This window comes from Cololabis saira, chromosome 10 (assembly GCF_033807715.1).
Source record: "Cololabis saira isolate AMF1-May2022 chromosome 10, fColSai1.1, whole genome shotgun sequence".
NCBI classification, from domain to species: domain Eukaryota; kingdom Metazoa; phylum Chordata; class Actinopteri; order Beloniformes; family Belonidae; genus Cololabis; species Cololabis saira.
The window spans coordinates 11786060-11916888 of NC_084596.1; the positions used below are offsets into that span (position 1 = coordinate 11786060).

The 130829-nt window shown below is 37.8% G+C and overlaps 2 protein-coding genes across 4 annotated transcripts; both read right to left on the reverse strand.

Moving 5' to 3' along the window:
* Window positions 1-5109: 5109 nt before the first annotated feature.
* LOC133452417 (rho guanine nucleotide exchange factor 18-like) lies at window positions 5110-30398 on the reverse strand. 3 transcript variants are annotated; one of them, XM_061731703.1, is made up of 20 exons: window positions 30291-30398; window positions 21469-21584; window positions 21050-21156; window positions 19585-19725; window positions 18806-19050; window positions 17489-17614; window positions 15720-15837; window positions 15357-15608; window positions 15122-15198; window positions 14271-14452; window positions 12802-12857; window positions 12238-12417; window positions 11228-11344; window positions 10751-10866; window positions 10597-10668; window positions 10455-10502; window positions 9327-9803; window positions 8788-9103; window positions 7361-7465; window positions 5110-6023 (listed from the first exon to the last, which is right to left on the reverse strand). In XM_061731703.1, exons 2-20 carry the CDS (start codon window positions 21528-21530, stop codon window positions 5869-5871), a joined length of 2952 nt encoding a protein of 983 aa, XP_061587687.1. In that variant the 5' UTR covers window positions 21531-21584; window positions 30291-30398; the 3' UTR covers window positions 5110-5868. The 3 variants fall into 3 exon arrangements, with proteins under 3 accessions (XP_061587687.1, XP_061587688.1, XP_061587689.1); XM_061731704.1 differs by lacking the exon at window positions 21469-21584 and having other exon boundaries at window positions 30291-30380; XM_061731705.1 differs by lacking the exon at window positions 30291-30398 and having other exon boundaries at window positions 21050-21195; window positions 21469-21560.
* A 5247-nt stretch (window positions 30399-35645) lies between these two features.
* On the reverse strand, window positions 35646-116595 carry LOC133452418 (insulin receptor-like). Its single transcript, XM_061731707.1, has 21 exons — window positions 115502-116595; window positions 99648-100196; window positions 73724-74060; window positions 67613-67752; window positions 67076-67220; window positions 66500-66714; window positions 64364-64490; window positions 61358-61611; window positions 55015-55182; window positions 53292-53490; window positions 51206-51492; window positions 48449-48588; window positions 47704-47863; window positions 46676-46775; window positions 46522-46589; window positions 45266-45495; window positions 44901-45011; window positions 42020-42179; window positions 40499-40628; window positions 40048-40182; window positions 35646-37199 (listed from the first exon to the last, which is right to left on the reverse strand). Exons 1-21 carry the CDS (start codon window positions 115575-115577, stop codon window positions 36842-36844), a joined length of 4089 nt encoding a protein of 1362 aa, XP_061587691.1. The 5' UTR covers window positions 115578-116595; the 3' UTR covers window positions 35646-36841.
* Window positions 116596-130829: the final 14234 nt, after the last annotated feature.

Below are 130829 nucleotides of genomic sequence, written 5' to 3' on the forward strand. Positions count from 1 at the left end.
ATCAGAGAGCTACTGACTAAAAAATAATCTAACCTAGAATATGAGTGATGAACGGCTGAGAAAAAAGTGTAGTTCCTAAGGGTTGGGTGTAGAGAGCGCCATGTATCGCAAAGACCCAGATCATTCATGTATTGCTTAACAATACTTGCTGACTGCCAACTCCTGTGTCCGCCTGCATTACTGAGCCTGTCCACTCCAGGGTCCAGAACCATGTTGAAGTCTCCTCCGATGATGACTGTGTTGTCTAGGTGAGCAGAAAGTGAGGTGAAAAAAGAGTGAAAAAACGAGGAGTCATCAACATTTGGACCATATACATTAGAAATACATAAATTCAGGCTTTGAATTTGCAAGACTAAAATTAAATATCTACCCTCTGAGTCAATGTGAGTGTCCTTTACGGTGAAATTTACTCTTTTATTAATGAGAATTGCTACCCCTCTTTGTCTGGAGTTGTAACAGGCGCAGAAAACATGCGGAAATTGTGCCGTGGCCAATGCATCTACCGAAGCTTTAACTAAATGAGTTTCCTGCAGTAGGACAATGTCTGCCTGCAGAGTTTGTATATGGTTAAGAAGTTTTAATCTCTTTGCCGTGTTCCCGGCTCCGTTTACGTTCCAGGTGACAAACTTTAATTTATCCATAATCCAATCATTGAAAGTAACATTATATGTAAGTGGTAATGTTGCATGAAAAGCTGTTGTATGTGTGTGTGCCATGTTATTCTAGATGTGTGAAATGTGTGTTTGTACCAAATTACCAAACCGAGAAAGAAAGTGCAGCAGAGTGGGACATAGAGGGAAAAAAGAAAAAAAAAGGGGAAAGGGAGTGAGGTGGGGGGGAGGGAGATAATTCTAAACATGATAGAAAAAGAAATAGAGAAAGTAAAAAAAAGAGAGAGAAAGGCAATCACCAGTGTGAGCCTATAACTTACCGAGACTAGCAGAGCAAGAATTATTAATACATTAATATATGCCGAGAATATTTTATGAAACTATATCTAATCTAATCACCAAGTGTTTATGTAACTATATCTAACCTAATCACCAGTTAGTAAAAAAGAAAGAGAGGAAAAGAAAGTAAATTTTGTACTCATCCTTTTTTAGAAGAGCCAGGGCGTGATGTTGGAGTCGCGGTACAGTTGTCCGTTCACGTACAGCTTGTCCACGGTGATGACAGCACGAGATCCCTCCGTCATGAACCTCCTCCGGACCGGGAAGAGGACTCGGCGACGGTCCAGGATCTCCCGGGGGAACTGGTCGTTCACGGAGAACGGCAATCCGCGTAGCTGTGGCCCCCTTCTTCTCACAAGCTCTTTGTCTTTATAGTGTTCGAATTTAGCAACAATGGGCCTGGGTCTCTGGGCTTCGGGTCTTCTTCCTCCTAGGCGATGGACGCGGTGAAACGTGATGGAGTTCGCCAGGTCATCTGGAAGCTTCAGGTGGTTCCGGATGAAATCCTGGACGGATTGTTCAGGATCTTCATCAGGTTTTTCCGGGATCCCCGAGAACACCAAGTTGTCCCTCATGGAACGAGCTTGAAGGTCTAAAACGGCCTCCTTTAAAGATTTATTTTCATTTTGGAGTCGGCTAAAACCCTCTGACATGGATTTCATCGACTTCTTCAGATTGGTGTTTTCAGCCATCAATTTTTCCACCTGCTGGTTACCGTATTCCACAGCTTCTCTTAATGACTGGAATTCCTTGTGCAGGACTTCCACCAGGGATAAACGGGAGTCATGGGAGGCCAAGCGGGTGTCAATGGACCTCAGAATGTCCTCGGTGTTATTTCCTGGAGGAGAAATTGCTCCAGGGGAATCCTCAGGACGGCAACGCTTCGGCGTGGAGGAAGCGCCGGAGGACGCGCCCCCAGACTTCTTCACCATGACAAATCTCTCAAAATACTCGTCTATAGATGCGTCTAAAGATTCGCTTTGCTCCAGGTTGGGTTCGGAATTATATAATCTAACTATAAACTACCCTTTCGTTATTTTAAACTGAGAATATAATCGTTTTTAAAGCATTTATTGAAAACGAAAGTATTACCTCGCCATGTTGGATTCTGCTACCTGTTCTCGCGATACTACCACATCTCGTGGTGCGTTCGCTGCTGCTGGGAATCCCCTTTTTATGTATGTAATTTCTAATTAAAATGAGATCTAAAACATTACAATTGTATTCTAATTTAATCCAGATTTAACATTCACATAATGAAAAGCACAAGGAAACAGTTATAAGAAAAAAACAGATATCTTTTCAGGTGGTTCAGTAAAACTGTACAGGAAGCAAATTGTCACATCTTGGGAGAGAAAGCTCAAGGTTACAATAAAGTCAGTGGGTCATACAGTTGAAAATTGGTGTTGTAAACAAATCTTAAATTCTTGATATTATATATAATCTAAATTTGTTACAAGCATCGTCTTCACAGAATGAAGACGACGGTTTAGGCTCCATGTGGAAGTCTGCGTAAGGAATGTCAAAACACTGCAGCAGAGAGGAGGACACAAAACCTTGGAGCAGACTGACGATTCACCTGTAAACAGTCAACCGTTAACTACACTTGCAACAATGAATAATTCATTGACATAATATATGCATGTATATATGAACTCCTCACAAAATGACTGAGTCCTGTTTTCGGCCCTCCTTTTTCTTCATTTCCTCCTTTCATGATGCGAGTGTGGCCCATAGCCATAGTTTTTGTCTAACCACACGTGCTGCAGTGTAATATCTGCCTTCGGCTCTTTGGTGGTTTTGCTCCTGCAGCAGCTGCTTCAGATGCGTTGCTTTTCCTGCAGGCTGTGGTCCTGGACACGCTTAGGAGAAGGTGCTGCACAAGGAGCAGGGTGGGGTGAGACAGACTGAGGTTGTGCGCAGAAACAGGATGCTATCAAGGAGAGGATGTGAGCAGAAGGTAATCAGATGACAAATGATTATTCAGGACGTGCAGCTGGCACTTGAAGCATTCAGGTAGTTGACTACAACCACCATTTAATTCTTACCTACATTTTTGTTTTCCTCATCCAGCGCAGTTGTTTATCGTGTTGTCAACTCTTGACTGTGATTCAGATGACGTGTAGATTTTGGCCACAAGGGGACATAATAGACTCATTCAGTAAGATGGGATAACTACTGTACTTACAGAAGGGCTGACAAATGAGTTATTTTTGTTTTAGGGAGATAGAGCCACCCGTGTATTTTGTTATTTCTTTCTCGTTTTACATAAAATGTTGTTTTTAATCTTTTTAAAAGCAGAATTTAACCCATTACTTTTCTTATTTATTAATGTACTACATATGATTATACTATACATCCTGTATCAATAATTGTCTCGTGCAAGTTATAGCTCGACTTCGATGTTTAAGTTACAAATTAGTTGTGTAGAGTGTGCAATTTATTTTGTGAAACGTATTTAGAGGCCTAAGTGGTCAATTCTGAGTCCCCATGTGTCTTTTTCTTAGTGATAAACGTACGCACACAGGCACATGTTCACACAAAACATGTGAAAGAAGTGTTAACAAAGTTTCACTCTTCAAAAACTGATTTCTGTATCCTAACAGAGTGAAATGATATCTGCCGGTCTGTGAGACGGTCACAGCACTCTAGAGCGGTGTTTCCCAACCCTGGTCCTCGAGTCCCACTGTCCTGCATGTTTTAGATGTTACCCTGCTTCAGCACACCGTGATACAAGTGGCTGTGTCATCAACACAAGTGTCAAGACCTTGATGACAAGCTAATTAGGACCATTAATTAGAATCAGGTGTGATGAAGGGAAACATCTAAAACATGCAGGACAGTGGGCCTTGAGGACCAGGGTTGGGAAACACTGCTCTAGAGTTACTAGAGTGAAAGCACAATTTTAGCACTTTTCACACACTGCAATTTTCATAAAATCTCCATAAATTATACGTCAGTGGGGCACCACTTCTGGTAGCAATCTGCAATACCATATTCACTAAAGTCACGAAAAAGTACCGGTACATCTACATAGACGAATGAGATTTGGCCAAAATCAATGACAAATCCAGCCCTCTTTGGAGTCCTATTAATGGGCCATGTGTTCTTGTAGAGATTTCATTTAAACTTCAAACTTGAAGCTTTATTTAGATGGGATTTACAGTCTTTGAAGATGTGCATTTCAAGTTTTATGATACGTTTTGAAATATTAACTGCCTTTCCACTGATTCACACACAACTAACTAAATCTCCAAGATATAAACCATACAAATCTTGTGCAGCAGTGATCTGCCTGCTTTCATTTTGTGATGTGGATAGATACAAGAATGGGCAGTAGCATTGGCATCTCTTTAGAATTATGAATAATTGAATAAAATACTTTTTACAATGTCTTTGATTGTATATGATAAAGTGTTTGAAATTACGTGTAGTATCATGAAGAAAAAGAGACATTTGCCAATATTGAATACAACAACAAAACCAGGCAGTTCTTGGAGTACTTGTATTGGAATCAGCTAATTAAAAAAAAAAAAGAAAATGTATATAACCCAAAAAATTATGCACGGAAAAGAAAAATCGTTCAGGACTTGAAGGCTCCACTAAAAGTCCTGTATGTGTACACAAGGACATGTCTTCCCTTACGTCTGGTTGATCTTATGCAATCAGTCAGACTGTGTTTAGAAAGTGCATTCTTGTCTGTATTCACATGTTTAACTTACAGTTGCACAATTTTAGGCCAAAACAAATCCACAGGAAAGCTTCCTGTTAAGTGGATTTCTCATGAAGAGATGTTTTTAAAGTACAAAATCTCTGCCTTTTGTTTCCTCAGGCTTCCGAGTTGCAGTAGACGGGTAGTAAACTGAAAATGTAAATTTCCATTGTCTCTTTGTAAGATGTGTCTTATTATTCACCCCAATTTTAAAAGAGTTGGGCTGAGCATTCAACTTCCATTTTATTTTCCAACTGGAAGTTTTGCTTCCAGGGTTCCTGACAGCAAAATAATTAGGATGAGAAGTTACGATGCCACATGACGTCTTTGTCCCTCTCTAAAACACTAGACTCTCCAGGCTGTGGCACGCTTAATTCAGTCAACGTACAATTAATCTAAAAAAATATACTGTATCTAAACTTTCAAAAGTAAATGTTGAACAGATAACCAGTAGTCATTGTGTTTTTGTTCTCGAGTGCCCTCATGTTTAATGTTTCATTTAAACAGAAGATGACCTAAAAGGGAATATCAGAAGCTATTTTATTACAGCACAGAGTACATACTGTAACAATCCAGCCCATTCTGCATCACTGCACGTAGGCAGGAAGTACGACTTGGTGTGGATGGTTTGTTTCCTGTACAAAACCAATTTCTTCAAGAAACCTTTTAAGTTTAAACATACATGGAGGAGCAGACCCAAGCAAGAAAGGAGAAAGTAGACATTTTCACCATCATCTGATTCATTCTGATAAAATATTGGCGCCTCATATTTACAGAAGTATACCTATTAAATCTACACTGTACACCCTACAGTAGTTCTTAAATAAAGAAAACGCTTTTTATAATGAGTGCTTGATAGATACAGAAAAACCTGCTTTCATTCAGAATAAAAATATATTTAAAAAATATGGGCGGAGTCTATGGTCATAAAATTCACCATTTAAAATATAAACTTTTTCAAAATTACAAACACAAATTTCTACATTTATCCAACGTCCTCTACCACAAATATACATCTCTTTAGACATCTTCTCTTCAGTGGATCTGGTCTCAGCTGTTGTAAAATGGTCAAAGTATTGGTCATAGGTGGTCTCTGAAAACACGACAACCATCCTGAATGTCTTTTCACAGCTCCCTCCGATTCTCCATGTGTGCAAGTCTGCATGCTGGACAGGCTGCATCCCAACGTCAGTCTGCAGCTCATGGTTAAAGGAATAGTACCTTATCTTTGACTTTTTCAAGAATATCTTTGGGGAAGGGAGGTGGTGTGGGGGGAGGACCGTCAGCGCCGCCTCGCTTGTGAACGATGAAGGACTGTGATGGTTTTACACTTGGGGCAACTCCTGGTGGCCTGAAGGTATCTGAGGGGAGAAAGATGGACAAGAGTAATCCAGGGTGTGGAGGACCTCACACAGGATAAAAATTCTGCAGTTAAGGTTGAGGTTGAACTGATGATTACCAAACAGAAACTTTTAAAATTTCAATAGTCATATTTGCAATGTTCAGCTTTTGTTAACATTGTTGGAAAATAAGTGATGTCTATTTATAATCTTGTGCCATGTAGTGTTGTACTGCAAGACATTGTTATTATTATTATTACCATCATTATTTTTATTGTTAACACCTCAAAATAATGACACCTTTTTCTGTCACCTCAGTTCCATCAAATTACTCGTCTTTACATTCATTAATTTGCAAACATAATCTATGACAGGGAGTTGTTCAGTAACTGATCCAAAAAAAAATCAGCGGCTCTTCTCAGCTATAATGTAAACAGTTTTATGCTGCCCCCTACAGGTACAAGAAATCCTTGAAACTTCTGTAATTTTACTTTTAAACACTTTAAGCAATCATTAACTAAGGTGATCCTGATCTGCACCAATATTTAATACACTCTGTTCCCTTTACTCACAAAGTTGTTTGATTTTGCTAACTGAACACAATGACACTGATTGTTTTTAAACACGGAACTTTATCATAAATTAAAGCCATATAAGTGATAAACTTTTAAATTCTTTTGTAATTTAATCTTGTAACATTTTTGTCAGTGCATGTTACCTTTATCCAATAAAAAAGGCTGATGTGCTTAAAAAGAGATTACTCAGGATTACTATTGCAACAACACATCATCAGTAGGGTAAAACTAACCTGTCTCACGACGGTCTAATATTTGAAATATTTATAATAATATTGAATATATAATATTGAAATATTTATTTACATATAGATTTGTCTCTTTAATTTGCTTTGTTTTGCTTATGGTTTTCTTTGTTTTTTTTCGGTATATACATTTTATGTATTCTGATTATTTTGTTTTGTTTAAACCTGTTTGAATAAATAATTAAATGGAAACATCAGGTAATTTCTAATGTAGTTTTTTTACGTAATAATTGTTGACACATGAATGATCAGTTGTGTGAGAATAAACATAGCACATACACACTGACCTCAATGAAAAATCACAAGCTACTGAATTCCCAAAGATTTCTGTGTTCTGCTTTCATAGATGACCAAAACTAGGACTTGTTTGTTTACACCTGACCAATTAATAGATATATGAAGTAACATTAAGCAATATGTCATAGTTTAGCTTTAAATTTACTTGATGGAAATAGCCATGTCTGAGCAAGTTTAAGATGAGGAAAAGAAACAAAAACACAGTGACATCATGTAGCAATGTCAGTCTTGTCTATTGTACCTGATGTCAAGATCCTCTGAGGACTGCTGCTCCTTCTGGATTTCAGGCTGCCTCCTTCTTTGCCCATCACTCGAATGGGCAGCACCTGGTTCACATCTATAGAAGCTGGAAGTAGAAGGACTTATTGGGATTTATAGCCTTTTTAAAATCAGTCATAAATGGCACTTAACCAGTCAAGCTGGAAGCAGTCACATGAGGGATCATTTGTCCCTGCTAACAAACATCGTTTCCTCAGAGTTTAACTGTAAACATTTCAGTATTAGCTTGTTTGTGTCCTTTTTCTTTCTGTCTTTTAAAGTATTTTTGACCTGTAAAGATCAGCTTCCATCCCTGAAGATTTAAAGCCAAAGTAAACCCTGTCCTGACAGCACAACAACTAGGGGTGTAACAATATATCGTGCCACGAAATTTCGCGATACAAAAAAGTCACAAAACGTGTCGTGGAGGTGACAAACTGTATCGCGATATTGGGTTATTAATATTAATAGCCTATATTGTGTTGACTAGTAACGCGCAGTGTATTTGTGCCGACCGCGCCTCGACCCGCGGACGAAAAACTGACTCCGCTCAGAAGAAACTACTACCGTTTTGGTCCCGATCACGGGACTCTTGGGGGGTTTTGAGCTCCGAACTTTTACTTATGTAAGGCCGGTGTAGAGTTAAGCCTTACCTTATTAAATTAAACCTTTTTCGGGTCGTGAGTAGGATAAACACGGGGACAACTTCTGCTGAGTTCCAGTGTACTTTAATGTCCCTCAACAGTGTAGGATTTTAGAACATCAACACTGCACCTAGTGCCGTACTGTGGCGTATCACTCGCCCAATCTAAAACAGACTAATCACTACAGATAAACTGACTAGTGTCATTATAGTCCCTGATTTACATCAGAATATAAAAGAATATATTTATAAAATAATGAACCCTGAATTACCAAAATAACCTTAACAAAAATACATCTCCTCTTACACTTATAAGATGAAAATGAATTAATCTTTTTTATGATGTAAAATTGAATGTATTTATTTACTTTTATTTATTTAATTTTAGTTGTTAAATTTCTGGAAAAGAAAAAAGTCAAATCATACATGAGAGAAACTATTCAGTTTGAGGCAAAATATTTTTACTTGCATGAAACTGAAGATGCATAATGCAAACCTGACATTTACTTTTAGTTCAGTTTGTGGAAAATGCTTGGCCTGGCTTTCTCTTTAAAACTTAAACAGTTATAAAGCATTACAAACTGTAACAATAGGGCAAACGCACAGCATTGTTTTGTATTTTGTGTCTTTTAAATAAAAGACCATTTTCATATGTTCCTCATTCAAGGTTGTTAAAAAAATACTGCTATAATATCGTACCGTATCGTGAGATTAGTGTATCGTTACACCCCTAACAACAACAACCCACTGCTAACTGGAGTCCTGACCTGCACTCTGTGTTCTCTGGTGGGACCTCTTCCCCTTGCTGCTTTTCTCCTTCCCTTTGGCTGCAGCCAGCTTGGTGGGGATCTTCTGCTGCACCGCTGCAGGTTTCTGCACCTGGTTGGTGGTGCTGATCAGATGGACGGGGAGCTCCCGTTTGGCTGCGTGGGGGCTGATGCTCTCCCTGCGCGGCGGGACCTTTGGGGGCATTTCCCTGAGATTGGACAGACTAGTAGGAAGCACTGGGGTCCTTCGAGTTGCCGTCAGAGTCCCACCTCCGTTCACTACGCTTTCCCTGAATGACGAATAAGCGGAAAGACTCTTGGACAGGGGAGGAAAAGGAAATAATTAAAACCAGAGTGATTTTCTCTTAAATGTATATAAATTGCATTAAAATGTTATCAGTCTTACATTGGCTCAATAATATTATTTTAATCACTATTTGAACTTGACAGTTCTTAGTTATAGTCTTAAATCTATTCCTTTAAACTGATGATTGTACAAATGTGTCAGTGATCTGGATTAATTTGTTCCCATTGCTTACTTGTGCAGGATTATCATAATTCCCGTGTCCTGGATTTTGAATTAACTTTGTCTTCAACTTGTCCAAGCGATCTTTCTCCTGAATCAGGCGCTCCCTCTCCTTGTCCACTGATTTTGTGGTCTCCCTCAGTCTCTCCAGGTCCTGCTGGTAGCTTTTCCTCTGCCGCTCCAGCTCAGACTTCTCCTCATTCAGCTCGTCCTCCCACCGTTTGCACTCCTCTTCCCTCTGTTGCAGCCGAGCCTCCAGAGCCTCGACTGTGTTCCTATGTCGCTCCCTGTCCTTTTCCCAGCGCTGCTGCTCCTCTCGAAGCTGTATCTGCACCTTGTTTAAGTTGGCGAGCTCCTCTTTTTGCTTCTCCAAGTTGCGCTGCTTCTCCTGCTCAAGGAGCACGTTGCTGTAGTGACGAGCGGGATTTTTGCTCTTTGTTGTGAAAGCTTGTTGGAGCTCAATCCTGCTGTCCTGCTTGGCAATGACGGCCTGCACAAAATGAGGAAAATGATGTACCGTATTGTCCCGAATATAAGACGACCCCGATTATAAGACGACCCCCTCTTTTTCAAGACTCAAGTTGGAAGAAAGACTTTCTGAACACCAAATTCAATTTTTATACAGAAAATAATTACAGTACATCTGAAACAAATGATTATAACAATATATTCGAGAGAAAAAGCATGTTATTTTGACTATTTGAAATCATTATCTTTAAGTTTGCATCATAACTTCTCCTCAGCTGCCGGTTTACCTGCCGAACTTCCACCCTCTTTTCTCAAGATTGGAGAAACTACGTTTCTACACTTTCTGTTATCTCTTCTCTTATTTTCTTCTCTTTTCTTTCTTATACTATCTTTTATTTTTCTTCTTCGTGACAGGGGTTTGCTTTGGTCTGGGGAGTTAAATTCAGCATTCGCTTTAAAGATATCTGGCGCCATCTAGCGTTGTGAATGGGTATAACGTCTAGACCCCGAATGTAAGACGACCCCCACTTTTTCAGTCTTATTTCAATGCAAAAAACACCGTCTTATATTCAGGCCAATACGGTACTGCAACACTTTTGACATGACTCACAAATGACACTTTGAAAAAGCTTAAGAACTTGAGACAGATCTGAGAAACAATTTATTGCCTTACTTGTAAGCTGTAGAGCCTCTGTGCAAGCATTATCACACTGTCACACAACTAGAGAATGGAAGACAAAGTTATTTTGTGCACGAATACATACAGACCCTAAAAAGGGGAAAGTGGTGAAGAGAATAAGTATTAGAAGAGTTACCGCCGTCCCAGAGGACTGGCTCCAGGTTGAAGTCCAGCTCGGTTCTGGGAGGGTTTGCCCTTCGTCATCAGCCTGGAATCAAAATAGTACAACGTAAATATTTCATATTTCATCTGCACACATCACGGCGGCGTTTCCCAGGGATGTTACTTACAGACTGCTCGAGGCCTTCAGAAAAGGGAATCTCCTGGGACGGGTGGTCACTGCTGGTTTGAGCGACGTGCAGGGGAAAGCTCTCACTATCAATCGGGTTCTCAACTGCATCTGCATCTGAGAAAATTAAATCATTCAAATGCAAAAGTCGGTGAACAAATTCAGGTAACAAGTCTTAATTCTTATTCATCTTATTCAGTTTTGCTCTGTTTTTGTTTTAGTTTCAGTAGCCTTGTTTTAGCTTCACAACTTCCAGGGAACCAATGTGGGATGCTTTTAACCAAGTTAAACATAAATAAGTAAATAGATATAATCACACCAGCCTGTTATAACATGAACAGTCTTTATCTTAAGTTGTGTGCTGTGAATCCGTGTGAGGAGGATGGTGCATCAGAAGCTGAAAACCAGTGTACAGCACTTCTCAAATATGCACACATCTTTAATTATTCATCAAAGTTCGTCTTAGCCACATGATTACCATCCGTCACTTCAGGGGTGTTGGTGCTCCTCTGTGACTCTCCTTGCAGGTCGTTCTCCTCCGTAAGAAAGTTTGGATCCCTTATTGTCATGAAGAGCAGGTTCTGCAGGTTTTCCACTACAGACAAAATGCAAAAATAATCCATAACCTCCTCCTTTGAAGATATTAGCAATACACTTCTGGTTAAGTATATGAGGAGGGAATTTCACTTTCCATGCAGGCCAGCTGACAGTCTTGTCGGGGCCCCGGACAAAATAATCTAAGATGGTCCCCCCTGCACCCGGATCTCTCCTTCTCCCCTTCCTCTCCTCTCCCTCTGCTCTTCAGGTTTTTATTCAAGCTAATGGACGTTAACATTAGAGCTAGCCAGTTAGGTTAAGTTACAAGGTTGGTAAACGTTGGCTGCGCTGTTTCTTACCTTGCTCTACGCTGACTTTATTAATTCCAGCTTCACCGTCACCCCCTTTTTAAAATATTTGTGTAGAGAATCTCTGAGGCCTCTATTTTCTTATTCTCTTCTTCTCTTTTCTCTTCTTTTCTGAGCACCGGACTTGTGCTGACCGGACATTTTGACCATTTTAATGGTTGACTTAAATGATAACATCAAATTTTGATCAGCGACCACAAGGACAATTAGGAAGAAAACAAATGACAAGCTTTTATGTAACTCAAATACTACATAATCTTTCCACAAATAGGCATATTTTGAAAAATGATTCCATAATTAAGTGAGAATTAAAAAAAAAAAAAAAAAAAAAACATTTTATTTTTTTTTCCAGTTCTGGGCGCCCCCCCCCCCCCCCCCCCCCCCCTACCCTGGGCCCGGGACAACAGACCCGTTTGTCACCCCCTATCGGCGGCGGGCATGCTTCCATGGCCGATATCAGATTAAAAACAAGGGCTAATAAGCGTCCCGAGTTAAAGTCCCCAAAAAAACAACAACAACTCAGTAAAACCAACTAACAAGTTAGTTTTGTTGCGACTGCAACTGGAGCTCCTTCTGCTCTTACCCTCCATGATGGCTCCATTAAGCAGCACCTCCCCCTGCTGGAGGTCAGTCGTGTCTCCACGCAGCAGTAGTCCTTTGTGGGGAGTTTCTTGTGCCGTCACGTACTCGTACAGAGCAGCAAAGAGTTGCTGTTTCTCTGACAGGCTTTGTATGATCTGGTCATCTGTGACCTTCAGAATGTCTTAAAAGTAACAAACAAAAGAAAGCAAACACTGTAAACCCTTTACACTCATTGAAAGTAAACAGAGCACATATATAATCCCTCCTGAGATATTCTTCAGGATTTCCCCAGAAAAGCCCAAGGACGGACTTTTTAAAAAGCAAAAACTTATCAGTATATAGGAATCAAAACAAGGTTTTGAAACGGCATTAGCATCAAAAAAGCATAAAAATGTAATAAATAACCTGCACAGTGAAATTAGCAAAACCTTTTATGTCATATTTAAGAAGAAACTTAAACTTGATGATCAGATATCATGTAATATTATTCAATCAGGCAATTATGTTTATACACTGACATTATCTATGTACTTTATTAAAAAACCCAATAACAGACTCAACTTACCCTGAAAATGTTGTAGCATAGCAATTTGTTCATGGTACAGCTCCTCTTCCCGATGACTGAAACAGAACCATTTTATTTAGCATCCCCTAATGTTTAATACTCTAAAGTGACAATTAAAAGAAATAGGATTTGAAAATTGTTTATTAAATTCCATAACATAAGGGTCAGCATATTAGCTGTCTGATATGATACAGTAAGAGCTCGAGTCCCTAGCAACACACTTCTGACAACGCTGCCGTTAAATTGAAGTCTGCAATAAAGCGATTGTTAGTTGACCCTTCGTGTTGTCAGATCAAACTTGATTCACTGAAATAGAGAATATGAAGAACTGATGGCTAGAAATATACAAAACCTGTAGCAGATGCTAAAGTTGTCATCAAATCACCACAAACTTTTAGCGCATTAAAAGTGTGCAGCAGAACTGGCTGAACTGGCTAGAATGTTGTGAAATAACTAGTCATTTTTTAAATTTTATGTAATTTAATTTAATGTATCACCTCTCAATAACTTCAACAAAGCTGATATGTAACATACCATCTGTTAAGAAAAACAACAACAAAAGTCTTTAGTAAGACTCCATTTAAAATGTGGGTGTCATTAGGAACTCAGAAAGAGAATTGTGGTCAACAACACATAATTTAGACATCCTGACATTTCTCTGAACAAAATTGTACATTTTTTTATTAAGGGACTAAATATAGTAATCTAGTTTAAATTTTCTCATAAAGATCTCGTGAGAATCATGCGTGAGTGGCTTCGCATGGAACTTTAACCATCTGTACATCTTATAAATGATGCCACTATTGAGACGCGATCCAATGTTTGTTTTATAATTTTGGACAAAGACACCTTCTTATATTACAGATAAGTTCGGAATTTGCTACATTTTTATGTCAGCTTTGCACAAAGATATAGCTACTACTGATTAGACCAGTGGTCCTCAACCTTTTTTCAGTGATACCCCCTGTGAAATATTTTTTCAGCCAAGTACCCCCTAACCAGCGCAAAGCACTTTTGGTTGTAAAAAAAAAAGACCTAAAACAGAGCACTGTGCAATCAGTAACTGATTTATTAAACATAAAAATATTGCTGCTATGCTTCAACCACGACTCCATCGTTGGTCCAAGTGATTGACAGGTGAAGCCAGGTGGCATTTGACAGGTTAGGTGGAACCATCCTGGTGTGGGGGATACTCACACCATCTTTTTAGGATAATAAGTTGAATAGCCTACTCCTGAAGATAAAGTTCATTTTATGAATTTAGACTTATATTTTCCTCATTTTTTTTATGAAATATTAATTTTTAAAGGATTTTTGCATGGATGCTACTTTTTAAATATATGTATATTTTAAAATCTCATGTACCCCCTGGGGTACGCGTACCCCCATTTGAGAACCACTGGATTAGACTATAAGTAACAACAGTTCTAACAAACTTCAATATCCCGTGATAGAAGTACTAATCTCACCTGTTCACAGCTTCTCGTATGAGGGTCATCCAGGTGAAACATTCTTCTTTGGAGCTCGTGTGGATCTCATACATCTCAGGCATGATGGAGGTGCATGCACAGATGAGATACATGGCTTTGTCCTCATGGGCCACTTCTCTGACGATCAGTCTTTGAAGGGATATCACCGGCGGCTTGTTTTCCTGCATAAACCACATCAACACACCAAGATTTTGCGATTCCACTGAATATCATGATAGATTCTGGATCGTTACACTGCATAATTTTTTTTATTTATTTTTTTATTTTTTTATTTATTTATTTCGATAATGTGCTCAATATGGTACACTCATTCATAACATGTCGTGTAATCATTTGGATCGAAAAGGAATAGGCTGAACCTCTGAGCTTATAAATGCCTACCCTTTAACCTTCACATTATTATTATTTACACTTTCTATAACAAATGCTTTCTAGCATTTCCACCCAAAAAAGAAGCAAACACAAAACACAAAAAATATATGTAACAACAAAGAACCAGTAAGAAAAGAAAAAAGGAAAAATAAATAATAAATAGTCCCGATTAAAACAAGGACAAAAAGATCAGTAATTATTACCTGCATAATTCCATAATTCTCTCTCTTGAATCTTATCCTTCAATCTTGTTGGTATTTACCAATCATGGTCTGTTTTAAACTATTTTTAAACTGTATGATGTTTTTACTTTGTTTAAGATTATCTGGCAAGCTATTCCACAACTTAACCCCTGTAACATCAGACTGTAGGATAATTAAATATGAACAAACTCACCAGAATACAGTGTATAAACATGACATATTTCAGTTTGTTAGTTATATTTGAGGAGGACTCACCACGTTAACAAATAGAAGTTTCTGATCCTTCTCTTGTAAGAGAAGGAGTACATCTGACAGCAGCACAGCGAGAACATCTGAAGGGGGGGATTACAAGCAGATATATTACCCAACAAACACAATTTTTATCCTTTTACTTGAGGAAAAAGTTAAAAGAATGGTCAAAATGGCTTGCATATTTAGTAAAAGCACCATCCTCAGCCAAATGGTCACCATCAAGAAGCGTATCACAAACCTTTCTGTCTGCCAGAGTACTTCAGCGTGACGGTGCCTTCATGCAGAAGCATCCTGTTGCCCTGCATCAGATCCTCTCTGCGAAACACCTGGCCATCCTTCAGCCGACCAGGAGTTTTTGGCTCAAGGCGAAGGCTGATCTCTCTCAGACGAACGACCTTCTCATACTCGCTAACCTGAGTGTTCACTTGGGAGATTGTCTCTTTGATCAGCCCCAGACTTTTCTGCAGAGACCTACACTCCTCTGTGTCAGCTGTAACGAGTGTGTGATAAATTAACAATTAGTCCCGATCTTCAGTTAGTACAATATAAAATGAAGAGTGCAGCAGCTTGTAAAACAGAAAGTCAATTGTGGAGATTTAACCTGCAGTGTTCTGGATGATTCGTTCCACCAGGAGAGGATATTTTGTGATACGTTGGGCCACCAGTAGGAAACATTCAGGGATTCCCAATCGTCGCACTAGAGGCAGCTGACCTATGTTCTGTTAAAAAGACAGGTTTTTATAATAAGAATCTGCTTGCTGTCTTATTTATTGCCATTTAACAACCGGGCATGTTATAAAGCCTTTAACAGAGTATGATATAACCAATCACTAATTGGATGTTATTCTTTAAATTTTCTCTTTAACAGTGATTATTAGTATTAAAAGCACTCAAGAATTGTGTTATATGTCTGAGCAGTTTTGTTTTATATTATGAGTGAAAACTGTTGTTTTCTGGTTGTTCAGACATTCCATTTTTTTTTTAAAGAGAATGACTTCTCTTTTTCTTTTTTTTTAAACATTTGTTTATTGGATTTCCACAGAAGTATACAAAGCAGAGGTAGTTTTGTAGTCACATGCAAACTTCCAGTACAACCCAGTAAATAAAAACCTTATAAAAGAAAAGACTGCGTTTTCTTTTTCACCCCAAAAATAAAAAACAAAACAAAAAAAAACAACATCAGAGACCAAAACAAAAAGGATATACTTTATGCCAAATTAAAAAATAATAGTAATAACGAATACAAAAGCAAACATCAAACAAACATCAGTCCAGAAGTATAGCATATAAGATTTACTGTGACCCGTGCCGCAGGGCCCCACCCCTAGCACAAGTTTATAAAGCCACTATTCCACCGGACCTCACCTGTCCGCCACTAGAGTTGGATCCAGACCAGAGTTATTATCGTTCACGAAAACGAACGAAATAACGAAAACTAAAATTGAAAAAACCATTTCGTTAACTGAACTAAATAAAAACGAAAATTAAAAGACAAAAACGATAACTAACTGAAACTATATTGCGTGTTTAGAAAACTAACTAAAACGAACTGAAATTATAGACATAATTTCCTCCGTTTTTGTCCCTGTCAATATAAGCCTCTTGGTATGATCAATTTATTCTGCTCTGGCCGTTTACATCCAACTGGCAGCTACGGCACTTTAACGCATCACGGTCCGTGACGTCAAAACTAAAACTAAAACTAATAAAAACTAAACTAAAACTAAGCATTTTTGAAAATATAAAAACTTATAAAAACTAGCAAACCCACACTAAAAACAAATTAAAACTAACTGAATTGAAGGAGAAAAAGTCAAAACTAAATAAAACTGAACTAAAATGAAAAATTCAAAACTATTATAACCCTGATCCAGACTTTGTACAAAAGGTGAAGAATGGACCCCAGGCCCTCAAAAATTTGTCTACAGAGCCATTAAGGGAGAATCTGATCTTCTCCAGTTTAAAACTATATAAAATATCCCTTATCCAGTGGGTGGATGAGGGGGGGGGGGGGGGGACTTCCAATTTATCACTATCAACCTCCTTGCCAATAATGTAACAAAAGCCAAAACATCCCTCTCCGAGTTGGGAAGAGAGGGCAATGAGGGGAAAACCCCAAACAAGGCTCCTAAAGGAGTAGGTTCCACTCTCTGCCCCACTATCTTTGATAGGGAGTGGAAAATCTCTGTCCAAAAGTTGTTTAATGAGGGGCAAAGCCAAAAGGTATGCATGAGGTCAGCTGGAGTTTGTTGGCATCTATCACAGTATCGTATATTTTAGACAACCTTTCTTTGGTGTAACTTCTCTTTTTCTTAAAGAGAATTACTTGTGTATGCAAAAGCAGATGAGAGTGTATATTACGGTACTTACTCTGATAAGAAGTTGTAGCTTCTTGTTGCTCTGAATCTGCTCTTTGTAGAAGCTGATGGCTTCACTCTGACGACTGCAAAAAAAGCTGTAACTCTCCATCATCTGTTCTCCCAGTGTACCTGAAAACTGACACAAAAAAGGAAGAACTTGATCATTTTTAAATTGCACAAGATTAACTCATACCAGTACTGTATTATACCAACATGAGCATTGCTTTCATTTGACAGGCAGATACAAATCTCCAGTCCCACAATGTGACCTCGTAGTTCACATGAAATACCAAACACAGTTGCCTCACATCAAAACATTACTTGCCAAATATTAAGTTGATGCTGAAAGCGTGACTCACACACTGTTTATGTCACACAGGTGGAGCAGACTCTTTTCACAGCAGTTTGATTACTATGAAAAGCACCGTGAATGTGAAACTGTAAATTTAGGCAAAAGTCTCTAATTTTCAACAGTCATCTACGCTCACTGATTTCTTCGGTACACCTGGTATATCTAATGAAGAGGCCGTTGAGAGTATGCTTATGTGTGAACAACAAGCAGTTCTGACTGAAAATACTGGCTCTGCCACCCTTCAGCGCCACAGCCCCAGGCAATGGTAACATAAAATGCACTGGAGGAGGAAAAAAGAAAAAAAAAGGTCTTAAAATCACTTCTTATCAAATAATATCATTGACTATTTTTCAACTGCACATGTCCACAAATATTATGTATATATTTATATATATATATATATATATATATATATATATACATAATATATATTTGATTTCTTGCAGTAGAAACAGTTCCTCATTCTGGACCTTTTTGCTTCAAGGACAGACAGGGAAGAGCTTGTGTTGCTTATTCACTGTAATGACAATAATAAGGGCATGCTCCAAGTTCAGTGACTGACTACTCCACTGTGGTCTGTTCAGTCAGCAGCAGACTGGATGTGCTGAGTGACAGTTGAGGGTGTGGATAATCAGAGACAATTAAGACATTTTAGTCAAAATATTCCATTGCATCATCAATGACGTAACTGAGAATTTTAATATACCAATATCGGATGTAACTTCAAACTACAATAGCATAAACAATGTTTTATGTTATTAAATAAAAATATAAAATTTTTTACAATATAAATGCATTTAGCTACATTTTTGTGATTTTTCTATCAGCAGATAAAAGACTAAAATATATCTCTGGAAATACAAGTGACAGCGTCATTCCTGGGGTCCCTGCTGTTTTGTGTTGATGGGGAAAGGAAAAACAAAAACTGTAAAATGAATATTTTGGACCGTTGCTTACGTCCTTAGCAGTGCTTACCTGACTGCTAAGAATATCCCCCAGCTGGGTGATGTGGTAGTAGTCTGTGGCTCCCTCCTCTTGACCCTGGAGCTCTTTGAGGCGGTCGAGGAAGTGCTGGTGGAGGCTGAGCAAAGTTTCAACTCTCGGGAAGAGCCGCTCCAGCCGGCCCTCGTCGAGTGGAAGAGAGCGCTTCAGCTCATGCATATACACGTAGAAAAGGATTTTTAAAGTGCGGACATGGTGCATCTCTGTCTGGATCAACTCTGGTAAAATTGGAGGAAAGACAGTTTGTTTAATTTTTTCCATTCTTGAATTCTATATTTTTAATATACTATATCTCTTGAGAAAGAGCTTCAGTCCTTTGTAAGCAAAAGCAAAGAAAGCTATGTTATTATAATAGTGATGAAAGCTAAAGGTTTTCCTTTTCTTGAAGTGAAACGTAGCCAGTTAGAAAAAACTAATTACTCCCATCATTTTATGTAATAAGAGGGTTATCTCGGTGACAAAGAAAGAACTCATAATTATAGGCTTTGTACCCTTTACGTCAAAAGTGAAGTCAGCGCACTCTGCAAGAGATGATCTCATAGTCTTTTTTGTTAAGTGACTGACATGAGAAAATTCTGCATGCAAATGAACCAATTGATGAAAATGATACTTGATAATTATGCATGCAAGCGGATTTTCAGGTTTAAAGTCGGTTACTTTCTGACATATATTCCATTTACACAAACTGGCTCAGAAACAGAAGGACACACCCCGATTTTCAAATTCAGGAACTGGCTTCTGTTTCAACCTACCGTAGATGACATCCTGTCTTTTCACATCCTCTTTGTTCAGGGTCTTCAGGTAGTTCTGCTCCACAGTGACGCTCCAGTTCTCTGCCTCCAGATTCTCGGCATCAGACTCGAGCTCACATCGCATCTGAGCATAATGGGAGTCTGGATGATATACAGACAGTCACGCAAAAGTTTAGTTTAGTTTAGTTTATTTATTTAGAAATATAAGACAAATTGAACGAAAAAATGAAAAACAATGAAATAATATGCAAGGAAAGGAAGAAGCCTGGTGGCTTATATAGAATCCTTTCCATATATGAGTAAAAAACAAAACAAAAGCTACACAAGGGGGAGTAAAAAAAAACAAAAAAAGACACAAAAGAAAATGTAACTCAGATCAAATAATGAACAATACAAAGATGAAACAATAAGAAAGTTCTTTAAATGTTTTTTGAATATTGGCAAGGATGGTGATGATTTAAGAGATTTATTGAGTGAATTCCACAAGTGGGGGCCTCTGAAAGTGATGAAAGATTGATGTTTACCAGTTCTACAAAACGGTAAATTAAAATCATCTTTGTGCCTTGTGGCATAAGAATGAATATCGGAATTATCACAAAACAAATTATGAAAAAAGAAGGAAGATCTTGTATATAATTTTTAAATTTGAACATAAATAAACATGTTTGAAAAATGTTAATTTTATTGACGGATAATAATGAATATTTAATGAAAAGGGGAGCAGATGGCTCATATCTGTTTGCATGTGATATCATTCTGAGAAACCTTTTTTGAATTATCAATAATTTATTAATATATGTTGAATGTGTCGAAGCCCAAACAATGTTGCAGTAATTAAGATGAGGGAAGATTAAGCTATAATAGAGAGTTAAATGAGAGGAAGGAAGAACAAACGGACAAACTTTTCTCAAAATACCACTCAAACAACCGTTGTGTTTCATAGTCACATGAGTGTGTGTTTCAGTGATTCATTACTAGACATGAACTGGTTATTTTTAAATCATATGTGTGTCTAACTTTTGTGGCTTTAAGTTTTTATGCTGTACCAGTTTGAGTTATACTGTTCCAACACTTTCAGTGCTCTGATTTTCTTTTAAATCTTTAAATTATTCCACAAAATTACACATCACACCAATCTGTTTGTAATAATTACTCACAAAAATCTGCAAATTAAGTTAAGTTATCAAATTAAGTTTGAGATGAGGGTCTGAGTTCCAAAGGTCATTAATAAAGAGAGTAAAGGTAATAAACAGTGTCTGGACTTTGTTAAAGCTGCACTTATCTTACACGTTAACATCAAAAGTTTCATTATTGATTTAATGGAAACTACAGAAAAACTATCTTCCTGGCACCAGGAATTTAATCAAAGGCTTAACTAACTATCAATAAATACATTTTCAATGAAAAAAAAAAAAGTATGCAAAGCTTTCGGTGGCCTCTTATCACCTTCCGGAGAGTGACTGACCTTCTAGGTTGATGGGCTCAGACAAGGTGGAAACCAACGACACCGAGTCCTCGTGGGGGAGCCTTAACCGAAGGCCATCAGTCTCCTCCATCTGTGCCGTATTGGATCTGGTTGGTTTGTGCAGAGAGAAGACTCAGCAGGGTAAACTGAAATGTGATGTCAGCACAAAAGCATGCACACATAAGGGAGAGGGTGTTGTCTACCCACCAAATATAACCCAACTGCGATGACAAAAGGAACAAAAATGAGTGACAAATTTGCCAGTACCCTGGATAAAACTGGAAAAACATGAGACTAGATTTAAATCTGATCTGCTGACTCTTGAATGGAACTTGATCTGTTACTGTAGGCACTCTCAGATATGATGGAAATGAGATGAAGATGACGCATATTCGTTTGTAGCTTTCCTTATCACCAACCTGGGACTTGTGTCTCTAAATAAAGATTGTTGAGGGTTGAATTTCTGGGGGGTGACAGTCATGCCTGGTCAATGAAAACTGGCCATAAGACTGAGGGACAAACAGTCTCCCCAGCGCTGAGAGAGAGAGAAAAAACAAGGAAGAGAAAGGAAAACCATTTGTGAGTAACAAAAGGCACAGCTTCTCCTAAGAAATCCTGTTATACTTGTGCTAAATGTGTATGAATAGATTAGCGGGTACATCTGGATGACCTTTGATATATCTAGATGGCTTACAGTTCATAATGCTAAACCTCATCACACCAACAGGAACTTCAGTGGCCTCCTAAGGCTTCCCTCTTACCAGCAGCAGCGTATGGATCATCATCATTTAATTTTGAATCCATTGTTTAAAAAGTCAAAGCATTTAAGGATCTAATTTCTTAAATTGCAACAATAAATAATTTGCTCTGAGATTAGCATGACAATTATTCTTAATCTCTGTAGGCTGGAGCACACAGGACCAATTATTTCACTCGAGCCGAGGGAAATGATTTGTCTCCCTATCTACCAATCATCTGAGATTTCTACTCATTTCTGTGCTTATTACGTGCACACTTAGGGCCTGATTTACTAAGATCCTAAATAAAAGAGTACTAAATTGTGTGTGCACTGAAAAAGTTTGCACGTGTTGTTGTGTGTTTTGCGGGTGATCAACTAAGAATGCGTGCGCAATTGATAACAGGTGCAAACCGCAGTATTTAGATAAGGTGTTGTGTGTCTTACGGTTTGCGCCATGGAGAGTCTGGATGGAAAGCAGGATAGTCGCAAGCGCAAAATGAAATTTGACGAGTTGGAGTTAGAGATATTAGTGGAAGAGGCAAATAAACACATTCATGAACTACAGCAAAGAAATTTAAACATTACCAAAAGAAACGCAATATGGGAGAAAATCTGCGATAGAATAAATGCAGTTGGTAACACAAAAAGAATGGCAGATGAGGTTAAAAGAAGGTGGCAAGATATAAGGCGAAGAACTAAAGAAAAAGTGGCCTTTAATAAAAACTTGTGCAACCATTTTTAAAATAGCATGCAGCAGAATAAAGACTCTCTCTCTGCGTATTCTTTGATTTTGGCGATGTCGCCTCCTTGCCACAATAACAGCAGCCATCGGTGCGTAATGCTGGGCAGATTAGCACCTTCCTTTCGAATGTATTAAATACAGACGCAATCACAATCCCCGCAATAACTTTCAGGCTTGGTAAATCTCATTGCGTGTGGTAAATGAACCTATTTGCATTTTCCCCTCCCAGTATTTAAGATTTCTGGTGGGTACGCCCCATATTGATTATTCATCAGGGCAAAAGTACTAAATGAACAGCGTGTGCTATTTTGCTCATTTGAGAGGCGCAGTCCTCTTTGCACGCTGTTAGTAGATCAGCTCGCACATTGGTTTGCGGGTGATGTCAAGTTTGCACACGTTTTTACGCACGCAAACCAAATCAGGCCCTTAGTGTACATGAGCGGATGCAGCAAGAACTAATTGAGTTGATATTCTGTAGTTTCTTCAAAGGCAAACATTGAGCAAGAGATGTTGAAGACTGATGCCATGATAGGCAATTATCCCTTTACCTTTTTAAAATGGGATTCAGGTGGTTTGATGCCTTGTCACTCAGATGAAACATGAGGACAACCCTGCTCATCCCTGTGTTGTACTGATATTGCATACCAGCTGGATGATATCACACATGTAACCTATGGTAGTTAGTTGTTGACACATTTGAATTTTTTTCTGAGAGGAACACAGAATAAACCAGTGGCAACAAAAGACAATGATCAGAAAGAGGGAAAAATGTTTTGATAAACTGTCGCGAAAGATGTAATCCACGTAACATGACAATGTTCCCGAGCGTAATGCATATTTATCTCTTTACGTGTTTTGGGGGCATGGTTTTTGATGGACATTAGAACGGAAGAAGCCGTGCATTTTGGTTGTATGCACAAAATTCCTCTCGTTTTTGTAAATCTTCAAGGCACCGTGACTCTACTTTTAGCAGAGCAGGTTACGCACTGCTGCGTCCATGACATGCACAGCTTAACTATAACACAACCTCACGCCATCAAGAGTTTTTGCACAATGGTTAATTTTCCCACTTGTGATAAGCTTAAGGAAAGCACCTCTGAGCAAAAATACACATCCAAAACACTTTTACCAATTGGCTATGAACTTAGTACAGTTTATAAATCCAGCTTCCTATTTGTTATTATCGTATGCCTATTCTCCAGTTATGTTCTTTGATGCAGCTTTTGTCTTTTACTGATATACATGCTGTCTATTTTTAATGTAAAGCACAATAATCAAACAGATTTTACATTTTTTAGATTAATATTCATCATAAAACATACTGTATGGAAAAAAATGATGTATTGTTCAAATCAAAGTTTGATAATGAGCTTTGACAAATTGTTATGGTTTTTCCACACACAACCACTTAAATCTGTAAATCAGACTAAAATAAGAATGATCTGACTGATAAAATCGAAAGAGGTTATATATATACATACATACATACATACATACACATATATATATATATATATATATATATATATATATATATAAATATATAAAGGAAAAGAGGATTAAGTGGAAAAGGAATCCTAACAAGCTGTTGCCAAACTAATCTAGCCCGGTTTAAAGGGAACTGGTTTGACAAACTGAAATCATAGCTCTTATCAGACTAGCTGTGTGGGAAAAATACAACAGAAGAAGATGAACTGTGGTACTTAGACAGAGAAATTGCTGCAGCTGGTGCTGCACAAACATGGATGAGCTTTCCCTCCTCTACTTTGAGGAGACTTCAGAAGGAATCAATGAAGCATTTTCTTTTAGTCTTGAAAAATCTCTCCACAGTAGTGTCTGAAAATATGAATACTGCGTCATTTTAAATCATGCTCTGAAAAAGAGAATTAAAAAAAAAAAAAAAAAAACTCTAAAAATCAATCAACTCTTAGTCTGTCAAATAAAATGACTTGATCTTTTATACATTTGCCTTTTTGTTTTCAGAGTTATATCTTCCAGTTTCCTGGTGACAAAAAAAAAACAAAAGAGGAAAATCTTGTTTAACCAGTGAATAAATACAAAAGGAGGTAAATACAGAAAACTATTGACACTGATGTTCCCGTGTCACACACTAATTTGACTTTGTCTGCACATGCTAATGGGCCCTCAAGGGTGAATGAGAACGATCCACTATTGTGTGTAAACGTCGCCACCTGATTCCAAAGCAGCAGCGCCAGCAAAGCCTCTGGCAACACAACGCAGGAAGGAGAATCAGTCTAAAAGGCTTAGATATTTTATTTCTAATTTTATATAGACAAAGAGTCTTCTAGTTTCACAGATGTCTTAAGCTTAAAGGCAGTAATTGTTCAAAGTCAGACACACCTAAAGCACACATGACTGTTTAACTTAAGGAGTTGTGACACAAACTCAATACACGGGAGCGTTTCTGTTTAATGGCAAGACTAGTGACTTCAAAATGACATTAGAAAGGCTTAAATCCCGATATTTGTCTTTAACCTGGTAAAGCAGCGAGAATTTTTAAAAAGCTCACTGATGATACAAATTAAAGTCATGATAACAGTCATACTTTCCATTTTTCAGTCATTTAAAGACTTGCTTCTAAAGTGTGCGATATGTTATTATATCTATAGTGGTTGTACTGTATGGTTCAGTCTCGTATTTCAAGAAGCAGCCACACCTCAAATGATTCACGGACACTAGGTGGAGAGGGAACTGAGCAGCATGAAATACAGGCCATACCCTGGAAGGGAAAACAAGAACAGCAAGTCTGCCAAGTATCCTGCAGAGGATGGACAGACAGAGGGAACCTGGTAAAAATGCTCTTAGTATGAAGAAGTTTCACTTAGGTTGACAAATAACTACTCCAACAACTGAACTATAATGTGTCTAAAAGTGAATAAGTGAGAGTTGCAAACTTTGTATTGAAAATACAAAAACCAACCAGCTACATTTAACAGTTGTGAAATTACAGCCATTTGCCCAAGCAGGATTTCAAACTCACAGTTCCAAATAATCAAAGAATAGCGTGTGAAAGTTAGCAAAAGATCATTTGTGCTGTGAGGGATTGGAGATGGGGTCCTTATTATTTTGTCCTGTTTTTGACAAATGCAATTAGAGCCCATTGGATTAGTATCTGGACAGTTTGAAGGTTAGGTGAACACCTTAGACTGTGTTAATGTTAGGAATGGGCGATATTTTACCGTTCACGATAAACCGTCAAAACAATTCCCCACGGTAAGAATTTGTCATCTTGCGGTAAAAACGATAAATTCCCGTTGGTGACGTTTTTGTGTAAAGCTGGTTTATGGTTCTGTGTTAAATCGACGAAAGAAAGAAAGAAAGAAAGAAAGAAAGAAAGAAAGAAAGAAAGAAAGAAAGAAAGAAAGAAAGAAAGATTATTTTAGAGCAGTGATTTGGGGGCTCCAAAGACTGAATGTGGTGATAGATTTATAGTTACAAAGGTGGAGTTGAATTGGTATTTTTTTTTTTTAATCGTTATCGGGATAAATGCCAGAAATTATCGTGATACATTTTTTAGTCCATACCGCCCATCCCTAGTCAATGTGTTATGTTATGTCCTCCCAAAACCATGTTTTTGGGGCCTACTGTAGCGCCCGACATTGTCGGGCTGTTACCATATGAGGATGTGATACACACAAAAATGTTCAGGTAGGTAACGTGCCATCCAGGTGAATGCCAGGATGCAGATTTTCTCAGTAAAACACTGCATTGCAACAACATGAGCAGTGTTACTATCCAAGGGATTTTCTGATCATGGCTAGTATGTCCAACATCACCACATAAGGGAGAATGTCCAAAATAGACACACATACCATTTTCCATGTAGCCTTCACAATCTAATAACCTTGACGGCCGGTTTACTTATTAACCTCTAGACACTGTTGTCTTTTTCGGTGTAATGTGCTGTGAATGCATGCCAGAGCGTTTCTGTCAGTGTCAACACGTAAATCCTTGCTAACCAGGTCATTATCCTGAGGTAAAAGTGACACAAAAGTGCATGCCTACATTCCTACGCAACTAACAGCGCGACCTAACTATAAACATTTGAAAGAAACTGGATAGTGCCACCTTGGTATGTTAGACATTAGTTGCTTAAAAGGGTGAGAAGTATATAGTTATAAATTGCTGAGTTAGACTATGAAATAATTTTTCATAATGGTCTGTTCAGGATCTAAAGAACTGGTTTGAGATCAGGAAGAAGCATCAAATAACATGTATAATGTAAGCAAAAAGTGACCAAAGCTGTATACTAAATAAGTTTATCATTATGCATTAGCCAACCATGTCATCTTACTGGATATATGACAACTGTCTAGTTGTTCTCCTTTCATCACAGAACTATATCTCGTCTAGATGCCAGAATTAGCAACTGTCCACGTAAGAGGAAAAAGCTGAAAAAAAAGTGTCCATTTATGTTTTGAGTGGTTAACACTCTTTACAGAATAATCCAGGTTGGAAGGACACACACCCACTCAAACAGCAGGAAGAGTCAGTAAATCAGTAAATGCTTGGTGAATCAATTTGCACAGAACCATGGTGATAAAAGTTTAGGATCACTGAAAATGCTGAGGTCATCTTATTTTTCATTCGGCAGTTCAACAAACTTTCAGAAACAAATGTAATGTTGCCACCATTCATCAGCATTTTGTTTTTGTTGTTTCAATGCTATTGAAGGCCATCTCTGACAGTAAAGTGATGCTAAATGGTTGAATAGCATCCTTTTACAATTTAACACTGATAGCACAAGTTCACCTTCAGATATTTTTTGAAACCTTAAATCAGCTTAGAAGATGAGGTCGCTCAATTTAACAGCCAGTGTATTCCATGTCTTAAAAGTTTGTAAAAGTAGAAGTCTCCTTCAAGTGGACTATGTATCAACATCAGTTTGTGTATGAAGAGTGTCTGTACTTAATTGTGGTTTAAATCAGGACACTTTGTTGGTTTCATTACATAGTGAATATGTTTAAGATTATTATTATTTTACTTAATCCAATTCCATGAAACATATGAGCACTTGTGTAAGAGATAACCGACATACTCTCGTCTCTAACAGCAATATTTGATGTGGTTCATCCTCACACAGATTTTTGATAATCCAGTAAATATCTGAGGATTCTGACATTGTGCAAATGGAAATGCCAGTACCCTTTCAAGTTATCATCAATCAAGACTATCCAAAAGAGATGTCCTACAGTTGTTACAGTAGGTTCCATATACAAGAAAGGGTTCAGGTGAACAGTTAAAACTTATAAACAGCAATTTCCGCTTGGAAGATCGAATAGGTTAACACAGCCACAAAAGTTATATCATGAAAGCGTATACCAGAGTTTCAAAGTTAGAGGCCTAATAAAGACATTACAACATCATAACCTGGGGGGGGACTCTCAAGCTGTCCATTTTAAAAACTAGAACAAGGTTGCTTGTGTATTCGAAAGGGAATGGGAAGAATGCCAAGGTGAAAGTTTGACCTGTTTCCTAACATATGCCATCGATAAAGTGTCAGGCTCAATCAATGGGGACAGATGCTTAAGGAGCATGGGTTGAGACAGGACTGGCTGCAGATGTTACGTCAAGTCATGTCCACATGCCTGAATTTGCATAGGAGAGCAGAGGCCACAAGATCTGGAACCTGAAAGTGATTTGTTTCTGCACCAGAGTCCAGTTTTTAATGTTATTATTTTTTAACGATATTACTGTTCTTGGTACATAATAAAACGCAAAAGTCTTGGTATGGATGAAGGCATAAATCTGATGAATATTTTTCTAAGTCTACATCAGTGTAATGTGATATTTTCAAAGGCTCTGAAGAGGAAAAAAAAAAAGGAAAAAGAGTATCGGTAGACAAAGTCTGACTGACAGTTTCTGAAAAGAAACTCAAGAGATTATTCACTGATCAGCCACTACATTAAAAGGCGCAGACAGATAAAGTGAGCAACATGGCTGATACAGTTCAACAGTCAAAGCAATCGTCTGCTCTGCTGAGACAGAAAAACCCTGGCATTCACTTGGATGTTACTTTGACACTTGTCGTCTAACATTTTTACAGATTCGTCATACCTCCCACATGACGAAGACATAGGGAAGCACCATGAACCGACTGTAAAGCAGTGGGTCCCCTAAAACCTGACTGAAAGTGTTTCTAATTGCACAGCAAAGATGTGGAGAGGGTGACCGGACCTCCAGACTCCCCAAACACCCATCTGATGGCACATGTCTGCAGCAAGAGAACCCACAACACAACCCACAAGGGCCAAAGGACTTGTTCCTGTTGCCAAGCACCCCAAAACAATCAGATACACATCCTGAATAGAGCTGTTTAGGTAGGGAATAAGTTGATCTACTCAATCAGTATTAGGCAGGTAGACTTAAACTGAAGGCTTATCAGAATATATAAGCATGAAACTGGGAAAAAGTGTAATGCTATCAGCATTTTATATTAGATTAGATTGTCCTTTGTGCAGTAGCAGTACACTTAACACACACATGCAGCGAAAAAGTAAAAAATATAAACAGTATATACATTGGAATGAAACTAAAAGATAATAATAAATATGCTGATGTTTAAGACTGTTATGATAAACCTTAAATGGAACTTTATACTTTAACATCTTAATTCAAACATTTGACATAAAAAAAAAAATGCCAGCCAATGGACAAAAAAAGACATATGGACACAATTCAGTGAATTTTTGAGATATAATCCATGCCACATTAAAATGAGTTGAGAATTGGAACACATACATGTCTGTGTTTATCAATCCATTATACTCAAAATGAAACTATCATATAAAAACAATGTTTAAAAAAAAAAATACTCAGCCAGCTTTATTAAAATGAGACTGAATATAAGGAGTGTTTTCTACAGACTTTCTGTTCGCACTTTTGTTATTGCACTAAAAATGTGTACTATTACAGAATGGATGTTCTGCTCTCTTTCTATTGTTTTATATTAATTTATACAATTTTAAGTTAATGAAGGACAGGTTTCTGTTTAAGAAAGATACTTATTTTATTCAGTTAATTTTGTTATTGTGTATTAAAGTGAATTGCTGGATAATAATTTGTTTTCCATGTGTTCATGGCATTCAAAAATATGCATCTAATTCAATTCAGGTTTGAGTCAAATAGTTAAAAAAATCATTTTTGAGATATAATCCATGCCACATTAAAATGAGTTGAGAATTGGAACACATACATGTCTGTGTTTATCAATCCATTATACTCAAAATGAAACTATCATATAAAAACAATGTTTAAAAAAAAAAAAACTCAGCCAGCTTTATTAAAATGAGACTGAATATAAGGAGTGCAGAGTAACCTAAATGTAAACATTTTGCAACGATGACAAACAATGGAGCTCCACTGTTGACTCTCTCGCTTCCTAACTCCAAACACTCGGTGACGTCGAAATAAGGCTGATTTATGGTCCCGCGTTAACACCAACGCAGAGCGCACAGCGTACGGTGCGCGTCGCCGCGTCCCTTACGCCGTCCCTACGGCGTATGCTCTGCGTCGATTTAACGCGGAACCATAAATCAGGCTTTACCAAACATTAACGTAGTCCATAACTTTATTGTAAAGCAAAAACGTAAAAAAAAAACAAACAAACAAAAAAAGGACTTATAATAATGTAAATAAATATAATAATAATAATAATGATGTTTTTAACACGAACGTGAGGTACCTGCAGCCGTTTCCCAACTTGGTTAATTAGTCCCTCAGCTTTAGTTCATTCTTACCCCTTGTTCAGTGACCGGGCAGCAGGATTCCCCTGAGCAGAGAGGAAGCGGCCGCAGGTGAAGTGCTCAGTCCTCGCCTCGGCTGATGCCTCCGCAGGAACAAGTGCATGAATAAGGAAGAAGAAATGGAGCTCGAAGAGGAAGAGGGCGTTTTAAAAGAAATCCCAGCCTCTCTTTCGGATGGTCCTTCCTTCTCTCAGCTTTGTGGGAGTCGCTTGAATCACTGCAACAAATTCCTCCAGCTCATTCAACAGGTACTTCTGCCCTCAGTCTCTGGATTAAAGCAGAATGACATGAGGCATCCGTTTCCCCACACATGTGGCTCTGCCTGCAGGCTGCTGTCATGCTTTTGATTTGATTTGATTTGATTTATTTTTGTACACGTAAAAAACAACCCTTCAAGAGAAGTTTAAGAAAACAAAACAAAGAATTTCATCCTTTAACACTTGATATCAATTTACATGTGCAAAAAAGGAGTAGGAAGAAGTGTAAATGTATTTAATCCTACCCCACTAATCATTTAACCTGTATTTATAAATACTCACACACTGTACTCACACTCATTATTATATACTGTAATTATACTCACACATACCTATACATACATACATACATACATACATACACATAGTTGAATACTTCTATATATTTGTACACACATGCACATATAAATATATAAATATACTTATTTACACTATACTGTCTCTATTAACTGCATCTGCTCTATTTCTATACAGTATCTACTTACACACACACATATATATATATATATATATATATATATATATATATATATATATATATATATATATATATATATATATATATATACCCATACATATTTATGTACAGAATGGGCAGCTAATTATATGTGTATGTATGCATATATATATATATATATATATATATATATATATATATATATATATATATATATATATATACACACATATAATTAGCTGCCCATTTCTGTACATAAATATAAGCAAATCTACCCATTCAGCCAATAGTGTTATCTGCAGGGCCCTAAAAGCCTCTAAACCCCTTCCTCTTTGTACCTCGTGAAAATCTGAAATTATTATTATTAAGCTGAAATTATTTAAATCTGACAGACAAGGACAGAAAACTCTGAAACTCACTGGTTGGTTCAACTTTTATATGAATTTATGAACTATATGATTTATTTATGTTGATGTATCAACATGCAGCCCTGACTACCTGTGAACAGTGTTGCCAACTGTCCCTTGAAAAACGGAATCGTCCCGTATTGAGCTAAAAAGGGACGCACTTTGTCCCGTATTACTGTGAGAGTCAAAAAATAGTCATGAAATGCCAATGGAAAATGGCATTGAGCTGTTGAGTTCATAAGTTATTTTGTTCTGTTTTACTACAACTGTAGCTACAGTCATGGCCTTTGAGGCACAAATATGTTTACAAGTTTTCTATAGACTTTCTGTTCGCACTTTTGTTATTGCACTAAAAATGTGTACTATTACAGAATGGATGTTCTGCTCTCTTTCTATTGTTTTATATTCATTTATACAATTTTAAATTAAGCAGGACAGGTTTCTGTTTAAGAAAGATACTTAATTTTGTTATTTTGTATTAAAGTGAATTGCTGGATAATAATTTGTTTTCCACGTGTTCATGGCATTCAAAAATATGCATCTAATTCAATTCAGGTTTGAGTCAAATAGTTAAAAAAAAAAATTTCACTCACAAAAAAAGGGGCTAAAAAAATTTACCACGCCAGGAAAGGTGAAGGCAATCGGGTTGGCCGGCCCTGCCGATGAGGTGTCCCTTATTTATTTTTTCAGGGAGTTGGCAACCCTAGCTGTGATATTACTTCCTAACTTTGCAGATTCAGATGGCTGACGACTTTATTAATCCCTTTGGGAGGTTCCCTCGGGGAAATTGATATCTCCATCTCACTCACTCAGCACTGTCGTAGACAAGAACCAAGAAAGGAGAAATAAAACATCCCAAAAATCAACACCCATCCATCCATCCATTTTCTATACCCGCTTTATCCTTTGCAGGGTCACTGGGGTCTGCTGGAGCCTGTCCCAGCCAATTTTTAGGCGAAAGGCAGGGGTCCACCCTGGACAGGTCACCAGTCCATCGCAGGGCATCAACACCCATATAAATGATAAAAAGATGTGCAATAAATATAATAAAATATTGCACAAAGTTATTGCACAAAGATGTAGGCTCATTGAAGAAAAGAACTTATGATAGTATATTGTGTGGAAACACCACTAGGTAAAGGAGGCAAACATCAGAAAACAGGATTTCTTCAAGCACACATCCAAGTGCTGTGAGAACGTATACTTGGTATAGTTGTACTAATTATGTTTAAATATTACAGCAAAGGAAGGATTGACTTGCTTTCTTAAAATGCAACAGGTGACGCCAAGCTTCTCATCTCTAGATATTAACATCTCATGTTGCATTGTGCAGGAGGTCACGAAGAGTAAAAGAAATGGGAGATGCAGTTGCTCTGTAAAATTATGTCTTCTTCATAACTTCTTGAGATTTCTTTTTTCTGTTGAAAACTGCTTTTTAAAACATTTTTCCTTCCCGGTGGTTTGGATGATTTGGATCATTCTGAGCGTGCAGACAATAGGAGTATCATGTTCTCAACTCCAACATCTGTACACGGATTTCGGATGACACGAGTGGACTAAGGACTTCAGTCTGACCTGCAGAGGTGGGGTAGGAGTGCCTGTAGAATATGTAAATAATGGATGGTGTAATCCTGGACACGTGACCCTGAAGTTGAACCTCTGCACCCCAAATGTTATTCTTTTAGATGAAAGTTTCCATCCTTGATGTCTACTGAGAGGACTAACCTGTTACCTGCTCATGCTGCACTCAATATCATCACTACAGTTGTTGCTATGCAAAATTTCCCCCATCCACAGCAGTCATATTGATCTCTGTGAATTTAAACTATGCCTAAAATCCAATAGGTTCCAAATCTAATTTAAAGTATTTATTTCCTACATATATTCCTAAATAATGTAATCTCCAGCCACGTTATTTCCCTTTTGGGGATTAATAATTATTCAACTCAATAAGACTACTTGCTGTTTAGCCCCGAATTTTTAAGAATGGATTGTAAGCACTTCAAGTGTTAATTAAATGGACATTTCGTCAATAATTCCACAATTAGCAGCTTTGTCCTGCTGGGAGATTATGCAATTCAGAACAGCTGCTAATAGGCATTTAACCATTGGCCATGTTTTAATGGTCAGAATGACAACATGCAAAGGTTTATTCAGCATATTCTTATGTTTTCTAAGGGTATCAGAGAGCAATAGAAAATACGAACAACCTCAAAACAGGTACGACAGCATTATTTAAAGATATTCCTAAAATTGATAATCTTTAATTTCTTCACTGTAGCTATATAACAAAATTATACTTGGATTTCCTTGGACTGTAGATGATTTTTGAAACACAAATACCCGAAGACAGTTTCCTTACTCTAAATAAATGAATACATTTTGATTAATAAACAAAAGTTAATATATAAAAAAGCATAAAAGCTTCAGTTGTTATGTCAGTCCTAAAGGCCATTATTTTTTCAGATTTTTGAGAAGAACAAGAACTTATTGTTTTCCATCAGCACTGAAGTCAAATTTGAAAGATTTTTTTCCTTGTCAACAAAAGTAGAGAAATTATCCCAATGACCACTTCTTCCTTCAGTCAAAACATGATAGTCATTCATAAGGCTTTCAGGACTTCACTGCAATGTTACATATGTGCCCGTTTTTAGGGATAAAACTTCATTCCATATCATTAAAATGTTCATATCCTATTGTGTAGAAATAGGGCTTTGATCAATCACATACAGAGCAGTTTGCATTTTTTATACTGAACAGTAGGTGGCGTCATTGCTCTTCTTTGTAAGTCCTTCAAACCTCATGCACTTCATACATTTAAATCTAAAAAATACATCCAGTCATTAATAACCACAAGTGATTCCCTCATCTGGCATTATGTAGCCGTTATCTGATTAAAATGTACGATTAGGATCTGTCCAACACTATAAATTATTACTGAATATTGAGCAACAATGACTTTTCACAGTTATGTCATCAATCGGATGTATTAGACTGTTATTTACATTCAATTTAGTGCATTCAGATTCTTACATTTATATTAATTGCATTTTTATCTACATTTTTGAATTATGTTCACTATTTTCATGACTATAGTCCTGGGAAAAAAATACTTATTACCAGGGAGGAAAAAGGTAAAATAGCTTTGGGTAACCGCTAAAACCTTTGTGTAAAAAAGGAATGCCTACTGTGAAAATGAACAGATATCCGTTTTGTCTGCAAACGTTAGTATCAGAGTTTGATATAAATATATATATATATAAATATATATATATATATATATATAAAAATACATAATCACTTCACTTAGGCCACACTTTGCAGTGTTTAAGGTAACCTGGGCATAGGAGGGGCCTTACTCACCTGTGCTGGTCTGGGATACGCACCTGCTTCTTCTCCTAAAATTAGGCGCCAGCTGGTTTGACACACATGCAATACTGTGCACACGTCTCCATCGCCGTGCAGTTGCTACTGAAGCTGCTGTTGTAAACATAACCTCATCTATAATAAATAGCACGTACACTCATCTGGATTCAGTGTGCATCTATCAAAAGCACAGCGCGTCATACAAATAGACGAGACCCATGCTGCATCTCCCTCTGTTGACCTTAGCTGGACCTTGGAACAAATATTCTGAAGGTGTTATCAAGTCACAGTATTTACATGGACCATTACACATCTGCTGCATCTTCAGGTTCATTCCAAAACAATCATGTTGACCTGTCATAATGTAGTAATGTTATTCTCTAATAATTTAATTGTAATGGGTAACAATATTGTGCTGGTAGGCAGAGTCGCCCCATGTTGGCCCCTCATCCACTTATCCAGGTTTGGGTCACGGGGACAGCCGTCTGAGCAGAGAGGCTCAGGCGTTCCTTTCTCAATCCTGTTCTGGGAGGACATCAAGGCCTTCTCAGGCTTGCCAACAAAAACCTCTCAAACGTGTCCCTGAGGCTGCATCGGGACATTATCCCGACTGGACATGTCCAAAAACATCCCCCAGCATATGGGCCAATATGTGCAACATGCATGGGAAGGTAGAACGAGCCTGTGTGACTACAGACTACTAAATACAAGTGCTTATAATAGCAAACAAGCTTGCTGCTTGCAGAGTTATTTTCATATGCTCCATTCACTGAGACATGAATCACAATCAGAGTATTTACTAAATTAGCATCTGGAAAAAACACATACAGCACACAAGGAAATAAGTCAGTCTTGTCACAAATGCACCTTGCTGCATTATTTACAGCACTATTTTAATTGATCTTGATATGATGGGCAGATATTTAAGCTGAAGACACCAAAAAACACCTCCTCCCAGGCATCACATTGTAAAAAGATCAAGTGCCATTGGTTGATCATGAGTCCAAAAAAGCTAATTAGTATGATTTTCTGCATTAGAAAAAAAATAAACATAAGAGACTAACATGTAAAAGCTTTATCTAACCAGAAAGAAGACATCAACTATGTACAAAAACATCAATATAATATTTTTATATAGATATATATATTTATATTTTGTATCTATACCAACTAAAATATACCAGCGAAGCAGCTATTGGTCAATCTGACAAAGCTGTTTCTCAACAGGTTTCTGAGAACAGTTTAAATATCCTTCAACTATAATTGTGAAAACTCAGGAAAAAAAAAAGAAAATAAAGAGGAAGAAAAAAAAAAAAAAAGAAATACAGGTAAATAAATTAGAAAAAAAAATATATAACCCAACAAAAGTCCTGTGTTTATCCTGTGTGCCATTTTGGAATACTGCAGAGTGTGAGGAGGAGAGCCACTTCAGTGGCGTCTCCACCGGATCAAAGTTTGTTCGAGGATGGACCAGCTCCGACCATCCAACAGAGTTCCCCAAGTTTCTCTTTCTCAGTTCATCATCTGCTTGCTTACAAAGATTCAGACACAGTTCCATGACAACTGGTGTAGGCCACAATTAAAAGAGAAGGGCACTTTTTCTTTTTTTTTTTTTCTCCAAAATATAGCAGCCCGAGGATGAACTCTTGATGAAGTAGGGGAGGAGGATATGGCCTGGACTCATGTAGGGGCAGTGGGTTTAGCAGCCTTCTTGTTTGTCAAGAGTTTGTTTCACAGTTGAATCCAACATCCACCTAGACAACCACAAACTTGGCAATTTGTATATATATATATATGTGTACAGTATATAAACTACAATCATTAACAACAGAGACGCAGGAGATTCCTCCTCAAATACAAAACTTGTCTTGTGGTGTCCGTGAGTGGACTTACTGTAGTGTGTTTGTGGCATTTGGAGAGAAAAATAAGGTCCTGAGATATGCACTGAGGAGCTTCTGAGGACAGAGTGATAAAAGTGTGATCTATATAAAAATGACAACAAAAAAAACAAAAATAGATGTGTATCTATTGAATCACTGTGTGTGTATGTCTTGTGTGTTAGGAGGGGCTGGACCGCGGCAATGCCAGTATTCGTCCGTTGGTCTTTCCTCCGTTCATGTGTGTGAATGGGATGTGGTGCTCCTCGTAACTGCCCCTCAGGCCCACGGAGGAGGCCTCGTCCCTGTCCGAACACTGCTCCCTCTGGGAGTATGAAGAAGGATCCAGTGGGATGCTCTCCATGTTTTCCATGTCCAGGTCAAAATCCTCCGTCTCCGGGGGCTTGTTCTCCTCACTGTAGAAGAAGGACAGCTCCTGGAACGATGGGTGCAGGTCCTCCCGCAGCATCTCGATGATCTCCTGGAAGGTGGGACGCATCTTGGGGTTGTACTGCCAGCACATCTGCATCAGGTTGTGTCTGAGTGAGGAGAGATATATGGTTTTTTAATGGTTTTTTTTAGCCACAATCTTGTCCAAAAAACTATTAAAAACACATTATTCACAGCTTAGTCACACTGAGTGACTCATTTCTTCCAAAGAATAAAAATGAAGACTGGTATTCTTAATAATCCACAACATAAATCAACACTAGTTTAAGTTATATTGAATAAGTCAAACAAATAACAATTTCCAGTATTATTCTTTGATACAATAACATAATTAAATTCTTTTTGAACTCATTGACTGCGTTTCCATGCATCAATAACCCTTTTAAAACCCGAATATTGGTAATAACCCGAATTTGCACGGCCATGTAAACACAAATAACCCCTTTGAATAATCCGAATTTGCTCATATTCCGGTTTTTAAAAACCTGAATCTGACCCCTGGGTTACTCCATTTAAAACCCGAATATTCGGTCATGTAAACACCTAACGGAATATGAATTTGTTTTCTGCGTATGCTCTGTTCGCAAGGAATCCTGGTCTTTTGAGTCCAGGAAGTTCTTATAAACACGGCGAAACGCAAGACCACGCCACACTTTTGGAGTGAGGAGGAGACTAATCACTTCATAAATGTGATGAAGGATATGAACATTTTGGCATTTGACGGTAGAAAGTACGGGGATAGCGAGATTTACAAGAGCGAAAAGTTGCGCGAAGCAGCATTTGTTTTGAATTTGGATACAGGAAGAAAAAGCAGAAATGACGGGAATTCGTCATCACGTTCTACACGCATCGCTGGTTTGATCCAGATATCCCGAATGATTAATTACCATGTATACAGGGATAACCCTGTTTGCTCACGCATGGAAACGGAATATTCCGAATGTTTCAGTAACCGGAATATTAGCAATAACCCGAATTTTGACTGCATGTAAACGTAGTCAATGTTGTCACATTAATGTTTCAACATATAATAATCTCATTTTTTCACAGCACCAGTCCAAAACCGGGGGAAATGGGGAGGGGTTGTATCAAGAGGGTATCCCATGTAAAACCTGTACCAAAATCAGTTAATAAAAAACATTATTGTTAGGCACTAGAAGTGAATACGCCTCACGCACCATTATCCAATATTCAAACTAGTTATATAGATGATATTGGGTCTGATATTGATATAAAAACCAGTATTTCCCAACTACATTCCACTTTTTATCCCCAAAATGCACGGCTTTACATCATGCTGCATAGGGAGTTGACCTGTGCTTCCTATGCAGCAAAATTATCTGCTTTTTTGAAGATAACTTTTCTTTAACTCTTTCTGATTGTTGAGCAGACAGAAGCTGAACTCTTTTCATTATTGTGCAGCCTGTTCTCACAATTAATCATGAAATTGTTTGGTCAACGCAGTCTCAACTTGACTGGGACACTGTAAAACTATTTTATCATAACAACCCAGATATGGTATTAGGGCTGAACGATTAATTGCATTTGCGATAATATCGCGATGTGATAAAACGAGATTTTCTAACCGCAAAGGCTGCGATTTGACCAGTGACGTGATCTTGTCACGTTGCCGGCAGGGAAAAGAAGTCAACAGTGAGAAAAGTCCGCGTGTAACCTAAATCTACCATGGCCTCAGTGTTAGGGCTCGGCCAGGCGGGGCTTTATAAATATATGGGCTTTATACATTTATTAAATATATGAGCGCGGAGTCAGCGTGGTGAGGAGCTGTGCGCGGCAACGAGCACGAGCCGGGCGCGCGCCGGCGGACAGTGAGTCGCAAAGTGAAGCCTGATTTATGGTTCCACGTTAAATTGACGCGGAACCATAAATCAGCCTTAAACCACCTGCAGCCCGTCAGCTCATCAGGAGAAGTTAAAGAGCCAGTTGTTCATTGCTGGTTCGTTTTGTTAACTCTGTGTGCTTTGTTGGTTTGTTTGTTAGTTTGCTGGTGGGTTTTTTTCTCTCTGTGATTTTTGAGTTATTTGTGAAGAAGTTCTGAGTTCCCTGTGAGGAAGGTTTTTTTGTTCCCTGTGGGAGTTTTTCTGTGTTTTTCTATTAAACTACGCCTCGTTTTGTCTAAAGTTTAACCCGGTTTGGTGTCGTGTGATTGGGTTCAGAGAGAACGACCCATAACACTCGTGTACAGACGTGTGTAGACGTGTTAAAGAGGTAAAGCCACAGATTTGTTTTCTTTATTGTTGTAATCTGTGCTTTAAATAAATCTGACATTCTTTATTATAAAACAGACTGATTTATTGCTTGTGTAGTTGAAAAATACACGAGAACAGGACCTTGAAGAAATAATTGCATGTTAAATTGCAATCGCAATATTGACGAAAAAATCAACTGAAATATTGCAAGCCTTTTATTATTTTAATATTGCTGATTATGGCTTATAGTTTAAGATTAAGATTCCCAGAATATTCAAATTTTTTTAGATGGGATATTTGAGTTTTCTTAAGCTGTAAGCCATGATCACCAATATTAAAATAATAAAAGGCTTGCAATATTTCAGTTGATTTGTAATGAATCCAGAATGTATGACATTTTTGTTTTTGTAATTGCATTACAGAAAATCACAATATTCTAATTTTCTGAGACAGTCCTGTATTCTCCAAGGTGCTCCAGAATCACTGGTGCATTTACTTGTGAAGGGTTTTGTGTTGTGACTTTTGGCTGTGATTGTAATTTCTTAATCGTCTACCATTTCTGAGACACAGAAAAGGCTACATGAAGTAAAAAAAAAACAAAAAAAAAAAACAACTTTCATTGTAACTTATAGACTCTGACCTCATTTTGTCAAAAAATCGCAATTAGATTATTTTCAAAAATCGTCCAGCCCTATATGTTATGTCAGTCCATGCCGTGCGTACTCACAGTCTGTCGGGACAGTTGTCTGGCCGGTCCAGGTAGCCTCCGTCCATGACAAACTTGAGGACCTGCTCATTGGACTGGCCCTGGTACGGCTGCTCGGCCAACGTGCTGATCTCCCACAACACAACCCCAAATGACCTGGTAAACAGACAGGGAGGATGGAACAACAGCGCAGCGAGAATGAGAACATGCCAATTAGACACCCGACAGAGTAAATCTGTCTGTAAACACTTGAGTCAGTGAGCAGGGGACTGAGGGCAGAGGCGGTAATGAGACTGATAAATGACGTCAGAGGCTCGCTACGCCTGTTATTGACTCATATCTTATTATTTGTAACACATTCTCTATTTGTTATTCTGCTCTTTATTTTTTTTTAAATTGTTGTTGTACACATGACCGGGTGGTTATAAAGGAGGATATGTTGGTTGTTCTGTAACTCAAACGTGTCACTGACCAGCAGTCTGAATGTGCAGTGAAGACGCCGTCCTTCAGAGACTCTGGAGCCATCCACCTGACGGGGAGCAGGCCCTTCCCGCCCTTCCTGTAGTAGTCCGTCTCGTAGATGTCCCTGGTCATGCCGAAGTCTGGGAAGACACGTCAAATTCACAACTTAAGTTCGTTATTTAGGAACATCCCACTTACAGGACTGTCTCAGAAAATTAGAATATTGAGATAAAGTACCCAAGGGTACTATAATAAATCTATCTATCTATCTATCTATCTATCTATCTATCTATCTATCTATCTATCTATCTATCTATCTATCTATCTATCTATCTATCTATCTATCTATCTATCTATCTATCTATCTATCTATCTATCTATCTATCTATCTATCTATCTATCTATCTAAAGTTCTTTATTTTCTGTAATGCAATTAAAAAAACAAAAATGTCATACATTCTGGATTCATTACAAATCAACTGAAATATTGCAAGCCTTTTATTATTTTAATATTGCTGATCATGGTTTACAGTTTAAGATTAAGATCCCCAGAATATTCTAATTTTTTGAGATAGGATATTTGAGTTTTCTTAAGCTGTAAGCCATGATCAGCAATATTAAAATAATAAAAGGCTTGCAATATTTCATCGTCTACCATTTAAGTTTTTAAGTAAAAAAACAAACAAAAAAAACAACTTTCATTGTAACTTATAGACTCTGACCTCATTTTGTCAGTACTAAAAAAAAATACTCATGTGTTTTGAAAATTATTTGATTTCTAATGTCCCATCAGGCCTAGTTGAAAGATAAAAACACTTTATATCAGCACCGAGTATGTCAATATAAAAGGTTTTGCCCCCCCCATAAAATGGTGATCAGTGTGATTATCATTTTTCTCTCCTTTGCAGTGTTACAAGAAAGGATCGGTGTCTTCATGCTCCACAAAGGGTCAACTAAAATCTGAATATGTCTAAACATACTGCTGACTTCATTTCATTTCATTTCATTTTTTATTTATTCCGATCATGGAAATATGCAAACAAAAAAAACAAACAAGTAAAATGACAACACAATCAAACGCATATTCTATAACCATAAAGGAGCAGGAAGAAGAAAATCTTATTATATCTGCCCCTCCCTCAAAACAAAATTGACACAATTACTTAGTTAATATCACAAAGAAAGAAAAACAAAAAAATCAAAGATAGATTGTCTGTTTCCATACGCTTATATTATAAATTTTGACTATTTCATCCATACATTGCTATTTTTTTCTCTTTAAATTTCTTTTTAAACTGAAATATGTTTATACAGCCCTTTAAATCATAATGTAATGAATTCCATAACTTAATTCCAACAATAGAAACTCTCATCTGCTTTAAAGTTGTTCGGGCAAATAGAATGTTTAAAATTACATTTTCTACGACTATCTTCATTATTTGAACTGAAAGAAAACATGTATTGTAAGTTTTCTGACTTCATGTCAGGCCATAAAAACAAAACAAAAGAGAAAAAAACCCAAACAACTTGCCTCCAATTTTGACCGTCAGATCATGTGCTACCATGCAGTTTCTGGCTGCCAGGTCCCTGTGGACGAACTTCTTGGCGTTAAGGTAAGCCATGCCGTCTGCAATCTCAGCAGCCATTTGAATCATCTCCTTCAGAGTGGGCGGTGGACGGCCAGGGTTGTTCTGAGGGAAAACAGATAGATTTTAAAACATCTGCTCTGCTGGCAAGGACTCGCACACGTAAATACACGTACGTTCAGACTGCCGGCACCAATCCCATTTTTAAACCCATCTGACCACGATTCAATCTCCCTGATTGACTACTAACATTATTTATTGCAAGTACATTTCAGTCACCCAGACCGCGCTGATGTCCCCTAATCACACGGTTGCTATGGTAACTTACATGCTAGTGAAATGACTTTGCTACTCTAAGGCCCAATCCCAAATCTCCTTCACTCGCCCTTCTTTTCTTCCCTACCCCCTAAAAAAGAAGGGGGAGATTTTAGGGCACTTGAAATCTAGGGCACTTGGCCCAGGTGCCTGTCCCATTTGTCCTACTCCCCCTCGTTTTCATCCTTAGCCTGATCAGGAAGCTGAGAGCCAAAAGCTGTTGTAATTTCAGCTGTAGCGCTGTTAATATGCCACTTTATTAAGTTTTAATATTTTTTCAGGCTTAAAAGTAACCGTTAAGATCCCCAACTTGGGCTCAGTTTATCCAAATAACGCCTGTTAAGAAATTTGACTCAACGTTTTCGGAGATGAGAAGAGCCGCCGGCCCCAGGGAGCAGCCTCAGCTCACAGCCCGAAAACAGACGTGATCGCTGGGTCAACCCTGCGCCGTCGTCCCGGGAGAGAAACCTGCAGCTCTGTTGAGAATTACGCTGGCTGAAATAAATCATTTAGGAAGATAAATGTTGGTTTAATAGATGAAATCTAACAGTTGTAGCTACGCCTGTTAAGAAATTTGCTCCGAAATTTAGAGATTTCTGTCTGCCGGCTCCGGAGCTTGGGTCCGCGTTAAATCGACGTTGGTGTAACGCAGAACCATAAATCCCTTTATTCTGGCGTGATCTTCGGCAACTTTATCTGAAAGTGTGTAAATTACCCAGATATAATAGTTTCTGAAAACTATTATATCAGAAACATCCAAAACAAATCTGACGAGTCACAGGATTATTTCTCTCTATTTCTCACAAAAAAATGCTTGCTCCCTTGGTCACAATCTGAGACGACTCTGCCTGTTTGCCTTCGGTCGGCGAGTCAAATCGACACAGAGCCTACGGCGTAGTTTACGTAGCATTCTGGGAAATTTCATAGCCCCTCGCTCGCGAAGTCAGCATGTGAAAACCCTCGATTTGAAGGGGATATTCTCAGCCCCTCGCCCTCGTTATGCCCACTCCCCCTAGGTGAAAAGAGGAATTGGGACACCACTACCTTCACGGGAACGCACAAAAGTTAGGGTTAGTGAAGAAAACGAGGGCGAGGGGGACAATTGGGACGCAGCCTAACAAATGGTTTTGAGGAGCTGCGGCACAAGTTTTTCTACAAGTTGCAAAAAAAAGCACTAGAGATGAAGGACACCAACGTGAACTGCATTTATTTCTGCTGTTGATGTCTGGTCAACTGTTAGGTCAAAACCACCGACCATGCAAACAAAGACATTTTCGTGCCTGAAGCCATTACCTCCATCACTTTGCTACACATTAAGACTAAGACTAGAATCACATTTTAAAACTCTGTATATGGTTTGAACCAAATCTGGAATAAACTGCATTTCAATAAGGTTTTTTAGGACTATCAAATCTATCGGAACATGATCCGGATGAGCTAAAAATCATGATTTTCATTGGTAATGTGAACACAGCCTTGTCTGCTCAAGCTATAAGATCCTGCAGCAGAAAATAAAAGATACATTCAAATACTGATTTTCACACTTTACATGACATGATTTGCAATAGTTTGATTATTTAATCTAGTCAACTGAGGTTCAGGTCCAAACAAGCCCATTTGAGAACACTGCAAGACTTTTCATCGGACTTTGATAAACCACAGATATAAACAGTAAGAAGGTGCAGGGGCTTAAAGGAAAGTATAACCACTTGGGAAGGTCTTGTCTTTGTATCCTTCACTGTAAATGTATAATTCCATATTAATAATGTTTAAAAAAAATAAAAAATAAAATAAGAAACATATAAATAGGGATTAGGGTTTAATTCTCTGCATAAATGTAGAGGTGAGAAAAGGAAAGACAACTTCAAGATCAAACCAACTTAAAACTTTGTATGAACCTTTGTAGGAATGGGCGATATTTTACCGTTCACGATAAACCGCCAAAAGAATTCCCCACGGTAAGAATTTGTCATCTCGCAGTAAAAATCATGACGTTTTTGTGTAAAGCTGATTTATGGTTTTGCGTTGAAAGAAAGAAAGAAAGAAAGAAAGAAAGAAAGAAAGAAAGAAAGAAAGAAAGAAAGAAAGAAAGAAAGAAAGAAAGAAAGAAAGAAAGAAAGAAAGAAAGAAAGAAAGAAAGAAAGAAAGAAAGAAAGAAAGAAAGAAAAAAACCCGTTGATGACGTTTTTGTGTAACAAACATGGCGGATCTGAGAGCAAGGAGCTTGAGTCATTACAGTTTTGCAGTACAGGTGGACTCATTTAATTGTTTTTTATCGATTCAATTTAATTGGTGTAGTTTAGTAGCATTTAGTATCTTTTAGAGCAGTGATTTGGGGGCTCCAAAGACTGAATGCGGTGATAGATTTATAGTTACAAAAGTGGAGTTGAATTGGTATTTTTTTTTATCGTCATTTTTATCGTTATCGGGATAGATGCCAGAAATTATCGTGATACATTTTTTAAATCCATAACGCCCATCCCCTAAACCTTTGTATGCAAACGTACTCACCTCGGAGTCCGGCCGCAGACAGCGCAGGTAGCTCTTCAGATCCCCGTGGGTCATGAGCTCCATCACCACCAGGGTGGGCTGGCCCTTTGAAACAACTCCCATCAGACGCACCTGGAAACGCCAACAAACCACTTGTCTTTAATACAGTAATAAGGATTTGTCCATTAATAACAAGTATGTAGCTGTCATTCACAGAGATACTGCACACGTGAACAGGTTTAATTAATAACAATTGTAGTACTTATCTCTCGTTTGTAGAGCATGTAATGGTGAAATCAACCTATTTGAATCCCAGCAAAATCAAAACAAAAAACACAAAAAAAAGTCCCGTCTGTAAAAGATGGAAAAAGATGGCGGATCTTTACCACGTGGTGGCAGCTGAAGGCCTTCATGACCGAGGCTTCGTTCAGGAACTCGATTCTCTCTCTCAGGCTGGCCGACTCGTTCACCGTCTTCACGGCGACATGCGTTTCTCCTTCGCCCTTAACAATGTCTTTGGCGATGCCTTCGTAGACCATGCCAAAGGAGCCCTGTCCCAGTTCCCTCAAAATGTTAATCTTCTCCCGGGGAACCTCCCACTCATCCTCCTCGTACACTGAAAACACATTTTCATCTTACAGTTAAGTACTTTAAGAAAGCAGGTCTGTGGGAGTAACAGGTTGAAGGATCATTAATCTCAATATCAAGATGAAGAATCAACAGCCAGATTTCTCTAATACTGCAGAGAATCGTTCAATCGTTCTTATTTCCTTGCTCTTGAACATTTAACTAACAAAGAAACCTAATCAAAGTCAGTTTACGTGCCAAAAACAAAAAGACTAAGGGACAGCTTCTTCCCCAAAGCTGTGAACTTTCTTAACCAATAAACTACCTCATACTGTGCAATATTTTCTATTTCCTATCAATAATGTTCCAATATTCCTTACCTATCTATGTGCAATACACTTCCATCCTTTCAAGTGCAATATTCCTCCACCCATTCATGTACATTTTTATCCTCCCATTCACTCTTTTTTTATAGTGTATATATATATATATATTTATGTTTCCTTTTTTTTTCATTTTGTTGTTTACAGTACTTGTTTACATAGTCTTTGCATGTGTGCACTTTGACGAAGCTGCTGCCTAATTTCATTGTACAAGTATAATGATAATAAAGGCTTTCTATTTCTAAAAAAAGGCATTTTTGAAAGGGTTTCACTGAATGAATGGATCTTTTAAAGAAAGAAGTACGTTTAAGCTACAAAGTTCCAGATAACGCTGAAATCTGGGGATTAATCATGTTCTTTGGGAAACGTTTGGAAATATACAAGTATTTGCATTAGAATTCATTTGAACACAGTAGCTGTGAACAGAGAAACAGCACCACAAATTACATTTTACAGTTAACAACAATGATTTATGGATCATCTGTATTGTTGCTTTAACACAAAAAAAGACACTCAACTGTTATTGAACTATTTCACTCATATAAAATGAATCATCTATATACATGTGAAAAAGCAAGCATCCAGGTGTGGTCAATATTTAGAAACTGTTTTAGTAGTTACAATCTTTAATAAATCAGAAATAAAGCTTCAATAAAATGATTTTAATGAAAGATTTGAAACTCTTTGCTCACCATCATTAGCACTGAGGTACTCAGGATTGGAGGATGCGTAGATGGGACCGCTGGGCCCTTGAGTTTGACTGAAAGGAGAACGAAAAACATTTATTACTCACAAAATAATGAAATAAAGAGAGTAATATCTGAAGAAGATGTGATATTTTTGTACTTCTTCTTGAACACGACGAATCCGGCCACGGCCACAAACAGCAGCAGCACAAAGCAGATAATTGGTCCAATAATGATCTTCACAACGTAGAGAGGATCGCCTGTTCAAAAACAACCCCGAAAACAACGTGTCACTTTCCAGGTCAAGTACAAAAACAAGCTGCAGATCTACACAGCTACGATCTAAACGCTGCACTGGGAACATAACCTCTCTCATTTGTGAATGTCAGAAAAGAAAACTGAGATGGGAGTTAGGGCTGGGCGATATGGACCAAAAGTCATATCTCGATAATTTCTAGCTGAATGGCGATACTCGATATATATCGATATTTTTTCTGTGCCATAATTGGGGTTTCCCCCAAAGCATTATAGCATAGCATCTCTGTTAGCTTAATTTTTTTCTGAGGCAAACCCTTAAAAAAACAGTCAGTTTTAATACAAAGCCTCGTGCCAAATGTCACACAGGTACCTTTATTAACAGAGGTCTGCACAATATCAAAATAAACAAATTAAATAAAAATAAACTGCCTGCATATATAAAATAAAAATGCTTCTTGAATAAAATAAAACAAATATCCCTTTCCTGCATAACAATTAAATTAAAATACACTGTGCAATTAATACAATGTAGACAGTAACAGGCAGACTTTTCCACTGAGGTTGACAGTTGTGCAAATAACAAAACATTTGTGCAAATCTCAAATAAAACATTCAAGTCAATTTGTCACAAAATAAGCTATATCAAAATCCTTTAAAAAAAAAAAATGTTTTTTTTTTTTTTAATCGATATAAACGATATTGTCTCGTACCATATCGCGTTTGAAAATATATCGATATATATTAAAATCTCGATATATCGCCCAGCCCTAATGGGAGTCCAAATTACGATGGGTGGCTTTTCCTGACAATCCCTCAGGATATTGACGGAGTAAAATGCTGCTTCTTAGAAGTGTGAAGCAGCTTTTTGGTGATTTCTACATCAAAAGTTAAAACTACACGTGGGCTCAGCTCATCTTTACAGAAACTTACTTGCATCCTTCACGTAGAAGTACGTGTACTCGGTCCACGATCCGTTCCCAGCCAGCGAGGTGGCCCGGATCTTCACGGAGTAGTTCCCAGGATGCATTACTTTCAGCTTGCAGCCACGGGTCATTTTGTACATGTTCCGTGACACACAGTAATGCAGCTCCTGCAGAAGGCAGGCACGCAGGGTCAGGCAGTGTTAAGTGGCTTCATTTATCCCTGACATGTAAATTAATATCGTGACTGATTATTCATCTGCAAATGCCTCGCTGTCCTCAAATTGGTTCATTATTTATGTCTCCACAGAAAAAAGCCCTGAGTAATTTCACAAAAAATACATTTTCCACAGAAAATAACAGTCTTCCATCAAGTGGATGTTTTGCCGACTCATCTCCAAGGCAACTAAAACATTGTCCATTGCTAAAATTACAACGCTATTAGGGTTATCAAACAAATTACTGAGCCAAATTTCAAAGTACGAGCCACAAAATAAGCATTAATTCTCTTTGTAGCTGTGCTTTGAGGACAGTTTAAGGAAGGAACAAATTGAATTTCTTGCACATATTAGTCACTCGATTTGCTGTTTTCAATTATAAATAGAGTAAAGGTTCCTTTCTGTGTTGGAGTGACCCAACAGTGAACTCCTACTCAACCCCCCCCCCCCCAAGATTTAAATCACTACATGTACTAAAGCACCAAAGCATGACAGATGAGTGTGCAGATGTGTGGGTGGGTGTGTGCATGTCTTTACCTCACTGTCTCCTACTTTCTTGTAGTTGACCTCGTACAGAATTATTATGCCGTTGGGGCTTGTGGGTTCTTGCCAGGTTATGTGCACCGTGCTCTCCGTCACATCACAAGTGATGGGACCTAAGATGTCATCAGCTCTTTCTGCAGAAAGCAAAAGCAGCATTGGCTTCAGGTTTCTGATAAAGCTTTGGCTGGTTTGTGGTAAAATAAATTTAAAGACATTTAAGTTCTTCTTTCATCGATTTTCTAAGCCTCTTTTGATTTCTTTGTCTTTATACACCAGGATAATCTGGGTTCATACTTAACCAACAGTCTCTACTTATTTTATATTATTCTTTTGTTTTGCCATATTTGAGTTACTGTGTGGAAGTCTGGGGTAATGCGTATAAAACCAACCTGTTGCCTCTATACATATTACAAAAAAGAGCCATACGAACAGTTTTCAATGTCAGGTTCAATGATCACATTAATCTACTTTTTCTTAAGGCCTCTGCATTAAAATTTTTTGACTTGGTAAAATTGAAAACTGCACTAATCATGTATAAAGCGAAAAACTATCTTCTTCCAAGTATAATTCAAAAATTATTTCATGACAGGGAAGGTTGTAAAAGGTATGACTTAAGAGGAAAACTTAAATTGCAACAACAAAGTGTAAGATCAACTCTTAAAAGTATGTGTGTTTCTGTTGGAGGGGTTATTCTGTGGAACAGCTTAGAAGATGAAATTAAACTTAGTCAAAGTGTCAGTCAATTTAAAAGTAAGTACAGAAAAGCAGTCTTTGAAATGTATAAAAGGGAAGAGGAGATAAACTGATGTAAAGAAATGAAATGATTGAGGGGAAGAGGGGTATAAGGGAGTAACTTTGTGTTATGGTTGTCTTTGTTATATGCGTGTTGGCGGGGGATGGAAATTAATAATCTTTGCTTCTGCCATCCCCTTTTCAAACAGTGTTTGTTTTTGTTTTGTTATAGTGTCTGTTGTTGGTATTGTTGTTTGTTCTGTTCAATGGTGTCCTGTAACTTTCTGTTCTTCTTTTGTAGTACGAGAGTTGTGGTTTTGTTGGTTTGAAATAAATGAAATGATTGATTGATTGATTGATAATGGATTTAAAATAAAACAATCAAGGTGTGTAATCGAAGTGTACATGTTCAGCTTTAACAAAAATATGGACACTTCCATTAATGAATTACAGCCATATTAAAGCAATGTACCTTGACTTTCAGGGACTAAAAAGCACTGACTGAAAAGGAGGCCAGGCCTTGGCCTTTCCCTCGCTACTTCAAGACGAGCTATCATCCAAACGGGCTATCATCCAAACCATGTACTCTTGTACTTACACTTATTAAAAGAGCATTACTGTGTTTCACCATAACACTCCTGTCTTTGTGAAGTTCTCCACAAGCACCCAGATCGTGCACTCAAAACTGTCAGAAAATCTACGGCGTACACTTTATAATAATTAATGGTCCCCCTCTTGTTGACGTGCCAGAAGTCGTGACACACTTGTTTACTACATCTTCAGATATATGACCATATCGTCAGTTTGGTACATTTTCAAATAGAAAAACCCTGTAACATCAGCAGAAGTCAAGAATACTCCAAAGATAGCTTCTTGGCAGAGGTATCTTTGTCAAAATCTACAATGCAGAAAAAAAAAACCACTGGGTTTGTATGTGTATATATATGTATGTGTGTGTGTATTAAATATAGTAACAATGCACATATATATGCCTTAGGTTTTTACCAGCATGGTATTACTGGTAACCATTAATATGTGTGCAGACAAAGTAAAAAAAAAAAAAAAAAAAAAAAATCTACAATGCAGAGATGTAAATACAAATGGTTTACGACAAGGTGCAAACCACTAGTAATATTCATGAAAAAAGCGAGATTCCTGTTGGCATGAGTAGCACAATGTGTATCACGCGTAACCAGGCTATAGTGCTCACATTCAGCCAAATGCATGAAACAGATAAGATACTGGAGATGAATAAAGACCCTTAACAGACTACAAAAGCATTGAAAGTCCTGATCTCAACCTAAATCCAAAAATCAAGCAGCAACTGAAGCTGGCTGATTTAAAAGGTCTGGAAAACCCTCTTCAGTAAGGAAACGCCGATAGAACGGCGTGCTGGGCAAACTAGACGCAGATAAAAACCCAACCACAACATTACGGTTTTAATAGCCAGCTTTTTCTCATCAGAACTTTTCTTGTGACACAAATATCAACAGTTTTTTTCCTCCATCTCTTCTTCCATCATTTACCCAACACGGGTAAACACCAGGGCCGAAAAACACTTTGTTTCCATGACAATCCACACAGTCTGCAAGTGCTTACATTTTTACTGATACTTGCAGCAGACATTGTTGTTTTAGGTTTTTTTTTTCTTCTTCTTTTTAGTGTGGCACAGTTATTATGTAAAATTACATCCACATTAATGCATTTTAATTTTAACTTGGCTGGTAGCCAAATGACCTTAAAGCCATTAGTAAAAGCTTAGATGTGGTGTAACTGCTACCAGCTTGCTAACAAGGCGTGACAGCAGTTCACAAAGTACAGATTATAGTAATCCCTTATCCTACATTTAAGACACAAGGAAAATGTGTACCTAAAAAGTCTAAACAAAGCCAAAGCTATCATCATTAAAATAATTTTAAAAAAAAAATAATATTTTGGTAATAAAAACAATTCCACAAGGAGGATAAAAACATAAAAATCAGCTTACACAGCTTCAGGTATCAGTGCTCTCTGTCTCACCTTCAGGCAGGGTGCGGGCGCTGACGTACGTTGCCATGCTGCAGCGCGCGTCGATAACCGGGTGGTTGCAGGCGTGGATCTCAATCTGGTAGCTGGTGAAATGGCGCAGGTGCGAGATGACGGCGTACTCCTTGGCGTGGACGGTGACCATGGTCTTGGTGCTCTCGAAGGTCTCCACGTCCTCGTTGTCGGGGGTCCCGGTGCCGCCCGCTGGGCTGGGGGCGGTCGTGAGGAAGTGCTGCGTCCTGTTGGCGATGCCCATCACCGAGCGCCGCTGTCTGGAGCGTCTGGACGACACACAGCACAATTGATGGGTTTTTGTCAGGACATGTTTCTTTTTTGTGTGAGAGAAAGTCAACAGAGCACTGGGATGATTTTGACGACGTGAGGACATTAAGGATTATCTGAAAGGTCATTTAGTTTAGTTTATTTTCGGTCATGACACAAAAAAAAAATAAAAAAAAACAAGAATAAAAACGACAACAAGAAAACGAATACAATATTCAAAGAAAACCTAACAAAAAAGTTTCCAGTATACAAATAAACAAATAACATCTAGCCCGAAAAAGGGGTAGGCTGAAGCAAAGCTTATTATTTGCCTACCCTCAAAAAGATTAATTAAATTAATGAAATAAAAGCAAAAAGTAAGAGAAAAACTGCCAGTAAAACAAATTGCCTCTGTGGGGATAACAAACATTCCTCAAAAAATACAAAAGATTTTTAAAATAAAGGTGCAGTCTACATGTTTCCTTCATCCTTAAAAAATCTAAGCAAATCACCAATTACATAAATACCCAAATCAACATCAAGCCATTAATTTAATGACTTCATTATTAATTTAATATAAGGAAATCATCCTTCTTTTCAATGTTTTTTTTAAATAAAGTTAAGGTTCTACATAATTTCAAATCTCTATCTAATTTATTCCAAACATTCACCGCTGCCACTGTAGTGCATTTCAGTTTGGTGTTGGTTCTGATTGTTGATTTCCTGTATCTCTCTCCCCTCTGAGGTTGTAATGGCTTTGTCTTAAATTGAACATATTTTGGATATTTTGGCAGCATGTTATTGTTGATTTAGAACATGAGCTGTGCAGTTTTGAAGTCCACCAGATCATTGAATTTAAGCTCATTTAAATCTATAAATAATATAATAATTTAGTACATTTCTAATTGTGAAAAGTAGCTTAATAGTAGGAATGGGCGATATTTTACCGTTCACGATATACCGTCAAAAAAATTCCCCACGGTAAGAATTTGTCATTTTGCGGTAAAAGCGATAAATTCCCGTTGATGACGTTTTTGTGTAACAAAGATGGCGGAAGGCGGATCTGAGAGCGAGGAGCTCGTTGTTAAACGAGGCTCCAGCTCCAGCTCTGGAACTGGTTTGGATTTAAAAAGAGAGGCGAGGAGCAAACATCATCTATTATATGCAGAGTCTGCAAAAACAGAAGGAAATGGTTGTTACATTTTGAACGTTTGACTATTACGAAAAAAATTGCAATAGTATCTAATTTGTGGCATGTTCCAACCACAGGTTAATTTGCACATTTTATTTATATTAGAAGAGGTCATCACTGATGGGATTTTATTTTCAGTGAACTTTTATTTATTTGTCCTGTTTCTTTATTTATCAAGTATTTTTTTCTACTTTGTGATTTTATAAGCTAAGAAAACTTGAACGATAATGGTACTTTTGCTATTTGCACTGTTATCCCACTGTTTAAGCCATGCAGTTTGAATAAATGTTGAATCTGTTCTTACATTTCAAACTTCTTTCATTTGAGTCATTACAGTTTTGCAGTACAGGTGGACTAATTTAATTGGTTTTTATTCATTCAATTTAATTGGTGTAGTTTAGTAGCATTTAGTATTCTTTTAGAGCAGTGATTTGGGGCTCCAACGACTGAATGTGGTGATAGATTTATAGTTACAAAGGTGGAGTTGAATCGGAATTTTTTTTATTGTTATCGGGATAAATGCCAGAAATGATCGTGATAATTTTTTCTAGTAATTTACCGCCCATCCCTACTTAATAGCACTCATAAACAATAAAGAACAAACAAACAAAAATGTATCAGTCTTACTTGATCTCAAACACTTCATTGTGGAGGTAATTCTCAAAGGTTTTGCGGTACTCCGAGTCCTCCTTCTCCTTCTTGAGCTCCTTTTCGGTTTTTGGACAGGCGCAGCATCGGGCTCCCTGGCCCTGCTCCTCCGTCTGGTTCCATTTCTGCTCCTCATCACTGTCCACCTGAGTGGGCACCCGCGATGGCAATTTCATCCCTGTTGACATGGGGCCAGACATGGCAACCGGAGGGGGTGGGGAAAAAAAAAAAAAAGACCCAGAAAGAATTGGATGACTGGTGTAACAAACACAGATATTCAACAAGATCATATGCACTGTATCCTAACACATACACACACACATCCACCCACACACACCCTCAGGGCTTGTCTGTCATTGTCAACCCCAAGTCTTCAACCACTCTAGTGGAGATAAATTATCACTGACACAATCTTCCTGCATGCTCCTATCCGTCTACATGGGAAGGCATTATGGCAGTTCTAAAGAGGAAACTCTGGTATTGTGCTAACACAGATGGGCATTGACGGCAAGACACCGGCACACATCAGGCTGTGTCCAAAATGATTCAATCAAGAGAAATGTGAATGAACTCTGCCTGAACCTGAGCCACACAGAGGGCATTGTTAACCATTTTTTTTTCACAAATGTATTGTCATGAAAGCCTTTCATGTGCCATGTCTTCTGAACTAGTTGAACTCCCGTCCTAGAGGTGGGCGCCTGCCATTCTTTTTTACATAAAGTTCAAAGTCTTACAGAGTAGGACTGAGTGTCACTTTTGATACGGCACAAGTCTCAAATGAGTGCAGTCCAATTAACAAACAGGAAACGCTGCAACACACTGATGGAGAATGTGAGTGAAATAACTTTGACAGGGACACGATAAAAGCTCCCAGCAGAACGCCAACGATAAATGATTCTTATTAGGGCTGGGCGATATATCGAGATTTTAATATATATCGATATATTTTCAAACGCGATATGGTACGAGACAATATCGTTTATATCGATTATTAAAAACTTTTTTTTTTTTTTTAACGATTTTGATATAGCTTTTTGTGACAAATTGACTTGAATGTTTTATTTGAGATTTGCACATATGTTTTGTTATTTGCACAACTGTCAACCTCAGTGGAAAAGTCTGCCTGTTACTGTCTACATTGTATTAATTGCACAGTGTATTTTAATTTAATTGTTATGCAGGAAAGGGATATTTGTTTTATTTTATTCAACAAGCATTTTTATTCTATATATGCAGGCAGTTTATTTTTATTTAATTTGTTTATTTTGATATTGTGCAGACCTCTGTTAATAAAGGAACCTGTGTGACATTTGACACGAGGCTTTGTATTAAAACTGACTGTTTTTTTAAGGGTTTGCCTCAGAAAAAAATGAAGCTAACAGAGATGCTATGCTATAATGCTTTGGGGGAAACCCCAATTATGGCAAATAAAAAATATCGATATATATAGAGTATCGCCATTCAGCTAGAAAATATCCAGATATGACTTTTGGTCCATATCGCCCAGCCCTAATTCTTATCCCACATTTTTAATGATTATGATATGAAAACGTGCTTCGTGGAAGATGAGATGCAAGTAGAATTCAGTCACAAGAGAGAGCTTGTATAAATATAGAAGAAAATGCTTGTATTCAGACAGACACACAAAACGCAAACCCACAAGTAGACACAAGAAGAGCAAATCACAAAATATGTGGCTCACCCTTTTGGCAGTAGTCAAACTTGTAGAGCTCAGCGGCCTCGGGCTGGCGCTGATAAATGACCAGGTAGTGGGTGATGTTGCCGTTGGGGTCGTTAGGAGGTTTCCACTTGAGGATGATCTGAGAGGAAGAGTTGGCAGACGAGATGGGGTCCATTGGGACTGAGGGTTCTGGAAGACATTACAAAAATAATTGATAAGAAAATAAGAAACAGCTTCTGCTCATTAGGGATGAAGCAATATTACTTTGATAATACTGGGAAATAAATGTCATGCCTTTCAGGCAGTATAGGGTTTAACTGACAAGAACCTGCAACTGTCAAATACCTTGCCAAGCTGATTTCCCTTTCAAAATAAGAGTTCAACTATTACTGTTCAAAATAGAATTTCCACTGATTAATTATTCAGTTTATAGTTTCCAATTTCCTGCAAATTTTTGAAGGAAAAAAAAGTTTACAGCAAAAAACCCCCCAAAAAACTACAAAGTAAATTCATGAATATCAATAACAACACAAGTGTGTGGTGTAGTGGGTACCAATTGGCACAAATCTACTAATGACTATTTGCTTTGTTAAAAATAGCATTGCAATGTTTCGATCTACTTTGCATATCAGATATCTGTGAAATAATGTGACACTTACTGGCACACACTGGTATGCGACTACAGCTGCCTTCTCTGGGTATTTCCCCCCGGTTTGGTTGTCAGCTTTCACACTGATGTGGGTCAGGTGTACAGTTTGAGGATGTAGAGTTTTGGTTTACAGTTGACGTCTTTGTTTCACAAGTCAATGAAGACCAGAGGGAAATATTTATTTATTTCATTTATTTATTATTTCTGCTCAACAGGAAATGTGTTTTATGCTGTGTTAATGTTTTTGTGGGAGGTGTCAAAAGTATTCACATTCATTACTCAGGTAGAAGTATAGATACTAGAGTTTAAAAATACTCCTGTAGAAGTTGAAGTATCAACTCAAGTTTTTTACTCAAGTAAAAGTATAAAAGTACTGGTTTCAAAACTACTTAAAGTATAAAAGTAAAAGTAATGTAAGGGGGAAAAAGCCATTAAGGACAAAAGCCATTGAAAATGAATGCATCTTAGTATAATGCAAATATATTAAAGAACCATATATGTGTACTATTGAGCATTAACATGTGTTTCAGAGAGCAGCAGATATGATGACTAGTTGCCTATAAGTATTGTAAAGGTGCAAAAAGTCAAACTTCAGAGGCATGTTATCATTTATCCTAACCTTTATTGGAATGTACATCCAAGTTTAGTTGCAGGAATCTGAGGGCAACGGATGTAAGAACAAAACTGGACAAGAACATCTGAAACAACCACAACCAAATTCACTCTATCTGGATGGAGCAATTTAACTGGATAGTTTTTATTAAAGGCCGAAATGAAATAGAGTAACGAGGCTGTTTTTAAAATGTAAGGAGTAAAAAGTACAGATATTTGCATGAAAATTTAAGGAATAAAGGAAAAAATCGTCTTAAAAATAATTACTCCAGTGAAGTATAGATAAAAAAAAATTCTACTTAAGTAAGGTAACGAAGTATTTGTACTTCTTTACTTGACACCTCTGGTTTTTGTTTTGTAGATTCAGTTGTAGTCTCTTAATTGAATCTAAATCAATCAATTTTTAAAAGAATATTTATTTTCTATGCAGTTAATTCGGTTTTCAGATTTGGTTCTTGAATTGTTTCAAGCTGGTCGTACTAATCCTGGTAATCAGACTAAAAACCTCTGGTGACAAACTGATATGAATCCCTTGAGGTATGATCTGCATGAGTTGAGTGAGTTATTTGTGAAACACCATGTGGCTGTTAGTGGGATTTGAACATCCATAAACAGCTCTGTCTGCTAAAATGCACATTTTTTTTTTTTTTTTTTTTGAATATCCCATTCCATTTACACATGTTCTGGTTATCAGGTTCTGGTTTCAACAATGACTGACATCCCCACGAGGCTCATAGCGTCTCCAGGCCTGAAATGGACTAGCGTTTCTAATAATCAAAGCTTTACATTAAGACGACAAGTGTTGCCAACAGACTGCTTGTGACAAAGTGGCGGCATGCGGGGACATCAAAACTAAACCCTGAGGAGACGCAGCAGCCTACGCATCATTGTGAAAGTGTGATTATATCGTCCTAGTTTTATGACAATGCACCCTACTTGTCAGACCACATTGCCAGACCGAGTTTCACCGGAAGCTGGTTATACGCAATGACAGCTTTGCCCTTCTGATGAGGTATGCTGGTGAGACATTACACAGACAGGGAACCTGCAGCAGTCGCCAAACGGGTAGAAAACAACCCTCCCTTGACACGGCTGACTGACTTATGCACTGTGCTGGAAGCCTGTTTCGTGTGAGAAAGGTGCGTCCTCATTGACACGGTTTCATCCAAAAAAAAACAAACATACCATGTCTGAAAGAAGTGGATAGACCAACATCACTGAGATTAACCTCACATGCACATGACGCTTTGTGGATTGCAAAGTATTTTAAGTGGTGAGGAAGAGCTGGACCATGACTGTGTGACTGACTGATGCGGACACCTTGCACGAGGTGGGACTTTGCAGGTTGTTGGCACCAGAGGCAAATCACAGTATCTGTCTTCCTCTTCCCTGTTGTTTTACCAAAGACATTTTGACAGCAGTGAGACAGAAAAATAGAGGCGTGTCTCCACCATTCAATAAAACAGCACAACAGAACGACCCTGAAAATAGCTGAATCTTATTACATGACAATAAAATGACCTTTTCAATTGTGGGAATTTATTAGACCATAAATTATTATGGTTTACGGATCTGTTAAACTGCGGTTTGATGCAGCAAAGTTCTACTGATAATCCTGATTGAAGAACTGCAGCAATTACTCCACAACGTCTCATCGTAATTAGATTTTTTTCCGTCTGCCATTTAATTTCATGCAGTATATCCGTTTCAGGAAAGACCATCTTTTAGGCCGGACTGTAGAAGTTATATAAAGTGACCGTGTGCTAGTTATAAAGCGAAGATACCGGTCCTAGCAGCGTGCAGATGGACAAGAGAGAGGGTTGTTGAACAAGTTTGTCTTGCCATTTCTTTTATTGTTGTCCATAAAACCTGTGTAGCACAGCACCTGCCGCAGCTGTTTTACTCATGTTTTCTTTGAGACAGCAGGAAAAAAAAGAAAGAAAAAGAGATGGGTGGTTTGCATTTCCACTGAGGAACAGGGCAGATTAGACAAATCAAGCCCGCTCAAGTGTGATATTCTCTCCTCACTGGACGGCGGATAGTGCCGTGCTGCTCGTAACAGGCCGACCTGTTAACTAGGAAAACTGGTTGAGGGATGCTTTACATGGTAAAATATGTTCCTTTAAATTAACCAGCGGTTGCAGCAGTTGTTATACAGATGAAATCCGACAAACACAATTCAACAATGTGCAAAAACTCTTTCATAATTGAAATGTATCGAAAGGAACGTTTTGATAGAACCCATCAATGCTTACATTTCCCACCATTTGAGTGTCTGTACAGTATGTGTTTGTATGTACTGTGTTTATTGTCCATTTGTCTCTTTTTGCTTTGTGTTTTTGTAAAGTGTCTTTGGGTACCTAGAAAAGCGCTATATAAAACTTATGTATTATTATAATTAGTGCTGTCAAACGATTAAGATCTGTAATTAATTAATCTTTTTTTTAATCTCACCTAAAAATTGCTGAAAAAAGCCCTAAACTTGAGGTGTTTTCGGCTTTGTGGTTTTCTTTTGTTCAGATAAGGATCCGTAGTTCTTACCTTCAAACTTTTACTTCAAACTTTTACTGACAGTTTCGGCGGAACTTCCACCGAAACTGTAAGTAAAGTTTGAAGGTAAGAACTACGGATCCTTATCTGAACAAAAGAAAACCACAAAGCTATAAATCTGAAGACATGATGAACACAATACAACTATTGCAGTGTTTTCCTTTTAAATTCATTACATTTTTGTGGCAGATCAAAAGATTGATATATAACAACAACAGTGTTGTGCATGAACACGTTCAAATCAACGCATTCATTGAACACGTTCATTTCTGTGAGAACGTTGAACTGAACGCAACGTATTTGCAAATAAACTAGAACGTGAACGTGTTCATTCTGTAAATCACAAACTGGAATTTTAACTGTTCAGATTATGTGAGTTTCAGCTTCAGTGTTTAGGTCCAATTACGGAATAATCCTTCTCATTTCACCAGTGCGTACATTTAAAATACTCTACGAGACGACGACTTCACACTACATTACCCACAATGCAACACACACACCAGCATAACAACGGGCACCAGCTCCATGGCAACGGTGGTCCGAGCCCGGTGCAGTCTTTACATGACCAGTGAAGAGACAGACGTTGCAAACACAGCGTCAGATGATGCCTCCGCTTATGATTTGCGAGAATTTTACACATTGTCTCCCAAAGAGTCCGACGATAAAAATCTAAACTTTCTAAGCAAACTATGTCCACCTGCGCCTAGAAAACAAGTCCGAGCGTCTGCCTCGTGCATCTGCCTACTAAATTCAAAACGTCATGTGGAATTAAAGCATCCGTCCAGTGTGAGAAAATATCTGCAAGTCCTTGACAATCAAAAAAAAGTGATCAGGAAAGGCCAAGAAGACCCAACATCCCCAAACGACCCCAGTCCCACTGCTGCACCTTCAGGGGGTTGATTTACCTGCAACAGGTAGACAAACTGATGATGGACTACAATGTTGGAGATTTACAGCCTCAGAGGAAAGTTGAAAAGCCACTAGGACAAAACATGATTGTTTACAGCAGGGTCTCCAACCCTGGTCCTCTGGACGCCTGTCCTGCATGTTTTAGATGTTTCCTTCACACCTGATTCTAATTAATGGCCGTCATCAGCTTGTCATCAAGGTCTGCACAAGTCTGTTAATGACAGTCATTTGTATCAGGGTGATGAAGCAGGGAAACATGTAAAACATGCAGGACAGGGATCCTGAAGACCAGGGTTAAAGACCACTGGTATACGGTGAACAGTTTTAGGATAGGGTGGCGTTTCATTCGTACTTCTCACCTAAAAATATTGAAATGAACTGAATTTGAACTAGTTCAAAAGGAAAATGGTGAACTATGAACGTGAACTGTTCATTTTTAAACTATGTGAATTGAACTGAGTATGAACTTGCACAACACTGAACAACAAAAAGTGACTTTATAAAGTCATTTATTTATTTTTAAACAGACTCAAACCGATGCAGTCCTATTCATTTATATCCACTTGGCAAGAACATTCGCCATCCTCTCGGTAGCAGACGTGCGCATGCGCGTGGTGCTCTCCTCCAGTCTAGTTTGGGGAAGAGCATTGCTGCGGTAACATGGTTGCTGCTAACGTTAGCTGTGACTTCGCTCACGACCAGGTGCTTTGTGTTTATGTGGCTAAACTTGAGCTGCTTCGCTGGTAAGCAAAGTCCTTTCCACAAAGAACACATATCACTCTACATGTATCAACGGTGCCGTCGGGGCGTTTTAGAAATGTAAATTCCCCATTCACTGGACCGACAACTTTCACATGCTGCTCCATTTTCACTTCTCTCTGCTACTCACTGCCCCCCCAGGGAGCATACAAGCTAAAAAAGCCCAAACACAGGGACAGCCAATCAATGTCCACTTCAAGGTGGGACTGACTGCTGTTTTCCGCCCCACAAGAAGCCCAACGCACAAACACTGATTTCCTAATAAAAGGCAACTCGCGGACAGAAAAAGTAAAGTACCGTATTTTCCGCACTATAAGGCGCACCCAAAAGCCTTCATTTTTTTCAAAATCTGACCATGCGCCTTATAATCCGGTGCGCCTTACAGTATATATGGATCAATATTGAATATATTGTGATTGCACTAACGTTTAATTTACCGTAACAGCATCAGAATGTTTTTTACGTGTTTACTGAATGCAGGAAAAGTTCCCCTCCACTATGTGATATAAATGTTGCACTACATGTTATATCTTGCTGTTGTTAAAAGATAACCGGGTCACGAAAATACTAATGCTTTACCTCGGAGAAAATAATAAAACAGTTGTTTATTCATTTTGGGAGTGAATGGAGTTGTCAGAAAGCTGATTTGTAATCTATTAATAAAGTTTGACTGACTTATCTGACTGTTTTGTTGACATTCCCTTTAGCGCAGCACCGTCTAATGGATGCATAACGTAACCCCAGCCTCTACTGTAGCGCCTTATAATGTCCTTATATGTGGAAAAAGTTTTAAAATACGTCATTCATTGAAGGTGCGCCTTATAGTGCAGAAAATACGGTAATAGATATTTTTCATGATACATAATTGCAATTAATTATTATTACTTGTGGCGTTGGTGCGGATGTAGATGATCTCGCTTTTGGCTCCGTGGACCTGATGCTCGTCGGAGGCGGAGAGCTGTGTTTTCACCATGATGGCGTACTGAGTCCAGGGCTTCAGGGGCATGATGAGATGACCCGGCTCAGACTGCTCTTTGTCCCCCTCCGTGGCTCGACGCGGAGGCTCCACATCTGCAATCACCCAGCTGTTGGAGCCGCAGGCGTCCTGCCCATCGAACTCAGTTACGTTCTTAAAAGGTCTATTGTGGAAGAAAGGGAACAAAAAAAACAACAAATGAAGCGTTTGTCTCACGTAGGCCTAAATTGTGCTGTACTTGAATAGCATACGGAATTTCAAATGCATTTTATGCTAATTCTCATTTAATCTGACCAGTTAGAAGAGGAAATGAGCCTTGTAAAATATGCAATATGTATTTCGTTATTTCAGAAAAAGAAATGAGGAACTTACACCAATTATGCCCTTCATTTAAAGTATCAACTTATAATCATTTTACAGTTTAAACCGCACAGCTTTAAATCCAAATAAGAAAAAGTTGAGAGCGATGTTGAACTTAAAGGTTAGCCACCTGGACAAATGTGTGCGATCAAGGGGACCAAACGCCAAATCAGGACAAACTCAATTTAACATTTTACAGAAAAGTACAATTATTGTTTCTGAGAGGAACTGATCAGGATTAATGTTCTCAATTATTCGCCATAATAGGATTATCAATATTGACTTGTTATTTCACAGAGTCGTTAGCCAATATTTCACACAAGTTCAATGCAGCCTCATCAGTCTGGCTAATGTGGATGAAACGAGTATTTTGGATTATCTGAGAAGATCTTATCAGATCATGATTACTTTTTTTCCCCTAATCTGAAACACTTCAGACACAAGGTGTTTCCATTACCCTTAACGTTGCACATGCTCAGCTGAGATGGGTTTTTTTTTTTTTATTTTTTCCCCTTTGTTCATTTGACAAAGGAATATTTCACAAAACACGCATGTCACATGAACTGCACCGGCAGCCCTCACACAGCTGTATAAACGTCCTAAAACCAAATCTGTGATGGGTAGTTTTCCAAATCACATCAATCGATGCGTTCCCTCCGCACATCCTCATGCTGACTCGTCACTGAATGCCCCGTGAATGAAATTAGTTGGCAGTTTTCCCCATTAAATGGGTCAATTTCTTTTCGGGGAGATCAACATAAAGTGTGAAACATTTCTACAAAATGTCCGTGGATCAGCGTTAAAGGGTCGGAATGGCCAATCGACTGGCTGAGATTTACGAAGCGCATTGGCTCTTGGAGAGAAAAATAGATCGGTGCAAACCAGTAAGCAGCTCATTGGAGTTCCTGTCCCATTGGAGGACGCCTTCATGGAAATATACGGTATGAAGTATAAACTAACCCCATAATCTACTACATTATGTGAGTTTTTCCTGCATGCTGCATGCAAAAACCTCAGAGAAACAGGAAGGTAAACCCTCTCCTTAAATGCAGAAAACGCCGGACGACTAAAGACTAATTTCTGATAAACCATATCAACACACATACTTCTATGCACTACAGTGGCAGCGGTGGATGTTAAGTTGGAGAGGGATTTGAAATTATGTAGAACCTTAACCTTATTTAAAAAAACATTAAAAAGAAGGATGATTTCTTTATATCAAATTAATGAGTGGTGATGCTTGGGTATTCATTTAATTGGTGATTTGATTTGATTATTTAATGATGAAGGAAACATGTAGACTGCACCTTTTATTTTTTATTTCTTGAGGAATCTTTGTTATCCCCATGGAAGCAATTTGTTTTACTGGCAGTCTTATCTCTTACTTCTTGCTTTTATTTCATTACTTTAAATAATCTTTTTGAGGGTAGGCAATGAATAAGCTTTGCTTCTGCCTACACCTTTTTCGGTCTAGATGTTATTTGTATATTTGAAACTTTTTTGTAATGTTTTTTTTTTTTTTTTGAACAGTGTATTAGTTTCCTTGTTGTCATTTATATTCTTTTTTTTTGTGACGTCATGACCGAAAATAAACTAAACTAAACTATGTTACTGGCTTGGACTTCCGTCTTTGGCTGCACTTTCGATTTTGCTTTCTTTTCTGTTCATTGTCTTGTTACATTTGTGGAAAAAAACAACCACAACAACATAATAAAAATAAATACGTCACATTTTTTATCTAATGCCTGAACGTTGTCTAGTCCTGAATTTTTATTACCATTCCTCAACCACGCCTACAGGAACTCCTGCCATTGCATAACTTATCAAAGGTTAAGTAAGCCCATCCTAAAGTTTTGCATCCGCTGCTCTTCCGTGGAATCATGAACGATAATAACCTCTCAGAAACCTCTCAGGCATGGTTCCATGTATGAGAGTCTTGCTGCCATTTGTTGTTGATGTCCGTGTCTTTTTGAAGTAAAACCAGTGATGATTGGAGTGGCTGAAGAAATCAAAATTAACCTGCCCAAATTAAAGAGGCACTGGACATCCATCGCCCTTATGTTTGAAAGGATTTATCGCAGAGAGGAGGAAAAAAAAAAGCATTTGAACTCAAATGCAGTCATTTCGGATCAGAGTTTTACTGTCATTAAGATTTTCAGATTAGCTGAGCTGCAAAAACGTAATGGAAACGCACCTACTCAGAAAACACATTAAGACATAAATCATTTTCTTTCTCATTTCTTTACTTTCTGTGTTATTGTTAAATGCAAAAAAAGAAAAAGAAAAACATTCAGAAAATCTAGAAATGGACTGTTCTCTAAATGAGTACCAGCTCATGTTAATAAACTACTTATGTAGCAGTTAAAAGTCTTAATTCATAATATCCTGTCATAATGTAGTGATTTAAGAATGAGTGTTACTACGGATGTACATGAGTCTGTTTGGCTTTTCCTTCTCCGTGAAGCACTTAAGCAGCTGAACACAACATTGGCAGAGGTCCAGGGCTCTGCTGCTATCTAAGACTGTGGCTGACTGATTACTCAAGACGAACTTACGCTTCTTTATAAAGCACCATGAAGCCCAGCAGATCCCTGAAGTCCGGAGGCCAGAAGGGTTTCCACTTGATCATAATCTTATCGCTCACGGTTCGAATCTGGGTGAACTTCAGAACGTGGTTCTCGCCTGAAAATATATGAGAAAAAGAACATCGATGGATGAAAACAATCGCAAGCTGAGAATTAGAGGGGAGTAGTTGTATAAGATTGTAAATCTTTGTTATCAACAGAAACTGGATGGGGGCAAGAAAAAAACAAACAAAAAAACAGGACTTGTAGATTTATAAAAATGTCGTGACGGCGGTAACCTCCCCCTACTCAATCATTTTACCCCATCTAAACAATTTATAATTAGATGTACTTTTGTCTTCAGCTGACATGAAATAATCAATTTCATTATTTCATTGTGCACAAGTGAAAACCTGCCTCGTCCTTCACTAAGCTTCTATAGAATCGTATCACTGAACATCAGGAGGGAAATGGTGGGTATGTACTCATCTCAAAGGTCTCCTACCGGTCAGCATTTTGCAGCTCTTCTATGGTTTTCATATATGTGAGCGCACTAAGCAAGCAATAAAAGCTTTTAACATTTCAGCAGAGAAACATGAGCTTGGCTTTGTGCACATTAGTGGATTAATTTACTAAGCTGCAGCGTCGCACAAATCTGGCTCGTGACCTTTAACGTTAAAGTCTTTATAGCTCATGGACGACCGGCAGAAACATACCTGGGTTTTCAATCCTAAAAGTCATTTAAAAACAGTTAAAAAGTTTTTTTAAAAATCCCGTCAAAACAAACTGAACTAAACAGCAACATGAGGCCACAACTATTATTACCAGCCAATCACAGAAGGACATTTGTGACTTTTTCCCCCAACTAGGGCTGGGCGATATATCGAGATTTTAATATATATCGATATATTTTGAAACGCGATATGGTACGAGACAATATCGTTTATATCGATTAAAAAATAAATAAATATATATATATTTTTTAATGATTTTGATATAGCTTATTTTGTGACAAATTGACTTGAATGTTTTATTTGAGATTTGCACAAATGTTTTATTAGCACAACTGTCAACCTCAGTGGAAAAGTCTGCCTGTTACTGTCTACATTGTATTAATTGCACAGTGTATTTTAATTTAATTGTTATGCAGGAAAGGGATATTTGTTTTATTTTATTCAAGAAGCATTTTTATTCTATATATGCAGGCAGTTTATTTTTATTTCATTTGTTTTATACATTTTGATATTGTGCAGACCTGTTAATAAAGGCACCTGTGTGACATTTGGCACGAGGCTTTGTATTAAAACTGACTGTTTTTTTAAGGGTTTGCCTCAGAAAAAATGAAGCTAACAGAGATGCTATGCTATAATGCTTTGGGGGAAACCCCAATTTTGGCACATAACAAATATCGATATATATCGAGTATCGCCATTCAGCTAGAAAATATCGAGATATGACTTTTGGTCCATATCGCCCAGCCCTACCCCCAACCATAAATATTTACACATCTTCCACTTTCTAGTAAAAGACGAACCCCCACCCCAAAAAAACAGACCTCTTTCAGACCTGTGAAGGGAAATATCTGAATCTTTAGGTTTTCCACTTCTTTAACTAGCTACATGTCATAACTCTATGCTTCAAAACTAGGTTGGTAGTTAACTTCCCTCGAGGCTTCATTTTAGGATGGTATTTCGACCCATTTGACTTCCCGACTCTATTCACTGTAACAATATTCATTAAAGTCACTTAAATTAAAGGAAACATTAAAAAAATATCTTTAAAAGAGAGAGCCATTATTTTATCCTACATAGAGAAACAAATATTTTTTTTCTTTTCCACACCCGTCAGTTGTTGAACATAACGCTTGTGGGCTAAAAGGGAAAAGATAAACTTATCAACATGGCTATTGCCATGTTTAACAGCTGAGTTCTTGGCCGTGCTGTGTGTTATACTTTAACAATATCAGTATAAAGGTCTCCAGGAAGTGATCTGCAAACACAAGACAGGAAATTACCCTCATAACAATAACTATGTCTATGTTTGCGTCTGTAATAGAACTGCCTCTGTTTTCTGATGCCATAGCAACTCCTGCAACAGCTGACATGTCTGCAGGGCCGAGCGTCTTACATGAGGCTTGGTCTCCGTTGGTCTTGGAAGCGATGTCGTTCTTGACCTGCCGGTCTTTGGTTCCCGTCACCTCCTCCATCTTGCGGATCTCGGACATGCAGAGTTTGGAGTTGTAGTGGAAAAACAAACGGCCCTGATGTATGGTCAGCTTGTGCTTGGACCAGTCCCAGAGCTGCCGCAGGTTCTGGTTGTCCAGCGCATAGAAGGAATAATTTCTGGAAAACAACATAAGAGGACTCTGTGAAAATATTTTTCATGATACATGACATTCAGCTGAGGACATGAAAGGAAAAAAAGAAAAAAAAAAGAAAAAAGAATGACATGAGTAGGAGTATTTTGGCATGGTTAGTCTTCAATTTGAAGTATACCGTATCCTTATCCTTTGTTATTTCTACAGCAAATGCAGCCTCTTGTGCAAAAAGCATCTTCTTCATGTCTGAGTTGGGAAGTCCTATCAAAAGCAGCTACCGCAAAAAGTAATTTTCAAAGATAAGTCTATTCGTATTTAACTCATAATTACAGGAGGCGGCTCTTGCACGGTGAGGAAGAGAAAGGAGCTAAGAGAAGGAATCTCACCCGACATCTTGTTGTTCTCCACGAATTACATGGAGTTTGCGAAAAAACGAGAGGGAGACGAGGGCGTAGGAGCGCCGCACTGTCAGGTAGCCAGTGATCTCCTCCAGCTGGCCCAGGCTGGCTTCCAGTTCAGCTGCTATGTTATCTGCAGAAAACACACACACAAACCTTTAAACTGAGTCCTGCATTTACAGAGAAAAATAACAAAAAAACAAACAAAAATTCTTCATTTCTTGCCGTCTGTGTAGACTGTATATGCAGAAGGTGAAAAATATTTCTCCAATTTAGTTTGTTGGGACTCTAGATAAACATTCAAGATCTACTAAAGTGAATGTTACACTTATTTATCCTGTTTTTACATTTTTTTTAAAATATAGATCATCAGAACTTTCCTGGAGTCCAAAGCTTTTCCTGTAATTTTATTTTGAATTGACTTTGTGGGTGTAGTTTACACCCTCACGCATTGTTTATTGTTCTGCTGTGCTGAACAACTGTACACTGTAATCTGAGTTAAGCAAACAAACCACAGACACTCACTTCCTCCTCGCAGGTTGATGATCAGACTTCCGTTGAGAACCGTGCAGCCTCTCAACGCCTGAGCAGCAGTGACAGAGTCCACCGTTTTCACGCCCATACACACCTTGGGACAGAGACCTGCGCAGGGAGTACAGATGAGCCTGAAAAAAAGAGATATAATATAAATATATAAATAAATAAGAGATAGTAATGGATGGTGGAAATGAGTAGCAGCTATTTTCATTTCATTTCATTTAATTTTTATTTATTCCGATCATGGAAATGTGCAAACAAAAGAAACAAACAAGTAAAATGACAACATAATCAAAAGCATATTCCATAACCAGAAAGGAGCAGGAAGAAGAAAATCTTATTCTACCTGCCCCTCCCTCAAAACAAAATTGAACAATAATAACAGATGGTCTGCACAATTACTTAGTTAATATCACAAGAAAAGAAAAACAAGAAAATAAAAGATAGATTATCTGTCTCCATACGCATATATTATAAATTTACTATTTCATCCATACATTGCTATTTTTTTCTCTTAAAATTTATTTTTAAACTGAAATATGTTATACAGCCCTTTAAATCATAATTTAATGAATTCCATAACTTAATTCTAACAATTGAAATGCTCATCTGCTTTAGAGTTGTTCGGGCAAATAAATGTTTAAAATTACATTTTCTACGACTATCTTCATTATTTGAACTGAGTTCACATTTCCTTACAGTGATTAATCTACAACTGTGTTGTAGCCGTAGATTAGATCCACAACAGCAAAACTGCACGTTTGTCGTCCAAATAAAAATTCATGTACATCCTTTCCCCACATACTTGAACTATCTTGAACCCCCCACCCCGCCCGCTCCACCCCCGACCCCGTTGCCACATCTGCACGTTTAACCCAGACACGCATAACTCTGAGGAGTGCACCGCATATCCAGAGCACTTTCATTTCCACAGCTTAGTTTAAAGGCAGGGGGGTGGGGGTGGGGGGGTGATGGCAAAGAGAAGAGATGAGCAAAAAAGAGGAACAGAGAGAGACAGAGAGAGACAGAGAGAGAGAGGGAGAGTCAGAGATCGGGGTCCCGGAGGTTCATCACGGGTCAACAGTAGCCTGAAGGTTCAGATGTGCAGCACTGCTGATTCATTTCCCTGGCAAGGAGAGATACAATCTGTCCACCGAAAGGTTACCTTTGTTTCAATTTACAGCAGGATTATCGCGAAGACTGAACGACAGAGCTCTTCATCTGGCAATATCGCCTGAATATCTCCACGTATAAGCAAGGACATTTTAAATATCCCCATTAAATACGTTACTATGACATGTAATGCTTTCGAACTATAAAAATAGAAGAATAAATAAGAACCTGCTTTATGAAATAAACATAATAAAACAGTAACCTGTAACCAAACATTTGCTGAGGATTTATTTAACATATACTGTATGTTGTTACTTCGTTATCTGATATATGATTTTGGTATGCGACTGTGCAGTTAGCTGCAAGGTTCCAGTACGGGAAGTGTGGCTCTGTCTCTTTTGCCTCTTAAAAGCTGGGAAAGGCTCTTTATCATAACATGCATGCATGCAAAGGAAATCGATTTAAAGACCAAAGCCAGACAGACTCCGTCACCATAACTGCCTTCAACTTGTTACCGGTCTTTTCCAGTTGGCGGATGACGGCAACCACCAAAACAACAGATAACTTTGTGTGAATGGGACAGACTTGGTACTTTGTAGATCTCATACGCTTTGTATACTTTCGTTTTCCTTATTTCCGTATCGGCATGGGCTTTGTCCATTACTTCCAGGTTTTTTAGCCCATGGACTACATCTTTTTCTTTTTGTTGATACTATATAGGAAGGTATATTTCACCTTTGGCATTAAAGTAGAACTACCAAATACTCGGGGGACTGCACAGTGGCGTCAATTCAGTGGAAGCTAAGGTCGGGCAAGGTTACGAGTCACAGAACTTAACTAGAGTATCAATCAACACGCCCAGCAAATACTCATCACAGAAGTCTGCTATGGAGCTGATCTGTGTGGTCAAGAAAATTGGAACTTTTTCAAATACAGTCTTGCTCACTGCAAAAACTCAAAATCTTACCAGGAATATTTGTCTTATTTCTAGTTAAAATGTCAAATTTTTAGTCAAAAAATCTGATTACACTTAAAACAAGTCATCACCATAAAAATATTTGACCATTTTCACCTGTTTCAAGTAAATTTTCACTTGAAATAAGTAGAAAAATCTGCCAGCGGTACAAGATTTATCTTCTCATTACAAGCAAAAAAATCTTTTTCCACTTATTTTAAGTGAAAATCTATTTGAAACGGGTGAAAATAGTTGTTTTTGAATCTTGTCTTAAATGTAATGAGATTTTTTTTTACTAAAAATTAGACATTTTAACTAGAAATGAGAAATATTCTTGTTAAGATTTTGAGTTTTTGCAGTGTAAAATAACTAGTGAAATCGATCATGTTGTTCTGATTTGCATTTGTAGTTATTCTATATGTATTAAGTAATAGAATAATCAACACAAATAGACACAGAGTAATTCCATAAATGTATTTAAAAAACAAACATTTACATTTTCCCTTGAAGCCAAGGTGTGGCGGCTGCCGTACTTTGCCATACCCAATTGATGCCACTGGGACTGCACCAAAGCGAAGATTCAATGTAATCCGTTGGATTCCTTGTTTAGATATTTTTCTTTGATTTGGCCATACATGAAATTTGAATCTTGGACTCAGTTGGAAAGAATTGGATCATGAATTGGGAGCAATTTAACATTGTGGGAAAACTGGGCAGCATCTTTTCTCTATTACGAGTGGCTGCAGCGCCGCGGACTACAACACAGCACTTCACTCTCAACTGCCCCAGAGGAGCTCCGTCAGCTCTTTAGAAACCCGTCAGGTTTTATAGCACCGCATGTGACTGAATGTGAGGCTGCATGTTGTTCAGATAGAGATTATGCTCTTGGAAAATCCCCTGTGGATTAATAAAGTTTAAATAGAAGTAATGCCGTAAATACAGCAGCAGTGGCATAACTGCTTTTCCTCGTCATCACTTTTGTCAATGACCGACTGTGTGGACTTCCCTCCTATAATTGTGCGACAGATAAACCCTCTTTGTTGTGCAGCAGACGAGAGTGGTGGAAGCCCCAGCGCCCCGCAGGAACCACAACGCCTTCCACACTCCAATGGCGTTTAACGACTCGGTCCATGAGCCGGTTCTTGTGTCGTATATGACGAGTCCCGAATGTCCCGGCTGTGCTTTAACCCAGTGGTTCCCAATCTTTTTTCCATGGAGCCGCCCCTACTTGTGTCTAAGACCAGCCGGGCCCCCGACCCGTACATACTAGCAGCAAAAGAGTAAAGTTATTCGTTACAAAAAATGTTACAAAAAACATTGAAAAAATGAACATTAATTATGTTTTTTTGATACATTTCTCTTTGGTTTACCCTGTACTTTGTTTTTCTCACCTTCCTTTTGTGTCACCAATAGGAATGGGTGATATTTTACTGTTCACGATTTACCGTCAAAAAAATTCCCCACGATAAGAATTTGTCATCTCGCGGTAAAAAGGATAAATTCCCGTTGATGACGTTTTTGTGTAACAAACATGGCGGAAGGCGGATCTGAGAGCGACGAGCTCGTTGTTAAACGAGGCTCCAGCTCCGTTATCTGGAACTGGTTTGGATTTAAAAAGAGAGACGAGGAGCAAACATCATCTATTATATGCAGAGTCTGCAAAAAAACAGTGAGTGCAAAGGATGGCTTTTATTTATTTGTCCTGTTTCTTTATCAGGTTGTACTTTTTTTCTACTTTTGATTTTATCACACTGAAACTTGAAGGACAATGGTACTTTTGCCGTTTGCACTGTTATCTCACTGTTTAAGCCATACAGTTTGAATAAATTTTGAATCTGTTCTTACATTTCAAACTTGTTTCATTTGAGTCATTACAGTTTTGCAGTACAGGTGTACTAATTTAATTGGTTTTTATTAATTCAATTTAATTGGTGTAGTTTAGTAGCATTTAGTATTCTTTTAGAGCAGTGTTTTGGGGGCTCCAAAGAATGTGGTGTTGGATTTATAGTTAAATTGGTATTTTTTTCTATTGTCATTTTTATCGTTATCGGGATAAATGCCAGAAATTATTGGGATACATTTTTTAGTCCATACCGCCCATCCCTAGTCACCAATGTATAAAATACGCACAAAAAATGATTGCAAGTACATAAAAATATTTCTGAAAAATGTCTCTTTTAATATGAGAGCAACATTTTTTTAAATTTTTCATTTAACAACCTGTCGGAGTAGTAGTATGATTAAATGTTGAATAATGATATAATAATACGTTTTTATCCTGATAAATAACTTTAAAATGATTTTAAAATTTTAAAAAGACCAAAATATTTTTCTACGTGGGTTTGTACAGACTTGGATTACTGTATTCCATTAGGTGTGTTATTATGATTTTTTATTTATTTAACATGTGTAAATATAATTTGTACAACTGCATCTCCTCAAAGCAGATAAAGTTTCGCGTCCCCCCCAGAGATCTCTGGCGCCCCCCCAGGGGGGCCGGGACCCCAGGTTGGGAGACACTGCTCTAACCTCTGCTTGAGCAGAATGATCACAGCGTTATGGACAGCGTGTGTCCTTGCCGGCACATCGATGGTCATCAACAGTCCTGTCACGCTCAGAGAAGGCGTCAAAGAAGGAAGCAAAAGTCCCTGGAGGGCCAGGAGCCTCCTTTATGAACAAAGAGTTTCTTTGTCATTGCGCAGTTACAGACTTCCTGACACAATAAGCTTTCAATCGCAGATCAGAGAGCCAGAGAAGGGCAACTTGTAGATGGAGCCCCGTAATGAAGACATCAGCATCTCTTTGAAAAGGAAAAAAAAAAACACAGACGCTACAATGTGGGAGTGAAAAATCAGAAAAACAAATGTGCCGGCTTTCCTGCTGTGCTGCACCGCTTTGACCTAGCTGTCTTTGGTTTTATCAGAGACACATAAGAAAAATAAGATGTCAGGCAGGAATCTGTATAATTCTGCATATTTCAGCACCAACTGTGCATCAAACTATAAAATTCCAAATTTTCCTGGTTGTTTATAGTCTTTTTTTTTTATTTTTTCGTCAACCAGGCTGTTGTATGGCAGGTGTGATAACACCTTGCATCATCCCCCCCCCCATCAGCTGAGATCTTGTGTATGTGCTAGGGCTGGGCGATATATGGAGATTTTAATATATATCAATATATTTTCAAACGCGATATGGTACGAGACATTATCGTTTATATTGATTTTTTTTTTTTTTTTTTTTTTTTTTATTTTGATATAGCTTATTTTGTGACAAATTGACTTGAATGTTTTATTTGAGATTTGCACAAATGTTTTGTTATTTGCACAACTGTCAACCTCAGTGGAAAAGTCTGCCTGTTACTGTCTACATTGTATTAATTGCACAGTGTATTTTAATTTAATTGTTATGCAGGAAAGGGATATTTGTTTTATTTTATTCAAGAAGCATTTTTATTCTATATATGCAGGCAGTTTATTTTTATTTCATTTGTTTTATACATTTTGATATTGTGCAGACCTCTGTTAATAAAGGAACCTGTGTGACATTTGGCACGAGGCTTTGTATCAAAACTGACTGTTTTTTTAAGGGTTTGCCTCAGAAAAAATGAAGCTAACAGAGATGCTATGCTATAATGCTTTGGGGGAAACCCCAATTATGTCACAGAAAAAATATCGATATATATCGAGTATCGCCATTTAGCTAGAAAATATTGAGATATGACTTTTGGTCCATATCGCCCAGCCCTAGTATGTGCTCAATTTAAACACCTTATTTGCGGCTTTTCTTATTTATTGCCATGCTATTGCTGACAACCATGTAACAACTTCAAATTTTGAATTCCCATTATCTTTATTTTCCTTTTGCAACATGAAGCATTTTGATTTACTTGCAGATTGTAAGGGAATCAATGCCAACAGGTTCCTACAACCGATTCTATGATTTTGTGTGTTTTTCATGCAGAATATTAAGCGTGCTTCAGAGATCAAACAGGCCATCAAGAACCCATCAGACCAATTTGAGTGTGCACTTACGAGGAGGAGTTGATGGTGGTGTAGCCGGAGGGGCACTCGGGGATGCAGGCACCGTTGTGGATGACGTACTCGTGGCAGTCGGTGCTCTTGCTGTGCTCTTTCTCCTGTTTGCATCCGTTGTGCAGATCCTGGCAGAAGCCGAAGGAGACGCAGCGCCAGCCCTTGAAGGTGAAGTAGTTTTTAGGGCACTGTTCCACGCAGCTGCCGTCGTGCTGGAGGCCCCGGCAGGCCGTGCAGTGACTGGACGAGTTTGGTTCCAGGCAGCTGCCCAGGCACCGATCGTGACAGCACTGGCCGTCTTTAGTGCAGGCCCGATGTTTGCAGTGAACGGGACACACTGTCGGGGGGAGACAGGAACGTCACGTTAGTGATGATGCACACGTATCGCCTCAAATATACTGTATGTGCTGCAGGAAAAGCAACACAAGAGGCAGACGCATATGATTATGCAAACTCCCAATTATTGTAGTAATTCAAATGAGAGGTGATTTCAATCAGATTCCAATGATAGCCTTAAAAATCTCACATCCCCAGATATCTCTGAGGAAATCTCTCCTCACACACAAACCAGCAGCCTAGGACCGTCTGCCATTAGGCCAACAAGCATACTGAATACAAACAGCACGGGTTTAACACTCGTTGAGAAAGGAACAACATCCAGAAGGCTGAAAAACAATTTAGAAAAAACAAGGCACTCAAGAAGTTAAAAAAAAAAAGCCTTTATTGAATCATGGCTTAGTAAAAGTAAAAGTAAAATGTTAGCAGTTTTTAACTTTTACTAAGCCATGATTCAATAAAGGCTTTTTATATTTTTCTAACTTCTTGAGTGCCTCGGTTTTTCTAAATTGTTTTTCAATCTTTTGGATCCCCATGCCGAAGAGCACCTGAAGTATACTTTTCATACACCCAGCAGCACTCCATGCGTTTGTAGTTACATCCAGAAGGCTTTGCAAAAGTGAGACAGAAGAATCAGCATGTAAAGCAGGTAATGCACATAAAAACTGATATTTATTATATATATATTATTCCCCGGGAAAGCTGCTGATTGATTATTAAGTTACGGGGGAAAAAAATGACAGCAGTTTTTACTGTCAATTACATCTTTGTCAAGCAAATAAAAACAATAATATAAAAAAAAAAAAAAAAAAAAGTTTTTCAGATCTTTAGTCAAGTTGGATTCCATGAAACTTGCACTTTTTAGTATTGATGTGATATTATGATAAAATGTATATAAAAACACAAAACAACCTTTAAAGCAGCACAATGTAACTTTTTTGGACCAAAGCGGTAGTGCTTAACCAGAAAGAACACTACGTTTCCCATGAGCACCAGCGCGTACTGCCGGAAAGATCCTGTCCCCGTCGCTGCATTTGGACTTTCAAAACTACTTTTCTGTTTTCAGCGGTCGTTTGCAGGATGGATAGCGAAGAGGTAATGTATCTATTTTTGGCTAAACAATATAATATGACGATGTTGAAAATCACTAAGTTCAACTTGGTTTTATTAGTGAAGTCACCCCCGCCCCCCTGTCCTGTTTCAGTGAAATAATGCGCCCCAAACTACAAACGTTTTTTTAGAGGGACTTTGTCATAAATTAGTATTCCAACATACTTACTGACAAAATAAAAAAATACTTTACAACCTGTGAATAACTGAATGTTTTGCAGATCAGCCCTGCACAATTTTACAGTCCTCAGGAAAAATACTAGAACCCAAGACGAATCCCCTGTATGTGAAAACATTCTAATTTTGATTCTTATTGATCATAGAACTTTACATTAACATTTGTATCATAGCAATTCTGTCTCTCTTGTCGGACATCCCTCCTCGTCTTTCCGCTCAGGCCAGCGAGTGAACGCTGGGCCAATGTTTATTCTTGTCTGGGCGTTTTTTTTTGTCTGAGCATTTAGCTTGTTACTTTCCCGCTTTCTTTTTTTCGCCTCCTCCGATAAAACTTGTATTTTCTTCGTTTTTTTCGCTGCTTCGGCCATGACACCAGCTTCTCCTGAGCTCTGCGCTCCACGCCCCGCCCAGCTTTTGTCTCGACTACGAATCGGGAAGGAGGGGGAAGTGACGTATGCCGTAAAGCAGTCAAAGCCGTAAAAATGTGTAGTTTTTTAGTGTGGCAGGGTTCCTACCATGCTCCTCAAAGTTAATAGTGCCAGTGAAGGCGATACAGACCCCTCAGATCATGACAGAGGTTCATTAAACCTGTTCTAAGTTGATGTACCATCACAATGACTCTGGAAATATGATATTAAGGTGGAAAAGTTACATAGTGCTGCTTTAACTGAAGCATTTTGGATCAGTGAACACAGTCTGTATCCATGTCTAGAAATCATATCGCTACAGCAGCATCGCTGTGTTTCTCAGATCTTTGCAGCCACCGCAGAGATACGCCTCAAGTCATCTACAGTAAAGGAAAATAATTATTATAATAGTGCACCTCTTTACAGAAAAAGGGAAGCAACAGTTCCTTGAGCAAGCACGTACAAGAAATAAGTCCTGACAGATACAGCGTCTTCTTGACGATTATACATTTACTTTATCTGTGATATTGATCAAGGACAGTAAAGACACAAGCATGCGTACTGGCTGTTTACGCTTATGTTTGCGTGCCCTGTAAAACCACCCGTTATATAACACCGAGCTGTGCTGATTTGCAGGTGTATGAGTGTACCCGAGTGCGACTCTCTCTTGTTTTTATATCTTTGAAGGTAGGTGTGAGAAGGAGAGGATGGAGGGACGGAGGCTTCACCGAGGTAAATACAGTCAGATTAAATTCATTCAGCCTGCAGGGAGCCAAACGGATCTACGTGGTTGTGGGCAGATAACAGGATGGGCGACAAAGGACATTCAGCCACCAACAAAAAGTGTATAGGGAAAGCAAATTATGTGTGATAAGGGGAAAAAAGCTTTCAAGAAATGATTTACCACATGGTCCAGATCTAGGCTTCATTAGTGTCAAACAGGCAGCCATTAAAAACACACACACAAAAACAACAACACGAGTCTGCTGTCCTTTTATATTAACAGAGAAAAGCATAAAGTGCAAGAGGAGTGTGTGTTTGTGGAGGGCAGGAGCAATATGAGAACGGCAGTGTGAGAGGGAGGCTAAAGGGGCACGGTGCTGCAAAAACAAATGATATAACCACCTTTCATGTGCGTCAGTAATCTATCTACCAATGGATTTACAAAAAGGAGTGATTCTCACCAAAGGAAAAAACGGCCTCTTGATTATGTTTCAGTTCAATCTTTGAAGTTAAACTGAAAATCTGCCCTTCAGCTTCTCCTTAAAATTCCTGCTCTGACGCAAACAGTCAATATATGTGCACAGGCACATGACGTGCTGCTCTGGCTGAGTCCTGATCCTGCAGCCGAGGCTCCGCGCCGCAGCACAGGCCCCGCAGCAGATCCACCCTCAGCCTGAGCCAATGTGTTGGCTAGCTGTTACAGCTAGCCATTCAAACTGGCCTCTCCCATCTCCAAGGAAGACAGGCACAGAGTTTAACCCCTTGTGTCCCTCTCTCCTACTTTGCAGCAAAAGAAACCCCACCACAAGAGTCGCACAGAAGCACAGGCGAGAGCTGCACGCAGGCGATCAGCCCGCTCCACTAATCAGAAGCACAAGCTGCTGTCGTTCACTCGTTTCTAAGTTTTATTTGTTCTGCACTCTCATGTTAAACAGAAGAAAGCCCTTGTTGAGAGAGAAGCGTGCTGCGTCCTGCAATAATGGGGTCACGCTCACGCTGAGACGATCACGGTGTGTTAGGGTTGTGTACTACGCAGCCCGGTGCCTGGGGAGATTAATCAAGCCCCATCGCCTTTACAACTCATCAGGTGTTCTTACAGACTGAACACGTTACACTGAACTATCTGAATAACATGCAAATCCTACCTCGCCTTATCAATATCTTACATGATTAAAGTCTTTTCCTTTTGAATGTATGTATGTATTTTTGAGTTACATACAGTAAATGCTGCAGGTTTTCATTTTTATTTAATACTGCTGCGTACAAAGTCTGTTACAAAGTAAGTGTGAAAACCTGCCACGTCCTTTTTGGGTGTTTTGTCTTTCATATGTGAAAAGTAGTTGGGATTAACCGGTTAAGCAGATATTGTACAGCAAAAATGTTAATTATGATTCATGCATTAATAAAATAAACAGGAAGTTACTCATTTTATAAAAGCAAATTAAAAGAAGAAAAAGAAGAAAACTATTATTTCATGATAGTTTCCTTTATCACCGTCAATTCTTATGGTTTTTAATTGTTGAATAAAAAAAGAACAATTTTATTTTAAACATACATTGGACATTGTTTGTGACATTTTTCATTTAGTGTATGTTGAATAACGAAAATAGCTCTTAGTTATAGCCATATACGCAGCTTCATTTGGCTTAAATTGGGGATAAAAGTGTTTGGTTATTAGTCAAGAAGAATTGGATAGAAGTTTTAATAGTTGTTTAGGTTTGTGATTAAACAAAACTAACTACTTCCTGTCCATAACATTTCAGTTCAGCCTGCCAGCAGTTGACTTGGCTGATTTTGAGTCAATGCTGCTGAAAACATTCTCGGCCTGACAACATAAAGGGTTCAACGATACAAACAAAAGTGACCACACCGATGGAGATGGACTTGTTTCTTGTATGCTTGTCAAAAATACTTTCAAGGTCGAGACCCTGAAAACCCAGGAAAGCCGGCCAAAAACCAAGCCATCTTTGATCTCCCGGACAGCGAAGGATTGCCGCGGAGGCCGCCTGAGGGGAATCTGTCATTCTTTCCTTTAAAAATGCAAATCTCTAAACGCAGGCCCACCTTTTTATTATCACGATTATCAAGTCTGAAGTTGGAACAGTTTCTGTATGGGCAGAAATATGTGCCACTAGAAACTGAATTTGAATTGCTCAACTTGAATAATTGCATTAAAAAACTGAATCTGAATCACATAATTTGAATTTGTATTGTTTAATTTGAATCGTTGCATTGGAAAACTGAATCTACATTCAGTTGTCACAATTCAAATTCAGTTCTTGCAATTCAATTTCAATTTTTACTGTGTCAGACATCCGGGTCTTCCGGAGGAAGAGCAATCGAGTGCAGATACAAAGAACTTCTTTCACGTAGCCTACTATAACCTCTATTTTCTTTCAACGATATAAACGACCAATGGGAATGTGAAAAGGAGTTCTTTGTAGGGCTGCAACGATTCGAATTTTCTGAGACAGTCCTGTATTTTTCATTGAAGTACCCATCTTTCTCGTGTTTATTATCATTTGCCACATAATTAAAGCGACATACTAAATTTAAGAAAAAATTAATAATTATCCGATTAGTCGACTAATCGTTTCAATAGTCGGTGACTAGCCGACTATTAAAATAGTCGTTAGTTGCAGCCCTAGTTCTTTGTATCTGCACTCGATTGCTCTTCCTCCGGAAGACCTGGATGTCTGGCACAGTAAAATTGAAATTCAATTGCAAGAACAGAATTTGAATTGTGAAAACTGAATGTAGATTCAGTTTTTCAATGCAATGATTCAAATTAAACAATACAAATTACGTGATTCAGATTCAGTTTTTTTAATGCAATTATTCAAGTTGAGCAATTCAAATTCAAATATAAATTATTCAAATTCAGTTTCTAGTGTTACATATTTCTGCCCATATTTCTGTTGGTCCGCTCGGGTTCAGTCTCGTCAGCACCCCGTGTTTTATCTTCCATTCGTACAATTGTTTCACAACGACAAATCAATGAGTTTTCTGAAAAGGTGAACGCCGGGCAGTTGGACCTGTGTCTGTATAACGGCAAGCTCCACCTTTTTTTTTTCCTTTTTCAAAAGGTCTCCAAGGGTCCTGTCCTATTAGCCCAGTTCCACTGACAACTCAGCTCCTGACTGATCTCTTGTCATGCGGTTTGTGCAAAGTACAGCAGAATCACATGAAGGCTAAGGAACAATGCAGCAGAAATGCCTGGCTCTTTATCTCATTAGCTGAGGTTTCACATGGATCGGGGTGGTGGTGGGGGTGGGGATTGGGGGGCCGGGCTGCACCGCACAATGAGATCCTCCATCCCTGAGGCCGAAAAACTGGACAATAACAACAAATCAATAGGCTTCGACTGAAATAGCCGCAATCTGCCAGGATGGTGCCAACTTGGAAACGAGAGGCGAAGAAAAATATGAGCGTTAAGTGGCGGCCAACAAAAGCCTCGACAACGTGGGGTGCAAAGAAATCCTTGCACGCACAAAGAACTGCTTGCAAGGACGCACGCTTCATAACAGCCCACTGTCCTGCACCCGGTAGGAAAACTGCGGAAAAAAGCTCATTTTTTGTGTATTATTCCAGTAACTCAAGCGTGGAAGATGGCACTCACCTTCTAAGTACACTGAAACTCTAGGATTTCTGCCTAAAATTAAGTCTTTGTACATTTCATCGACCACAATCCTCCATAAAATCATTTTGTGGTGGGCTTTTCCTGCTTTTAGGGCTGTGACGGAACAACAGCACATTCAGGGCTTTTTTTCGCTGAGATCACATCGGACCGAGGAACATGCCAAACAGGGACGTGGTGGTGTGCTGGTTGGTAATTAAAATTCCACAGCAATGACAAGGGTAGTATTTAGGTTCATATGAAAGAAAGTTTTAGCTGAAGGCCCAGAAGAAAGGGATCTAAGGAAGCACAAATAGACTGCTTTCAAAAAAAAAAAATAAATAAATGTTGACCTTGCGTCTACACTTTCGACAATTTAGAAAAAAAACACAGTGACACAGAAGCATCTTTTGGAGGCACAAAGAGTAACAGAACCGCAAATAAAAATTAATGAAACTGACTGGAGAGTGATTAATGTTTTGATTTGTTGCGTTTTAAATGACAATCTGTCCGGCACTCGTTGCTAACAGCCCTCAAGACGAAAGGATTATGTGAAAATGCAAAGAGTAAAACCATTGAAGCAAAAGCCCATACTTTGAATTAATCTCTTTTTCATCAGATGTTGAACATGCATAAAAAAATAAAAGCATAAACTCTCAAGTAATCACATTCTTCAGGCAAAGATACTGATCACATCCTTTTGCAACGCCCATGCAGACAACATCCTACTGTTATTCACAATCACTGCATGTAGATTCTGCCCCGTCCTTGCACTTCACGACTTTACAGACGACTTCAAGGTCTCAGACAAATTTCCACAGTGGGATAAAATTGCAAAATGTCCTTCTCGAGTCGGAGCAAGTTCCTGTCATTACGGTAGTTAGATGTAAGGTGAGAAGAAGTCTGCGCGTTGGCGTTACAACAAAATCAAGCAAGTTTATTATTTTAGCAAATCTCGTCTTCTTCTTCTTCTTACAGACTGAACACGTTACACTGGACTATCTGAATAACATGCAAATCCAACTTCGCCTTATCAATATCTTACATGATTAAAGTCTTTTCCTTTTGAATTTATGTATGTATTTTTGAGTTGCATACAGTAAATGCTGCAGGTTTTAATTTTTATTTAATAATGCTGCGTACAAAGTCTGTTACAAAGTAAGTGTGAAAACCTGCCACGTCCTTTTTGGGTGTTTTGTCTATCATATGTGAAAAGTAGTTGGGATTAACCGGTTAAGCAGAAATTGTACAGCAAAAATGTTAATTATGATTCATGCATTAATAAAATAAACAGGAAGCTACTCATTTTATAAAAGCAGATTAAAAGAAGAAAAAGAAGAAAAAAAATGGCAATGTTCCACTATTATTTCATGATAGTTTCCGTTATCACTGTCATTCTTATGGTTTTTAATTGTTGAATAAAAAAGTCAAGTACTAAATCTCGTCTTCTTCGTTCCAAACTGTGTCATTCGGAGCATTCACTGTGGTCTTTTGATTCGCTAAGGAATCTGGTTATAGTCGTGTAAATGGCTTAACATTAATCTTGATGTGTCGCATGGTAGTCTGCAAAATCTTCCACGGTCAGAATAACTCAGATACCCTCATACAATTTGCTTTTGTTTCGACGAGGTAACTTTGTAAATGATGATTAACTGTCCAACACCAAGTGACGACAACAGATGTGTTTCTGTTGACCACATTATTTATTTATTCTCTCAACTAATTTGCGAGTGGAAGTTTAAACTGTATACAGCCCTGCTCCCAACCCTGCGGTCCAGACAGCAGACAGCCTCTTCAAAATGAAATTATTGCCTGAATGAAGTCTCTGACAGCACGGTTTGGATTTCAAGGCGAATATAAAGAGGCGTGATGGAAATTGACATTACCTCCATGTGTGACGCCGCACTAGGAGCGCTCACAAGTTCTGCAAAGCCCAATGACACAAATATGAGCACCGCATTTGGTCTAAAAAAACACAAGCCAAGCCGAGCCCTGAGCACATCAGATTTCACGTCAGCTCCCAGCAGGGACGGCTGCTGCGTCCGCCCTGACACACAGTGTCGACACACGGCTGTCATTAATGCTCAACTGCTTGGCTTCCTCTCCAGTAGTGATGAACAGCAATGATAATGTCCGTGTCTGTGTCCAAACAGCAGTTATCTCCATTCCTTCTACAGAAATGAGATCCTTACAAGTATGTATTAATATTTAGAGTAACATCATTTCATTCAAACAAGCGTGTGAAATTTGCGCCTTGATATTGTTCCTAAAGCCCTGTAAATGAGACTTCAGTTATTTCTTTTTGTTCTTTAATGTTGAAGGAGACTACATTATTCTGACTCCGGAGCAAACTCAATAAAAGCATAAAAGATATTATTCAAAGCAAAAGTAATGGACACATATATAGAAACACAATAAGCAAACAAAGAAGAATGCACACATGCATGAGTTAAATGACAACTTAAATTGGTTTTGTCGGTTTCCTTAGCATCTTTTCACTTTCTGTTTTCAGAGCTATCATTATTATTATTATTATTATTATTATTATTACTATTATTACAGTTATTTAAGCTATTATTATTATTATTACTATTATTATCATCATCATCATTATTATTACTATTATTATTATTTTGTGTAGACTTATGATACTTCATTTGTTCTTTTTGTATATTCTATTCTGTTAAAAGGTGGGCAAGATAAGCTTTATTCAATTCAATTCATATTTTTTTTATTTTCGAGCAATGAACATAACATAAATGACCTGCGTGCAACATAAAATTAAACAAATACCTTTTATCAGGTTTATCAGGTGCAGGTTCAAAATACAAATTAATTCGTCAACACTCGAAAGGGAGTGGGAAGAAGAAAACTTATTTAATCCCACCCCTGTTTCTCATTAACAACTTGACAGATTTTTTTTTAAGGCTTCCTCCTGTCTCAGCATTTGAACCAAAAAAAATGAAAAAAAGACCTATATGAAATTATGCTTGAATTTATGCTTCAAGCCCAGACCTTTTCGGTCAAAATAATCACAATGTTGACCAGGGAAAAACCTGTGTTATCTTGTTTGTTGATTTTTATGTTTGTGATTGACCAAAATAAATATTAACTAACTAAAAAATGTATTCTTGCCCTCGAGAAAAACACAATCACACACACACTGACAAAAAGATATTTAAAAAGGGACCAAAGTTGGGCAAAAACAAGTCAGAATAGCTGTATTTAAAAACATGAATGTATAAAAAGCAGCGCTGGGTCCCTGGGTGTATTTGTCTTGTTTTGTGTTTTTCAGGTAACCACTTGTTTGCTGGTCTGCGTCAACAGCAGCGGGGCTCGCTCGAGATGAGTCGGGAGCAACAGGAACCGTAAACAATTTCATTAACCAGCTCTGGCTCCCGTTAATAGAACAAAAACACATCAACAACATGGAAAAGCACTTTTTGTTTTTAATGTCAACTTGCCACCACTGTCATCCCAAGGCAGGATATCCAGTTTGTCCGTGACTGGAATAGAAATGACAAAGGCTGTGCTCTCTTGATGGGCAATTACGCTGCTTGTTTGACAGGCAAATGACGCACACCAGAGCCTTGAATCTTCATTTCCTTCCAGAGCCCAGCGCAAGGCTGAAATAATCACCACCTCCATGGCCGACTTTGACTACCTGTTAGATTATCAAAAGCAGTAATGCTATTAATCCAGCGTCACGGCACTGTTTGTCTTTTTTTTAAATTAACCCGCCGCACTTAATTTACTCACCAATGGGGACGCAACGGAAATAAGAGGGGAAAAAATTGTTTGCGGGGAGGGAATAAATGGAAAAGGAACACAACGAGACGCAAAGTAGAATCCAAAACCAATGTCAACAATCTGTTAAAATATATTGGCCATCTTTTAGGAGAGCAACTCATCCATTCAGAAAAAAAATATACTAAAGAAAATAAGGAACGCAGGCACCTAGTTGGACTCAGAAGCACCTGTTGTTAAACTACAAAAGGAAAGCTAGTAACATGGATGTCCTGAGTAATCTTTTATTACACTATAACAACAACTTCTCAACAGATGATTCACCAAAAACACAATCATAAACGCAGAGGCACTAAAATACTAAAACCTTCTCTATCAAAGTCCCTGAAACAGCCGTCCTTAAAAAAACACAAACTTTTTCAGTTGTTCGTTCACTGCAGCCTGAGGTGCAAGCAAAATAAAAAATATAACAATAATTGAAAAATTAGGCCTGGATCTGATGCAATAGTACCACTTTATAGTATATAATATAATAGTGATTTTCTTTCAAACATGCACATTTTAGCAAAGACAAAACCAAACAAAAAAAACCACAACTGGCCATGTCTGAATATAAAACCCCCATGACAGCCATGACATAATGTCATATAGTCCTCCTATGATAAAAACAGAGGGATGTTTTTTTTCTAGGTTGACTAATTATTTTCATTCGTCTACTTTAGCAGCAAAAAAAAAACTAAAGACTATTAATACCTGGAATAAAAGCTGCTTGCAAAACATGCGATTTAAGCACCAGTTCAAAAACAGTGAGTTGTTTGAAACTTATTAGCTCGGGAGAGTGTAAGTGTGTACAGCGGTGAAGAAACGCCGCCAGCCCAGCTTTAACAAATGCCAGAAATGTTTGGGATTCCATGGGAATGGCTCCAGTAGCTGAGTGGAGAGGGTTTGCAGGGTGCAGCTTCATAAGAACCGGTGCCAGAGCAGTTAAGTCAGTTAAAAAAAAAAAAAAAAAGAAAGAAAAGAGAAAAGGTCTTGGTGTGTCTGGCGTGGTTGAGGGGGGGTTGAGGCTTGTAGAAAAAGCACTCTGCATAATGAACCTTGAGTAATGCAGACTGCCGAAGCTGAGGAAAGAAGGAAGCATATTTTCACGACTTGGACACATTTGTCTGATCTTGTCTGACTCCTTTTCTCCCTGAACATTTATAAACCAAAGTTTTGCAAGACTGAATAAAAAAAAAAAAAAGGAAAACAAAAAGAATCTATACCAAAGTTCTCCTAACTGGGTCAAAAATGTCCCACAACAAAAGATCAAGTTGCTTTTCTTCCTTCCTCTTTAATGTAACACCACCAGCAGAATGTATATATATATATATATCAGGTGTGCTATATAAATGAAGTTCTATTTCACTAATTTTTTACTGTACCAAATGTACAAAAAAAAAAAAAAACAACAAAAAGAAGAGATTGCCATCTGTGTCAAGAGAAGAAACCAAAAATGAAAAAAGAAAACCCCAACAAAAACAAATAGCTCACAGATGACTTGAACATTGGTCCAACAGCGGAAACAAAGACGGGAAAGGAATTCAGACGTGATGGTCTGTATGCTCCTTGGGACGGAAAAGCAGATAGACAAAATCTATATCCCATGCTTTCTAATAACTCCTCGGCCATATGTGCAAGCACAGTAAATAGCGTGGTGGATGACGTTGGGCCTCGGATATGTGAAATTACTGAACAGGAAGTTGAAGCCCAGCAATATAAGCACACCAATCACTATTAGGGTATGGTGGCGGACAATGCATCTTCCAGAAAATGTAGTAGAGCAAAGTTTAGTCAAGCTGGTGTTTCTTTTTTTATTCAGTAAAACAGCTTTTTATGCAGAGACATCTGTAACACCACACGTTTTCTACCACCTTTATTTCAAACTATTGCATTTACTCGTCGATACTGTTACAGGCTGTACTGGAGTTGAGGGGGGACGGTCCAAATCATCCCCCCTGTAAAACTGCCATCCCCCCTTTCCATCCCTTATGTCATTTCATCAATTAATGTGGTTTTACTGCTAGTTCAACATTTAGAGTCACCAGAAAAATAACACCAGAAAAATAACTTATTTGACAATTTTCACCTGTTTCAAGTAAATTTTCACTTGAAATAAGTAGCAAAATTTTTCTACTTATTTTAAGTGAAAATACTTGAAACAGGTGAAAATTGTTGTTTTTTCCAGTGATGACTCTTGTTTTAAGTGTAATGACATTTTTTTTTTACTAAAATTAGACATTTTAACTAGAGATAAGACAAATATTCTTGTTGTGATTTTGAGTTTTTGCAGTGATCCATTTTACTTATCCTGTGAAGGACAGAGTCATATTGATAAGTTCAGAGAACTGTTTTTAATTGTTGTGTTTTGATGTATTTGATGTAAGCCCAGTGGATATTTAAAGCTTACAGAAGGCTGCATTTAACTGCTGCTATGTCATTCCTGCAGTATTTCTGCAGGTGTTTTGGTCACTGCTATTATTTGTAATATATTATATTATTTGTAATCAGCACAAATTATCTGTCCCCATATGATAAAATCCACCATTCCCCCTGATTCTTTTTTACAACTCGAGTACTGGATACAAGAAACCTGCAGGAAGCTTTAACTCTTTTTAATATATTATTTAAGTGTATGGGCCCCGTCCTTCTCAAAATAATAAAACTTTGTAAACCCCCTCCCCCCCCAAAATAAAAAAAAAACATCTTCTCCGTTACCCACGGACAGCACGACTTGCTCTAAACTCCTTCCTGCCTCGTTGACCTCAACAGGTCATCCACGAGTATTTTGGTCTCATAAAGTGTCTGCGCTGAGGTTGCACTCTAGGCCTCCGGCGTCCATTCATAACTTCAGAGAGGAAGCAGCGCAACAAAGACAGGAAACAATTGGGACGAACATTCGGTGAACTTCTACAACCGCCATTGTTTGCACTGGAAACAGATCTTGGAGGAAGAACCGATCGTTGCACGCGGGGAGCTCCTGCAAGGTCAGAAGAGGCGATAGCCAAAATTTACACTGACGCAGGAACCACCCTTTCACCCCCCCCACGCCCCCCAGTGACCGGCAACCTTGCTTTTCCTTCCCATACAGCCAGGATGAATGACTGATGTGTTCATATCCACGATTACACCACAATGTTACTCTCCAGTTTCCTAGCAGCAAGACTAAACAATGGCTTTCCACTGTCTGCACACGGACAGAGGTTATGTCCCTGTGTGATTTACAGTCATACATGCTCACCCTGACAAATTGACAAATCTGGGATGTCTGTCGTATGATTGGTGGAGAGACGTGTGACATGAACTCAGGGTAAATTTGGATTCTCCATATCAAGGAAGGTCTGGCAGATAGTCCTCGCTTGATCCGATTCCCTGGATGGCCTCAACTTTGAGGGTGCACACGAGTGCAATAACGCGGGCCTTCTGCCAACTGCCTAAGGAGGCCGGCATGCTGCAGTGTGTAAAATAGCGATCCGGACACAGGAGAAGGTCTTACAAAGAGACACTCCATCTTATGGGATATCATTAAATATATATAAGAGGCCGAGCAAACACATACGCTTGAGATTGCTGCTGCGGAGGCTGGAGGAGAAGAGCAGCGCTGCCACCCATGTGTGTCTCATTTCCAGCAGAGGCTTCATAATTAAGAGCTCTTTCAATAATGTGCAGAATACTAGCCAACTGGGATAAACATGTTTATTTACCGACTGTTGCTGTGAGTTTAGTTGAGAGCCTGCAACAGAGCAGTTTGCACACAGAGAAGAAACGAAAGGCTAGATTGGATTACAGTAAAAAATGAGTTCCTTTTCTCAAACTGATGTGACATTACAACAGGGATAGACTTCAAAAAATGCAATATTATGGTCAAAATTTCACCCCAGAGTAGAGTTACTGTACGTTCTCATGGATTTAAATGACGGATGTTTTCTAGACGACAATACTCTAGTGTGATTAAATACTCAAATAAGAGGCCAATTGACATTCTTCTAACCTAATGATAAGACTTTAAACATGGGGAAGAGTGATGTTTTCAGCTGCATCGCTCTACTGCCTGCTATGTTTTACACAACTACTGCAATAGCTTGAACATCAGTAGTACATTATTGTTATTGTGTGAGACACAGAGGTGTCAAAAGTATTCACATTCATTACTCAGGTAGAAGTATAGATACTAGAGTTTAAAAAGACTCCTGTAGAAGTTGAAGTATCAACTCAAGTTTTTTACTCAAGTATAAAAGTACTGGTTTCAAAACTACTTAAAGTATAAAAGTAAAAGTAATGTAAAGGGGAAAAAAGCCATTAAGGACAAAAGCCATTGAAAATGAATGCATCTTAGTAAAATGCAAATATATTAAAGAACCATATATGTGTACTATTGAGCATTAACATGTGTTTCAGAGAGCAGGAGATATGATGACTAGTTGCCTATAAGTATTGTAATGGTGCAAAAAGTCAAACTTCAGAGGCATGTTATCATTTATCCTAACCTTTATTGGAATGTACATCCAAGTTTAGTTGCAGGAATCTGAGGGAACGGATGTAAGAACAAAACTGGACAAGAACATCTGAAACAACCACAACCAAATTCACTCTATCCGGATGGAGCAATTTAACTGGATAGTTTTTTTTTAAAGGCCGAAATGAAATAGAGTAACAAGGCTGTTTTTAAAATGTAAGGAGTAGGGCTGGGCGATATGGACCAAAAGTCATATCTCGATATTTTCTAGCTGAATGGCGATACTCGATATATATCGATATTTTTTCTGTGCCATAGTTGGGGTTTCCCCCAAAGCATTATAGCATAGCATCTCTGTTAGCTTCATTCGTCAGTTTTAATAAAAAGTCTCGTGCCAAATGTCACACAGGTACATTTATTAACAGAGGTCTGCACAATATCAAAATGTATAAAACAAATGAAATAAAAATAAACTGCCTGCATATATAGAATAAAAATGCTTCTTGAATAAAATAAAACAAATATCCCTTTCCTGCATAACAATTACATTAAAATACACTGTGCAATTAATACAATGTAGACAGTAACAGGCAGACTTTTCCACTGAGGTTGACAGTTGTGCAAATAACAAATAAAACATTCAGTGTAAATTTGTCACGAAATAAGCTATATCAAAATCATAAAAAAAAATAAAAAAAATGTAAATCGATATAAACGATATTGTCTCATACCATATCGCGTTTGAAAATATATCGATGTATATTAAAATCTCGATATATCGCCCAGCCCTAGTAAGGAGTAAAAAGTACAGATAATTGCGTGAAAATGTAAGGATTAAAGTAAAAATTAAAAAAGTAAAAAAAAAAAAAATTACTCCAGTGAAGTATAGATAACCAAAATTTCTACTTAAGTAAGGTAACGAAGTATTTGTACTTTGTTACTTGACACCTCTGGTGAGACATGATGTGAGAAACTGTCATTCTATGTCCTATGTGAGGACTTCAGTGACATAACTCGCCACATGTGAGGTCCTGTCTTGCGCAAACAGCAAATAAAGAATCAGTGAGAAACACCGACCTAAAGGTGAGCAGTGCTTGAAATGACTGGACACTCCTGCTTAAACCACTACAGTGTTTCCTGGTGTCAGGAGGAGCCAACGGCACCAGCCATACCATTTCACTCTGGAAATCTTCTCTCATGAGTCACTCACTACCATTTCCACCAGTACAGAACATCCTGTACCAGTCGCAGCAGAGTGAGCCACTAACCAAAACAACCCATATTGGCTGCAGAATCGCTAATAAAATCTTGGATCAACAATTGTGTTTTTTTTTTTTTTTTTACTGCAAAGGCAACAACCGTAATTCATCAGCATTCCTACTCCGTCCACTGCACGCCATTATGGATGTCTGTTGATATTAGTCTAGTTGTGGCTCTGCTTGAGTCACATGCTGTGTTTCTCTGACTGGTTGCGTGCCTTGTCCATGTGTGTCCAGGGGCAGTTTCTTCTGTGTTTGTTGGCGCTGACCCCTGGAAATCCAATATAAAAAAGGGATCCAGACTAATTCATTGTCATTAACAGACATGTGCCACCAAGTACGGTAACTCACTCAAGTGTGGTGGTGAAGGGAAACATCTAAAAGATGCAGAGCTGTACTGAGGACATGGAGTGAGAAGTGCTTTCACAGATGCATTAGACACTTATTATTACATGACGTTTTATCAGTAAAGTATGATGGAAACAGTACAGTATAACTCGTGTCCTCATCCTATAACAATAACTCCTAATAATCTGTGCCAAATGATTGTCATGGTGAAAGCGTATCGTCTTAAAATGAGTGTTGGCAGTAAATAGCGCCCAGTTATAAAGAAAATAGACTAATATGTCCCCAGAGGCTACGTAACAATTTCAGCTCAGCTTTTAGAGTGAAATATAAGCCTGCTTTGTTATCTTTCAAATTTAAAATGCCTGCATTTGAAGGTTTAAGATGCTGTAACTCTGAAGAAAAATATACGTTTCATAACTGTTGATTACTGTAATTAATATATATATTTACAGTGAATAATGATCGAAGTGAGCAATTTGAGGGGCGTAATTTCCATACGTCTTAAGTGTTTAAGACCTGCAGCTATCCTGCTAACATTTCCCAAACAAGTAGGAACTAGCTGAAAGTGATACCTTTAAAGAGTTTAAATATATATATATGGTCTCAATTTACATGTTGTAATTACATTAAGGATGTCTCAAATATTTTCATATTTAATATAAGGTTCTAACTCAGACTTGCATTTTCTCTGAATAATAATGAAATGAGGATCTTTACAAATGCTAGTTTATACGAATGCAGACGTGGTATTATGGTTGTGATGTCAAAATGATACTGGTGAAGGTCTGACTAGCTGCCGTTGTTGTGTTCCCTCTTCATTCCTTTCAAACCTTAACTGCCTAATAATCTGAGCCAAATGATTGTTATGATGAAAGCATATTGTCTTAAAATGAGTGTTGGCAGTAAATAGAGCCCAGTTATAAAGAAAATAGACTAATATGTCCCCAGAGGCTACAGAATAATTTCAGCTCAGCTTTTAGAGTGAAATATAAGCCTGCTTTGTTTTCTTTCAAATTTAAAATGCCTTCATTTGAAGGTTTAAGATACTGTAACTCTGAAGAAAAATATACTTTGTACTGTAATTAATATATATTTACAGTAGATAATGATCGAAGTGAGCAATTTTTGATGGGCGTAATTTCCATACTTCTTAAGAGTCTAAGACCTGCAGCTATCCTGCAAATATAAAAGGCCTGCTTTTTAAGGTTTATGATACTGTAACTATGGAGAAAAATATACATTATATACAGATCTGTCAAAAGTATTCACATTCATTACTCAGGTAGAAGTATAGATACTAGAGTTTAAAAATACTCCTGTAGAAGTTGAAGTATCAACTCAAGTTTTTACTCAAGTAAAAGTATAAAAGTACTGGTTTCAAAACTACTTAAAGTATAAAAGTAAAAGTAATGTAAGGGGGAAAAAAGCCATTAAGGACAAAAGCCATTGAAAATGAATGTATCTTAGTATAATGCAAATATATTAAAGAACCATATATGTGTACTATTGAGCATTAACATGTGTTTCAGAGAGCAGGAGATATGATGACTAGTTGCCTATAAGTATTGTAATGGTGCAAAAAGTCAAACTTCAGAGGCATGTTATCATTTATCCTAACCTTTATTGGAATGTACATCCAAGTTTAGTTGCAGGAATCTGAGGGAACGGATGTAAGAACAAAACTGGACAAGAACATCTGAAACAACCACAACCAAATTCACTCTATCCGGATGGAGCAATTTAACTGGATAGTTTTTTTTAAAGGCCGAAATGAAATAACGTAACGGCTGTTTTTAAAATGTAAGGAGTAAAAAGTACAGATAATTGTGTGAAAATGTAAGGAGTAAAAGTAAAAAGTAAATAATTACTCCAGTGAAGTATAGATAACCAAAATTTCTACTTAAGTAAGGTAACGAAGTATTTGTACTTTGTTACTTGACACCTCTGATTATATACACATTTTCTAGAAAAGCTTTTCATATTTCTTTGTATTGAAAGTAAAACGTCTGTTGTGGTGATGAGGGATCGTGTCGAAAGGCAAAGCTCCGGGTTTATCAGTCGATCTATGTTCCAACCTCCACCTATGGTCGCGAGTTGTGGGTAGTGATGGAAAGAACGAGATCGCAGGAATTAGTTCCCTCCGCAGAGTGTCTGGGTTCTCCCTTAACGTTGGGGGGAGAAGCCCGGTCATCTGAGAGGGCTCAGACTGGAAAACGCTGCATCTAGATGAGCCAGATGAGGTGGCTCGGGCATCTGGTGAAGATGCCTCCAATTAAGTCTTAAAAAGGGTCATAAAGGGTTCCGGAGTTAATCAGTGAGATAATTAATTGACAATATGAGATAATGGACATGGATCAATTATGTCATAGCTACGGCTGCCCATTATTTTTTACTTCCAACACACAAAAATATGAGCGCAGGTCATCAGTCTTATCATGCTGCTCCTGCGTGTCGTCATGCATCAAGTTATTTTAGTTTAAAGGTCAAAACTGCATGATAATCATATAGGAAGTGTGATTTTTGTACATTTCTCACCTGCTACACTTGTGTCATTTTATTTACTTATTTATATATTTTATTATATCATAATATATTTTTATATTCCTCCTTTTAAATGTCAATGAATTATTAAACTGAAACATTAAATTTATTTATTGAGGTCGCTATGTATGAATGGGAAAAGTTTTTTTGCAGACTTCTGTGAGTGAACCCTCCCACACCAGTCATGTTATTTTTACATAAGTGTATCAGAAGTGTTACTTTGTGCTCAATGTGCTCAATTTACTGGAAAAAATAAAATAAAATCAGATTTCCGTCTGATTTAGTCACCAGTCAGCCAATCAAGCATCCCTAATTGGAATTAGAAGTCGTTGCCAAGACAAAGCCGCAAATAAATCAAAAAATAAATGTTTTGGCAACGTGCTTCCTTGAATGTCTGCCGAGTTATTTTTGTTTGTTCCGCATTTAACTTAAATAGCCAGCTAATACAGAGTTACAAACAAATTTAACAATGAGGAAAGGATGTTTTTTGTTTGCTACAAAAGCAACCGTTGACATCTTGTGTACATGTGAGTGTATTTAAGCCAAATCTAATCAAGTTCCATCCAAACTGGAGTAAAGCTGGGGGGAGAATTAGCAGTGGATGATCTTGGAACAAGTTACATTGCCCCTGTTCCAGCAGGGGAAAGGGTTGCAACTCCAAACACGGGACCCGAGCCAGGCCTGTTTTCTGCTGCTGTGCAAACAACAGAGAAGCGTGTGACTCACAGGCACCGCTGACATTTGGAGAACTTTACCTATGACGATGCTCCGTAAATCAAAGCTTCCTTTTAATGTAGTGGAGGTGTGAGCCGCCCGCTACGGTGTAATGGAGACACGCTGTCTGGTGGCGTTTGCAGAGACGGTCGGACCTGTTAGACCGTCCTACGGGCGGTTTACCCTCAACTCCTGCTAACGGAAATGCACGTAAAGTGGCTCATACTCTAAGATGTATATAATAATCTCATGACTACTGTTTTGAACTGAATGTGATATATATTTTGGTGTAAAAGTGCTGCCACAGCCAACATTTAGCTCCTTATATCATAGGAATCAATAACATGTGTGTGGCATCTCATTACAGTTATTTCTACACAAGTTCAACGGGTACACAAGTATAAGGAAGTCCATTGTATCATTTACAGCGCAGTAATCCACTTCCACTGACTTTTACATTTTACAGTCCACACCATAAAAGCGTGTTTTGCAACACTAATACCAGTCTGAGGTAAACGCAGCGGCCTCTGAGAATATAGTCAAATTATTTAAACTTTTGATGCAAAGAATTGACATCACTGCACTTCAGTAATCGATGTTTGTCGAGGAATCATTTCAGCCCCGTTTAATACGCAGAAGTAGAAAAGGGACGCGTGTTACCTGCCAGGACCCACGCTGAAGAAGTTTAAAGTCCAGCCACTGAGCGAACATTACTCTATATTACTAAACTCCTCGCGTTCGCTGACAGGCTGGGAAGACGGCCACGTCCATTAGCCGTCTCATCTCAGAGCGATGCCAACAGAGAGGACAATGAAGTTTTAACTCAGACAGTTATAATAATTCTAAAAGGCTATAGGATACAACTGTACCTCGACAGCATAAACACAGAGGTTGAGGATGGGGATGCTTTGTTTTAAAACGGCATTGATCCGCAATAACTTTGGAGATCTATGGCAAAGTTTGGACATTTGCTAAAACTGTCTCACATTTATTTATTTTTTTGTCTTTTTGTTTGTTTTCTAACTGTAGATATACAGGACTGTCTCAGAAAATTTGAATATTGTGATAAAGTCCTTTATTTTCTGTAATGCAAAAATATCATACATTCTGGATTCATTACAAATCAACTGAAATATTGCAAGCCTTTTATTATTTTAATATTGCTGATCATGGCTTACAGCTTAAGAAAACTCAAATATCCTATCTCAAAAAATTACAATATTCTGGGAATCCTAATCTTAAACTGTAAGCCATAATCAGCAATATTAAAATAATAAAAGGCTTGCAATATTTCAATTGATTTGTAATGAATCCAGAATGTATGACATTTTTGTTTTTTTAAATTGCATTACAGAAAATAAAGAACTTTATCACAATATTCTAATTTACTGAGACAGTCCTGTATTTATCCCATTTTAAGAAGGACTTATAAATAGTCGGGAGTGCTAATGTAGAAAGGTTGTATTACTCATATTTACATGGATATTAAATACTTCTCACATAGGTTGCTACAAGTTTCTGTTTCTCTTTTAATACAAACAGAATCATGTGACCCCTCACAGTTTGCAGCCCTAAAGAAACAAACATAACTGCATCTACTTATGGAAGCAGTTTCATCAATAATATTGAACATGAACACATGCATCTTACTTTGTAACAATGCCACTATTGGCAGATGTGACATTTAAGATAATGGAAGGAGACAATACGGCAGGTTTGAAACAAGCAGCTCACGTGCAGCGGTGCAGGAGCTCTATAAAAAGCAGTAACAGTGCAGATCAGGGGAGGACACAGAAAGCTTCACACTCTGTCCTGCGGTTATAGCTGGTGCTTAACGGGTCTTTAAATGCTTTAGTGAAAAGAGGCAAAAAACCACAGGTCCCACACCACAGGACCACAGGCCCTGCCTGTGCAAAATGCCTGGCCATGATTGGAGATCAGTTCACGTCTGTCAGCAGCATCTGGTCCTGATTTATGATCAGAAACTGTCACACAGATACAAGTTATTTCTGCTCTGAGGCTTCTGCACAAAAGAACGGGTATTAGGCATCTTTTGGTGACTAGGAACATTATTAATGCATAAATATTACACAAACCGTGTGTACAGTAGCTCAACGATAAATGGCCTGATAAACCACACAATTTTGTAAAAACTAGATCAAAATATTAATGTGAAAAGGGTTTTCAGACATCAATCGTGCACAAAATCCTTTTTGACATTTGGAGACATGTTTAATGGGCCATGACATTAGATTTTTCCTTTGCCTCCTACACACAAACGAGAAATAAAACGTCTATCGAGAGTAAACTTTCACAGACTGGCTGGTGCGGCGTTGCATCACGTTTACTCAAGCACTCAACTTGGCCGACTTGACTAAACATAAAACCAGACTGAAACTTCCTCTTTTTAAAAAAAATAAAAAAAAACAACTAACAAAAACAAAACAAAAATCCACAAGTAACATTGGTCAAATCAAATAGTGAGACACGAGTAAACATTTTTGTGAAAAACGTCGTCACACGCTGCCGTATCCTTAATGGAGCTGAATATTGTAAATATGAGGCCGGTTAGACCTTTGGTGGAAACGGAGGGAAGGGAAATAATGATTGGTTGATGGAAAGAAACTGAAGAGCTACACAGACGTGTATTTTTACTGGTATGTAATAGTAAAATATAACTAAGGCGATGTAATCCTAAAAAAAAAAGAGGTTTTGTCAAGTGTTTAAGCAAAGAGGAAATGTTCTAGATACTATTAAAGTCCCCTACCCCTCCTCCCAAAAGAGAAAACCCACCACTGAATAGATAAGGACTAAAATCTGTCTGATAATATTTTTTAAAAACAGACAAGTGATTAATTTTCACACATGCCAGAACGTGTCCGGAAATGTTTACCATCAATTTCAGCGACTCGGGAATCAGTAGTTATTTGGGCTATTTACTTCAGGAAGACTGAGTGCGTGTGTTCCCAAACATGACCTTTGTGTCACTGCCTGGAAATTCTTGAAAATCCAGCTAAAGCTGTCAAAACAAATAAAATACCAGCATCAAAAACTTGTCTGGGACCCTGGTTGGAAAGAACCACCAACAACTTCTCTCATTTGACAAATACTTATTTTCCAGCCGGCCCTACCTGACATCCATTTTGATAGCAGCTAATAGTCATATTTGGAGTTTTAATAGAGTTGACCTTTTGGTTTGAGCCTAACACTGACTGCATTTCCATGCATCAATAACCCTTTAAAAACCCGAATATTAGCAATAACCCGGTTTTGCACGGCCATGTAAACACCAATAACCCCTTTGAATAACCCGAATTTGCTCATATTCAGGTTTTTAAAAACCCGAATATGACCCCTGGGTTACTCCTTTTAAAACCTGAATATTGGATCATGTAAACGCCTAACGGAATATCCCAATCAAACGGAACATTAATTTGTTTTCTGTGCATGCTCTTTCCGCAAGGAATCCTGGTCTTTTGAGTCCAGGACGTTCTTATAAACACAGAGAAACGCAAGACCACGCCACACTTTTGGAGTGAGGAGGAGAATAATCATTTTATAAATGTAATGAAGGATATGAACATTTTGGCATTTGTAGACGGTAGGAAGTACGGGGATATTTACGGTACGGGGAAATAAAAATTGTGTGAAGCAGCATTTGTTTTGAATTTGGATACAGGAAGAAGAAGCGGAAATGACGGGAATTGCGTCATGATGTTCTCTACGTGTCGCTGGTTTGAGCCAGATATCCCGAATGATTAATTTACCATGTAAACGGAATATTCCGAATGTTTCAGTAACCGGAATTTTAGCTATAACCCGAATTTTGACTGCATGTAAACGTAGTCAATGACATTTATGCTATCAAAACTCTAGTGACATCGGTCAGTGGATTTTTTTTTTTTTTTAATGAAAAAACTAACTATATCCTTAATGGAGAAAAACAAAAAGGATTCAACGAAATTATTTTTTTCTGCGATACATATAGATGCAACAGAAAAAATAAAAGGAACAATTTAAAAAGATGGTATGACCAATGTCATTGGCTCGAGGTAGTGGTTTATAAGGATTGGTGCAGCACAGCTGGGAAAAGCTGCTCCAGTATCCAGTTGGCGTTGAAGTTTATACTCAGAAGAGTCTGTTAATCTCTAGCTATAATAGAGAAATACGTTCTGCAAATGAAGTAAAGAAAAAAAACTGTTCATGGCTAGCCTCTTATATCTAGCAGTAAATAAAAAGATGTAGAATTATGTGTTTGGACTTGATTACAACACATGCACATGTTGGAGTATTAATGCTGCAACAATTCAAACATTTCATCAAACGCATCCCTAAAAGTGGTTGTGATCAAAAACTGGCAATAAGAAGTCACGCGGTGAACACTACACAAATTTAACCAGCATATTTAAAATCCATGAGACTGAATGACGAAAAAGACATCCCTGTGAAATGGTATCCTCCAAACTGAGCACACTTTCCAATTAAACATTTTCTACAGAGATGCAATGATTGGCATTTTCTTGGTCGGTTCTGATTACCAATTTCCTGGGATGTCTGACCTCGAGTCGGACTTTTACCTTAATCACGCTGGTTTTTTCGTTGTTTTTTTTTTTTTACCTGAATTTCACTATTTTATATAGTACATAATAGAAAAAATATGCAAGTGGGTTGTCAATTATATCAAGCAGCTGTGAATATACGACTGAAGCCCAGCAAAGTATTAAAACCTACTGGGAAATACTGCTGATACCACTGAAAGACAGCTGCTGCTGGCACTTCAAACTTTCACACAAGAGACATGATTACCAAGCTGTGACATGGAGTAAGTAATAATCAAGACATTTAAATACAAAAAAAAAAAAAAACGCTTAATGCCATGTATAAAAGATTACTGACAAAAGAAATTAAGCTTTTCATCACCTTATTAGCTGTTTATTGGTGAGTCAGTCACGCTGCAAGTTGTCTAGTTCAGTGACCAGCAGGTTAATCCACGTCCCATATCCCTCAAACATTAAGCCTTGCAAGTCTAAGTACACACGGTCGTTACAGCGAAACTGTGAATCGCTCATTAAATCAGTAGCCTAAGACCTAAAGACTTTACTTACATATAAATATTTAAAACTTAGCGATTTAATCTTTTGGTTTTCTGATACTTATATTTAAACAAAAACTATGGCTTCCTAACCGTCTGAGTTGCTCATGTTGCCTCTAACAGCCTCTCATTCACATCCATGACATGTATGGGGAATTCAAAGACAGAATAAGTCCAATTCTCTCATATTGAATGAGGCAGATCACTAATATCGATATTAGTACCGTATTTTCCGCACTATAAGGCGCACCTAAAAGCCTTTAATTTTCTCAAAAACCGGCAGTGCGCCTTATATATTATAATTATGGTAATTTCTGTTACTGTAGTCAGGGGGATTGTGGGTAATGTAGTTGGTGTTGATGAAGTAACGGCGCTAAAAATGTCAGGAATCATCACAGACGTTAAAGACAACAGCAGCGACGCTGACTCGCATAATGGCGACTTTGAAGAGACGGAGCAAAGCTGGTTTTTATTTTGTTAATAAAGTTTGACATACAGTACTTTTCTTCTTGTTTTTTTTTGCATTTGCTGTAGGGCTGGGCGATATATCCAGATTTTAATATATATCGATATATTTTCAAACGCGATATGGTATGAGACAATATCGTTTATATCGATTTAAAAAAAAAAAAAGTATGATTTTGATATAGCTTATTTTGTGACAAATTGACTTGAATGTTTTATTTGAGATTTGCACAAATGTTTTGTTATTTGCACAACTGTCAACCTCAGTGCAAAAGTCTGCCTGTTACTGTCTACATTGTATTAATCGCAGTGTATTTTAATTTAATTGTTATGCAGGAAAGGGATATTTGTTTTATTTTATTCAAGAAGCAATTTTATTCTATATATGCAGGCAGTTTATTTTTATTTCATTTGTTTTATACATGTTGATATTGTGCAGACCTCTGTTAATAAAGGTACCTGTGTGACATTTGGCACGAGGCTTTCTATTAAAACTGACTGTTTTTTTAAGGGTTTGCCTCAGAAAAAAATGAAGCTAACAGAGATGCTATGCTGTAATGCTTTGGGGGAAACCCCAATTATGGCACGGAAAAAATATTGATATATATCGAGTATCGCCATTTAGCTAGAAAATATTGAGATATGACTTTTGGTCCATATCGCCCAGCCCTAATTTGCTGTAGCATTTTGTAGCATTTCCTGTAGCGCAGCTCCATCAGGTAGATACGTAACTCAACCCCAGCCGCTATAGTATGGTATTTTACCATATATTTAGTGCGCCTTATAATGCGGTGCGCCTTATATATGGAAAAAGTTTTAGAATATGTCATTCATTGAAGGTGCGCCTTATAGTGCGGAAAATACGGTATATGATTGGAAGAAAACGGAGCTTACTTCTCTGACAGTGGTGCTGCGTCCAGCAGCGCTCGTTGAAGTGTCCGTTGATGGTGGTTGCTTGGCAGGTCGTTTTGCCGGTGGGTGCTCCCGGGCAAACGTCTCCGCACTCTCTGTCATTCTTGTTGGCCACAATGTAGTTGTCCTCCACCGAGTCGAGGATCTTGGACCAGTCCAGAGTGGAGAGATAACAGAGATCTGGGTTCTTTTCAAGTCTCACTGCTCCTCTGGTAATGTTCTTCAAGCTATGGAGGCCGAGCTCTCGCAGCTGGAGCATCTCAAACACCACCAGGGCATAGTTGAAGAACAGGTTGTTGCCTCTGACGAGCGTTAGGTTTGGGAAAAGATCGCTGAGGCTCTCCAAGCCGTAAACTCGAAAGAGCAAAAGATAGTCCGTAATTACTGTCAACTTGGGGAAACTGAGGCCTCGGAAATCTTCTGGCTTGGTCTTGAACATGAGTAAGATCTTCAGGTGTCCTTCGATCACGGTGCAGTTCTCCAGCGTCAGCAGGTTGGTCACATTGTTGCGGATGTCCTTGCTTGGACAAACTGGGAAAAAAAGCAGACAAAGAAAAGGCAGATTCTTTAGAAACCAGTTCATCTTTTTGTATCTCTTGCACAAGAAATGAGTTGCACCATATTAACTGCTGAAATAAGGCTAAATGTAAAAACTGAAATTCACACCATAATCTAAACTGAGATGCATTTATTAAGGAAAATGTTATAACCCTTGAATGTGGAGAAAAGGGGGGAAAAAAAATCTCCAAAGACAATGCATTTCCTGTAGTTGCTTGTGGAGTACAACATCTGCACGTGGCTGGAGCATTACACAAGACGTCTGCTCTATAAATGGAAAAACCAAGGTTAAAGAAGTCAGACATGGTCTCAAGGAGAGAAGAAAAAAGTTCAACTTCTTGATAATTAAAGGGGATATTTTACTTTAAAAAAATGTGGTTCCGTCTCTCTCTTTGATGAGGAACAGACCATCTTCGCTGACATTTTGTTTGGCAACCACAAACCTGGCCCCAAGCCAAATTCAAATATGGAGTCTCTTCAACAAAAACTGGATTTCGACTGCAGAAATATTTCAGACCCACGTTCTTTTAGGAAGTCCGTTCTCAGCTCTGCTACATTTCCAACACAGCGGCCGACCAGAGTTTAAGAAAGAGTTATTTAGGGAAAAGACATCCCCTAAAACTCTACCAGTACCTCTCTTGTCAGCGGCTTACAGCACTGAGCATTTCTGACTTCCCATTTCCACCTCTCTCTTTCTCAGTCACCTAATTACTCTCATTATTTCTTTTTCTCTTTTTTTAAACATCAGTTAAGACCGAAAGGCACAGAAAAAAACATAGATATACAGGACTGTCTCAGAAAATTTGAATATTGTGATAAAGTCCTTTATTTTCTGTAATGCAAAAATGTCATACATTCTGGATTCATTACAAATCAACTGAAATATTGCAAGCCTTTTATTATTTTAATATTGCTGATCATGGCTTACAGCTTAAGAAAACTCAAATATCCTACCTCAAAAAATTACAATATTCTGGGAATCTTAATCTTAAACTTTAATCCATAATCAGCAATATTAAAATAATAAAAGGCTTGCAATATTTCAGTTGATTTGTAATGAATCCAGAATGTATGACATTTTTTTTTTTTTTTTTTTTTTTTAAATTGCATTACAGAAAATAAAGAACTTTATCCAAATATTCTAATTTTCTGAGACAGTCCTGTATTTATCCGATTTTAAGAAAAGGACTTATAAATAATCAGGAGTGCTAACGTAAAAAGGTGGAGGTGGAAAGGCACAGAAAAAAACATGCAAGATTAACTGATCTCCAGGATCACACTTTGAGGAGAACATTATGACCAGTACTGGAGGTCCGACACTTCCCTTATTACTTCTGCACATCAGCTGAACTCCACAAAGTATGTGACATAACACGGCGAACGACAGTAAAGATCTCAAGTGGAGGCAATAAAGTTGTTTTTTTGTTTTTCTCAGGTGGGACATTCCAGCTTTGATTTTCCAGTTCACAAGTCGAGGGCACAGCTGTGTGTGTGTGTGTGTGTGTGTGTGTGTGTGTGTGTGTGTGTGTGTGTGTGTGTGTGTGTGTGTGTGTGTGTGTGTGTGTGTGTGTGGCCCGCTGAGACAACTTTTTTTTTAAAACTGTCTAACCCACAACGGAGCTGGGAACATCAGGCTAACTGGTGGAGCATGAGGAGAAGTAGTATAACGGCTAGGTGAGCACCTCTTTATGGCAGCAACTCATTTTACACCTTCTGTTGTATAACAGTACAAGACAAACAGTACACACACACACACACAAAAACACACACACACCCACCCCGTGTCTGAACTACACGCGTTACACTCAGTGACCTCAACCAGAAAGCTCAGTTTTCTTGAACACATGATTGAAATTCTTAATCAAAAATCAGGTGATCTGATTTAAAAAGTTCATTTCTCTTATTAGAGTACACATAAATCACCCATTTTTCAAGCTTCATTCTTTTCAATTCACCTCATCCACATGAGAATTAAAACATTTTCTCATCTGACTAACATCGGCGTCTTCAGCAAAAGCTACAAAGAGCCGCCCTCCTCCTTGTACGAGAAAACCACACATAGTCAAACAAACACGACGGAAAAGAACAAATATAACCCAAGTGCACGATATGTAGCAACGCTGTTTCTATAGTCACAGTATGGTCAAACAGCAGAGCATTAAGTGACCCTGTGGAAAAGGCAAATCGTCACAGGGCGGCGAGTCCAAGCTCCTATCAGTGTACACTTTCAGTCAGGCCAATATTTTTAGCACCACATTCCCAATAGAGAATCTAATACACTCCAGTCGTACCGATAGTGGCTCACATTGGAAACTGGAACATAGCAGCGCTGGTGTGTAAGTGAGGAATTTCAGAGCAGCACCAGAGGAAAAACTGTTTGAACTTTCCGTTTTTTTATGTGCAAACAAAACTTTGGCAAAAGTAAGAACTTAAAGCAACACTCCTTGCTTTTATTTTTTTTGTCTTTTTAATACAAAATCTGCTCGTGTCCACATGATAACTCGGGCAAAACAAAACAGGTGCATCTCTGAGATTAAAAGCTCCTTTTAGTTGTAAAGATACAGAAAAAACAGAGACATCACAATGGTTACTAGAGTAACGAAGCTGGCTGCAGGGCTCCAGAAAACAGCTGAGCTGCTCCCAATCATCAATTGGTCATTAGAGGGGCAGATTTTTATTGACCACTGGCTTTAAAAAAGGACAATAATTACATCCCCCTCTGAAAGAGATGACTCTTAAGTCAAACAGAGCAGGATGATGATTCCCTGTTTCAGTGACATTAAAACTACGGATGTGGATCTCTTCTCTAAAAGAAGAGTCTGTCCATACTGCAACCAAAATACTGCATTTCTTGAAATAAAAAGGCAGAGGGAAGCAACAATTAGGATCAGATATCATTCCTGATATTGGGAAAACAACAACACTGTATTGACAAAATAGGCGTATGGGTTATATGAAGATTTCAGCTGATGCATGAGATGATCTGTTCACTTTAAATTTTTTGCAGCCCTACGACTATGACTTATGCATGGTTTGTGTTACTATGCATGTTCAGTTGTATTTAACTTAATTTATTCATGTCTGGCATTATTTTATTTTGACTTTGAAAGCACAATTTTAATTGCTGCTGGTGCATAACTGTTTTAATACCAAGTTTGTTTTTATATATTGTTTAGTTTGGAAAGAAATACTGAGTTCAAGTCTGAGGCCTTTAGTCTTTTCCACAGGTTGAGATGTACATTAAGTCAACAATGGTATGGGTTGACAGGAAAATGATATTCTGTGGTTATTGAGATTGAAAAGGTCAGAAAAAGGTCTGTAAGCAGTGTTCAGGTACCAGACTTCTAGAGGAGGTGGGGCATTTACACAGATTCTTACTGCTTTTAGCAGCAAGACAATATTTTTATACAATCTTATTTTGATGCATCAAAGCAAAATCTGAGCCGTAGAAAACCCACGAGGAGAACCAATAGTCTTTCTGAACAGTGGAATCAGCATCCTTGCTGTGAGGTGCAGTAGCAGTGCTGACCAACCCCATGTGTATCCATAGTATTTCCAGAAAGTAAACCAAACTGAGTAAAACTGCTTCAGAATGATTCAAATCAAACTTCTCTGACTGCGTTTACATGCATCAATAACCCTTTTAAAACCTGAATATTGGCAATAACCCGAATTTGCACGACCATGTAAACACCAATAACCCCTTTGAATAACCTGAATTTGCTCCTGACCCCTGGGTTACTCTTTTTAAAACCCGAATATTCGGTCACATAAACACCAAACGGAATATCCCCATCAAACGGAACATGAATTTGTTTTCTGTGCATGTTCTGTTCACAAGGAATCCTGGTCTTTTGAGTCCAGGAAGTTCTTATAAACACGGAGAAACGCAAGACCACGCCACACTTTTGGAGTGAGGAGGAGACTAATCACTTCATAAATGTATTGAAGGATATGAACATTTTGGCATTTATAGACGGTAGAAAGTACCGGGATAGCAAGATTTACAAGAAGGTGAGCGAAAAGTTGCGCGAAGCAGCATTTGTTTTGAATTTGGATAAAGTAAGAAAAAGCGGAAATGACGGGAATTGCGTCATGACATTCTCCGCACGTCACTGTTTTGATCCAGATATCCCAAATGATTAATTACCATGTATACAGGGATAACTCTGTTTGCTCACGCATGTAAACGGAATATTCCCGAATGTTTCAGTAACCGGAATATTAGCAATAACCCGAATTTTGACTGCATGTAAACGTAGTCACTATAGTTATAACGTATCGCTCTGACAAATCCTTCAATCACCAAAACAAATTGTTAAAAAACAAAAAGAGAAAGAAAAATAATTTCCCCAAATTGATTTGATTAAACGTCCAAGTTAAACGGGTTTGTGCATATACCCAATCATTTCTTAACTGTTACGTCTGATTATATGGAGAAGAAAAACAAACAAACGGGCATCATAAATAAGCCATGGGCTAGCCTGATTTCAAAAAGTAAAAATAAAGAAAGAAAAATCAACATGGTTTCCACATCAGCTAGAGAATACCGGATAATGGTTAACCTTCCACTGAGGGCTGAAATTAAGAGTAAATACATTGTTGAGAACAATTTGGAGCAATCTGTTCCCGTTAGAAATTAAAACAAACCATTCAACACTGTTGGATACCTTCAAATTGATACGTTTAATAAAAGGCCAGGGAATCTCTATCACCTTTAGTACTTAGTAGCAATAGAAAAAAATGCAATTGATAGTCTTTTTTTTTATTTTTATACAAGAGTTTGACAACGGCTCAAATTGATGCATCTTTCTACCAAAAGGGTCCCTCTACGGCCCCGTTTACACGACAATGCTGAGACAGTAAAATGCAATGTTTTGTTGCGTTCTGGCCTCTTGTTCACACGGAAACAGAGTTTTGGATGGATAAAGCTGCAAAAATGCTGCAAAAAAAAAAGAAGCGGCCTGCTCACTCCTAAGAGTAAAGCTTGAGTTATGGTTCTGCGTCAAAACGACACCGTGCCTACGCCGTGTGGTTTGCGTGTCGACGCGTACCGCACGCCGTCAATGACGCCGTCACTGACGTGCACATCCCGAAAACTGTAACTACGCATCGAGGCGACGCAGACCAAACGCAGACGGAGAGGGCTGTGATTGGTTCGCTTGGTAGCAACGCATTTCCGGTTTCCGGTTTGAAGCAGTCGTGAACTTTCAGCGCTCTTTTCTTCGTGTATGTGTGATTTTTTTTGTTTTGGTTTTTTGCACAGTAGTTGTCCTTATCTCTTTGATTCACTGTGACCGGAAAAAGTCGGATAAACCATTCAGGAAAAGATCGCGAATTAGCGGCCACAGGGGGTACTGCACCGCGATGAAATGGGGTGACGGAAAAGTCCGAAGGGTTTACGACGCTGTCACCGTGATGACGTCACCGTGACGACGTGTGCACGGCGTCGATTTGACGCGGAACCATAATTTAGGCTTAAGAAGGAGACCTGAGCTCAGAAGATGGCAATGCCCAGGACTGACTTAGGTAGGAGCACGGGGTGGTAAAAACGGGAAAAAAATATCAGGGATAAAACACAAGGTGCGTCCTGTCAACATGCACTTTGCGGACTCAGACCCTGCTTAACCTAAAAGCACAACAACAATGGCGGCCCTCTGTCTCATGTTTGTGCTGTTTAACCCATTTCTACCAGAACATTTATTCTGTAAGCGAAGATGCTCAGGTTAAAATCTACAGATAATCAGGGCACCTTCGTACAAGCGGAGGGTTACTACAAACACCTCTGGATACGACCTGGGAGGACAAGGTGTTGGTGGGACAGTTTTGAGAAAGGTGTTGTTGACTAACCAGGATCGGACGACCTTCATCGCTACGTAGAGGGCAAAAAGACGACATCTGCGTGTGTCGCTGCAATGTCTCACCGCCCACTACAGGCCTGGCATGCATGCTGCACCGTTTCTGGTCCTATTTGCTTTCTCCCCTGCATGGAAATAGTTTTCATTCCGATGTTGGGTAAATGCTTTTTTTTTTTTTCTCCAAACACGCAAAAGGTAAAAGTTGTGCGTTTTGTGTGGAAACATTGTAGTGCAAACAGGGCCTAAACCACAATTTAAGATCACGTGCCTTTATTTTCCTTTGACCTCTCCAACTTGTTGCGGGAAAATGTGTTCAATGTCCTTGTCTCTATCTTGTGTTTTATTGTTTGTTCATGCTTCTGCGTTCTCATCCACAGTTTCACCGTTGAGTTCCACCAGGTGACTCTTTAGATCTGTCAAGCTAGACATGTACTTAGCGATGTTGTCTAGTCTCCTTTTGCTCTTGTAAAATCGAAAATAACTTCGGTCCAGATGTTACATGGTGTAGACTGAACTGTGTCCATATTAGTCATTGAATAAGTATTTGTTTTTATCCCACAAGCAACAATTTTTAACATTTACCGAGGCCACACCGCTGAATCCGACCAGAGCATCCTGCAGCCAGACCAACTGAAGCAATGTCTGAATGATGTGCAGAGTCTGTTCACCTCCTGCATGTGATAGCATAATAATAGTTGGAGCCCATCTTAAATTACTCTGACGTTGATGTGGAAACCACAGTCGCTGTGTGTTAGCGAGCGTCGGCTCCTACACACTCATCTCTACCTACACTAGTGGCTGATTGACTGAATTACGATATATTTTATCAACTCCTGAAGTCTGTGTAGTGACTTAACTGCCTATATAATGCTAAAATTGGATTCAGATTTATAGTGGCTCATCTTTAGACCCTTAAAAAAACAACAACTATTAAGAACAAGTCATAAAACACCCAGACAGGGAAGCAGGGAACACATTTATTTATTGTTTTATTTTACCTATGCTACCTTTACTTCACCAGGAAACACCATTGAGATTAAAATAGTTTACGGTAATACGAGGGAGACGTGACCAGTGCAGCATCCTACCCTAGCAAACAAACCCAACACAGATCTACTGTCAATAGGTACAAAAGTAATTAAGTTTAAAAGAAACTGCTTTCAAAAGAAATTGATCAGTGACGAGTTATTTTAAGCTTTTTCTTGAAAGATCATGGACTCTGTAACTAAAAATCTTTTTGCTTCTCTTCTTTAAAGTTAATTTTCTCTTAATTCAACTAATTGACTTTTTGCTTTGAAAGGCTTGTAGATCCATTTGAACTGGTTCAAATAGATCAGGTCTGGTTCATAATAATCTGACCTCAGTTCATCTCAATGAGCCATAATGGAAATCCATAGCATGATCACATTTAAGAGAGAGGGGAGGAAAAAATAAAATAAACACCTCTGGATCCGACAGCTGATCTGTGACCTTTACTCGTGCAAAAAAGCCCATGTCACAATTCTGCACAAAAATGCAGTCACGCCACAAACATCACACAAATCATCAATGCACGTCCAATTATGAGACTTATTTGTCCTCGTTATAAATTCACTTATTCACAATCATGAACGCTTATGTGGTTAATGTCCCGAGAATCAAAATATCAACATGTGCTCATGAACATAAAAGGGGGTGATTTGCACCGAAGGGAGTCAGCGCTGCACAAGCTTGGCTCAAAAAATCCGTCTCCCCTGAGATCCTTGACGGGTAACTGGATGTGGATGGAGGAGGTGACTGCTACAAGTTGTTGAAAGTGGCGGCACAAACTCTATGAGAGCTGGACCTTATAGAAAAATGAGGCCTCAGTATGTATGCAAGCTCGCAAACACTCAGCGATTGCAACACTTCCCTTTTAAAGGTTTCACTGTTCTGTCCCCCCCAGACTTCAGCTAAGTGAATATGGACAAAATGTCTAGAGAAAAAAAAAGAACTCCTTGACATGCAATTAAATATGCTTAAACTACTGAAACTAAACCTAAGCTGAAGTAATAACATTAGAAAAAGAAACCTGGTCTGTTTTTAATGGAACATGTTCAGGAAAACAACAATTTCAGCTCAATTATTCAGGATTAAATTGTTTAACTTTGCCTTGCACTCAGCAGGAATAACAAGTCATATTTTTTTTTCCGCCTCTCAGCGCCACACAATTATATATTACAGTGAATCGAAAGTGACGGTTTAATGACTAAGAGATACAACCTCCTTGGGTCAAAAGTCGAGGCCTTTCTAAATCATACGGGCTGCCGATGACTGTTCCTGCTATTTGATACGGGTGCACATTAACAACTCAAGTACAAAAAAAGAATGTGTCCACATGAAGAAGGGAAAAAAAACAAAACAAACAAAAACGGGGCCTGTTCTTTAAATAGGGTATCACTGAGTAAAAGAGAGACCACAAGGTTCCATCTTGGGGTTGTGCCATGTTTTTAATGTCCCTCTGGACCAAAGATCATGTGGTGATTCAGTTGCTCACTCTTCCATATTATTCTTTCTGCGGTTTAGCCAGATAATCCTTACAAAGTAAACATTGAATCCACAACCAACTTACCCCCCCCCCTGCCACCAATTCATTTTATTTCAACACCATTTGTTAATCTGAAAACACTGAGAGGCAGCTGGGTCATTTGACTAAAATGTCAAGTGTCATGCTGAAACAGCTAATGTCAGGACAATGATCGAGACTCCTTAATGGCCATGCAGAGAACTTTGATTTTACGTGGGTGTTGGAGACAACGCGGGCCGTGAGGTAATTATTACCTTTTAAGTGTGAAACGGCAACAACAAGCACATTTCCTTGCAATGGAGGCACTGTGTCAGGGGTTAAAATCTGACACAACACGGTTTTTCTTGTCACCCGTGTGGATGAACTGAAAGCAGGTGCTGCATAGCTCAATTTCCAAGCAGTACATGATTTTTCAAATATGAACCTGTAACCCCAGGATTTGATTGTTATTGTTGAGTTTGACAAGTGCAAAAAAAATCTCTCTTTTGTATGCATGTCAAATGCATTTGTGAATTTAGATTTACAAGACCACAGTGGCTGTTGGTGTGCAGAGATTGGTGGGGGTTGGCTGTTTCGTCACCTTACAATTGCATTCCTTGTGGGGAGGACTATGCCAAAGCAGGCAGGTTGCTGGACTGGCGCCAGATTACAACACTTGTTGTGACCAAACTGGTGATCAACAACAGGATGGCAGAGGCTTTGTGGGAAGCTGCTGGAGCTCCTGGTGTTTGACACTTTTGGTTAATTGATGCGCCATCACACATAGGGGTGGGCAAAAATATCGATATGGCAATATATCGCGATACTTTTCCAGCCGATTCAATATCGACATTCAAAATTTGAATATCGATTTTTTTTTTTTTTTTTTATTTCCCTTATTTTTTTCCCATTATATCACCCAGTGCTCCTACCTAAGTGACAGTCCTGGGCATTGCCACTCTCTACCAACCCTGGGAGGGCCCTGCACTGAGCTCAGGTTTTATTTCACGTTCTATTTCATTTTATAATTAATTTTTTATATAACACAATTGCCTGTCCTTAAAAATAATGGACAGAGGTTTATTTATTTATGGATTTATATCTACCGTATACTGACTGATCACTGTGCCTGTCCTTGGTTTTAGTACCCATCTTTCTTGTGTTTATTATCATTTGCCACATAATTAAAGCAACCTCATACTAAATTTAATGTTAATTTCATATGATGTAAATAATGTGAAAAACATATACAAATATGTTGTAACTTTAGCTTGTATAGTTATAATAAAACATTGTTTTGACTCAGTTTGTCCCATGAATTGTCACTATAATCTGATGAACGTGCAACTCGGATTTTAAGATCCATCACTATCATCTGATGTACATATATACAACTTGGATTTTAAGATGTGTAATGCATTTTTAAATTTTTCGGTGAACTATGTAGAATATAATAATCGGGATATCGCATAATCGGGATATCGCAATGTGTATCGTATCGTGGCTCAAGTATCGTGATGCGTATCGTATCGTGAGGTCCTTCCCAATACCCACCCCTAATCACACAACCAGACCACCTGAGACCTCAAGACCTGACAGAGGCTTAAACCTGCTCAGTATTGCAACATACAGTTTGTTTGGGTTTTTTTCCCCTAGAAAAAAAAGTCAAGTCAAAGTTTGTTTGACTTTTTTAAAAACAGAAACACTAGTAGAAAACAGTGGCAAAATGACACAGAGGGAACTATTGTCATTCACCTTGAATATAACTTTGAATATGGACAGATCCAAATAGATCAAAAGGAAACCACCAGCAATTACATGGACAAAAAAAAGTTTACCATCCACTTGATGCAGAGTAAATCAAACCTATTCATCCAGCCACTAAATATACTGTAAGCCTCCATTATTAAATGAAACTTTCCATGGAGCTCAGCTGGACAGCAACCAACAAGCCGCTCAGAAGACTTCTCGACTTCAGCACTGGTCAGTCCAGTCCGGCTTATGAAATCGGCCAGTGTGAGGCCCGAGTCCCACTCTTCCCATCTGTGGTTCATTCAAGTCTAAGAGGAGCGAGGGAGGGGGAAACGCAATTACACAACTTTTAATATTCTCGCTCAAACTGGTTTGATGACATCGCTCTTTTATTTCACACTCAAATTTGAAGAAAGGTGACGGATGCTGCGCTTATCTCTTCAAACCCAGTTCCTCATCAGAGAACAACCATCATGCAATATACACATATATATATATATATATATATATATGCATATATGCATATATGCATATATGCATTAGGGCTGGGCGATATGGACCAAAAGTCATATCTCGATATTTTCTAGCTGAATGGCGATACTCGATATATATCTCGATATTTTTTCTGTGCCATAATTGGGGTTTCCCCCAAAGCATTATAGCATAGCATCTCTGTTAGCTTAATCTTTTTCTGATGCAAACCCTTAAAAAAACAGTCAGTTTTAATACAAAGCCTCGTGCCAAATGTCACACAGGTTCATTTATTAACAGAGGTCTGCACAATATCAACATGTATAAAACACATGAAATAAAAATAAACTGTCTGCATATATAGAATAAAAATGCTTCTTGAATAAAATAAAACAAATATCCCTTTCCTGCATAACAATTAAATTAAAATACACTGCAATTAATACAATGTAGACAGTAACAGGCAGACTTTTCCACTGAGGTTGACAGTTGTGCAAATAACAAAACATTTGTGCAAATCTCAAATAAAACATTCAAGTCAATTTGTGACAAAATAAGCTATATCAAAATCATTAAAAAAAAAATTTTTTTTTAGAAATCGATATAAACGATATTGTCTCGTACCATATCGCGTTTGAAAATATATCGATATATATTAAAATCTCGATATATCGCCCAGCCCTAATATGCATATATGCATGAGTTTCTACACAACACCAGGTGTTTTATATTGGAGACAAGAGGAACTTCGGATGAACTGTCTAGACCTAAATTGTTGTTTAGTATCGTTATGTGCTCGTTCGATGAGAAAAAAGAGAAATGGCTGTTTTTGAATAACCTAAAATGATTGCGCATATTTTGGAATTATGCACCAAAAGTAAAACCTTCACACATGTTAGTACTGGAAATGTTGTCAAATCTATCTAAATGTACGTAAATTAGGTTCTCGACCCAACAGCCAGTTTAATGAATAGGTTAAGAGTGAGTTTTATAGTATACGCCTCAAGTTAAGTTTTCTTCTCACCTGTAAATCCGTAATCGACTAGAATTATGTTTTATCAGTGATAAAAATCACATATCCTGGTGTACGTGACAATGAGCGATTTGTGCGATGATATGAACTAGTGATCTGTTGATGGCTTGCATTTCCTCATGAGTAGGAGCCATATGTGCTTTATGTAAAGACCAAGTGAAAAAAAAGCAAAAAACATCAAGTGTTTGCATCTTTGAGAAATGTGAAAATGTCTCTGGGCGATAGCAAATGCATTCATTTACTCTTATCAACCCAGCTGGTGAATATAAAGGGATTGCTGGGGCTGTAAAGAGAGCGTATTGTTACATTCCTGGACTAACTGCAGCAACAAGCCAAAGCTTTCCATTTACAACAAAAACAACAGATTAATTCAACTAAATTCTCAGACAACGTACTTAATTGTCACAAAAATTTTGTTTACAGTTCCTGCGGACTCACACGGCCGATAAGTGCTAACCTTTGTCCCTTCAATGCAGTCACTGCCTGTAACGCCAGGGCTGCATGCCTTTATCAAACCATCACTAACAAAACAAGAAAAATCTGTACATGCCAATATTGCAGCAGAGCATCTGCACTAATCAGCAGGACGGCTAGTATTTGCTTGAATGTGAGCCTTTTGACCACTTTGCTTCAAAAACATTAATGTTTTCTTTCAGTCAAGTAAAGAGAAATGCAAGTACCTAAAACAGTTTGTCCAGTGACAAGTTATGCAAATTAGGGCACATTTAATAAAAAAAATGTCATATAAAAAAAATAATAATTTCAAAGTTCATTCAAATGTATGATTGAAACAAGAATAGTCTTAATGCAAGTAAGCACATGGGGAAGTTTCATTATGATATCTATCATTACAATATAACCTGCAGATATTGGTTTTATGTTTGTTTATTTTTCCCTAAAAGCGAAATACTCAGCACTTCAATTTCATTTATAAACAATAGAATATCCAATTTTACTCTTATTTGTGATCTTAAGGTTCTCACAGGATCCCTTTTAACCATCAGTCTAGTTGAAACATTTTATTTTCATAAAACATTTTTAAATGTTTAAAATAAAATGTATTCACTTTAAAAAGTTGTGTATATATACTATTTATTCTACTATATAGAGTTTGTTTATATTTATTCATCTTTAATGTGATCCCTCATTTAAAAAAAAAAAATATATATATATATATATATCTCAATGAAGAAATGTGATTTATTTAATCAACTTGCCATTATATTTGAGCAATGAAAGAGATGTTTACATGCAATACACTGCAAAAACTCAAAATCTTACCAGGAATATTTTTCGTATTTCTAGTTAAAATGTCAAATTTTTAGTCAAAAAAACTCATTAGACTTAAAACAAGAGTCATTACCAGAAAGATAACTTGTTATTTGACAATTTTCACCTGTTTCAAGTAAATTTTCACTTGAAATAAGTAGAAAAATCTGCCAGTGGGACAAGATTTATCTTCTCATTACAAGCAAAACAATGTCGTTCCACTGGCAGATTTTTCTCCTTATTTTAAGTGAAAATCTACTTGAAACAGGTGAAAATTGTTGTTTTGTCCAGTGATGAGTCTTGTTTTAAGTGTAATGAGATTTCTTTTGACTAAAAACGAGACATTTTAACTAGAAATAAGACAAATATTCTTGTTAAGATTATGAGTTTTTGCAGTGTAGGTATGAGACTGGGCAAAACACACAAGTCATTTTGTTTCATCAGGGAGTAAATCGGTGTGCAATGTATCATTTTTTGTCATCATTAATGTAATTACAATTACACTTAAAACAAGACTCATCACTGGATAAAACAACAATCTTCCCCTGTTTCAAGTAGATTTTCACTTAAAATAAGTAGAAAAATCTGCCAGTGGAACAAGATTGTTTTGCTTGTAATGAGAAGATAAATCTTGTCCCACTGGCAGATTTTTCTACTTATTTCAAGTGAAAATGTACTTGAAACAGGTGGAAATTGTCAAATAACAAGTTATTTTTCTGGTAATGACTCTTGTTTTAAGTGTAATGAGATTTCTTTTGACTAAAAACGAGACATTTTAACTAGAAACAAGACAAATATTCTTGTTAAGATGTTGTGTTTTTGCAGTGTAGGTAGGAGACAGAGCAAAACACACAAGTCATTTTGTTTCATCAGGGAGTAAATCGGTGTGCAATGTATCATTTTTTGTCATCATTAATGTAATTACAATTACACTTAAAACAAGACTCATCACTGGATAAAACAACAATCTTCCCCTGTTTCAAGTAGATTTTCACTTAAAATAAGTAGAAAAATCTGCCAGTGGAACGACATTGTTTTGCTTGTAATGAGAAGATAAATCTTGTCCCACTGGTAGATTTTTCTACTTATCTCAAGTGAAAATTTACTTGAAACAGGTGAAAATTGTCAAATACCAAGTTATTTTTCTGGTAATGACTCTTGTTTTAAGTGTAATGAGTTTTTTTGACTAAAAATTAGACATTTTAACTAGAAATAAGACAAATATTCCTGGTAAGATTTTGAGTTTTTGCAGTGTATTGCATGTAAACATCTCTTTCATTGTTCAAATATAATGGCAAGTTGATTAAATAAATCACATTTCTTTATTGAGATATATATATATCTTTAAAATGAGGGATCACATTAAAGATGAATAAGAATAAGAGAAAATCTTTATATTACTAATTTTTTTTACATTTTACAGAATTAACACATGAATTGTGTATAAACAAACTCTATATAGTAGTATAAATAGTATATACACCTTTTTAAAGTGAATACATTTCATTTTAAACATTTAACAATGTTTTATGAAAATAAAATGTTTCAACTAGACTGATGGATAAAAGGGACCCTGTGAGAACCTTAAGATCACAAATAAGAGTAAAATTGGATATTCTATTGTTTATAAATGAAATTGAAGTGCTGATTTGATTATTTTTCCTTTTAGGGAAAGGTAAACAAACATAAAACAGATATCTGCAGGTTATATTGTAATGATGGATATAATAATGAAACTTCCTTTGACTAAAAATTAGACATTTTAACTAGAAACAAGACAAATATTCTTGTTAAGATGTTGAGTTTTTGCAGTGTATGTATGAAACAGGTTCAAAACACACAAGTCATTTTGTTTCATCAGGGAGTAAATCGGTGTGCAATTTATCATTTTTTGTCATCATTATTGTAATTACAATTACACTTAAAACAAGACTCATCACTGGATAAAACAACAATCTTCCCCTATTTCAAGTAGATTTTCACTTAAAATAAGTAGAAAAATATTCCAGTGGAACAAGATTGTTTTGATTTTTCTACTTATTTCAAGTGAAGATTTACTTGAAATAGGTGAAAATTGTCAAATAACAAGTCATTTTTCTGGTAATGACTCTTGTTTTAAGTCTAATGAGATTTTCTGACTAAAAATTAGACATTTTAACTAGAAACAAGACAAATATTCTTGTTAAGATGTTGAGTTTTTGCAGTGTAGGTATGAAACTGGGCAAAACACACAAGTACATTTGTTTCATGAGGGAGTAAATCAGTATCATGTATCATTTTTTGTCATCATTAAATGCACAGTTGCATGCAAACAGCAGCACGGTGTAAAAGTTTGCACATGAACCAAGTGATAATAATCGGTGCTACTTACTCTCCCCAGTCGCTGCACGGCCGCTCATCGCGACGCACACGGCGGCCAAAACCAAGCCCAGGGAGCGGAGCCACATCCTTCCGAGCCCCGGTAATCCTGCGGGCCGACGGGACGCTTCAGACTGCGGGGGGTTGCAGCTTCAGGAGGCTGGTTTTGTTTGGCGGCGTGGGCCAACAGGTAAACAGCAATAAATGAAAGACATCCCGGAAGATGGGCGGAGAGAGAGAGAGCAGCGTGTTCAGTCTCTGCAGCTGCAGCTGCAGCGGAGTCGGAACTGGGAACTGGGAATGACGTCACAGCCGAGTTATCAGCGTTCCAGTTACAAAGTAGGAAAACAAGATTGTAGTTCGCATATACCACATGAAAAATGTAAATTACACTATAGCAGCATATATATGCCGAACAATACTTGTATACGACTGATTTAGTGTGACCAAAACTAGAATGAAGTGCTACGAATTTTTACAGAGCTCTCTCTTCTACTGTTTACAACCGCGGGCAGCCATCTTGGAATCTGAACTCGGGGGTGGTGAAGACTCTCCCACTTTCCCAGTGGGAAATCCCACTTAGAAGGGGCGTTCCAGTTGAAAAATCCAACTGGGAACTGGGAAATCCCCACTTCCGAGGATAAATGGAACGCGGCAAAAGACGCGTGTGTCGGGGCTGACGGAGCTGCTGCTGACGCGCTGTTTGCGGCCAGAATCCGTCCAAGTCCCCACAGCCACGCACAACTCGTCTTAACTCACGAAATTATTGTTTTTTTAGCTTTTAAACATCCTCTTCAGCCCAATATTTAAAGAGACTCAAGCCACAAACGCACTTTGTTTCTCTCTTGTCTGAAGCTTTTTCCACACGCTCCTTTCTTTCCCTTTGCTTCGGAATAGAAGAAGAAAAATGGGGGAAAAAAATATGTTTCCAACTTCCGAGCAGCTATTTGCTACGATGTTAAGTTATAAAAGACAAAAAGCAAAGAAAAAAAAGCAGATAAAGTTTGGACTTTTTTTTTTCTTTCTCTTTTTTTCTCCTTCTTCCACGGACAGAGGTAGATTGTAGCGTCTCCAGGTCCTGCAGGATCCCCGTCTTCCTTCCCAGCCAGTAAACAAACCCTGCCAGCAGCCAGATGGGCTCGAGGGGAAATGCGGACTGGAGCTTATTGGATTAAGCCTCAATTATGCTTCTGCGTTAAATCGACGCACGTACCCTACGGCGTAGGGTTACGCGGTGATACGCAACCGTACGGTTGCGTGTCGCCGCGTAACCCTACGCCGTAGGCTCTGCGTCGGTGTAACGCGGAAGCATAAATCAGCCTTTACACAACAGTGATCCCACTGTCAGGTGGTAACACGTTCAAATGTAACCCAGTTACTGACGAGTGACTCGCAGGGGAAAGATCTTATCCGGCCTGTGTAGTAATCCAACTACATGTACTCGGATCTCAAAGAGGTAATCATGATCAATCCACATTATAATTGAGAAAACAAATAAACAAATGCAAAAAACCACTACTAGGATCTTGGCTGCATTTTTTACTTGGTTACATTTTTTTTTCAACTTTCTGCATATATCAAAAAACTGTTTATATGTATTTGTATTTATTTATTTGTGTATATATATATATATATATATATATATATATATATATATATATATATATATATATATATATATATATATATATATATATCAATATCAATAAAGAAATGTGATTTATTTAATCAACTTGCCATTATAAGAGATGTTTACATGCAATACACTGCAAAAACTCAAAATCTTACCAGGAATATTTGTTTTATTTCTAGTTAAAATGTCTCATTTTTTGTCAAAAAAACTCATTACACTTAAAACAACTGTCATTACCAGAAAAATAACTTGTTATTTGACAATGTCCACCTGTTTCAAGTACATTTTCACTTGAAATAAGTAGAAAAATCTGCCAGTGGGACAAGATTTATCTTCTCATTACAAGCAAAACAATCTTGTTCCACTGGCAGATTTTTCTACTTATTTTAAGTGAAAATTTACTTGAAACAGGTGAAAATTGTTGTTTTTTCCAGTGATGTGTATGTATATATATATATATATATATATATATATATATATATATATATATATATATATATATATATATATATATATATATATATATATATATATATATATATATTTATACGGATCTGAGCTGGTGTTTTGTTTTTGTTCTGTTTGTTTGCCTGTTTTGCTAGTTATTTCTGTGGATCATATTATATATCCACCCTTTACTTGTAAAAGTGAAACATTAATAAAAAATATTGTTTAAATATTGTTCTTGTGCAACGCCTTGCACAAGAACAAAAGAAGATGATTTAATTTAATTTGATATAGTATGACATCAAAACAGATTTGAACTAAACATGCAGAATATATTCCCCTGTATCTGAGAGATTTTATTTCATGTTTATGGTGACGGTGGAAGATGAACTTTTTGAGCCAGTGCTACTGTTGCATTTCGAGTGCAAAGTCCTTAGAAAACAAGAGCCTACGTGTTACACAGTCACACTGTGCATAAGCTGCTGTTGCCACCATTGTGAGTTGATTTGATCACGTCAAATAAGCAAAAACATTTTATTTGTACTGAAAAAGTCAGAAGATGTTTGAGGAAAAATATTTATCCTACTAATTATTTCTGTTTATCTTAGCCCAGAAGCCTACATATTATTTGTTTTGTGATCATGTGCACAAAATCTTTAACCCTTAGTGCAGTCAATAAATACTTGAAATCCCAAAATGTCAACTCTAGAGGGTTATCAGGGACTATTAATGGACCTATATTAACTTTGTAAGTTTTTCTTTTTGTAAATAGCATAAAATGTGGTTCTACTGAAGTTATCAAATATAGTCACTTGCACGGTAAAGGGTTATTCATCTCTGCTGGACTTGCAACACCCTTACAGTCTAATTGGTTCCTCCAACTTTTATAATCAGGAGAGATTTGACGTGTTTGCAGATCCGATATCAAATGATTTGCTGGATGCGATTAATTTGAATCTCAAAATTTCACTTTGGACTTTAGAAAGTTTGAAGTTTGCCAGTAAATTAGATCAATTAGAATGTATTAAAGGATAGCCCCCTGAGATGGGCCATCTCATTTTCAAGGGGGTCCTTGAAAAATGTAAAGATTAATATAAAACCAAGTTATGGATTTTTTTTTTCAGTGATTCAGTTTTCAATTGATTGTCACTGTCCCCATAGGTAGAAGGAGTTTTCTCAGTTATCGTACAGTTACTGGACATTTATTTTAACAAGTAAAGCTGCAACATGCTTGCCCACCAGGTTTATTACATAACAATTCCAGGTCATGTGGGATTACAACATTAATTACTTTATTGACAACAAAGATGTCAAACTAAAAGATACTTCAATTCACACATAAAGCTTTGGTAAGAAAAAAAAACAGTTGTGGGGAAATAACCTCTTTCATTTTGCTTTGGACATCGTGATTTTGGTTTTCATCTTAATAATTACATAGATCAGCTTAATTTCATTTCAAATATGCAGCAGAATATATGCAAAAGTATATACTGTATAAACGTTAAAAAAAAGTTACAATGGTATGAAAAAATCTTAAATTTAGACATCAATATTTGTATACAACCATTCGTGCATTTCAAACGTGCATGGCACTCTACAAAAACTACAACAGTATACTTTTACAACTTTGATAGACGTTCAAATGATGTCACACTTTGGATATAACTTTCCATTCTGACTTCAGACAGTTTTCTGATTAATTGACATTCCACAAGTTCTTCCGTGACCACACTGTGAAAAGACGATGTGTACTTTTTGAAAATGTATTAATTGGACTATTATCTTTCATCCGGTTCAATCTTTCATCCGGTTCAATTCCAGCTCGCACGCCCTTCAGAGAAGAACATCCTTAAGTCACATCCTGATTGTATTTTCTGAAACTAGTTATTTTGGGAAACTAAAGGGAAAAAGATGAGGAAGGAAAATCTGTGCGCAAACCCACTATTGTTTTAAAAACAGAACTTGATTCCCCTTTTGATCCTTCAATGTTCTCACAGTCGGACGGAGGGATGGACAAACACCAGGATTACGTATTTCGCACTGTGCTCACAGCTGAGCTCCCACAGGCTGAAAATATCTTTGCCTGTTCTTCCCGACATGTTTGTGTGTGCTGTGTTTGTGCCGCGGTGCCACCTCCATTACCTCTTTTAATTCTGTTTACGCAGTCCATCAAAGGAGAAGCGTGTTTGATGCGAGACAATGACATCCTGTTGTTTTACTGCCCTTAAATACTCAATATTTATCTTGTAAACGCGAGCGGAGCGGGCGTGAATGACCACCATTGCTATCAACTCCAGAGGGGACTCTTGCGGGTTATTTAAGCAATTAGAGAATGTCATATGTACAAAACAACACGTCTGAAATAGTGGAGGCAAAGCTGCAGCAACAGGGTCAGGAGGTCACACTCCAGAGGTCTGCCAGCCTCATAAGAGTAATTAAGCACTGAGCCAATTACACTGTCATGCAATGCAGGAGCACGGTTGTCATAGTCAATAAGCAGAGCTAAACTGCACTGCTGTGAATTCTATATCTTAAGCATAATCCTGTGTTGAGTGTGTAGGAGTGAGATGCTTTAATGAGATTAAGTCCAATAGTGAGTGGCAGGATAAAGGCCTGTACCACTGCTCATTCATGCGCCAACCTCTATTTTACAGCTTTAATTCTGCCTCTCACAACAAGCATCAGAGAGGGATGTTTAGACTTGGTCCAATTTGCCTTTTCCCAAAAGCATTTGGTGCTTCTGGAGGATGTCGTGCAACGGAAGACGCAAAAATATTACTGATGTCAAGCAAAGTCAAGCAATGTGAAGTCAAGCAATGTCAAAGTTAGTTAGTTCTCTAAGATAGATAATACAAAGTCTTCCAGTTGATGGGTTGCATGAATAGAAAAAAAAACGCTCCAGAAAGTAATCACATGTTAAGTGTTGAGATGTGGGAAAGACACTCCCACAGGCAGGTGTTGAAACCTGGGCCAGCTGCAGCACGGATGGAGTTTCTGTGTGTGACGTCGCTCCTCAACTCATTCACTCACCCAGCCAGATGTTATGTTTGTTTTTTTGAACATTTGTGCATCCACTGCTGCAGCAGTCATGGAAAAAGATCTTTACCCATCTTAAATCTATTTCTGAATGTCTTAAGCTCCTTAATCTTGAATAAGTAATCTAAAATATTCAAAACACTTCCTCCATAGGAAGCACATTTGGTTTCCTATTTAAACCACAGTCACCAACACCGTGTATAAGATCTAGTTTCTTATTCTCCGCCACCCAAACTCAAGACCAGAGGTGGAAAAAGTACTGAAAAATTGTAATTGAGTAAAAGTATCTTTACTTTGCTTAAATTCTACTCAAAGTAAAAGTAAAAGTACTCATCTAAAAATTTACTTGAGTAAAAGTACAAAAGTACTTCATTTAAAATGTAATTTGAGTAAAAGTTACTTTCAGTTATTTAATGCAAAAAAAGGATGAGTCACGAATCAAATCCAGCACAAGTTGTTTTAATCAATGATGCTCTGGGACCTCCCATCATGCCCCGGGGCAATGACGCGAGTATTAATATAATATGTATTAATATAATATATGAATTAATGTATATTATTACATATATTATTAATGTATTAATATAATATAATTTTATAATATATATTAATATAATACATCCGTGGAGTGCACGGACACAGCCGTGACGTCACGCCCAGAAAGAGACTTTTATTTGACTTTTCTGGCCGTTAAAAAACATTTTTGACGGATATAAAGTCCATGACTTAAAAATATAGAATACAAAGATTAATATTTGCCGGTGATTACAGCTGGAGGTGTCCTGTGAACAGTTTTAGAGGCTTCACCATAAATTTTGTACTCAGTAACGTGAGGGGGTTCAAATGTAGCGAAGTAAAATACTTGGGTCAAAATGTACTCGAGTAAAAGTAAAAATTACATATTTCAAAAACTACTTAGAAATTACAAATTACTCGTAAAAAGTACTCAATTACAGTAACGTGAGTAAATGTAATTTGTTACTTTCCACCCCTGCTCAAGACATACTAGTCATATATACTTTAAAATTTAAAATAAATGTCCCCTTATGGTATAAGACATGGAATACACATCAATATTAAAAATAAGAATATATTTTTCAATTAAAACATTTTTTACAATTAAAATTAATTATTTAGTTAATATGTTTTATTATATTTTTATGAATTATTTTCTTAATACATTGTTTTTATGTTTATTAACCTTTTATAATTTTGTATAAACATTATTTCTATAAAACAGGAAAAAAATATTATTATTTTATGTAGAAAAATATGTAAGAAAATTGTACAAAACAATGAATCATATTCTGTACAATACTGTTGGGTAGGAGATTATTCTCTTGAAACATTATGTTTTCTTTTGCAGTTTGACCTGTAATTCTTTTCACACACTGATAGCAAACAATTAATACAATCCACCTATGTAAAAACAAAAAATATGAATGACCTGTGGAAGCGACTGGGCTGTAAAAACACAATCGAATCGTTGACCGGAGCAGAGATTGGACCGCTGACTTGTCCGTCAAACTCTTGAACAGCATGGTGCGTTTGAGCTTTACAGGTGTGGCTTTGGTGGCTTTTTAAATTGTTTTCCAAACATCTTTATCCCAGCCTTTAAAACTATGATTAGCTGAGGTTTAAGACATGTGGAGTTTACTTATAAAAATGCATTTTTAAAAAACAATTAGTTCTGAAAATTCATTAGTTTCTATTGAAGTAAATCAGTTAAACACAATGCAATAAAAAGTTCAGTATTTTCCTATTTATTTTATTGAGGTGTCACAAAGACATACATAATTAAAATATTATAATAAAGTTCAAGCAGCTTAGACACTTTAGTTTGCAAAGTTTTTTTTAAGTATTTTTGGTAATGTTAAAGGAAACAGTGAATTACTGTTGTTTTTCTGTGGAAATTGAGAGCACAGATGGAGTCGTATATGAGGTTTGCTTGGACAACTCGTTGTGTTTTACTTCAATTATTTCCCTCTTACCATCTGTATGTACCAACCTTTACTGTCCAGGCTTTTAATTCTGTCCTTAATAGCGACACAGATTTGCATAAAGCTTTACGAACGGTTAATTTTAGTGGGCCTCACTCACTGAATAAAACTGGATGTCTTTTCTTCCCGAACAAAGACGGGAGCAGGTGTTGCAGAACAGCCAGAGCCTTCGGGAGGCCGGATTTAAAGAGACAGCAGGAAAGATGTTGCATGTCAGACCGAAGGCGATGAGAGGGGCTGCTGTAAAAAACATCTTTAGGGCGGTATAAAATAAAAAAAACTCTTTAAACCCATAAACAAATAACAGCGTTGGTTACGATCAGTAGTCAGCTTTTACTTAGCAATTAATTCATTCTTCCAATTTATATGAAAACAATTTAAAGACACGGACAAGTCCTCGCCGCTGAGTTTTTTTGTGAAAGTTACTTGCTCTTGTGTCGTCATCTCATTTGTGGCAGGAAGTTTTCCTTTGTAGCACCTACAAGGAAGCTCACACATCCGATATTTACATGTTGGATGTGGAAAGACTGCTTTCACAAGTTATGTTGTCTGAAAATCAGATCCGGAAGGAAAAAGACAAACAAACATGGATGTCCTGGAAAGAAAAAAGGATACGTTTTTGGCACTGGAGAGAGAAAAAAAGAAGAAAAAGAAACATGACAGGAGTCACCTTTCACCTACTTAGAATAATAATAATGTTGATCTTATGAAAAGCAACACAAAAAAACGTCAACGTGAACTAAAAAACCCACAATATTTAATGGAAAAAAAACAAGCGCCGCCTGATTTATGGGTTAAGATATTGATCATGAACGGTAGTTTTTCTGATTAAAATCACCCTTAAAGTTGTTCTACCATTCCTCTCAGCTTTTATCTGTACGTATCCGCTCATCTGTACTTTCTCAGGTGTCTGATTTACATCTTTGGTTCATAAAAGTACACAAACTCAACAATGATGACGTAAGAACAGGTTGGATGCTTTGTTATTCTGTTTTTGCTGCTTTTCTGTGTTTTGATGCTTCTGTAATGCATCAGTGTTGAGCTTCAGACCATCATCTCATTGAAACACATTCAACAAAGAACAAGATTTTGAGCACTTCCGGAAAAACATTTTACTCAGGATCGCTCTGTTCTTTTCTGTGTCCCGACTGGTTTTTCAGCTCTTCTTGCTGAAAAATATCCCCATTATGTGATGCTTTCATCACTACTTTCACCTCTTTTATAAGGGGATGCTTTATGTTTGGTTTCTTCCTCCAGCTCAGAGGACTTTTGTGTCTCATGTTTTGATAGTTATTCAGGTGCAATGTGGAAAAAAACAGTTATTCTGGTTTTTAATGATGGTCTGAGTGGTGGAGCTGCATCAGTGCTTTAAGGGTTCTTCTCTGCAAACATCAAAACCACTGGCTCTGTGGTTTCCTGTTAGACTGAAAGCCGTCATCCAGGATTAGTCATTTATAGACCAACACAATAGATCAACACATTTGAGAAAGATGCAGATTTCTGTGTTTCAGAGACATCTAAGTGCTGTAGAAATCTTCCCGAGTCTTCCGGGAGATCTGAGCAAAGTCAGTCCTTTCTCAAACATCTACAGATAATTTATCTGTCTTTATGGCTCAGCATTCAATCTGATGTCCACCATGAGGCGTGAGATCATGAATAGAGAAGTAATTAAAGCATCTACAAGACTGTCTTTAATGTTAAAATACCAGTTTAAGTTCAATTTGAAGGAATATTTGATTACCTTTAGGAACTACTGTGGTTTTGTGTTCCTGCTATCAGCTGAAACCACCCAAAGTGGTTTTTGACTGCCTATTCTGGTTTTCTCTTGCGACAACTGCGTTTCACTTATGACACTATGACACCTACCTACCTACGACTATGAATCTTAACTTAACGGAGCTACAGAAGACGTCATGTTAGAAGCGACGAAGAGACTCAAGAACATAATGATGGAAGAGAAAGATGAGAGTAATCCTGGACAGCGCGGTGAAAGCGACTTAACCTGCATTCCTAGGCTAGAAAAAAAAAAAAAAAGTTTATTTTTGCCATTTTTACGGCAGAGTATCAGGGCCAGGCAGGATAAAAATAAAAATAATATTTTAGAGGAGGAAGATTTTTTTTTCATTATGCACTTTGAGAAAAAAGTCGAAATGTCGAGAAAAAAGTCAAAATTTCGTGAATAAAGTTGAAATGATGAGGAAAAAAGGCGAAATTTTGACTTTATTCTTGAAATTGTATTTCAACATTAATCTCGACATTTCGACTTTTTTCTCGAAGTGCACAATAAAAAAAAATCTTCCCCTCTCAAATATTTTTTCTCCTGCATGGCCCTAATACTCTTCCATACATTTTAATGCAGTTATGTGCAGTTTTTTTCATTATGCACTTCGAGAAAAAAGTCGAAATGTCGAGAAAAAAGTCAAAATTTCGTGAATAAAGTTGAAATGATGAGAAAAAAGGCGAAATTTTGACTTTATTCTTGAAATTGTATTTCAACATTAATCTCGACATTTCGACTTTTTTCTCGACATTTTTCTCGAAGTGCACAATAAAAAAAAATCTTCCCCTCTCAAATATTTTTTCTCCTGCATGGCCCTAATACTCTTCCATACATTTCAATGCAGTTATGTGCAGTGATTTCAAATAAGCATGAGTCAACTGCGGCCAAATTAGAGAAGCATGTCAAGTTTCAAGTAGCTCCGTTTTGTCACAACAAAGAGACTGGATCATTTGGAAAATGTGAAAGTTAAGATTATTAAAAGTCATTTTCTTTGGCCCTCCACACTGTCGCCGCTGACTGTCCGGGTGCTTGTGTTGTTAGCTTGATGTTTGGGGCTGAGCAGGTTGTGTACGGGGGATTTATGAGATTTTGTGGGTGTGGTAACAAGACACTAAGCCACGAAGTGAATAAACAGTTCATTAAAAGAGATTAAAATGCGTGGAGCTGCAGTGTCGGATGAAATCCCTGAGTTCGTTTCTCTGCATCTTTTTTGTTCACCTAACAATTTGAAACTTAATCAGTGGAACTTCTAAACATTTGTGAGAATAAATTCAGCAGCAGAAAATGTTCATCCTGAGGTTTTTCTTCTGAGTCAGGGAGGGCTAAACGGGGTCTGTCGGGTTATAGCTTGTGGTTTGTTGTTGAAAATCACAGGAACAAATATAATATGATGTGATTTATGGCTAAAAGCCTCGTGGACGGTGCACTCTAAGCCATCACTCCCAGTGCAGGTGGGTTGGTTTATGTGCAGTCTTTCTCAGTAATTACATCAATCTGTTTAAAATGATCAGCTCTCTGCACTGAGGGATCACAGCATTCTGCAGAAAAAGCTCAAGCTGAACTGTCTCCCACTTCCCTGAATTAGAACATATTATCATGTGGAGCATTACATAGAAATGATAAAGAAGTTCAGCATGTTAAAGGTGACTTATGCTGTCTGTAAGAGGCATGAGGGATGTCTGAGGGATGAATGCAAGGAGGATGAAACGTATATAAACCTTTTACATTATAGCCTTGACTGTTGATGCTGAGACTTAAAGGTTAAAGCACCACTTCCAAGAATTTCATACGTTCTGAGTTGCAGATGACGCCGTAAGATTATATATCGCTGTCAGTGTTTGAGAAAATAGGGAAAATAAGCAGAGGTGAGCGATAAAGCACAGACGAACTTGACTGCAGGAACAATAAGGTTCACGCATGAGTCATCCCGGGGCTCTTCCTAGACGCCAACGTGTGACACGTTTACCACGGGAAAATCTGCTGTCGTGTGTCAGAACATCCACCTCTGGGCCCGCTTCCTCTTCCTAGTGCGTCTGCAGCTATATGTGGCGTGTCATTCTAAAGAAAGATTTCCTCCCGCTGACATTCCCAGTCCTTTCAAAGACAGCAAGTTCAAGTTTTAAGGCACGAGCTGATGGATATGTTACTTCTCTGGGGCTAAGTGACCCTGCGATGTACAGTAATGATGCCGTGGACTGCGTGTGGCCTCTGGCTGAGGGCAGAGGGTTCCAGCACTCTTCCACCCCTCTGCACCTGACTGAAGCCTCCAAATTAAATGTAGACTGACAGCCGCTCTGCATCACAATACATGACAGCAGCCCGCCCCAAAAAAAAAATACAGTCACACGGCCCCTTCTCATTTGCAACGTGAGGACAAATGAACTACGGGCAGTACTCGAGTTGTAAAAAAAAAATCAGGGGGGATGGTGGATTTTATCAAATGGGGACAGATAATTTGTGCTGATTACAAATAATATAATATATTACAAATAATAGCAGTGACCAAAACACCTGCAGAAATCCTGCAGGAATGACATAGCAGCAGTTAAATGCAGCCTTCTGTAAGCTTTAAATATCCACTGGGCTTACATCAAATACATCAAAACACAAAAATAAAAAACTGTTTTCTGAACTTATCAATATGATTCTGTCCTTCACAGGATAAGTGAAATGGATCACTGTAAAAACTCACAATCTTAACAAGAATATTCGTCTTATTTCTAGTTAAAATGTCTCATTTTAGTAAATAAAAATCTCATTACACTTAAAACAAGACTCATCACTGTTTCAAGTACATTTTCACTTGAAATAAGTAGAAAAATCTGCCAGTGGGACAAGATTTATCTTCTCATTACAAGCAAAAAAAACCTTGTTCCACTGGCAGATTTTTCTACTTATTTTAAGTGAAAATCTACTTGAAACAGGGGAAGATTGTTGTTTTATCCAGTGATGAGTCTTGTTTTAAGTGTAATTGTAATTACATTAATGATGACAAAAAATGATACATTGCACACGAGTTACTCCCTGATGAAACAAAATGACTTGTGTGTTTTGCCCAGTTTCATACCTACACTGCAAAAACTCAACATCTTAACAAGAATATTAGTCTTATTTCTAATTAAAATGTCTCATTTTAGTAAAAAAATCTCATTACACTTAAAACAAGACTCATCACTGGAAAAAACAATAATTTTCACCTGTTTCAAGTAGATTTTCACTTGAAATAAGTAGAAAAATCTGCCAGTGGAACAAGGTTTTTTTTTTGCTTGTAATGAGAAGATAAATCTTGTCCCACTGGCAGATTTTCCTACTTATTTCAAGTGAAAATTTACTTGAAACAGGTGAAAATTGTCAAATAAGTTATTTTTCTGGTGTTATTTTTCTGGTGATGACTCTAAATGTTGAAATAGCAGTAAAACCACATTCATTGATGAAATGACATAAGGGATAGAAAGGGGGGATGGCAGTTTTACAGGGGGGATGATTTGGAGCGTTTTTATTTCAGGGAGGATGATTTGGACCGTTTTTATTTCAGTGGGGGATGCCATCCCTCCTCATCCCCCCTCATCTCCAGTACTGACTACGGGGATACTCCTAGGGCTCTTCTCCTGCAGGCACTCACGGCGAGGAGGTCATCTGAGAAGCCTCTCTAAAGTGCTCAGTAAAGTTGCTCTTGTTAAAACATGCCCAATCCTTTCCCTGCCAGAGAGCTGTTAATCCTGACAAGGATTTGTGCTCCTAATTCCCAGAAAGCTGGAACCTACCGTTTGTTGATGTGCTGTGCAGCTACAAGCACTGGAGGCCACAACAACAGTCCCCTTTCTTTTGTGTGTGCTACAAGCATTTTTACAGTAGCTCTACGTCAAACATGTAGAGGAAACTAAAATAAGTGCGGCACATAAAACAGGTCGTGTAGTGACCTTATGTCCTGTCCTATCCCCTTGTTTACCGAAACCTGTGTGCCACTGCATACACGGTGATTAAAGAAGCTCTCTATTGTGCCTCATTGTGTTAATCAATTTATTCTAACTGCTGTAAATCCTTTGCTGTGCTAGAGGGTTTGTCAGGAAACAATGGCAGTGGATTATGTTTAAGAGTCTTATTATTATCTCTGTCATCCCAGGTTAAGACCACGTGACTTGGACCCGTTTGCGTACATCATCATATTTCCACCGTCACAGGAAAACACTAGTGGGACACAATGTGCACAGATGCAGAGTTTTAGTGTGCAAACGTAGCAAGAACCAGCTTGTTAACCTGTTAAGCTCCAGCCTATTCTCAATGCCCATCTGCTTCCCTGGAGTGGAACGGGATTGACAAGCTTCTCACGGCTTGTTAAAGTAAGTCGTACCTCAAACACATGCGTGATGCGATAGCGACAAGATGTCAACATGTAGGAGCACGTTGACATATTTCAAGGTTGCTGTTGATTTCTGTGCGAAAGTGAGTCAAAAAGAGAAAAAAATAGCATGAATCTATCAAGACATTCTTTAATAAACCTGTTTGAAGGATGTGGTTTGACATTGTCTTGCAGAAATAAATAGAAAACCCCTTTAAGAAACATATAATTCAAATATGATAATTTTCACCAATGAACCTAGAGCTGTTTTGGACAGTGGGAGGAGGCCACAGCACCTGCAGAAAACCAACACATCTAGATTTTGGGGTCTTATTTCCAGAGGTGGGTAGTAACGAGTTACATTTACTTGAGTAAGTTTTGGGAAATGTTGTACTTTTAGGAGTAGTTTTGAATCACTATACTTTTTACTTTTACTTGAGTAGATTTGTGAAGGAGAAACTGTTACTCTTACTCCGCTACATTAGGCTACGTTGAGCTGTTACTTTTCTTTTATCCCTTTTATCCGCGTACGCGTCAATCTCATGACATCACTGAGTGATTCTTTGGGAAAAATGTTTGTTTTTGCATGTTTTGTCACATTTACACAGACTCAAACACACACAGAGTTTCTATGAGTTCATGGGTTTGTTCTAGTTCTGCCTGGTTAAAAAAAGAAAAGTACAAAGGCTTGACATTTTGTGCTACTTGTTTATTCTGTTATTTTATTATTTATTAAAGTACTTGAATTCACTTTAAGATGATTTTAATTTAAGCTATTTTTTTATTTTAATTTATTTTATTGATTTAATTTGCCTGAAGATGATTATTTTGTCTGTTTGAATGGTCGTGTTAAAAAATAAATCAGCCGTTACTCAGTACTTGAGTAGTTTTTTCACAAAGTACTTTTTTACTTTTACTCAAGTAATTATTTGGATGACTACTTCTTACTTCTACTTGAGTCATATTATTCTGAAGTAACAGTACTTTTACTTGAGTACAATTTTTGGCTACTCTACCCACCTCTGCTTATTTCATTCCTCTTTGCAAAAAAGTTAAAATTCCTTCAAACTCTCTGCAGCTTTTTAGATCATTCCAGGGGTTTTCATAGGATTGAGGTCTGGACTCTGAGTGGACCATCAAGGTACTAAAGAAGGAAATTAAATTTCAGCTTGTTGATGGTGGACTGAAGGTTTTGCACCAAAACATCTCGGTATTTAGAGTCATTAATTTTCCCCACTTACCTTGACAGAAGAGAAGCAGCTCCAAACCACGACGCAACGTCATTTTCTTTCATATCCCTCTCATGGTTAAGTCCTGCAGTTCCTATGTGGCCTCATGGCTCTCAGCAGAACACAAGCACCAACTATTCAAGCAAACATCCAAGTTTTATCTGATATTAATCTAAACCCCTTGAACTGATGGCAGGTGTTAGCTCTGAGGACAGGTACAGCACAGCACAGAAAAGGTGTGCAGACTTCTACAGTTAGGGTGAAATTAAACTGTGCCTAATTATGAAGCATTTCCAGTAATTTAAATATAGCTTGATGTATTGCAATAAGTAAATGTATTGCAAAATAAATGCAATCAAGTCGCTTATTCGAGAAGTTTTATCATTTCATCTAAAGCTAAAACAGTTTTTCTTGGCCCGTCACACCTCAAGTGCGTGATTGTAAAGAAATACACTTGAAGGCTCCTGCCAGACTTGATAAGTTAATCTATGCGGCATCACTAATAAAATACTCACATCATCCAAGCATAGACTAAAAAAGGTACATGAGGCTCTAAATAAGAATCAAATTACTGAATAACCAATCAAATCAGAGGATTAAATAGAGGCAGGAATTCAAAGTAGTACATCAAAGCTGTCAGGAGTTGTGGTTATACAGGACTGTCTCAGAAAATTAGAATATTGTGATAAAGTTCTTTATTTTCTGTAATGCAATTTAAAAAACAAAAATGTGATACATTCTGGATTCATTACAAATCAACTGAAATATTGCAAGCCTTTTATTATTTAAATATTGCTGATTATGGCTTACAGTTTATGATTAAGATTGCCAGAATATTCTAATTTTGAGATAGGATATTTGAGGTAAGCCATGATCA

Excerpts from the sequence above, each read along its gene's own strand:
- LOC133452418 (XM_061731707.1), bottom strand. The coding sequence starts at position 115,577 with ATGTGGCTCCGCTCCCTGGGCTTGGTTTTGGCCGCCGTGTGCGTCGCG. Across the intron at positions 67,753-73,723 it reads ACCACCATCAACTCCTCCTC|GCTCATCTGTACTCCCTGCG; the intron begins GTAAGTGCACAC and ends TCTTTTTTTCAG. Across the intron at positions 37,200-40,047 it reads GACAACTGTCCCGACAGACT|ACACAACCTGATGCAGATGT; the intron begins GTGAGTACGCAC and ends CTCCTCACTCAG.
- LOC133452417 (XM_061731703.1), bottom strand. The coding sequence starts at position 21,530 with ATGACTGTCACCCCCCAGAAATTCAACCCTCAACAATCTTTATTTAGA. Across the intron at positions 10,867-11,227 it reads CACCCCTGAAGTGACGGATG|ATGCAGATGCAGTTGAGAAC; the intron begins GTAATCATGTGG and ends TAATTTTCTCAG. Across the intron at positions 10,669-10,750 it reads CTGAAGGCCTCGAGCAGTCT|GCTGATGACGAAGGGCAAAC; the intron begins GTAAGTAACATC and ends TTTTGATTCCAG.